The sequence below is a fragment of the Clarias gariepinus genome, chromosome 4, assembly GCF_024256425.1.
Source record: "Clarias gariepinus isolate MV-2021 ecotype Netherlands chromosome 4, CGAR_prim_01v2, whole genome shotgun sequence".
Classification (NCBI taxonomy): domain Eukaryota; kingdom Metazoa; phylum Chordata; class Actinopteri; order Siluriformes; family Clariidae; genus Clarias; species Clarias gariepinus.
The window spans coordinates 3,331,488-3,472,097 of NC_071103.1; the positions used below are offsets into that span (position 1 = coordinate 3,331,488).

At 40.4% G+C, this 140,610-nt stretch overlaps 4 protein-coding genes across 6 annotated transcripts; 1 reads left to right on the forward strand and 3 right to left on the reverse strand.

The window, feature by feature from the left end:
* Nucleotides 1–16,853: 16,853 nt before the first annotated feature.
* snai2 (snail family zinc finger 2) lies at nt 16,854–19,752 on the reverse strand. Its single transcript, XM_053493695.1, has 3 exons — nt 19,504–19,752; nt 18,077–18,583; nt 16,854–17,755 (listed from the first exon to the last, which is right to left on the reverse strand). Exons 1-3 carry the CDS (start codon nt 19,580–19,582, stop codon nt 17,574–17,576), a joined length of 768 nt encoding a protein of 255 aa, XP_053349670.1. The 5' UTR covers nt 19,583–19,752; the 3' UTR covers nt 16,854–17,573.
* A 9,477-nt stretch (nt 19,753–29,229) lies between these two features.
* sntg1 (syntrophin, gamma 1) lies at nt 29,230–52,304 on the forward strand. Its single transcript, XM_053493693.1, has 19 exons — nt 29,230–29,479; nt 37,337–37,481; nt 38,961–39,010; nt 39,457–39,591; nt 39,683–39,739; nt 39,831–39,888; nt 39,974–40,017; nt 41,052–41,093; nt 41,207–41,309; nt 41,493–41,575; nt 42,251–42,381; nt 42,647–42,776; nt 46,439–46,477; nt 47,562–47,678; nt 48,400–48,471; nt 48,569–48,721; nt 48,855–48,947; nt 50,259–50,369; nt 50,651–52,304. Exons 3-19 carry the CDS (start codon nt 38,984–38,986, stop codon nt 50,831–50,833), a joined length of 1,578 nt encoding a protein of 525 aa, XP_053349668.1. The 5' UTR covers nt 29,230–29,479; nt 37,337–37,481; nt 38,961–38,983; the 3' UTR covers nt 50,834–52,304.
* A 5,572-nt stretch (nt 52,305–57,876) lies between these two features.
* On the reverse strand, nt 57,877–68,045 carry pcmtd1 (protein-L-isoaspartate (D-aspartate) O-methyltransferase domain containing 1). The gene is made up of 6 exons (XM_053495227.1): nt 67,814–68,045; nt 63,679–64,169; nt 63,427–63,529; nt 62,561–62,732; nt 61,750–61,873; nt 57,877–59,704 (listed from the first exon to the last, which is right to left on the reverse strand). The coding sequence occupies exons 2-6, from the start codon at nt 63,983–63,985 to the stop codon at nt 59,322–59,324; spliced, it is 1,089 nt and encodes a 362-aa protein (XP_053351202.1). The 5' UTR covers nt 63,986–64,169; nt 67,814–68,045; the 3' UTR covers nt 57,877–59,321.
* Nucleotides 68,046–70,414: 2,369 nt separating this feature from the next.
* Nucleotides 70,415–118,960, reverse strand: st18 (ST18 C2H2C-type zinc finger transcription factor). Of its 3 annotated transcripts, none has more exons than XM_053493731.1 (22): nt 118,909–118,960; nt 107,077–107,192; nt 103,833–103,884; nt 102,088–102,118; nt 101,657–101,853; nt 97,654–98,223; nt 95,480–95,614; nt 90,453–90,543; nt 89,344–89,436; nt 88,820–89,028; nt 88,021–88,208; nt 85,723–85,968; nt 85,000–85,112; nt 84,320–84,382; nt 82,516–82,584; nt 82,259–82,321; nt 81,933–82,013; nt 78,136–78,351; nt 77,251–77,339; nt 77,020–77,123; nt 75,665–75,808; nt 70,415–72,357 (listed from the first exon to the last, which is right to left on the reverse strand). In XM_053493731.1, the coding sequence occupies exons 3-22, from the start codon at nt 103,882–103,884 to the stop codon at nt 72,199–72,201; spliced, it is 2,913 nt and encodes a 970-aa protein (XP_053349706.1). In that variant the 5' UTR covers nt 107,077–107,192; nt 118,909–118,960; the 3' UTR covers nt 70,415–72,198. The 3 variants fall into 3 exon arrangements, with proteins under 3 accessions (XP_053349706.1, XP_053349705.1, XP_053349708.1); XM_053493730.1 differs by lacking the exon at nt 118,909–118,960 and adding an exon at nt 118,616–118,680; XM_053493733.1 differs by lacking the exons at nt 107,077–107,192; nt 118,909–118,960 and adding an exon at nt 118,616–118,684.
* Nucleotides 118,961–140,610: the final 21,650 nt, after the last annotated feature.

Genomic DNA, 140,610 nt, shown 5'->3' on the forward strand with positions numbered 1-140,610 from the left:
ATGAATGGATTTCCTTCAGGTAATGGAGGTACGAACTGCATCTAGCCGTACTGCACAGTCACAACCCCTTGAAACTTTCCACATTTTGTACTTGTTGCAACCTGCAACCGAAGGAAAAAAAAGACAAAATACTTTGCGTCAATAAATAAAATCTAAATTACTTACATTTGTTCTGGTCCAACATGTTTTTAACAGAAATAATTAACCTGTCTGCAATTAAAGTGTCATCTGAACCCAATAAACAGTCATAACATAATTCCCAGTATTGTGTAGGTTCCCTTTGTGCCACCTAGGCAGCTTTGTCTCCTCAGGGCATACCTCCAGAAGACCTCTGAGGGTGTGCTGTGGTGTCTGGCACCAGGATGTTGGCAGCGGATCCTCTGGGTGCTGTGGGTTCGAGGGTGGGGCCTCAGTGGAACAGGCATGTTTGTCAGGTGCATTCTATTGGTGCTCGATAGAATTGGGATCTGGGGAGTCTGGAGACCAGGTCGGTGTCCTTGAGCTCTTTGCCTGCTGGGCACCGTGAATGGTGGGCTGTGGAGCACTAGGGGTTTTGGTGCCTTTCTATTATATGATTTGTGTTACTTTGGCATTTCTGTAGGATTGGATTGGACAGGCTGGCCTTTGATCTCCGCAGGCATGGGTGAGCCCTAAGTGCCCCTGATCCTGTCACCAGTTTACTGGTATATAATTTATATAATTGAAAATTGATAATGATAATGTTATGGCCGATCAGTATATATACCAGGTTGTGGAAAAACAGAAAGTTTGTTTGAGACAAACAGCATCATGAACAGCTGCCAAAACCAGCCTGGAAAATGATCATGGGTTTGGTTAAGACATCCCAAACTTTTAATGGAAAATACAGCACAACTGCAACTCCGCCTCTACTCGGCTCTACTGGGACACTCCAAAAACTAAGCTATTTCGATGAATTGTGAGAAAGTTTTGCTTTTTTTTTTTGTAAACTACAAAAAAAAAATTTTTTAATTCTGTTAAAGATATATAAGATACAAATACGTGGACAAAGCCTAGGCTGGTTTAACATACAATACAGTGGTTTGTGGAATGTTTAGTGAGAAACTCAATGCTGTTGAGAACATTATGCCTACAGTGAAGCATGTTGGTGGTAGCATTATGTAGAGGGCATGCTACTTATCCAGAGCGACTGGGAAAAAAAGTAATACTGCCCAAACCTAGAAGAAAATCTTCTCCAGTCTGCAAAAGAGATCCATAGCAGTGAGCAGAGCTTCATCATCCAACAACCTCAAGCAGACTGCCAAAGCATGACTGGAGTGGTTCCTGGATGCGTTCTCATCTCAGTCAAAGCCCAGACCTCAATCTGATTCAGGATCTGTGGCAAGACTTGTAAAATATCTGTTTACCAACAGCCTTCATCCAGTAAAGTAGAGCTTGAGCAATTTTGCCATTGGGAATATATCAAAAAGTGCCAAAATGTGCTCAGATGATAACTCGCAGCTATAATCAAGAGGGTGTGGGGGCGGTGAGGGGATAATTCTAATGGTGTCTGAGAAAGAATGAAAGCTGACACCAGAAGCTGGAGCGCTATGCTGTATTCTCCTTCCGTATCTATGCATGTTATAATCTGTCAGTATAAGGGTCCAATATCTCTTCAGTGCACTGAACACTTCGCAGGTTTAAACAGGTCCTAGTCAATATGAAACTGAATACTTGGATTCAGCTGAGCTCGATAAAAAAAAGGAACTCAGGAAAAGACGCTACCATCTGCGTCGGTTTCATATTTATAAGCGTAATTTGCTTACAAACAAGTAACAAGCCAGGATCTTATGTTAATGTGTTTCATTTACAAAGTGTGTCTCTAAAAATCCAAATGAAAAGTGGGAGCTATCATGTTGTAATAACTTACGATGATCTAGAATGCTGGACAAGTACATAGATAGACTTGTTCCACATTGTTTTTGCGTCACCCGTTTGTTAACTATAAGTCAAACCAATACTTGTGATGAAATTTCTGATTAATTAAGGTACAAAAAAAAATTGACATTTACAAGAATACACAGCAAAAAAACGCAGAAAAACTTTTGAACGGTGCAAACGTTTTAAAGGAAGGCTTTACGTCCGTGAATGACGATTCTGGTCGAGGTGGCTCGGAGAGTGCTGCACTCGTTCCCGTGAACATTCAGTGAGTCACACAATCATTTACCAACACCACTTGCATGTTACAGGAACTCGGCTGGGAGTTATTACCACATCCCCCATACAGGCTGGACCATTTCTACATGTTTGGGCCATTAAAGGAGTTCCTGGGAGGCCAGCGTTTCAGATGCGAAGCAGGCAGTATGTTCCAAGCACTAGTGAAACGCTGCGATTAAGTGCATTAGTGTAGCAGGAGATTATATAGAGAAATAAAGGAACGAAACAGCTAATTTATGCTAATTAATCTACCTATAGTTGTAAAAGTGGTTGTTAATCAACACGACCAACACTAATAGCCGGATATGTACTCAAAGTTATAAAAGTAACGCAGATCCCCTGGGATTCACCGTATAGCTACGTGCAGCTACAACTAATTAAACACGTTTCGAGAAAATCAATAAGTTTTGTTTTCGTTTCCTGGTTGTTAAACCTACTCATCCACCATGTAAGTACAAATCCAGGACAGGAAATCTGCTCATCCCAGCCTCAAATCACTTCCCTCTGGCAGACCTTGCTGTGTACTTCATCGCCGCCAAACACACAAACAAAAAGACAGCAGTGTAACTGAGTTTATTCAGTTTATTTCCTCTTGTGTTGATCTGATGAAGAAAAGCTTTTTTTTTTTTTTTTTTTCCCCTCCTCATGTGCGAGGCCCGGAGCGGGATGATTCACACGGCTCAGCACTGCTGGACTGGATTGGAGTTTGTTTGATGGCTCTGATTGGTCTTCACACACAGGTGATTTTTCAGCAGGGAGCGATTACAGGGGGCCACCGGTGCAGGACCAGACACGCACGCTCACATACCTAGGAGATTGGAGCATATGTATGCACGCGCACGCACTCATACACATGCATGTACACAAACACAATTGCAGATGATTGAGAAATGTTATACAATAGGAGGAACACGTCGTATAAAATCATACTAGACACATAAGAGCATAAAAGAACCTACAAGCATTATTGAAAACAATACACATCACAACCTACCGGATCTTTTCCAGAAACCATTTTATTTATGCAAATTACATGTGCATAAATCTATATATGTAATATATATTGATTTACATAGTGCTTAAATGAAAACATGTATTTTGCTACGACAACACTTTCAAGAAAAACATAATTTACTGCTATAAATTTATTTTGTCGTTTTTAGTATAAAATCAAATAGATTTTAAAGATTAAATTAGGGGTACAAAAGTGAGAAAAAGCTGTTGGTTTAAATTATGGGTCAAATGTGATTTGATCAAAGCAAGGTTTTCAGAGATATACTGTGCAATATGATGTAATGGCAAAGTGGGCGGGACTTAAACTGTTTTCCAAACAGCTTTCCAAACAAGATTAAGATAACACAATGGATAAGAACAGCATATTCTTTTTTGTAACTTGTATATTCAGTTTATTTAGAGATAATCTGAAAAATTGCGGAACGGATTTCCATTTGTAGCGTTTTGCAAAGAATTAACTCCACACATTTGCTTTCTTGTCCACGTTGTCTGAGTGCTTTAGTGAAATATTTTGAAACTTTAAAACTACAGCAGTGTTCTACATGTGTGAGTGATCCAGGGAGTGTGTAGGTACAGTGAACATAGCAGATCGGTTATCTGATGAGTGTTAGTTCGGACTTGTCCCAGCGGCGTCTAGCAGGTCCGGATTCCTTTATACCGCTTCCACAAGAGACTTTGTGGGCCTGTTCTGTGCACCTGCCACGGCAAGTGCTCTCTCTCTCACTCACACACACACACACACACACACACACACACACAGGTCTGAACCTGCCAAAACAACAACCTGTCCTATAATCCCTGGTCCCTTTAGCCTGCAGGCTGTGTCATCGCTAGCCATTGTCCAGAGTCAGTGATGTAAGAGGCACTTTGGTTTTCAGCTCTTTTCCTTTTCTTCTTTTATTTTCTTGGACACTGTTGTTTTTTCCGCTGCAGTGCTTGAGAAACTCTCAGCGAATGGAGGCGAACGGTCGAGGGGTCACTCGGAGTCGTTTTTCAGACAAATCTCGGAGAGGTGCTCAGGAATGTTGCGCAGATGTGTATCTCTTCCTGAAGGTGTGAAACTGTAGTCGAGGAAGAGGAAACATACACATTGTGTCGAAGTAGAGGCAACGCGGTTTCAGAGCCCGGTTTCCTGACATTTCGCTTCTGATGTCATTTGTTAAAGCTTAACGTCGCTGCAATAAACAGACGAGTCAGACGTAGGGTAGCGCGGGTGCTCATATGGCGTCCCGCATCAAAAGGAAAATAATCAACCAATAATCAACCATCTTTTATAGCTACAGTTAATGCTGTACAAAATCCTTTTCTGTTTCTCTTGCTCCTATTGAGACAACGCTACGGAAATGTTTTTCCTCTGACACTGGAGACTCCTTCACTTCTTGTGAAACAGACACCTCTGCATTACCTTTTTCACACCTACTGTACACGTGGAACATCCGCCGTTCACAATCCTGTGCTAGCAGTTACTATAGAAACGCTATCGTACAAGAAGAAGCAGCCAATCAGAATCGAGATTGCACCACGAATTGTAACCCTGTTCATAATATCTAGTATGTAAATATATAAAGTATGTACAGTGCGAAAGTATTGGTCCCCTCACTCCTTCATATTAAATGAAATTATGTAGATTGAAATGAAAGAAATGGGAACAAATGTTTCCCTGTGACAGCCTTCAAAGAGGTTAAAGATACAATTTAAAATGGGGCTGTTTCAACAGCGACCTCATTTCCCCTCTCGTCTGTTCCAGCCACTCAGCATCCTGCATCAGCAGTACACTAATCACCGTCCTGATCATCTGTCATCATCCGCACCTGTTTCTCACTGGTTCATGCCTTGAGTTAGAAGTTTTTGTTCTTTATGCCTGAATGATTTGAAGGTCACTGTGTGTTCCTCTGAAACTGCTCAGGTACAGGGAAAATAATGAGAGACAAAAAAAAAAAAATCCTTCAGGAAGCCCGCAGAACTGTTCCTCAAGACTACATTAAAAATACAAGCAGGTCTGGGTCTTTGGAAGCAAAATGAGGGAAATGAAGAGAAATGAGGGCTGGCTCAATACCTCTGCACAGTACTATATAGATAGAGATATAGATATAGATAAGCGTTTAGTGTGGGAGCTGCAGAGACACATCTGGTTCTGGCTACACCTGCAGCTCTCAGAACAAGTGTATGAGTGTCTGGGTGGGCCGTGCTCAAACCTGCCCGTGCTTTTCTTCACTCTGCCCCCAACACCATGGCGTACAGGTTAGGAATGCAGCGAAAGACGATCAGGTGCAGCGGGGCGCGTGGCGGCATGCCGTACATAGGTAACCTGCTTCGCCTTGGAACTCTTCTGGCACATGAATCACTGTGGAATGTAGCAAAATCTATCACTTCCTAACACAAAAATCGGAGAATATGAATCGGAAGTGGCCGGAAAGCGTTCTGACGTCAACATGACTTGCGCACATCTGGCTGCTTTTCCAGATTCGTTGTGTACTGCGATTGTTATCATTAAAATTTGGGAATATTTCAACATGTGGCATGACCCGCCCTAACAACTGGGTGGAGGTGGATAAGCGTAGCCTGAGGGAATAAAATCTCTCCTTCTCGCTCTCTTGTTCTTTCTTTTTCAGGTCTTTCTAAAAGCCTGGGTGTGGACAGTGTACTTTTGATATCTCTGTAATTCCCATCCATTTCTCATTACAATAAGCGCAGGACACCGCTATAGCGTGTTAGTGCAGAAACAGGCACATTTTTTCTGCCTTCGTGTCAGACACACACACACGTGCAACAACAACGTGAACACAATCGTGAGTTTTTCTTTACAATCATGTGAGTCATATGAGACTTTAACCCGCTTCGCACCTTCTGTTTCAGACTCTTTTCACATTCGACCCACTTTATTCTAATGACTTTTTGTCATAATTATTTATTTTCACACCATATGTTTATTTCAAACGTGAATTTAAACATAATTTTTGGTTTTCCTTTTGTTGTTCAAATATAATGTTTTTTCCACAAATTATTTTGTTTTTGTTTTTACAAATAAAAATTTTTTATATCTTTATTCTATCAATAATAGATTTTCATTAATTTATTTAATGTGATTCATTTTCACGTAAATGTTTTCTTGCAAAAGATAAAAATATAAAAAGAATTACGAGTGAAAATTTTTTTTTTTTTTATAATTTTTTTAAACAGATTATTTATTTTTCATGATGATTTTCATGTTATTTTATTTATTCATGTCAAAATATTTCTTTGTTTGTCAATTTTTTGTTTGTCGAAAGATTAATCTATGTTTATGTTTATTTTTTGCTACAACTTTTTTACATAAATGATTCATAAATTTTTACATTAAATACATTATCTATATTTTCTTATTTTTTTCTTGCAAATTATTGCAATTATTTAATTTATTTACTTATTTTAACTACAGTGATTTTAACTTTTTTTATTCTTTTTTTAACCAAATGGTGTATATAAGCAATTATTATTTTTTTAAATTAACTATATTTTCTCTCAGCTATCAACTATATGATTTTGCTATATATATATATATATATATATATATATATATATCTCACTCACTCTCTCACTCATCTTCTGCATTCAGGGTCTCAGGGGACCTGGAGCCTGTCCCAGGAGGCTTTGGGCATGAAACAGGGTACACCTTGGACAGGGTGCCAATCCATCGCAGGGCACACACTCATTCACACACTCTGGGTAATTTGAGAACGCCAATTATCCTAACCTGCATATCTTTGGACTGTGAGAGGAAACCGGAGTACCCAGAGGAAACCCATCAAACACGGAGAGAACATGCGAACTCCATGAACCCGGACCTTGGAGGTGCAAGGCGACAGTGCTAACCACTACACCACCGTGCCGCCTATATATATATATATATATAGGCCTACATACATAATTTTATTAATCCCACAGGGTAATCGCTTACACTTGGTTACAGTTGCTTTCATACATTAGCACGTTATTTATTTCATGTTATTCACATAATGCCATGATCACATGCGAAATGTGCGTAATTTTTCTCTACCAATTGGGAAAAAAATTATTAACTGCACGAAATGTTGTCTCTGCCCCAAAGAGAAAAGAAAACCAAACTAACCTAAATAATGTAGATAAATAATTAACACCAATTGCCTTCTTTAAGTTTCACACATTGCCTTCAAGATGAATCGTTGCTGCTCCTTCCCTCTTATCTGGAGCCACTTTTCTGCTAAAGTTATGTTAATGTTACCCCTTTGGAGAGGACAGGGATATTATTTACTGTCCAAAAGCCAAGCACAAGATTTAAACAAGAGTCTGGATGAGGACCGGGGGAAGGGGGTGGTGGTGGTGGCGGTGGTGGTGGTAAGAAACAGTCGAGGGGGCCCATCTCAAATGTTCATTTTTCCAGAATGTGTGTGTTTTTGTTGTCTTAAGTTTTCCTTGGTGGCGTCGAACAAAGTGTTCCAGTGTGGAGTGAGCCGTGGGCCTGCAGACACAGTGTCTGTGCTGGGAGTTCCTGTCCCAGGCCCAGATCCCGCAGACCCACAGCAACCAGGACAAGGTCAAACGCTCTTCGTCTCGAACCAAAAACGGCTACATTACCTCACCGGACCGTGCTTCGGGGCTCTGCAGGACGAGAGCGAAGTAAGGGAGCAGATCGCACACACGGAATCAAGATGGGAAGAATTTTGGACTGAGGTTCTCTACTAGGAAATAAGAAAACATGATATCGTTAACATACAAGAAATTCAAGAAAGTGTGTAGCTGTTGATTATGGTAAAGGAGAGATGTTTGTTTAACCTTTATGCTGAAGGGGGTAAGGAGCCTCCAGTTTCCGAGGTGAAGGTGTAGATTTAACAGTGATGCTCCACACCATTAAATGCAGCTATGTAAAAAAAAGAAAAAAGTTAATAATAATAATAATAATAATAATAATAATAATAATAATAAAATAATAATAATAATAATAATAATCTCACTAATTGTTTTAGCTCACTCATTCAGGCCTGTAGCCTGAAAAAACATTCAGCACTAGGAAATATTTGGAACATTCCATTTCCCAATGTTCATCTTGTGAATTTCATGAAGGTCATATGGGAAATAAATTTATTCTCTTATTTTTTCTCTCTTTTCTCATCATTTTTTATGGTTAAAAAAAACTGTTAAGAACATCATTTAAATGGCATGAAGCTCCTCCTTCTGCTAGCTTAGATGCAGCAGCATTATATATTATATTATATATTTCCTAATTATAATAACTATAATAATAATAATATATAAAATCTAATTATAGCACAGATGATAACAGACTGCCGTTTTTTTTTTCAACAATGTTGAAAAATGCTTTAAAGAAAAAGAAAGAATGGACTTTTTCTTGACTCCTTCGGGTTTGGCGTCGATTATCAGACGTCAGGAATTCCGACCGTGGTTCCCGAAGATAAGAGGAGCTCACAGCTCCAGAAGCGAGAGATTAAGAAGGAACACACGTCTGGTGATATCAGATGAAAGAGACACTTTGAAGAGGTCTCTCCACCAGCTTTGATCTCCAGTAGACGTTTCTGTTCTACCTAGAAGCCCAAAAAACACAGAAGCTGTGCCGAAGTTTTTTTTTTTTTCAATGTATTGATCTTGTACTGTAGCTACTTATTCATTCCACATCTAACAAATTTGGGATGAACCTCTGTACAAATTTTCTAATCCGTAACATGCATGGTGGGGGCGTCTGTGTTTGACTGAGCAGATTGCCTGAAGATAACTCCTCCATACATCTCCAGCAGCCTGTCTTAGTGAGCGGGCGGCGTCATCACACATCAGCCTGACGCTATCTGTGCATTTGTGTGCGTCTGGACTCGGCAATAAAAGCTAAACCCATCGTAGAAACATCAGTGGGTGCCAGTGCGTCCTTGACTCAAGGACACTGCTGGAAGTACATGAGGAAAATCAAAAGCGTCAATCATCAATCTAGGAATGCAAAGTGTTTCGGGATCATATTAGAATATTACTGCGATGTCATCAACTTCTCCGATTGCATGTTAACCTGAGGGATATTAAAATAGATTCTCCTGTACGATTACTTAACAATGAAGGGATTTCACGTCCAGGCGTGTTAGACCAAATGTTTATATTTGGAGAATGTTTCTTCATCGGTCTTCAGGATCTGGGATTTGCTTGGAAAAAGCTTGAGCAAGCTCTTCAGTTCAACATCCTGAGCTGAGAAACAGCACATCTAAGGTTTTTAAGAAGTTATTAATTGGTCTACACAAAGCTCAACCTCCTATGATCTATGGAAGCCAATGAAATTCACCCATGTTAGTTACCTAATTGGCTGGCTAACTAATTTTCTGTTGTTCCCCATTTTTTTGCCAGTATACAGTCATGTGTAAAAGTATGGTAAAAATCATCTGATCATAATGGGTAATTAGGTAACCTCCGGTAAACAACAACATTTTCACTGGGCCATTATTTACGTATCAAATATCATGCTACAATTAAAAAAACATGCAGGTAATACTAAGTACCCCCTTATTGCTTTCATAGGATTTCTATGGGGTAAGTTGAAGCCAGGTGCTGCCAATCATCACCCATTGGTTAATTGATCATCAGCAGGTGTCCAGACCTCTATAAAAGCAGAAGTTCTGGCACTTGGTTGGACTGGAGCATTCACATGTGTGTTAGGACGATGCCAAAAAGCTAACACAAGCATTGGTCTTAGAGAAGCAATTGTTCTGCACATCAATCTGGGAAAGGTTGTAAAACCATTTCCGAACAATTTGGAGTTTAACATTATACCATCAAAAAGATTCTTCACAAGTAGAAAGCATTCAAGAGATCTTTCAAGAAGAGGACGTCCAAACACATTGACCCCACGATCAGACTGTGCAATGCTTAGAGAAATACAAAAAAATCTCAGACTGTACAGGCCTCACTGAGCATGTTAAAAGATGTCTATGACAGCACAATTAGGAGAAGACTGAACAAGTACAGATTCTTTGGAAGGATTGCCAGGAGAAAGCCTCTTCTGTCTTAAACATAGAAGCATGATTGAGGTTTGCAAAACTGCATCTGAACAACCTATAAGCCTTCTAAATGAATGTCCTATGAGGAGGTAGGATTAACATGGAGTTGTTTGGCCTTAATGCCCAATGTTGAAAACCAGGCAGCATTTCAGGATACACACGGCCAAACACAGCGGTGGAGGGGTGATGATTTGGGCTTGTTTTTGTAGCCACAGGCCCTGGGCACCTAGCAGTCATTCAGTGACAGCTAAATCTTACATCCAAAAATGATCTGAAGCACTGAAAGATCATTAATAAATAATCAAGTTTTTGAAATGGCCCAGTCAAACTCCAGACCACAACCCAACTGAAATGGTGTGACAGGACCTTTAAGAGAGCTGTGCATAAGCAAAACCCCAAAACCTTAATAACTGAAGCAATGTTGTAAAGAAGAATGGGCCAAAACGAAGTGAGAAACTGATAAAGTCATACAGGAAACTATTACTTCATGTTATTGCTGCTAATGGTGACTAAAGCTATTGAAGCTATTGAATCTGGGGTGTACTTAGTATGTTTTTCTACTCTATGTTGGCTTCATTTTTGTTGGACGTAGAAGAAAAAGTAAAAAAAAAAAAAAGTGAGCAGTTAGAATTTTGATTATGATCTTTATTGTTGTTTCCTTATAGTAAGCCTGGCCATTATGTAAGCCCGATAGTTTTTATATGACAATATTTGAGGTATTTGTACACATAAGAGGCACTTCATCTGGGAGAAGAATCTTTCATTCCAAGGTACAGAAGACAGAAGGCATTACGTCACTAACCAAGGAGAACTGATTCCCCAAACCTGCTTTCTTGACAAATTTTTTTAATAAAACACTTCGCAAGGAACTTTTGGGCTGTAACTGTAACTCGCTATATAACACCACCCCATCCTTTATTATTTTCCCATAATCACACATCATATCGGATGTTCATGTTCCACCAAGGATGGACCCTCAGAAGCGTGCCTATAAGATGACTGAGTCCATTACGGTACTTTTTAATACAAATGCTTCATCATGTTCTCCAGATGTTTCCATGCTACACCCCAATAATTCTCCAAAGGTTCTAGCTAAAACATTCTGCTTTGTCATTGGTTTTTCGAATCATTTCTGGAGCCCCTTTGTGCCCCGCTCTACTCCACTCGAACGTGGTGACTCAGAGCTCTGAATGGAAATGCTGAGAAATGGGAGGTTTCCCTGCTGTCATGTCTGTGCAAGAGCTGCTCCAGTGAGGAGCCCTGTCTGAGCCACGTCCTAATGAGTAAGATCTCCTCCAGCTGAAGCTCAAGCTTGCACACATACACACACAAACGCTGACGGACACACACTCATACGCCCACTGCAACCGTGCACACATCATTACATCCTAGTGAGCGCTAGATGAAGAGGACAGGACAGCACCTGCCACTTCACGGAGCAATGCTAAAGGAAAATAGACATTCCATGTGCGTTTGTGTGTGTGTGTGTGGTGGGTCACAGGTGAAGTTGAGATTTTGCTTCAGCCGTGTAGTGCTCCTGGTACATTCCTTTGTGTTGTGGAAAGCATCAAAATGTTCTTGTAGTGACGAATTTCGCCAAAAGCGTAGGAGAAATGCTTCATGTGTTTTTTTTCCCAGCATAATCTTCGAGTCATCACTGCTAAGCGCTGTGTAGCTTCCTGATTTCAGTAAAAAAATCGCCAAGAAGTGAATGTTGCACATGTGAAAAGATAGATTATGCTGAATCATGTTAGAAAAGAAGACTGAAATCAGCCAGAAGCTGAGAAAGCCAGTGACATGCTCCTTAAAAGTGAAAGTGGTACACGTTGCCTATATTAATGCCTTAAATTTCCAATTTCAACTGATTAAAAGATCCAAAATGTAAAAAGTGATGTGTTCAGATGTTAAGCAGTTTATGACAAAAGAAAGAAAAACCTGCAACCTTTAAAAGGGGCGTGTCTGAAGCATGATGGGATGTTTCCCATTCTCTCCTGTTAGCGTAATGGATCTCAGCTCTCTTAAGCCCTAGATGTGTTTTTCTATTTTTGCGTTCTGGTGTCACTCACAAAAAGGGGCGTGTCTGTGGCATGGTAGGGTCTCTTATTTTTCATCTTTTCAGCAGTTTTGAGCTCGTTCTAGATGTGTTTTTGTATCTGCCTTCTTCAAAACCCAAAAACGACAATCAGTGGAGAAGCTAAAGTTTTACTATGGCAGAGCTGACTGTAGCCCCAGGAGTATTTATCTTCTCTAACATTCTACAAAGACGGTACGGTGGCGAAGTGGTTAGCACTTGCATCTCAAGGGTCTGGGATCGATTCCCACCTCGGGATCTGTGTGCATGGAGTTTGCATGTTCCCTCCGTTCTTGGTGGGTTTCCCCTGGGTACTTTGGTTTCCTCCCAGAGTTCAAATAAGAATTGATATTCCCAAATCGCCTGTAGTTGTGCGAATGTTGACCAGAGGTCCTACCATGGTTGTAAAACCAGAAAGAAATATAGTGGTCGCCATTGGCCTCCCCGGTCCCTAGATGGATGGAAGATTCTATGTGAAGATGTTAGCATAGTGATTTGAGAAAATGGTGTTCTAAGGAGGGTGTCTTATTAGTGAGCCCTCCCCCCTGTGGCTTGTTGCTCAGCCCTGCAGTTCTACGGAGGGGCGTGGCTCAGCAGTAGTTCACTTACGTAGACACTGAAAAAACAGAGGGTGTTTGAGGTTTAGAAAAAGCATTACTTCAGGGGTATTTCCGCTGGAGCATTCACACACATGGTTTAAGACCTGTGTTAGCTTTTTAAAGAAATATCCAAATATAGGACCTTTAATATAAATCATCCTGAGTCATCCCAGGCCAGAAAAATGGTGCCTGGTCATAAAAGCCCTTGGGCTGCTCAGCTACAAAGGTTGTCTTATCAGCATCCTCGAGGGGTCTGGAGGGGTCTGGAGAGGCAAAGCTCTCGCTCTTGCCTACACCGCTCTGATCTGCTACAAAGCAAACCACCAACCTGTCACCTACATTTACATCGCGCAGAAATCAGAGCCGTCAATAAATATGTCTTTTTTTTTTTTAAACTGAAAGTGCTTTCATTTTCAAACTGATTGCAAAGCAGCACTGAGGTGTACAAACACATGCTGGAGTGAACAGGGCACACCTGATATTTTGCAACGCTGGTCTGAGATTCATCTACTGGCGTGAGTCCTGCACAGGCATGTTCGTTTGACTACAATGCCAGGATGTAGGGAATATTTTCAGGGGCCTGTGTTTGTTTAAGGATCCTTTTGTGTTTCTTGATAAAGCTCATGCAAGTAAATACAGGCGCCGGTTTAATTAAGCCAGAGATGTAAATTGATCACTTCCTGGTCTCATTTCATGTGAGATTTGACATTGCTCTAGCAGAACATAAGCCTCAAAGACTCGATGGAAGGGGGTCGTCTTTTCTTCGACACCGGCTTCATTTATTTACAAAACAGAGGATGTTAGCTCAGTTATAATCTAGGATTTAAAAGGCAGATATTGGATTTGGTTCAGTTTGTTTTTGCTTGGGAAGAGAATTACACTCGGCTATTACGGAAGCGAGAAAGAGACAGACAGATCTGAATGTTTAGAGACACTGAATACTTAATAATGAAATATAAACACCATTACATTGGAGTAAGTGCCTTGTGAAAGTATTTACCCATTTAAACTTTTCCTCATGTTATCATTTTATATCCTTCAATGGAAAAAGAGGAAATGCAACATTTATTGCATAAGTATTCACACCCCCTACCCCCACTCCAACACAGGGGTCAACCCTTGGTAGAACCATCATTTGCTGCATTACCAGTAGGTCTACTTGGATAGGTACATCTTATTTTGGCACAACCGGATCCGGATATCCTTGTTGAAACTTGACAGATGGAGATCATGATCATGAATTTGTCATGATTCAATCAGAACGAGTTTACATTTAGGCATTTGGCAGACGCTCTTATCCATTTTTTATCTCATTACACATCTAAGCAGTTAAGGGTTAAGGGCCTTGCTCAAGGGCCCAACAGTGGCAACTTAGTGGTTGTGGGGTTTGAACTTGGGATCTTCCGAACCGTAGTCCAATGCCTTAACCACTGAGCTACCCCTGGCCCCCTAGTTCTGGGATCCATTTTAAAACATTCAGGTTCTCGGTTCTGAAGTTTTTACATCCAAAGTAGCATCAGCAGTACACTTGGAGTCATTCTCTAGTCCAAGAAGCTTGGCTTCAACCCCTGACAAGTTTCTGAAGTTTCTGAAGTCTTCTCTATCATGACTGGTCTCCTTAAGTTGACGAGGAGCATTCAGACTCCGCCAAATGTGCCAAGGCTTAAACACTTTACTTTTTTTTCTTATCAGACGAAAGAGGATATCTCAGAATGTTTGCTGAGATTCCAACATGCTTTAGGTCAACTTCAACATTCAGGAGTGTCCTGAATCTTCTAACTTAGTCGTGGATCACTCCAGGTTCTATAGAATGCCACTTTTTTTTGCTTCTAGTCTTTAGCAAGTCACTGAAATGTATATTCATTCCATTTATTAGTAACAGATTTAATGGGGCTCAAGGGTATGTTCCAAAAGAATCCGGGATGTTCATTGTAAACCAGTGATTAATTGGTATATCAGCAGAAACCTTCTCCTTCTGTCTGGTTTTCATGATCCTGCTTTGTTCATGTACCTGTATGTTCTCTAACCAACCAAGGGGCGTATTTACAGTGAAATCACGTGACTTGAAATATTCTGCATTGATTCATGATATCCTGTTTTAAGTCATATCACTTTAAAATGTGGAATATAGCTCTCAGGGTGAGGAATACTCACGCTAGGTGCTGTACACTAAATCTTAAAATAAGGAATTATTGTCAATAAAGTCAATTCTTTATCTTTCCAGGTTTATGTAAATTTTCAGGTTTTCCAAGAGTTTTATTCTGATGATTGGTTATGGTTGATGGTGGTTTCAGGTGCTCATGATAACTATGGTACAGGCTAACTTGTTTCAGAAAAAAATTGCCAAAAATCTGCATTAATTGCGAGAGATCCCAGGATCAGAATAGAACATGGTTTAATGTACAACACACACAACTTTCATACTGTATATGCCATCGTCCAAGCAACAACCTTCCAGTCCACTGCTTTGTAGGAGAAGCAGCCGAGACGCAGTTGTTAAAATCTAACACGAGTGTGAGAAAGCAGAATGTTTGGTCTTTGTAACTAGCACAGCTAGCTTCAGGCTTTGTGAGGGAACTGAGAGGAAAACAATCCTCTCTTTCTCATCAGCAGATCACGTTGTGTTGATCACGCAGGTCAGGGTCTTGGTCATCATCCAAACAGGTCACCGGATTGCAACGGGAAAGTATGTGAGCACAGTTCAAGAAACAAGATCACAGTTTTATGAAGTTTCTTCACAGATGGTTGTGGAGAACTAGCATTCTATGCTAATTCTATGGTGGAAAAGGAAGTTCAAATGCTTGATAAGTTACCGTGTACGATTCAGGTAAACGGGGAGAACGATTGTGTGATGTTCAAATACGGAAACACGGATGACGCAACGCAACAACCTGGATTTTGAATTTCTCGACTATCTTAATTCTTAGATTCCCACCTAAAGTGCAGTTATAGGAAGCTGAGGTCGCTCGTCATCACAAAAAGTCACGTCGAACACCTGCGTTGTAGACTAGATCTGACTTTGAGGCCACGGCGCTATCTTCTTAAAAGTTTCATCACTTGGAATAGCTTGGCCGTGAGTCATACCCCTGTGAATATAGGTCTCTTTAAACGTTCACACCCTAGAGGGCGACGGGACAAGTGTTCATTCATAGCGGCGCAGTCAAAATACTCATTCACGGTCTTCCGAGCGTTCGGATACAAGCGCAGGGACGCAACCCGTAGCCGCGCACCAGCCAGCGGCTCTCTCTCCCTGAAAGGCGCCATTCAAATGAAGTCATGAGATCCGACTTTACGACCGAGAGCACATGCTATTAATCGAATCATCTGGGTTTTCACTCCACACAGGATGTCCTGATGGGCGAAGAGGGGAAAAAAACAAAACAAACAAAAAAAACAACCAAGCCAGGGGAGTTGAGAGCAAATGGCAGGGAAGTGAGAGCTACATAGGGAGGAAGTGTGACATTTTTTTGGGACTCGAACAGGTTCAGAAAGAGCAGGGCTGGAGCAGCGGGCTGCGCTTTTCCAAAACATGCATCTGTAAACGTGTTATCTGGGTTCCTTATCAATCTGCTAGGAGATTAAATTGAATTGAATCATTTCATTGATTTGTCTGAACACCTCCAGGCATCGATTGGAACTTTTCCTCCCCCCCACCCCCCCACTTAGTCACTGGAAAAATGAGTGGAACATCTCCACCTTATGAATCAGGTGAACGCTTAAGTGAGTCAAATGACTGCTGTAGCAACAAGCACACAAGCACTAGCATTGTGACGCCACGTTATAAAACACCGCCTGTAATTTTCTAGAGGTTAGACATGGCTGCAGGGCAGCAGGGCACCTTTTTTTTTTTTGTGGTGCTCCAGAACACCTACATTAAGCTGCGTGTTAGTACAAGACTCTCACGCAGTCACACACACACACACACACACGTATACCAATTAACACATCGCACCAATTTCAGGATTCATTAGTGACCACAGATGAAGGTTGATTTAAAAAATATCAAGAAGCTTTTCTTTTTTATTTATAAAGTGTATAAAAAAGGACATACAAAAAACCAAAATCATTCACTCATTTCACTTAAATGCAGACAAATACACACACTATACAATCGTTTCAGTCACACGTCCAAATACATTCAAATATGTATAAAAATAAGGGGTTATAAAGCTCTGAGGAAAGCTGCGACCGCGTCACGTTCGAGTGACGGTTTAAATACTTTGCACTTGTTCCCTCGACGGCGATGGCTTTTGGTCCTGGAGTCCTTTGGTCTGTCCTTTTAATTACACCTGCTATTAAAACAGAACAGCTCAGACAGTCAATATCCAATAACGGATAACAGCCGGCTCGGGCTATCGCTCAAATACGAGCGGGCCTCCTGTTGTTCCGCAGTAAACTTTTGTCTTACAGTACACACAGAAGGAATAAAATAGGCCAACATAGAGGAATCGAACAAAACAGTGAGAATACTGTTTACAATTAGGAAGCACATGACGGAGCGCATGATTTAAAAAAAAAAAAAAAACAACAGAAAAAAAAAAAAAAAAACACTTAGACACGCCCCTGGAATCGAGAATACTGTGTGCGCAGATGCACAAATATTGCATAGTTTTAAAGGCACTGGATTTTTAATTCTTTCTTTCTTTTTTTTAACAGTTTTATTTTAAGGAAAGGAAGGGGAATTTGATGGGGTCGGCAGGGGTCGGGTCAGTGAGCGACGCAGCACCCCGACTCCTCGTGCTTGTGCAGGAGAGACATTCTGGAGAAGGTTTTCGAGCAGTTCTTGCACTGGTACTTCTTCACGTCCGAGTGCGTCTGCAGGTGGGCCCTGAGGTTGGATCTGTCGGCAAACGCGCGGCTGCAGTGAGAGCACGAGAACGGCTTCTCGCCTGAAACAAGCCAAACACACACACACACACACAGTCAGAAGAGTTGTCTGAAAGTTGGAAAAGTAAAAAAAGTGGCGCAAACTAATTACTGTTGTGCTGCACGCAATAAAGCTGGCAGTGTCCAGGCTCGAAAATTTAAATTAAAATGCACAAAATAACGTCTGGTCTAATCTGTTTACCTTTTATGCACTTTAAAACGTCTACCTAATCACCAAATTTTTAACTGTATGTGTCTTGCTTATTTAACCATTTTAAATCTGTACATGCTGCATAGACGTTGCACGTGTACTTCCTAGCTGAAAGCTGGAGTGGTCTGCTCACCTGTGTGAGTGCGGATGTGTCCCTGTAGCAGCCACGGGCGTGAGAACGCCTTCCCGCATAGCTTGCAGACGCACGGCAGCGTGTGTGTCCGTATGTGCATTTTGAGCGCCCCGAGGCTCACGTACTCCTTCTCGCAGTACTTGCAGCTGAAGGCCTTGCGCGCGTGCGCGTCACAGTGTAGCTGCTTGTGCTTGAGCAGGCCCGCGTACGTGGAGTACGACTTGTGACACAGGGCACAGCGGAATTTCTCCGCCACGTCCGAGCCGCCGCCGTTGCTGGTGGTGATGGAGGCCGGCTGCTCGTGCTCATGCTCGTCCTCGTCGCTCCTGGGGATCTCTTTGGGCGAGGGGTATCCCGACACCGGCGACAGGTCGGTGGGAAGCGGCGACGGCGGAGAGTCGCTCGCCGTCCACATGGTGATCGGGCTGTACATCACCGGGCTCAGCACCTCGGGCTGAGGGATCACGGGTATCACCAGGCTTTTAAAGAACTGCGGAGACACGTACGCTGCAAACCGCAAAGAAACAAAACAAACAAACACGTGTGTGTGTCAACAAAAGAACGTCGAACAAGATGACTTATATTGCTGAACACCTGTCGGACGTGAAATCAAAGCAGAACCGGAATACACAAGTATTTAAAACTACGCTCTTTAATGGTTTCAGGGATAACCAAGTGGTCTTAACTTCCCATCAAGGAGTTGAAGTAGAAATAAAAAGGGAACCTTTCCTTGTCACTAAAGTGGGACCTTTGAAGTATCTCAGATATGTGGCACAGCTATGTGTCCGCAACACAGACAGAAAAGAGCGATTTTAAATGGAAGCCTTGCTGGCGTGTGTTAACGCGGCGGCTTCAGATGTCAAACTGTGTATTTGGGTTTGTTCCATATGTCAGGTGGAACAACAACAAAAAAAAAGTTAGCTTTACTTTTATAACGTGTAAATGTTAAAACTACCGGAATATGGGAATGACATCATAAAAATGTAGATCTCTCAAAATGGGCATATTATCACTATTACTCAGTCACACAAACAAACAAACAAACAAACAAAAAAAAAAAAAAACAACCATAAAATCATGTCATCCTGTATATTTTTTGCCTGTGTGACCTGTTTTTTTTTTTTTCCAGTCAGTCAGTCAGTCAGTCATGTTGGGTCAGTCGGTTTAAGTTGAGTTCTTCGTCAAACTGCACAACCCTGAGACCTGTTCATGTTTATTACAACAAAAAAACCTAAACCACTGAGCTTTACTATCTCACGCCTTTCACCCGCCTTAAAGCTCATTCTCACAGTCTGCACAAGTGAGCCTTTTTTATGATGTCACTCTGTTTAAGGTTCCATACGGACCCTTTAAAACCTGCCTGACTGTAAAGACGAACCCTAAAAGCGGTCATGTCACAGATCACGTGACGGCTTTCTCGGCGTTACCTGTGGGACAGTCCAGCTCGCTGTAGTTCGGCTTCTTGGCGGAGTTGAAATGCTTTTTGACCAGAAACGAGCGCGGCATCTTTGGAGCTGGGTGGGTTTTTTTCTTCCCCGCGACAAGAAAGCAAAAGTAACAGGGAAAAAAAGAAATAATAATAATAATAATGACAATAATGATAATAATAATCCGAATCCCCCCCTGAGCAGGTTAAATCCTCAGACACGCAGCCATCCCGCGCCGACACACACAGACAGAAACTCCCGCGGAGCCGCGACACCGCCATCAAATACTCCGCTATCAGGTGCAGGGGGCGGGGCTCGCGCTCATTTACATAACCTCAACTCCCGGCTGTGTCCAATCAGGGGCGGGAGGCGGAGCTCGACTCGGGAAGTTATTTACATAATGGCTCTCGTGCCCTCCTATTGGCGGGTTATTTAGGTGGGAGGGGTTTACCGATTTAGCGCAGAATGCGACAGGTGTTTTTTTTTTTCTTTTTCAAAAAGCGATTAAAACAAGTGCGTGCGTACGTGTTTATCATTAATACACATCTATGAAAAAAATGATGAAAGTTTTTTCAGTATTAAATTTAAAGCACAAAAACTTTGTATAATTTCTGTATTCAGTTCGATCCCTTTTATACCCTTACATATTGTAACATTATTATGTAACATTTTGAACATTATATACAATTTGGCACATTGTTATATTTTAACATTATCATATTTTATTATTTGGCACATTGTTATATTTTAACATTATCATATTTTATTATTTTGCACATTGTTATATTTTATAATGTTGCACATTAGGATGTATCATTTTGTAAATTTCTATATTTTTTCAAATTGAACATTATTATATATAATTTATACATTTTATCCATTTCTCTTTTTATTTAATTTTATTGTAACTATCGCACACTACAGTTTCTTGGACACTACCTTTATGTACACTTTATGTAGATCTGTTACAATCTTTATTTAAGTCTTTATTTAATCTGTCCAGGTGTTAAATGTTGTGTACATACTGTGTATAGTGTGTACAGGATAAAGACGATGTATAGACGAGAAGAAGACGATTCTTTTCTGAGTGCAAATTTTCTCTTTTCTTATAAAGTCTTTCTATATTTCTACCTTTTTATTCTATTGTTTAAATGTCTCATTGCATATCTTACTGTACGTGGTTGTGTATATGGTTGCGGCAAATATAATTAGAATTAGATTTTCTCACGTGATTGACACCTGTTGCATTTCCAAATCTTTTGCATGTTTTTATTTATTTATTTATTATATATTTATTTATTTCAAATTCTTTTGCCAAACCTTGAACTATATTCTGTCTAGAGCAGTGTATGTATTTAGAGTTTAGTATTTAGAAACTTAGAATTAAATTTTAATTACATTTAAACTAATTTCAAAACTTTCTATTCCTCTGTAGAAACTGTATGCAAGATTGTTTGACTTGTTTAAAGTTCAGATAACTGTGTGAGATCACGTCCATATTATTTTAGACACGCACGAGCAGGTGAGCGTGTAAATAAAAGTGCTCTAGCGCCCTCTTGTGGTCACATGCACACTAAACATCATCAAACGTTTGTTTTGACGTTTCCTGCTTTTCATCATTATAACCAAAGGTCTGTGTTAATACCCCAAAAACAGTGTCAGCTTTGTATCTAACTGATGTGTGGTTCTGGTGGGAAGTTATAAGTTATAATAAATAAGCAGACATCATTTTGTGAAGCATTTGGTACGTGACTGTCTGTGTCAGAGCAAGTCCCACAGCGTGTCGTCTGAACAAGTCGATCAGTAAAAGCAGGAAATTCGGATCTTCTGTACAAACATGTTTACTGCAGACAATGTCACAAAAAATACTGACACAGTCTCCGTGCAAACTCTTCAACAGGCTATTAGAATAAGAATTATGAAAATATGAGAAATTTCAAGACTTTGCACGTTTTCTTACTAAACTTGTTCCTTCTTAAAAATGTTAACATTTCTGATTGTATTTATTTAAGAAAAAGTGGTTTTAGATTTGTTTCTAAACTAGGGCTACTACTCGTCATTGGCGATTAAAGAGTTTGTAGAAAGAGTTAAAAGATTAAAGCTAAAAATAATCTACTGATCTTTAATGTAATTAGTGATATTATTATTATTATTATTATTATTATTATTTGAGGTTGAAGCCCACGTACATGTCTGTGTGTCTCTCTGTACAGCAGAACTCTCTGTCTAACTTATTAATACAAAGAAATCCCATTCTGTAAGGTTGAGTATCTTACGCCTTGTTTACACTAAGTTGTCCTTCTTTGGTGGTCAGACAAATACACTCCCTGTTCGGTAATCAGAGAGTGAATCACAGATGAGAAATGGAAAAACTAGTTGTGTCTTAAAAATATTAGCAGCTTATTTTAAAGTAGGTTATTAAATCCGGCAAATAACTGTTCATAACATCACTTTTACTCACATTTCGATTTCACTTTGGGTGCAGGTTAAACTTCAGGCAGAGATCTAAGGACTGTAAAAGTTGAATAAAATTCTGTCCAGCAGTCGATTTAAGACGCGCCCACAGTTTGATGCATGCACACAAGAAATGCATGTAAAAGAAAAATGTCCAAACTTGTGGTTTCTAGTTTGACAGGAACTGCTCATAGTTTTCACTTCTTTTGATTTCATTTATGGCGCAGGTTTACCTTTAGGCAAGTACTCAGACAGTCAGACAGTCATGTTTCTGAGGCTGGTTTCAGGTCTTCCAATGTATGAAACATAATGATATCATTGAAAGAGACTAATGTACAGACAAAATATTTCTTTTATTTATATAGATTCTAAAAATATATTTAAAAAAATCATTCCTCTTCATCAGAACTGCTCTGTTACACGATCCGTTATTTATGTGAAAAAGTAACTGCTCCATATGGCCATGAATCATTTGCCCTTCAGACGGAATGCGCAAATATAGCCTGTGTTAAAAAAATAAAATATAAATTTTTTCAATTAAACGGTGAAGTCCCTCTGCAGTAGGAGCAGTGGGTAATTAAAACGACGCACTAAACAGATTTGCTATCTCGCCGCAGTAGGAACAGAGTTATCTATCAAATCCAATTACCAGAGATGTGAGATTGCAGCTTTGTCCCACGCTCAGCCAACGCGAGGGCATTTTCCTTTACTTTTACGTTCTTCTGTGCTCTGAGTTATCTCAGGAAGAACAATATGAGAACCTGGTGCTGGAAAAATCATTTCATTAATATTAAAATACAGTGGGATTTCATTGCAGATTCTCACGTGTAAACAACCACAAAAGACGTCTGCAGTCTTTAAAATTGTGGCCTTTTTGTTTCAGCTTTCAGACATGGGAATGGAGTTCAGGTGCAGAGGAATATGATTAATTTCTGCATACACAAGTTCAAAGAGGAATATGATTGGTTGCTGACATCTGAGTGAGAAACAGAGAGAGAGAGAGAGAGTTTCCCTTCCACCCACACAATTTTAGACTTTCAGCCAAGGACAGCAATGATGTCATCACTTTTATCTTGTGCCATGCATTTTTTTTTTTGGTAATTAATTAATTAAAGGATAGTGTATTTATGGAAACCACTTCAAGGTAGCTGCTACGTGTTTTCTAGACCCCATAGTTCCGCAACATAAAATGGAACTACAAGCCATAAAAAAATATAAAAATATTAAATATATAAATATAAAGATTAAAAAGTATGTGTATGAAGTCAGTTTTTAAAAGGTAGAAAATCTTTAGCATTGCAATCTGGGACTTTGAGTCCCCTACTACAGTATATAGGATTTTATATTAATTTTCTTTATGAAATGTAACCACTATTCCTTAAATCTATGATTACAACGTCCTCCTGTAACATTGCACAATGCTTTATGGCTAACGTCTAACAGGAAAAACACAAAAACACAGCACGAGCCAACAAACTAGTACCAGAATCACTAAACACTCCACTAATACACGGTCAAAAAAAAGTCACATCTGGATTTATCAAAGCAAAAAACTAAGAATCTTCCATTGAATATTTATGCAGTGATTAATATGTTTCAGCTGGCAACAACTGACTTAACCATTTATCCTGTGGTCGTGTTTCAGAAGGGTTTATTTATTGTCCTGCATCAAGCAAAGAAAACAACTAAGGAGATGAAACGACTAAAACTGGGATAAGAACTGACAAATTTTATTAAAGTCTTGAAGGATAGTGTTGACCCATCATCTTTGAGGAAGAAATGTGATCGGAAGAACATTTACAATGAGCGCGATGAGAGATCGCTTAAACGTTAAGTGAAAACAAATCTTTAAAAAAAAAAAAGCAAAAACAGCAGCAGAGCTCACGGCTATGTTTAATAGTGAAAGAAAAAGCATTTCCATGTCCACATTATGGAGAGAACTCAATGGACTGGGACTAAACAGCTGCGTAACCTTTAGAAAAACATTTACTGTATCAATAAAGCTAATTAAAAAGAAAGGCTTTTATTTACTAGGGAGCATAAAGAATGGACTGTGGGGCATTGGTACAGTAAAAGGCCGTGTGGTCTGATGAGTCCAGATTTACTCTGAGTGATAGGTGCATCAGAGATCTGAGGCTGCTTCTGTTGGTCAGGGCTAGGTTCAGCAGTGTTATGTGGCCAAAAAGTTAAGTCAGCTGAAGACCTGAATGTTCTGAATGACCAGGTGGATTTTTCTTCCCCGATGACAAGGCCATATTCCAAGATAGCGATGCCAGGATTCATCAGCCTGAAATTGTGAACAAGAGTCCTTAAGACCCAAGAGACCTTAACCTCATTGAGAATCTTTGGGATGTGCTGGAGAAGGCTTTACGCAGCGGTCTGGCTCTCCCATCATCAATACAAAAGATTAAATTAACACAACTCTGGACGGAAATAAATGCGGTGATGTTGCATAAGCTCATTCAAATGATGCCATGACGAACGCGTGCTGTGATCAAAGCAAAAGGCGGTTCAACGAAATATTAGAGTGTGTGACGTTTTGTCGTAGTCGATTATACTTTAAACATAGTTTGTCTTTCAAAGTGGAATTTCCCTTCAAAAGTCCAGGTCCTTGGAGCATGTTTTTATAATCATGCAGATCTTACTGACTGACATTGTCAATAAAATAAAACATTTATACATTCTGTTTGAGGAGGTGATAAAATGGATGTGCATAGAAGTGAAGCACAGAGTGTGTTGTGCCGTGTGTCAGGTATGACTCATGTGATGTGAGAGGCTCGTGTTCATTTATTCATATTTACAGGGAGAATTATATGCAGCGTGCAGAATCAAAATACGCTGATTTTCTGTTTCTGACAGGAACCACATCTTTAGAGGTTTTTTTTTTTTTTAGAAAAAAAATAATGAAGTGTTCTTGGCAAACTCTCAGATACTGCCGCTAACAAAACCAGTTTTGAAGCAATAAAAAGCAGTTATGATGGGAAGACTTCGTCGGCGGGGTCTCCAGGGAAACAAACAGGGAAAAAAAATAGCTTGTTGACTCAACCTTTTTTTTTTTAAAGCCCGATCAGCCCAGGTGATGAAGCAAAGAAGAATCATGTTTAGTGGATTGTTAGGAAAAGTGTTTGAACTTGAGCGCACAAATACAATTTTTATTGATATTACTGAATGCTTTCTATTCATGTAGCCATGAAGATGTTTTCCTCGTCACCTCCTTTCATTGAGTTTTCTGTTACAGTCTCGTTCTATCAGCTCTCTGTAAGCGTATTGATCACTCAGGGGAAGAGAAAAGAGAAAAACAAATCCTAATATAAATTAAGTCCAAGAGCAGTGTATTGATCACGTCCCATGTGAGTACATCACTGCAGTTGATTATCAGTATAAATTAATCTACTCAAAGAAACACAGGAGTAGTGACATTGATTTAGTCAACCCTTATTGTCACTCCTATAAGCGGCAGCTATTGTACGATTTATGTCTAACGTCACAATAAACGCCATGGTGAAATACCTTTACTTGTCTAAAGCTTAGCTTACGGTTGTATGTCCATATAGGTTACCTCATGGTTCACTGGTTTCCTCCCACTTCCCAAAAATGTGTGAGTAAGTGGGTTAGTGGTGATAAACATCCCTGTTTGATGGACTGGCATTTTATTCAAAGGTGTATTCCTGCCTTGCAGACAACATTCCGAGGATAGACTCTGAGACCTGGACCCTGGTCGCTTTGATCTGCTGCAGTATTTTGTCTCTGCTGAAATACCAAAAAAGGAAAAGTGTATACTGCTAAGTACTGGAATGCTTTAGCCCCAAAACAAGCTACTTTTGATCAAAGTCCTCCTGTAAGCATTAAGCATGAGACACACTACACCCCCAGAACCGACTCCACCCCTGGACTTTTAACCCAACTCCATTCTACAGAGAAGGAGAAGGAGCTGTATCAAACCCAATTTCACCACTTGGACTCCATCTTAGGTAGGAGGAGCTAGATCAGGTTTGACTCCACCCTCTGGACTTAGGATAAAAGGATTTGATTTTGGTCTGACTCCATTTTCTTCAATATTGGTTTGACTTTTTCTCAGGTAGGAGTAACCAAATCAGGCCCAACTCCACCCCCGGACATTTGGCTTGACTCCATCCCAGGTAGGAGGAGCCGGATCAGGCCGGACTTCACCGTCTAGACTTTTGACTGATCTCAATCTCATGGAGTGGAAGATGAATCATGTCCAAATTCACCTCTTGCACTTTTAACTTAACTCTGTCCCAGGTGAGACGGGCAGGATCAGGTCCAGCTCCACCCGCCGGACTTTGGGTTCAACTTTGTTTAATGTAAAAAGCTTTTGATTTGATCTAACTCCACCTACGGGAATGTTGACCAGATCAGGCACGACTCCACCCCCTGGACTTTTCATTCAACTCAATCTCAGATAGGAGGCGCTGAATCAATTTTGATTCCACCTGCTGGAATTTGGGGTTCAACCTTTTTAAAGTAAAAAAAATTTAATTAGGTCTGACTCCACCCCCTTGACATTTTTATTATTTTTTTTTTTATTGCTTGACTCTGTTCGAGATAGAAGGAGCCAGATCATGCCTGACTTCACCTCCCTTGGACTTGGGACAACTCAATCTCAGGTAGGAGGAGCTGAATTAATTTTGATTCCATCTGAACTTAGGTTGCAACTTTGTTTAAGGTTAAAAAGGATTAGGATTTGACTTAACCCCACCCACTGGAATGTTGGCTGGACTTTGTCTCAGGTAGCAGGAGCTGGATCAGATCTGACCCCACCCACTGGACTTTTGATTCAACTCAATCTCTGGTAGGAGGATCTGAATTAAATCTGATTCCATCTGAACTTAGGGTGTACTTTGTTTAAGGATAAAAAGGATTAGGATTTTACCTAAACCCACCCACTGGAATGTTGATTGGACTTTGTCTAAGGGAGGAGGAGGTGGATCAGATCTGATTATTTAATGTTAAAAGTATTAGGATTTGATCTAACCCCACCTACGGGAATGTTGACTTGACCTTGTCTCAGATAGAAGAAACTGAATCAGGCCCGGCTCCACCCCTGGCCTTTTGACTTAACTCCATCTCAGGTAGGAGGAGTTTGATCCGGTCTGACTCCACCCTTTGGACTTTTGATTCAACTGAATCTCAGGTAGGAGGAACAAAATGAGGCGAGACTCCACCCCCTGGATTGGGCTTCAACTTTGTTTAAAGTAAAGGGATTTGGATTCGTTACGACCCCACCCACTGGAATGTTGGCTGGACTTTGTCTCAGGTAGGAGAAGCTGGATCAGATCTGACCCCACCCACTGGACTTTTGAGTTAACTTAATCTCAGATAGGAGGCGCTGAATCAATTCTGATTCCACCTGCTGGAATTTGGGGTTCAACCTTTTTAAAGTAAAAAAAATTTAATTAGATCTGACTCCACCCCCTTGACCTTTTTATTTATTTATTTATTTTATTGCTTGACTCTGTTCGAGGTAAAAGGAGCCAGATCATGCCTGACTTCACCTCCCTTGGACTTGGGACAACTCAATCTCTAGTAGGAGGATCTGAATTAAATCTGATTCCATCTGAACTTAGGGTGCAACTTTGTTTAAGGATAAAAAGGATTAGGATTTTACCTAAACCCACCCACTGGAATGTTGGTTGGACTTTGTCTAAGGGAGGAGGAGGTGGATCAGGTCTGACCCCACCCACTGGACTTTTGAGTTAACTTAATCTCAGATAGGAGGCGCTGAATCAATTTTGATTCCACCTGCTGGAATTTGGGGTTCAACCTTTTTAAAGTAAAAAAATTTGAATTAGGTCTGACTCCACCCCCTTGACCTTTTTATTTATTTTTTTTATTGCTTGACTCTGTTCGAGATAGAAGGAGCCAGATCATGCCGGACTTCACCTCCCTTGGACTTGGGACAACTCAATCTCAGGTAGGAGGAGCTGAATTATTTCTGATTCCATCTGAACTTAGGCTGCAACTTTGTTTAAGGTTAAAAAGGATTAGGATTTGATTTAACCCCACCCACTAGAATGTTGGCCGGACTTTGTCTCAGGTAGCAGGAGCTGGATCAGATCTGACCCCACCCAGTGGACTTTTGATTCAACTCAATCTCCGGATCTGAATTACAGTAAATCTGATTCCATCTGAACTTAGGGTGCAACTTTGTTTATGGATAAAAAGGATTAGGATTTTACCTAAACCCACCCACTGGAATGTTGGTTGGACTTTGTCCAAGGGAGGAGGAGGTGGATCAGATCTGATTATTTAATGTTAAAAGTATTAGGATTTGATCTAACCCCACCTACAGGAATGTTGACTTGACCTTGTCTCAGATAGAAGAAACTGGATCAGGCCCGGCTCCACCCCTGGCCTTTTGACTTAACTGCATCTTAGGTAGGAGGAGTTTGATCCGGTCTGACTCCACCCTTTGGACTTTTGATTCAACTGAATCTCAGATAGGAGGAACAAAATGAGGCGAGACTCCACCCCCTGGATTGGGCTTCAACTTTGTTTAAAGTAAAGGGATTTGAATTCGTTACGACCCCACCCACTGGAATGTTGGCTAGACTTTGTCTCAGGTAGGAGGAGCTGGATCAGATCTGACCCCACCCACTGGACTTTTGAGTTAACTCAATCTCAGGTAGGAGGAGCTGAATCAATTCTGACTCCACCCTTTGGACTTTTGAGTAAACTCAATCTCAGAATCAATTCTGGTTCCACCCTCTGGACTTGGGGTGCAACTTTGTCTCAGGTTAAAAGCGTTAGGATCAGATCTGACTCCACCTTCTGAGCTTTTCCTCCCCAACGTCTTCCCAAATAGGAGGAGCTGGATCCTGTCCAACATCACCCCATGTTTTTTTTTTTTTTTTTTTGTGCAGTGATGGGGAGTTGCTTAAAGCCCCGTCCGAAAAAAACTGTCTGCCTGTGTAAGAAGATAAATTTTTGGACATTATCATTTGCATCCAAAACAAACATATATAAATATATATGTTTTAAAAAATCAGACCGTGTGCGTGTGTGTATGTGCGTGTGTGTGTGCAGACGTAGGTCCGCTTCCGCAATCAAAAGCAGCGTCGTTTGTGCGCGCGGCTTCGCAGACACTGGAGATGTTTCCGTGAATATAATGAGCTGCTGAGAGACGGACGGTGAGCGCGAGGCTGGTGGGAGGGAGGGGAGAGGAGGGGGGATGAGGACGCGCGCGCGGATTACTGCGGAGAATGCTGGCCGAAGGGACAACCGCTACCCCGGAGAGAGAGAGAGGGATGGGTGACAAAGAGCGCGTGCTTCACGTAGGCTCCTGATGGGGAAGATCTGAGGATTTCTGTGTGTGTGTGTGTGTGTGTCATTGCGGATTGGACTGTGCCGTAGTGTCCGGGTGCATCCGCTCTTTGCGTGCGTCTGTGCGTGTGCATGCGTGCGTGCGTGCGCGCTTGTGTGTGTGTGTGTGTGTCATGGGCTGTAACGAGCCAAGCAAGAGGGATCGAAGAAAGCGAATTAGCACCTGTTAACAGAATAGGTAAGAATTACCCCGTATGCATCTGACACGGCAGCGCAGTGCGTGCGCACACGAGACACGTGCATGCGTGCGGGCGTGCGCGCGCGGCTTCATACACAGATTCTATGGAAATTTTAGGCACGGGGCACCGCTGCTACTGCGCAGAGCGCGAGCGGAAAGAGCTGGCCTGAGCGGTGCACAGAGAGCCGGATTAGTCATCCTGTCAGTCAGCGCGTGGGGTAACGGTAGAGCTGATGGAGGGCAACCTCTCACATCATAGGTTACAAGAACAGGGGGGAAACAAACAAACAAACAAACATCTACACTATAGGTTACTGACTTACTCGTCAGTAAAAAAAATGTCACTTCTAACAACTTAAAAATGACCACCACTTCACCCTCACTTTGTAGTCTTTGGACTAAATCGTTCAGATGTTCGAGCACAAGCTCTAAAAAGCGTTTAAGGATTTCTGTACATCATAGGAGGTCTGATCATTCCTATGAGCATCCTAATGAGTCTCCAGCTTCTTACATCTTAGATTGCGGTTAAAAGCCAAGAGGAGGGGGAAAAGCACTCGGAGAGGAGTAGGAGTAAATCCTAAGAGTATCTTGCATCATCGTGAACTGATCAACCACGCAGTATTCTAAGTTAATGGAAGTACACAGGATTTAGACTCACTTATGAGAGGGGAATTGGGGGGGGGGGCAAATACAGGTTACATAGTTGTTTTGTTAATATATTTTTACGTTACATGTGCATAATGTCATGATTTGACTCGTGAGCATAAAAAAGTTATGTTCGGGAAAAAAAAGTGACCAACTTTTTGACACAGTTGCTGGTAAATTAAGGTAAATTAAAATATCTACTGTATTAAGGAGTAAGCAGTATTTTTTAAAGCAACAGCACAATCGTCTTCAATTCGTGGAGGTTAAGGAACGTTCTTCTCATGTACTCTTTTAGTCAAAACACATTTTAAATGGTATTTAAGTCAGAAGATTGAGCTACCTCTTTGACTGTGTTTTTATTTCTTATTTTTCAGAATGTTCTCTTGTTGAAAGTTTTATGGCTGATGATTAAAATTCTCCGATCGTTCATGTCAGTAATGTGTTACACTCACAGAGATGTCGCCCCATAGATCACGGTGCTTCCATCACCATGCTTCGCTGTGGTTATATTTATGGTTTCAACTGCACAACTATTCTTTACCTGCCTGACCTCTCAAGATAAATTTCTACTTTTGTTTCACCAGGTTCTTTCAAACGAGTCCTGATTTGTCTAAATGCTTTTAGGTGTGCTTCTTTTTTTAGTACAGTTTTGCGCAAGGTGTAGGTTCAGTGCAAGTCGTTTCAAATGCCTGCTGTCTTTTCTCTCTTATCTTTCTCATCATTAGTCTGAGAGTGCATTGGGAAATGTTGCATGCTGAACCTGTCCAGAGATGGATGTTTGCATATTATAAAGCCCGGATGTGCTTGCTATGTAATGTGCTTGCTATGTCTCTGAAGCTTTTTTTCCCACCATTTTTTGGTGTTTTTTTTTTTTTTTTGTAATATGGTACATTTGAGCAAGCTTCTTTACTTTTCCCACGATTGCTACGGAAATCTTTCCAAACGAGGGGAACATCTTTTATAATGTAATGTCATATGTGATCATCATACATCTTTGGTGCATCTGTTCCTACAGTGAGCTCTGGTTACTCTCACCTATTAGCGTAATGCGCTCAGCAAAAAGCACAGCGTCCAATACTAGATCCCAATAATACACAGATCTAGTGTAAGCTGGATACGTTTATATATATATATATATATATATATATATATATATATAAAATGAAGAAGCTAAAAACAGAAGGGTTAACAAATTTGTTTATATATATATATATATATATATATATATATATATATAGCATAAGGCAACTCATATACGTATACATTGATTGAAAAGTCTGACAGGCAGCACTGTTTCTAGGCTGAAGGGCTAAATATGTGTTCACACACCACATTATCTGATTGGACAGATGGTGAGGCTTTGTAACAAGATTGAGCCCAAAAGAACGCAATATGACTCAAAGTGGTCAATATCCAATTACTTTACTACCATGATGATATGATTTAACAGGGAAAAAAACAAACAGACTAGCGTTTGTCAGGCAGTCGGTGTTGTGGCATACTGTAGCGTGAGAGACACACAGCTCCATTATGCAATAGAATACATCAAATCCACCCTCTGATAGCCATCTTCTACTGGAAAAGAAACACTGCTTTCTTTGGCTAGGCTGTAACAAACAGATGACACGTGCACCGAGACTGTTTAAAAATATTTGTGAATGAGATACACCATGGATCACCTTTCTGCTGCTTTGCTCATATAAGGAGAATGACATTCGAAAGGTGTATTTTTTTTATTATTGTTCTTTTATAGATAGTTTGACAAGTCTAGTCATATCCAGGATATCCTGAATTGTTATCTGTGTATTGGATCTATAGTGGAGATGACAGCATAAGCAATAGGGATGAAACCGAATACAAATACAGACATGAGAAATCCTGTGATCCTGTGGGATGCAACAAAAGCCGTGCAAGCTGGAGGGATTTACTCTTATACCTGGGTAAGCTATCAGATATGCTTCAGCTTGCTGGATAAAGTACGACCATGCACAGACAGCATTCATCCGTTCATCCTTAGGAACTGCCTGTCCAGGGCTAAAGTTGATTAAATTCATCCAGGGGGCGTCCCCACTTTTAATGATTATTTTGAGGTCACAATTTTTATTTTTTTTATTCCAGTTTATACTGGTGAGCAATTTTCAGCATTCTGCCCATGCGACACTGTGTGCCACTGCGCCCCTACCTCTTAATGTCTCAGGGAAGTGTCTCTAGTTTGTTCTTTATCTTTGAACTAGTGTTCCAAATCTCAAATTCTTATTTGAACTGATAGTTAAACAATCAATAATCAGTGATAAGTTGACTCAGCTCACTGCATAAGATGCTATTTAAACAGTTCTAGTGGCACAAAACCAACAAATTAGATATGAGAGACAAATTGCAGTTGCCCAAATAGTTTAAACAAATTAAATGACAGTAATAATCATGATCATAATAATAGTACTGCTTGGCTGTCTTCTGCTAAACATGAAATGTTCACCCCAATATTCATCCCTAAATGTGTCCTTTTGTCGTCTGCATGTTAATAGATTATGTAAGCTAACAACAGAGAAATATAATGAAAAACAAACATTGTCAGTTAATAAATATTTATTCGGGTAAATCATTCACAGTAATCAAAGTGATGAATAACCATTAACGTTTTCGCTTAAAACCAATTAAAAATTAGACAATATTACAAGAGATGAATGCAAAAATCGGAATGTGCATAAAGAAACAAACATTATTAAAAACTCGAATGACATAGTTGAGGTTGAAAAAAAAAAATCCTTGAGTTTATATCCCACACCGACTTCGTATTTCAAAAAACAAACAGATATTATGCATTGGCAGAATGGCTCCTTTAGTAGATATTAGTGTGTACAATCATAAAATGCTCTTTCAATTTTTATTATTTGAAATGCTCCAAGAACGTTGCTATTATTGCTGCCACACCCTTGGGTGGTTTATGGATATTTGGGGCCACGGTGCTTGGCAATGTCTGTTTTCTCATTTAGCTTGGTGCCCATTCATTCAACACACGCACACACACACACACACATGCTAGAGTGTGTATAAATATTCATAACAATGCTCATCAAAGACAGGCAAACCCGGCTCACTGCTTCTTATTATGTTTCCTAATAAGCGCCAGTTAATCTCTTGTCAACACAATTTATTGCATTTTTAATTGTACCTCCTTTGCCACTGCAAATTTAGAGAGCACTAGCCAGTAAGCAAGCTATAATCAAACATCATTCTTTTTTTAAATCGTTGTGCCGCTTGTTTTTTTTTATTATTCCGTGGCCTCTACTAAGCTAGCTTGTATTATTTATCCACTGCCGCTGGCATCATGAAGAGCAGGTGATTTGTTTGAGTCGTTCTGGCACAGTTACTGGGTACTTCTTCTTCTTCTTCCTCTTTTTCTGCGCGAAACCCATCCTTCAAAGCCATCACAGTAGGTCAGGCCCTGAGTCATTTACATCCCAGTCTCTCTTTAGCGCTCTATTGTTATTAAATAGCCTTGGATTAAAACGGCAGTGCCGGCCGCCCGGCTCGTTCTGAAATATTAATTAACGAAACTGCAGCGTTTAATTTGACCTTGAGGGATCGCTACGTGATGGTTTGAAAGCGCCGAAATGAGTATTGACCTGCGCGTAACACGGACGGACTCTCGCGTAAAATGTGGTCTGAAGGATTATGTGTATTTGTTACATGCATTGTGTTAGCATTGCTAAGTGATTAGCGGTGTCAATTACACAGCATTCGACCAGGTCAGACCTAGCCGCAAACATTCTCATTAAAATGCTACGTACTATGATATCGCTGCACAAAAAAAAGTACATTCATGTGTGATAGCCATTGTTTCATTCTTCACTGACTTCAGTAAATTTTAGATGTGAAGTCTATGATTAAAAAGATTCAAATTTAATGATGGTCAAAAACAGGCCGTCCATATACGGCGGTTTTGTGTTTATTAGTTGAGTCTGAGCAGTTGGGATGAGAAGACGTCTTGAAGATTTCAGTCTTTCTTGTTACAGATCGTCTGGACAGCAGTGGCCACTCAAGGGGCATTATTGGGCAATTGAGAGGGACTTCAGGGGTGCCATGTCTGAGCATGTGATACTAACTTACTAACAAGCTGGGATATGTGAAGAAAAGAGCTTTTGCCATGGGGTTGTGTAAAGGGGACAAATGAAGACGATTTCTGCTTGTTCTTCTTCTTCTTGTTCAACGTACCACGACAAGGCTAAAATAAGCAAACCCAAGACTACAGGCAGAGTGGCAGGCTAATCATAAGGTCCATGCCTTCCCTGCCTCCGACAACTTGAGGTCAGATTAGACAACCTTCCTACAAACATAACCAACTCAAACAACATTAAAAAAAGAAAACAAGTGCTGCCAGTCTACTACATAAAAGGTGCAACTGAAATAAAATCCAACAATCCGCTCTTTCCCCATGATTGTCCAGCGAGAGTGAGAACGCCGCAAGCCAAGAAATCGGGTGCCTTTATTAGGGCACCCCAGGTGTAGGTTGTCTTTCAATTACAGCAGTGTTTGCCAGCAAGACATGCAAATACCCACCACCAGGGGAAGACACATGGACAAAAAAAATATGGCAATGACTTTGCAATGATCATTGTAATAGTATTTTTAAAACAACGTTCCACCATTTCGACTTCTGTTTTGTCTAGGAAGCGTGTGGGCTTGAATGTGCCAGTATCGCATTTAGATATGAGTGACATGGGCAGACGCCCAGGGTGGCATCTTGCCGGGGGCGGCACAGAGTGCAGGGGGGAAAAACAAGAAGGAAAAAAAATCAGAAGGATAACAACATTTGTGCAGTTGGTTTTCTATCGCTCGTCTGCATGTCACTGTTTGTGTTAACCTTGTTGGCACTCAATGTTATTCTAGTTTGTGGGCGAAGCAGGGGATTGGACTAAGAAGGTCTCCCATACACACAGGGGGAAAAAATCTAACTTTGTACAGCAATGCAGCTAGTAAAATCAATCACACTTGATAATTTGTCAGAATGAACAACAGATTATTCATAATATTGTAAACATATCCTGTACTGTATAGTTCCACAGGCATATTTTATTCTCATTCCACAAATTAATCATGTGAGAAAAATGTCAAATAGGCCCAAATAGTTTAAACAAACATTACAATTGAAATGATAATAAATATAATACTCTAAATACTAATAAAAATGCAATGCATTATCGCCCTTTTATCCGGAGATCGCTGGTTCGAACCCCTGGTGATGTTGGAACCTCTCACAGCCGGAGGTCTAGAGAGAGCTGATTGGCCGAGCTCTCTCAGAGGGGAGGGGATGAGAGGTACTCGCGCTCCCACATTAATCACGGCTCTACAGCCAATCAGGGGCGTCTGTGAGCTCACGCACGTGGAAGGCGCAGCTAGCGCTTTCCTCCGAGTGCATTACTCCGCCCCTAACGGTGCGTGAGCAAGCAGTTCGAAAAGATGCGGTCGGCTGACGACTAAATTAGGGAGAAAATCGAGAAAAAACAAAACAATGCACACTACAATATTGAACTGCAAGTGCGCCCTCTTGTGCTGTACAAGTTAATAGCTCATGTAAGTTATCTACGGAGAAATATAAAGAAAAACAACATCATTGGTTAATAAATGTTTAATTGGTTAAATCATTCGCGGCAATTGAACAAGTAATGATTGGCCATTATTGTTTCTGTTTGGAACCAATTAAAATTTAAAATCACACTCGAGGTGAAATAGCTTAAACTTAACTTTTAATAGCATTTCCCAAGATGATGTCCCGGTGCTTGTCGACTTAAATAAATAAATAAATAATGTCAAAGCCATAAAGTGCTCTGTTTTAAAACAAGAGAGAAAAGTAAAGGAAACAAGCAAAAAAAAAAAAAAAACCCAAAGGAATGCAGTTATGTCATCACTTTATGAGTATAATATTATGTATGTAATAAATAGTTTAGCATAATATTTATATTTGTTACGATGTTTTGTTATGGTGCTAGCATACATAATGTTACAAAGGTTATGATTATTTATTTGTGTTATTTCAAACATCTGAATAAAATATGAGAGCAATGTTAAGGCAAGAGTTTTGTGTGTGTGTGTGTGTGTGTGTGTGTGTGTGTGTATGAGACGCTGAAGGGGAAGTCGCCCAGGGCATCCCATTACATCACATGTAATATAAGAGCTCATTGATAAAGAACGGCCTAGTTTATCATGAGACCTGTTCGACGTATTGTTCGAATAGACACTTCACGTGTTTCCTTAAGATCTTCATATTGAAACGGTTAGCGTGTATCCTCAACCCCTTACCTGGGGAGTTTTCTTGATCTTTTCTTACGGTTCAATATCACTTTGTCGCCATTTATTGAAAGTAGAAAGTTGACACGGCCACATCTGGGGCCTGTTTGTGTCGTGTCAGGTTGTGAAACCCGCCGGTGTGTTCTCCCGCGCTTAATAATGCACCGATTGATTCTGGCACTCTCGGTCCAAGAGGATGCGATTGATTTATTCAGATTTTTCAACAACAGTATCCCTTAGGCCTTAGGCTGTTCTGTTAAAAGACTGAAGTGGCAGAATGACGGTGACTGGCCTTAAAACAGCAACTGGCATTTGTAGGATCTTAAATGCTAAGAAACGATCATGCAGTGATGCACAGCTGATCAACAAATGCCTAAGCAGGCAGACGTTCACTCACTTATGGTCCTTTGAGGTTACCATGGATACTATTTTATTGCAAATATATATATACGTATACGCACAGCCTGTGGCCATGATGATAGATAGGGGTCACTCGGTGTATGTATTACTTTTAGATCCCGAGGATGACCTATTGTCTCTCCTTTAGTTTTGTTATTCCAGTTTATTGTGACTTAATGTGGGCTTAAAACAGCACAAGCATGAGCTGGTGCTTGTGTCTCATGTTGGGTGTAAGTGCATATAAATATGTATAATCGTAAGGCTATAAATATGAATGAGCAGTCGGTAAACACGGGGGTTAGACACAGCAGAGAAAACACTAGTTTGAATGAGCCGTGGTTGTCTGAAGCACCTGGAGACTTTGGAGATACAGACTATGGATGTGTGCGTATTTCGGGTTCATATACTCGTCAGATGTCAGCTGCTAGAACTACCTTGGAGAATAAGATTGAAAGCTTAAAGTACCCTGCAAGATTTCTGCAACACTGGAATTAAAACTGAAACGAGCTGTTCTTCTGCCCCCAGCACTTCATCGCAGAAGGCATGCGAAAGTTCGCCATCGGCCCACCCGAAGGACTCGCACGTATCACATCATGTGAGTCCCCACACACCACGTTATGCCTCATGGATTAACATCCGTCCTGACCGCGTGGTGGATCTTTCTGCAGGGGTAAGTCCGAAATTTGAACCATGTAAAGGGATAAGATTTCGTAAATGGGATTTAAAACGGTTCCAGGTAAAAATGTCCAGACAAGATCCTTTATATTTTCTGTGGGATTACACGAGCCAGTCTTTTTGAAATTTGCGATTCCCTAAGACTTCCTCTTGCTTGCGGTGACAGTCTCACGTGGAAGGTGTTGAATTTGTAATTAGGCTTCGTGGCCCAGTCCATCCTCTCCACTGGGAAAAGACGCTATGCAGTGCGGTACACAGGAAACACAATTGAGCGGTTCTTCTCATGAGTCTTCTAGTCTGAGTCGTTCATTCTTTTGAATCTCTTGCACTGCATAGCTTCCATGGGAGTCCTGTGACAAAAGAACGAACGATTCGGACCGAAAAGACTCAACGGTAACTACTCATTTCTGTTTCCTGTACATTTTTCCTGTACAGGTTTTGCGATGATTTGTGCATGCGCGCCCAGTAGACAATGAACGAATCACTTTCCGAGACTACTCGTTCTTCTGAGTCACGTTGAAGATTTGTTCAAAAAGAATGAATTGTTCATCAATGACCGTAGCGAAGCCGTAGCGGGTGCATTTTAGGGCGAAACACCGGTATCTCCCTGAATTTTGCACTCACCACAGATCTGCTCTGAGACGGCTGAGCCTTGGCTCCTGAGCACTCCCGATGGATCTACTACAGTAAATACAGTACTGACGCTGAGACACACACTGGGTCACTTTGCTTCCTCAACACTAGCAGTTCTTTTTTTTTTTTTTTTTTTTTTTGTCTTATTGGAAAACAAGACACATCACATCAAAGGGCTTGAAAATCTATACTACTTTAGAGAAGATCATGTCAATCAAAAGTAAACAACCCCTTCAAACGTGCTCGAAAATGCTCCTTTCCAAATCAATAGGAGTCTGGAGTGTAGGAGACACAGTGAAGCAGCACAAATCTACCGCTGTTGCTCTCTCACCCAATCACACTCATCTTTTCACACTCCTCCACACGTCTTACATCAAAACCCCCCAGTCAGGTCTCCTGACTGCTCCAGGAAAAAAAGGTAATACTGGTCTTGTACGAACGGTTCCTGAGATATTCAGCCTGGAAGCAGCACACATGCTTTTCTTATTTAAGAGATCAGGGTACATTCTCTGCTTGTGACTCAGCAGTGCAGAGAGAGCCGTTGCTAAGACAAACGGACTAAACCACGCCACTCCAGTCACAAACACACTTTCACACCCAGGATAGGTCAATGCATCCGATCTGTAGGCCTCTACTTTGCAACTTCTCCAATTATCTGATCTACTAAAGAATAGTTTAACTGCTGCTCATCCCAGGACTCGTTATTCACATCCTTTAACACAATCAGTTAGGACAAAAGCCAATGACTTTTTTTTTATTTTTAGGATTGATTCATTTGAATAAACAGAATAATATATCACTATTATTAACAATTAACCTTAAATTAAATTTTTCTCCAAAGTGTATTCTTCCTGACATTGGCACATGGATTTCAAGACCTCAAAAGAAGAGGTAAGAAATTATTACAAATTTGTGGTATGACACTTACTGTAGCTGCCTGTAGCTTTGTTTTTAACAATCGTCACAAATAAAATTGAATTGAATAAATTGCGTACCTTTTAAAATGAAACCAAAAACCTAAATAAATCCTGCTTAAAATCAACCTACTTAATTGTTACTTAGTAGTAATGTAAAATGCTAGCTAGTTTAGCTAATAACTGAGCCAAAGTAACTATTTGTCGCGCAAGAAATAACAGATTTATTTAATTTTTTTAAACCTTAAAATGTCAGTATGTAGCATAGCATGATGTGTTTCTACTGGATCTTTTCCAAATATCTGTGGAGGACGTAGAGGACGAACAACTGAGGAAGGTGGAAATTAGAAACATGAAGGTGTTTCAATTTTGTGGGCTTTTAATTAGTCGTGAAATTGACCGATGTCTTCCTGTCTCTTGCAGACAAAGACGGGGATTTTTCTACTGCAAGATGGTAATGAAGAGCCCTTCAACATCCGCCTGCACTTGTCCAAAGACATTCTAACCATTCAAGAGCAAGACGTTATTTGCGTTTCTGGGGAATCGTTCTACTCGAGTGTAGGTTCTCAGAAACCTTTCTGATGATTTTTGCCCATCATTTCAGGGAAGAAAAAAAACAAACTAATTTGTGTTCCATATTTTTACAAAGGAAAGAACTGTAACAATCCGACGGCAGACGATTGGAGGATTCGGTTTAAGTATAAAGGTGATTTGCATCCGCATCCTGTTATACGTAACTTTTGCTGTAACCACCGCTATGAATTTGCGCGAGAACTAAATATGTGACTCTTCGACAGGGCGGCGCCGAACACAAAATCCCGATTGTGATTTCAAAAATATCAAAAGAGCAGAAGGGTAAAGTATTTTGTTTGCGTTTATCTCCACTGTCGTAAAGTTTGTGCAAGTTTAACAGATATTTCATCTTCGTCTATTTCCGCAGCCGAGCTCTCTGGTCTCCTGTTCATAGGCGATGGGATTCTCCAGGTAAGCAAGTCGCTCAGTGCCAATGGACGATATGATACAGATGTTATAAGGAACAATAAGGATAACCATAAGCAATGATGACTCCATGCAGTGTTTAAATTCTGAACGTTTCATTTGTTTATTCACTAAATTACTAAAGGATAATCTTTACCATGTACAGATCAGGCTCCTAGTAACAGTGTAGTCATTGACACCCTCATGAGGTTTCATGAATCCACTGAACTGCTATCAACTTTCCCAACCTTCCAGCCAATAACTGAATAAGAGAAGTAGTATTAGTATGCTTTTAATGCTTCCTGCTGCAAGGCAACAGACACCATGTGAAGCCGAAGAACTGGCCAAAAGGAAAAAAGAAAAATAACATAACGCACTCTAAGATTTCACAATGAGAGGAAATAAATCATTCGGTACATTCAGGTCGTCGGCTGACTTCATTTTATTGCCACCTAACGTTGATGAGCCGCTTCATGCGCTTCCCTTCTTACCCTGAAACTCTCATCGTTCTGGAGTAGGCTCAGTCAGACTGCATGACCTTTGACCTTCCATCGCACCAAAGTCCGATCTTTTTGGTCCCAAGCAACCGAAGCCTTTTTTTCCTGATGACTCTCACGAAGCAGTGGTTTTCTCGTGGACATTCACTATTAAACATAGCTTTCATTTCTACTGTCTATGTTTAATGATGCAACTGAACCAATGATGCAAGTCATCGACATTAATGAACTTTTTTTTGTCCGACCACATTTTTCCCCCAAAGTCAAGAACTTTCCTTCCAGACTTCGTTAATATGTTGGACAGTTCAATAATTAATTGTAGTAATTAAAAAAATCCTTAGTTGTTTTCTTTGCATGATGCAGGACAACAATTCTGAACCCTCCTGAAATGGCCACATTCTTTTGAGCAGGCAGTGCATTTAGACAGAAAGGCATCACTTGTCATACAGGATGCCCTTGAATGAAAGGCTACAGATCTGGAAATACCTGACATCTCATTTCCATTTGATTGCCTCACTCTAACTAATGATATGTTGTCTCTAGATAAATGGGATAAATGTCAGAAGCTATCGGCATGAAGAAGTGGTAAGTGTACCCTTTAAAAAAAATCACTTTTAGTGAAAGCAAATCTAGCATTATGGATCATTTTGAAAGCTGTTGCTGACGTTAAAACACACAGACTGAATTTTCTTCTTCAGGTCCAGGTTCTGCGGAATGCTGGAGAAGAAGTAACTTTGACCGTGTCTTTCCTGAAAAGGACGCCCGCCTTTCTGAAGCTGCCGCTCTGTGAAGACTGCACGTGTACGGTTTCCTTTTCACTTACAACATACTGTTGTGTCACGTGTCAAAATCGGCCACTATGTTTAGAGATCCCAAGGTTCAAACTGGTTGTCATTGATTGTTAGAGCACATCATACAAGTATTCCACTTGTTAGTGGCCATGAAGCGTGCAGTCTTCTTACGTGATCTGTATTTTTCCTTTAGGTGTCCCAAGTGACCAGAGCAGCGGGACGTCGTCTCCACTGTGTGACAGTGGCTTACATCTGAACTATCACCCCAACAATACGGTGCATAATATACAGCATGAAAATGACTTACCCTCAGGTCCATTCACCCTATCATTGGGAGTTTCGGAGAGCCCAAATTGACCAAAATTGGTGGAAATGACAGCAGATAGCACTTTCCTTTCAGCTTCTCTGTGATGCATGGGGCTGCCGGTGGGTCGGTGGTGGTGGTTACGGTTTTGAACTGCTGATCAGGAGGTCCTCAGTTCGAACCTTGACACTGCCAGGTTGCCACTGTTGGACCCTTGAGCAAGGTCCTTCACCACCAACTGCTCCCATACAATCAGCCATTGAGCTGGCAACCGGACGCCTTAAGTAACTGCCACAGAAAAGACGGATTTACGACCAGGATGGGGTGTATCCGTTGCTTGATGTGCCAGGTGGCGTGTAGAGGGAGCCTTTCTGTTCCTGATGCAGCAGTTTGACCTCCTGGATGAAGGATGTGCTAGCCTTCACCCACCACACCCACTTGGAACATCATAGAACCCTCCTTGAAATCTCCAGTTATCACTTGGGAGTTGATTAATAGTTGCGCAATAATTGTTTACAATATCCCCATATAGGATATACATTATACCATTGATAAACCTTTTTCATGTCCATGTCCCTTCAGTTCAAAGTCTACTGGTGTCTGTATAGACTTTTATCTCATCACTCTTCCCTCCTTCATCCTACCAGGACACGCTGTCTTGCTCGTCTTGGCCAATGTCCCCAGCGCTACGCTGGGAGAAGCGATGGGTGGATCTACGCCTCATCCCTCTGCTCCACGCTCGTCTCTCACAGTACATGCCCGGCTCTGATATCTGCAGGTGAGCCAGTCTGCCTGTAAGCCGCTCTAATATTCTCACAAATTTTTTTTCTTCTTGGCTTTCATACAAATTTTCATATCGTTAATGGCGTTCCCTAAGGGACTACGCGGGACTCCAAATGCACTTGTATGTTAGATTTCTTTACATGAACGGAGCTCACAGGATGATTAAAAGTGCTTAAATTAGATTTACGCAAGACAATAAAGGATGCTTTGATTTGCTTTATCTATGTATCTCATGTATCTATGTTTTTGGATCTCCGCAGGCAAAACGCCTTTCAGGTCATCGCGGTGGACGGGGTTTGCAGCGGGATCATTCAGTGTCCTAGTGCTGAAGAGTGCACTGAGTGGCTTCAAGCAATAGCATCCAATATATCTGCTCTCACCAAGCACAATGTACGTTTTTCAGCTGTTTTTCATCACGAAATATTGATTAAGTTTAAAGTCTCGTGTTCAGGGAGGGCCAGCATGCAGCGGATTCGAGAGCGAGTATCCAGAAGGTTTTACGTTGTAAAGGATTAAATAGCTTTTTTGGCAATTTTTCAAGAAATAATAGCCCTGTGTGTGTGTGTGTGTGTGTGTGTGTGATATAACTATCAACCATCATTGTTCCTGTTGAAATAAGTTCCAAAATGCAGTTTAGTAAACTGAACTGTGACTTGATTCTATTTATTTACATCTAGAACTGTATGCCTTTGTGTTAGTTCAGCTCGACAGTGTCGCACAGGATGAAGTAAAATCCATGCTTATTTTTTCCATTTCAATGCTAATACACTTACTCTGGATTCATAAAAAATTATGCAAACTCCTACCTCTTGTTAATCTGTGCAGTTACTTGCGCATTGTCAGCCACGATGCCAAGTCAATTCAAGCATGCTAACGCTCAGAGCTTCACAGCAACCAGTGAAGCTCCAGTGATGGATTTTTTTTTTTTCCTGATATTGTTGGCTTGGTGTTATTGTTGCTAGAATTATTACTTTCACACTCTTCAAATGAGCTGGGAATTTATCGAGACTGTGTAACACTTCATGGTAATTCGTCCAACACTCAGACGCTGTTTGAAAGTATCGCAAGATCTCATTCTCATTCAACTTAAGGTGAGGTCGAGATGTCAGGACTGTTTGGAGCTGGAAGGCTAAGGGCAGATAATCACTCTGAGTGGAAAAGCATCACATGACACACAGCCTGATGTAATAGAGCAGAAGACCACATTGAGCTCCAATCCCATCATCCAAGAACGAGGCTACATTGATCCCAGGCTCACCCAAACCCAGGCTGGTCATTATCGTCTGACTAATCGACACCACATTTCCAACCCACTATAACTGCCTTCCGCTGGAGGTTTTTTCATTTCCGAAGAATACACCTCGGATGAGGTCCATCACTTCTCAGGGTGATGCCTGTAGTGAAGCCAGTTCACTTCCTGGCATTTTATTTAGGTGGACGGACAGTAACCTGGTTTCCGGGTTGAACCAGACTGCGAGACGTCGACCTTACCAGCGCTTAATTCTCTAAAACGCAGTTCTGCACGTCATTTTATTTTTCCATTTCAAATCTTTGCAATAACACGCAAGCACCATAATGATACACTGCTTAACTTTATCACCCAGATAACTGCCAGACAAACTGGAAATGTCATTTCAGGCTCGAACACAGATGTGTAGGTGATTTCTGAAGGGATAATGAGCAGCTGGTGTAATGAAAGTGATGAAGCCAGAGACTGATAACTAAAGCTTTAAGGCACCACAGAATGATGGAGATCTGTTTGCAATAAAAGGCTGTTATCTAGGTTCTGGAAAATTGGGATGGGATAATAGAAAGGTCATTTCATGAAAGCTGATGTGCATTTCCTTTTCTATTACAGCCAAGGGCGGCATATTGTGTCTAGTAATTAACATGGCTGCTGCTCTGACTCAGTCTGAGGAGTTGCTCAGGGTACAGGATAGGACGCTTAAGGTTTTGGGTGAACTGAAGGTCAAACCATAGTCTTTTAGCCTATTTTAGAAAAATACACTAACAAAAGCAGGTGAACCTGTTTATTGTTATTATCAAGTATATAACAGTAAACTGGTGGTGACGGGGTCATGGGCACCCAAAACTCGACTATGCCTGTTGGGACAAAAGACCAGCCCGTCTGTTTCGATCCCATAGAAGAATCAATGCAGCAAAACCAAGCATCCATGAAATACGCCAGACAAACAAGTCCGATCCATGGAAGACCCTGCAACCCACAAACACCCAAAGGATCCACCGAGGTCCCCAGGGGTCTTGTGGAGTCATGGGCTGAGAGGCCAGAGCTGCACTGGTGGCATTAGGGGAACCTACAGTATTCAGTAATGGGCTTAATGTCATGGCTGATCTCTCACTCACTCATCTTCTATACCGCTTTATCCTGTATTCAGGGTCGCGGAGACCTGGAGCCTATCCCACTGGACAGGGTGCCAATCCATCGCAGGGCACACAGACATAAACACACTCACACACACACTACGGGCAATTTGAGAACACCAGTTAACCTTACCTACATGTCCTTGGACTGTGGGAGGAAACCGGAGTACCCGGAGGAAACCCACCAAGCACGGGGAGAACATGCAAACTCCATTCACACAGAGACGGGAATCGAGCCTGGCCGGAAATCGAACCCGGATCCTGGAGGTGCCAGGCAACAGTGCTAACCACTACATCACCGTGCCGCCCCTGGCTGATCTGTCTATTTTTATATAATGACGTACTGTCTTAAAGTACCACATGTCTAAACTGTTACGAAAAATGACTCAACACAAAGTCATTTATTTTATCATCATTTACATTTAATTTTCAGGGATGTTCATAAAATAATTAGATTCACGTTTTTGCTTATGCTATACATGTGCAGTTACATTAACAGTTGTTTTCACTTCTAAAAAGACAAAATAAATGCAAAATTCTAAGCGTACCCACCTATTATTTAGCTTCTTCCCATTTATTAAAGACTTTCCCATGAAAGAGAACATACAAAGCACTAACTCACTTCCATACACTCTAAATTAACTGCTCCTCTAAGGTCTGTTCGATTTAATTGATCTTTTGTTGGATGATTTATGTATTTGGATCATTGGGTCAGGTTTCAATTATGACCTTTAAATGCTCTAAAAATGATTAATTCTTTAAGAACGTACCACAGCAGAAAATACCAGCCGCTTTAATTTACTACAAATACTTGCAGTTTGCAAGAAGGACATTGGTGGCTGAGTGGTAGGTTTCTTGCCTACCATGCGAAAGGGCCCGGGTTTGATGCCCAAATCCCAGTCGCTGGATGCAGTGCTGGTCCCAAGCCTGGATGAAATGGGAAGGTTGTGTCAGGAAGGGCATCTAGTGTAAAACCTGGTGCTAAATTGTCATGTGGTTCAGTTGGTCAGCTGTGGCGGCTCAAAGACTTGCAGTTTGCAAGAGTGTTGCCTCGGCATTCTCTTCTTCTTCTTCTTCTAAATTCATGGGAAGTTTATTTCCAGCCACCTGTCAAGTCAAACTGGGGTTTGACTTGACATTTAAACACAATCTAGAACACAATGTTATTATATATACGTTTAAGATTTTTTAATACTTTATTGCCTTTAAAACAAATCAGCTGATAAACTTTAGTGCTACTGAATCAAATCGAATAAAAAATCTCAATGCCAGAACATCAAGTCAGCCTATGATTCACCGCTTTAGTCTCCTCAACTAAAATATCAACCGTGTTCCTTGTGAAATAACACCACATTTCTTTATATATGTATGATTTTCCGTGGTTCCTTGGGTAGTATTTGAGTCTGATGTTAAGTAAATATATTGTTACACTTATAGATGATTGGCATTATATATAGACATTTTATATTCATTAATATGAAGGCATCACTTTCTAAACAAGTTCAAGGTCAAAATGCGTTTCTGTGCTAGTAAACATAAGGTTGTAAGTTCAATACCCAGTAAAAATATAGACACCTTAGTATTACTAGCTGGATATAGAGTATTAAGTATTACTAGCTGGATTGTGTCTTGTTTACTGGTTTGTTGAACGTTTTTGTTCTTTTCTGCAGGTGAAGAAGATTAACAGAAATTTTCCTGTAAATCAGCAGGTAACGCCTTCCCACTCTACAGCTCAGTATAGATTTTACTGTTTAACTAGTATTATTACTAATTTTACTAAGCCATAGTAACTTGGTCTGATTTTTTACAAAATAGTTGCCAGCTTCTATTTCAGCTCTAGCTTAAATCTCAGAATGTCAATATTCTACACTTTAGCTGAACCTTGAAGCTGCTAAATGCTAATCCTAAGAATGCTAGCTAACGTTGTGAGCGTAGCTTTATTCCCAGGGTCCTATTTCCTTAGTTAACACACAATAACCTTCTTATTCTGTTTAACACAAACATATCCCCCCCCCCCCCCCTGAATATTATTCAGTTTATTTTATTGGAAAAAGTCATCAAAATCTTTTAAACAACCAAATAGTTGTTTTGTTACCAATTGTTGGTTATCATTTCATGTGGTTTTGAATGTGAATTACATTTGGACCTTGGTAAAATGGGACCCTAGAGATGGGGAACACGGGGCTCTGGGAACACAGGATGCTGGGAATCACTTCTGAGAACACTTGCCCTAAAGTCTGGTTTATTTTGATCAGTGAGAACAGTGAGTTGTTTCTGGCTCAGTAACCACGGAAAAGTTGGAATCTGATCGAATCGAATCGAATCGGATAAGAAATACAGCCGTATCTGAATGCAGAACTGGACTGCTGTTTAGAACGCGACGTCATCAGTGCAGTCCGTCTTCTGATGAAATAGGAAGGCATGCAAAACCATTGCTCTTCATTTTTTTTTTTCCCATTTAATGTGGCAAAAAATATCCTTTTTTTCCCGGAAAAGTTCATAAAAAAGTTCACTGCTTAAAAAAGGTATTTAACGTTGAATTCTGTTTTTTTAACATACGGTAATTTCTTACAGGAAATTAATTTCAGATTTTTTCATTATAATAAAATGAAACTTCTTTTGTTTACAAAAAAACAAACAAAACAAACAAAACAAACAGGAAAACAACAGTAACTACAAAGGTTTATAGATATGGATAGTTTTATTTCATATATTTATAGATTTTTATAGATTGTTGTAGATTATAACAACAGCGAAACGTGTCCATTTTGTCCATGTCTGTTTGTCTTTCAGATCATTTACATGGGCTGGGTGGATGAGAAAGAGCAGGACTCTGTTCAGGACCGCATGTACACTCCAAAGTTCCTGGCGTTACGGGGTTCATCTCTTTTCAAATTCTCAGCACCTCCAGTGAGCACCAATTCTAACGTTTAGTCATACAGAACGTAACCCTTTCTGAATTCTCACACCACAGGAAATAATATGAAGCTCTTTGGAAGGGGGGGGGGTTGGGGGGGGGGGGGGTTGGGGCTCACACATTCTCTTTCACGTCACTTGTAAGCACTTTATTTAAATACAGTATGTAAGTATATATCAATAACGAACTTCTACCACATCACCGCCAACTCATCATATCGTCATCGTCTCTTATTGTGGTTTTCTCTTTTGAGTGCAAAATCCTCGGTGATCGTTGCAGATTTACTCCTTATTACATTTTAAATAATTCTCTTTGTCTACTTCTCTTTATCTCCTTTGTGTGCCAGCGCCCACACAATCCCTGCCACTACTGTCGTGCTTTATCTGTTCACTCGTACTTGGGAAATCCATTAAACTCCGTTTAATCAAGTCTAATCTCTACACACTGTCTGCAATTACTTTTAAAGGCCACAGTACAGGATTCTAGAAGATTATCTCGAACATTTTTGATTAAAGTGTGGCTTTCGATGCTCGTTTAATGCTGAAAGGCTTGCGACTGCACTTAATTCCTTATAGAGAAACTTGGAGTTATTTACGAGTGAATTGTCTTACCTTCTTTAAAAGGTATACTGTACCTAAGAAGGCTTGGAGATCCTTAGCATTTGCTTTTGTTTTTTAATTGTACTGATCTCAGCTGTGTTTTGAACTGTTCTAGGTAACGACCTGGGACTGGACAAGAGCTGAACAAAGCTTCACTGTCTATGAGATCATGTGCAAGGTCCTTAAGGTGACGTCAGAGATGCATTCACTGAGACTCTGCAGTATAATAAGGTTTTGGGTTAAGAATGAACAGTAGACTCATGTATTTCGTCCCCGTATTTCAGGACGGCGAGCTGCTGGACAAGCGGCGGCAGTGTTTCAGCGTGCAGATGGACACTGGCGAGGACACCGTTTTCAGTGTGGAGCTGGAGAGTGATCTCGTGCTCTGGGAGAAGGCCTTCCAGATGGCCACCTTTCTCGAGGTGGAAAGAATACAGGTAGTCAGTGTTGGTGATACTAAGACTGACTCCACTAAGAATGGTTTATAGGGAGAGAAAACAGCTCTAAAATAATAAAAAAAAAAAAATTTTTTTTTTAAAATCTTTCAACAATTAGCATCTTGTTTTTCAGAGTAAAACATATGCCTGTATCACAAAGAGCCACCTGATGGGGCTTACAATAGACTTCAGCATGGGCTTCGTCTGCTTTGATGCAGCTTCCAAGGTGAGTCTTCTCATGAGACTTTATATGGGGCTTGTTTAAATAATTCTAGTTGCTATAGTTTTGGAATGAGTCTCCAATGTCAGCACTTCATAACAGTCAGAGATGAAGCTGTAAATATTTCCAAAATGAGGTGAAGAGGCGGGTTGTGTCAGGTGTAAGAGTATCAGCGAGAATGGAAGGAAAGGTGTTCAAGACAGCGATGCTCTACGGCTTAGAGACAGTGGCACAGAAGAAAACACAGTCATGAAAAAGGTCATGTGACCTGATGAGTCTAGTTTAAGCCTATTCCAAAGCGATGAGCAACAGGATAAGAAGGGAAGCGCATGAAGCGATGCACCCATCATGCATAGTGTCCACTGTACAGACCCACATGAACGGTCTCAGGATGCTTTACTGTTTACTGGCATGACACACGACTGATATAGAGCTCACAAGCTTTCTTCTGGATGCCCCAAACAATCAGAACGGGGATTGATCAGAGAAAATGTGCAGCCCAGTCCCTGTACCTTTTGCAGAATGTCAGTCTGTCTCTGATGTTTTTCCAGGAGAGAAGTGACTGTTTTGCTGAAGGTGAGTGCTACCCACAGTCCTGCGCCCTGCCAACAGTAAAGCACCCTTAGGCAATGTACGTGTGGGGTTGATTCTCAGAACACAGCCGTTAATAAAGAATGTTACAAAAACATTCTTCTCCCGACCATCCAAGAGCAGGTTGGTGATGAACAATGCCTTTTCCAGCATGGTGGAGCTCCTCGCCATAAGGCAAAAGTCATAACTCCGGCTTGCTCACCAGGGACTATCTGACCATCTTGCTTCATGCACACTCACATTCCATACAAACTTAAATAATTCTTTTGATTGTGTAAAGCTGCTTTGCGACAATGACAATTGTTAAAAGTGCTATACAAATAAAATTGAATTGAATTAAATAACTAAGTGGCCCGGGGAACCAAATATCAGAATTTTTGGGTCCATGGCCAGGAGACTCCCCAGACCTTAATCCATTTGAGAACTTGTGGGTGATCCCCAAGAGGCAGGTGGACAAACAAAAACCCACAAATTTTAATAAACTCCATCAGGATGTGGCCGAGAAGTTGATTGACAGCATGCCAGGGGTCTTGATAATGACTCTTTGCATAAACTTAATGTAATTGTCAATATAAGCCTTTGACACTTCTGAGTTGCTTGTCATTACACTTCACTATCCCAGAGAACATCTGACAAAAAGATCTAAAAACACTGAAGCAGAAGACTTTGTGAAAATTCATATTAGTTCTCACGATGCAGATATGCTAAACATATCGCCCCCTGTAGGTTGTGCTATGGCGGTACAAATTTTCCCAGCTCAAAGGATCCTCAGATGACGGCAAAAGCAAAATCAAGTTTCTCTTCCAGAACCCGGACACGAAGCTCATCGAGGCAAAGGTAACTGATGTTGCTTTAATTAGAGAGATAATCTATCTCAGAAAACTACACCTCTTTGGAGAGCAGCTCTGGTTTAACAGCAGGGAATTAAAATTGATCTTAAATGGTAGTGAATCTCATACGCTGTGGATTAACGAGAAACCACGATCGAAGATGTTTCACTCTGACGTCCTATAAACTTCAGAATTATAATTAGATTTATAGACCCATAATCACTTGCAGTGTAATATTTTGCAGTTGTCTTGTACTTTTCTCTCTCTTTTTTTTTTTTTTTTGACCAGGAGCTGGAATTCTCCAATCTTTTCGCGGTTCTGCACTGCATTCATGCTTTTTTCGCTGCCAAAGTGGCATGTCTGGACCCAGTGCTCGTGGGCAGTCCAAATACCGCAGCAGCTACAGCGGTGCCCACACTGACCTCAGTCACCTCCCTGGGCCAGGCTTCCAGGTTGAAGTACTTGAGTTGAATGGCACTTGACATTTTGACACAGCTCCGGATTGAAGAGAAGACAGAGAGAGAGACAGGAGACAGGAGACAGACATATTTCAGCAGCCGTGACTCATTTCCTTATTGGACTACATGAAGGAACCTGCTTATATTGGGCCAAAGACTGAAATAAGTCAGGTGTGATATTATATTTTGAATATGCCAGAGTGGCAGTGTGTGTGTGTGCGCGTGTGTGTGTGTGCGCAGTATGTTCGGTCGGTATTTCCTAACAGTGTGTGCTTTCAAAACTTTTTTTTTTTTTTGACTCAGTTGAGTTAGTTTTGAGTACTAGGCACCATCAGGCGTACTCCGTTATAACACCAATATAGAAAATCATTTAATTATTTGATTTATGGTTCTGTGCATAAGTATTCACCCCCTTAAACCTTGACATCCTAACTTTTTAATAATAATAAAAAAAATCTTCAATAAAACAGAATTCTGGGAGTGAATGACAGTGATTTTTTTTTATCAGCTTTGCCAAAAAATGCTGATATACAGTATATACACAGTATATATAAAAAAAATCCTCACAACATGATAATACCCCCACAATGCTTCACTGTGGGGGACGGTGTTCTCAGGGTGATCTTTTGTTTCTGACAATGTATTCTGAAAACACTTGCCACTTAAATTGCACAAGGTGGACTCCATTCAACTAAATGCTTAGAAATGGTTACGCCAAATGCAAACTGTATAAATCCAATTCCATCCGATTCAGTTTGACTGAGCGTCCAGCTTGTACTGGAAAGTTGAATAGTATTTTGCGTTGTGTTCTTTCGAATCTTAGTACACGCTCATATAAAGCAGAAAATGAGTCCTAAATAACAAGGACTCCTAAATAATACTTTCCTATCACTTACCTGAAGTACAGATTAAACAGAGTACTGTAACCCAATGTTCAAAGCCTTTAATCTTATCTTTTATAATATCGCTCTGTACATACCGGTTCTTGTCCTTTTTAATTTGTCATTTAGAGCATGACGCCATCATAAGAACTAAACAAGACGTTTATAATAAGCAGAGTACGTAGCATAGTCCAAAGCATTCAATCTCAACACAGGTGATTCTCAGTGGTCTTAGTTCTTTGTTTGTTTTTCCCCCCTTACGTTAATTCTAGTACTCTGTTAGAATGAAAGCGTAAATGTAGTGTAGACTAAATTTAAATGGGTTTTTTTTTTCCCCTTTCTATTTGACTACTATGGGTTTGCTAATTCATTCTCCAGTGGGATGCTCAAAAAAGAAAAAAAGAAATCTAATAATCAATAACTTGTCATTGCAGTGCACTTTAGTCCAACAATTTACCCAAGTGAAACTTTTTTTTTTTTTCATTTGACTCCTTTGGAGCATTTTGGTGGGAAAAAAATAAGTTGGTTGAATATTGAGGATTGTATTTTTCTGAAGTGCCGTAAGCATTTTGAGAGTGATTACTTTGTCGAGGTGCACTAAAGATTAAATAAAAGGGGGGGGGGGTCTTCTAATAGCGGGTTTTAAAATAAACCTTTTATTTTTGCCAACTGCTGTTTGTTTTAATAAAGATGTATACTTGATAAACATTTGGTGTTTTTTCCTATAATATGCTTAATTATAGTATATAGAAAATCTTATATTAGATTTGCTTTGTGGCCAGTAAAGCTGTTTGGAAGTATTCACCATCATACCTGTTAGCATTACCTATTTACAGTATATACTGCATAAAAATCTGGCTGGCTAATTGCAGTAATCTGCAAAGGCCCCATTGGTAATGATGGCTGAAAGGGATGTGGAAATAAGTTGGTAGCTATTTAGCCGAATCTCACCCTGAAAATATGTGAACTCCAACTTTCATTCAGTTGAACAGCCAATTTTTGGTTGTAATTATGATGTGACACAGGGGCCATTCATCAATGGGGAAGATTAGAGAATACACAAAAAAGGCAAAAGTGTGTTGACCTTTTAGGTACTGACTATAGGTGCTAAAATAGGGCAGACTGGGCAGGAACACTCTCCTACCATCTCCATTGTTCACCTAACAAACCTTTTAAGGCAGGGAGGGATCCTTGACCTTGGAGTATACAGACACTGTATGTAGAATCCTACCAAATTTCCTCAAACTGAAAAATGATTAGTGAAACATTTCTACCTAAAATGAAAGAAGGTCCAGTTGACATGACATGATTTCAACTATCATGACTCAACTTCAAGATAACCAAATCCCTGGATAACTGGGAAAGTTCAGAACCAAAGTAGATGGTTTGAGAATTGGCGCCACTATCAGGTCATTAACTCTAGAAATATCTTACCAATTACATTCTATCAACCTATAGTGATCAGCCATAACATTAAAACCACCTGCCAATTGGTATGTAGCTCTTCTTTGGGCCACCAAAACAGCCCTGACTGGTCGAGGCATGGATTCCACAATACCTCTGAAGGTGAGCTGTGATACCTGCCAGATGATGTTACACCTCCATGGATCTGAATTGTTTTTTCCAGCATATCCCACAGATGCTCAATCGGATTGAAATCAGGGGAATCGGAGGCCGAGTCACCACCATGAAGACCTTGTCGTCCCTGCAGTGCGTCAGGGTGCATTATGCTGCTGAAAGAGGCCATGAAGGGGTATACTTGTTCAGCGACAATGTTTATGTATGTGTCAAAGTAATTAATGTAATTCATCAGATCAGGCCATCTTCTTCCATTGCTCGTTCGACCAATTCTGATGCTTACATGATTATTTTAATTGTTTTCAGTGGGGCACAGGGGTCATCATGGCTAAGTTGACAGTAACCTAGCTCCATACACAACTAACTGTGATGCACTATGTGTTCTGACACATTTTCAGCAATTTGTGCTATCGTATCTCTTTTGAGGTATCAGACAGGATGCATTAACTTTCACTCCCTCCATGCATCAATGAACCCTTTAGCACCCATGACCCTGTCATCATGTTCACAGATAGTCCTTTCTTGGAACACTTTTGGTAGGTACTACCCACAGCATAACGATGACTATGTCCACCCACCACCCCAACCCCAGAAAACAATTTAATCCTCACTGTTATATTTGGTGGAATTTTATGGGGCAGTTTGAATAAAAATCTAGTTCACTTTGCCAGTAAGTAATAAATTACTCAGTTGGAATTCCATTATGACAACAATCCTGTGTCCAAAATCACACCAAAAATCATTCATTCATTCTCTATATTCTTCATTCTCGCGTATCCTTTAGAGGCTAACGAGAGACCTAGAGTCTATCCCAGATTACACCCTTGACCGGGTGCCAATCCATCAGAGGACACGTACATACGCATTTTGTAATTGTAAAGTTCATAAAAACAGCACATTCCTATCAAGGTGGGAATGTAATTCAACTCCACCAGGCTTTGTAAGAACTTGACTAGCCTGTACTATCAACCTGATAGTACACCTTTGGGATAAATTAGAGCGGAGACCTTCAGGCTTTCTTGTCCAACATCAGGGTCTGACCTCACAATGCGTTCTGGAAGAACAGTCAAAACACACTGCTAAACCTTGTGGAAAGCCTTCCCAGAAGAGTTGAAGCTGTTATAGCTGCAAATGGTGGGCCAACATCACATTAAACCCTATGGACTAAGAAGTGGATGTTACTCAATTCATATGCATCTACTGCGAATATGAGCGAATGCATCTATGAGCGAATACTTTTGGCAATATAGTGTATCCCTATACTATCGTATTAGTGGCATGACACCTCCTTATATTAGGGTTAGTTCTTGTGATGAGCTTTTTTGACAGCCATAAAGATAAGATGCAGCTATGAAATTGCAAGTGGCTAATATACGAGATGCCTGGATGAGTGACTCTGTTAGTGCAAAACGGCAATGTTGCACTTCAAACTGTGTGGGCGTTGGTGGGATGCTCAGTGCCTGGCAGCTAGATCACAAAAGCAAGTCTCAGTAGTAGCGGCAAGGACATGCACGTTGGTCTACAGAAGAAAAAAAAAAGAGAGTGCAACCATAAATACACAAGACTTGTTTCTACTTGTAAAAAAAGCTTTAGAGCAAAAGTTAGATGAAAAAAAAAGTCTTTCAGTAAATCACCATGTGACAACTTAATAGTTCTAAATAGAATTAATACTAAAAAGTTCTTAATTGCTTTTTTGGAAACTATTGCACTAGTGATCCATAATGTAAAAAAGTAGAACTTAAGCTTTTAAACTATGGTTGTAGGCCAAGTTAGCTACGTGCTGATTTTGCAGTTGGTACTCGTCCAGGACACACACCACCAGCTCTGATATAAACCATCCTGGTGATCTTTCTCTCAGTCGTAAAAATAAAATGATTTATTTAATATTTCTAAAATACATATATGTTGTATATACAATTTGCAGTATTACCGAGAAGTGCTGAGTCAGGGGTTTCTTAACAGAACATGAAAAGAATGGGACCATCTTGCAGCTTTACAAAAAAAAAAAAAAAAAACTTAAAAAAAAAACCTCCCTTAGAGGTTCCTTAAACGTCAAAGATTCCCCAGATATTTTACACTCAATCCAGATTATTATTACAGATGTTATTTAAACTGTTGGTTGGAGTAGTTTCAACTCATTCCTATAGCCTCCTGAGACCCAGCAATTCATTTTTGTCCTCTGTGGGGGACATGATACTGTGGTCTTTACTTCAAACACCATGCATGCAGTGTGTTTGTTTCCTAATGTACTGGACTGTAAACAGTACATATTGGGCTTTCAATTGATGTCACAGAAGTAGGGGTGTGGCCAACAGATCACATGTTCTGTCTTTCTAAATTGGCGGCGATTTCAGCAAGCACATTCTTTTAAAACATTCATTATAAGGGCATGTTAATTTTAAGCCTTCCAAAATACACATTTTACTCCATGTCCTTTGTAGGGGACACAGGGACTTGCTTTATCCCATTTTCAACCCATCAGCCCTCAAATACACTAAGCTTCAAATGTATTGGGCAGGAAAGACAATGCCATTACAGAAAGACCATTACAGCCAATGCAATAACCAGGGACAGATTTTTTAAACTTCGCCAGTCCATCAAATGACTTTGCCATCCTGGATGACCAGAAAAAAGAGGATGCTCTTTGGAAGGTCAGGTTTTTTTTTAAACAAAAACCAACAGTCAACAAGGCTCCCTCAATTGATCAAGGTCCCTCAAAGCTGGCAAAGATGAGCAAATGATTCCTTTTACAGGCCAGTGTCCTGTGCGCCAATGTGAGCCTGGGAAACCAAATCGCACAGGTCGCAGGGCCTTTGTGTTTGCCAGTCCCAGTGGTTTGGTGCTTAATTTTGAAGTCTAAAGGATGCAAAACACATTTCAAGACAAGCAGGTGGGGATTCTGGGTCACTACCAGAAGGATCCCATCAATACCTACACCGGTAGTTCACCTCTATCAAAGTGCTGGATCGCTTAAAGGAATCTTCAACTTTTTTAGATCTGTAAGTCTTAAATGTCCAGTGACAATGAACAGGAGAGAGGCGCATCAGAGATGATAGTCAGGAAACCCTCAGAGATTGCTGTAACAAAATGGCTGGACAAAAAGAAAGGTCCTTTGGCATCTTCCATCCATGCAATAGAGCCTCAGGATATCTGCCCAAGATGGTTAACAAAAGACAAGCACCATGTTACTGCATCTAGACCTGTTGTTGTAAAAGAGTTTAATAAAAACATGGGTGGAGTGGACCACATGATCAGCCTCTATCCAATGTCAAACTGCACAAGGAAATGGACTGTTCGCACCATCCTATGTTGCTTTGATCTGGCTGCCACAAAAATTTGGATCCAGTACAGATCAGACCTCCAGGCCTCTGGGAAACTGGCAAATGCCCAGACTATTTGTATACTGGGAAACTGGCAAATGCCCAGACTATTTGTATACATATGTATCTTATTAGGGCCCAAGCACCATGACATCAGCACTATGTCATCATAGTGTGTGAAGAAGAGCCGTATGCTTTTCCTAGGAATTTTTTTCCCACTATTTTGGGCTTATGGGGGTATCAACATCCTCAACAACTTGGCAGACATTGAAATCTGCTGCCATTAGGATGGCAGAAAGTCTGCAGTCTCACGAGATTTTGCTGCAGAGCTCATACACACTTGCACGAATGACAGCTTATTGAGCTAAACAAATTTCACATTGCAGGTCATGGGCTCAACTCAACTGGTCAGCTGTGCTGATGCTTTAAACATATGCCTAAAACACCTTCTGTGGAACATCATGCTGAGGAACTAAAATCCATTGTACTTCTATCGACAAAGCAAGACCTAGTGTCCATTACAAGGGACATGTTATAACTAATACATAAATGACAGTTTTGAAAACTATGTTTCTGACATCTCACAGACTTACGTTATATAAAAAAAAAAATCTGAAAACTTTTTTTCTTACGGGTCTCAGGAGGATAGAGCATAAATGTAAATCAAAAGACTTGACAGCCATAATGAATTGTTACAGAATACAGCAGTTTGTTCTATAAACACCCTACGCGTATATACACGAGGTCTGTCCAGACAAAGTCCAGCAGTTGTTTAAATATCCTGAACACTGTGCGCAGGATCCACGTAACCTGGAAGCCAAGGAGAGTGGACTGGAATGTGCGTGCGTGAACCATGACGACTTCATCGTACTTGTCAGTGGGGGGCGCTAGACTGTGTTTACTGTGTGGTTTTTTTTGCATTTAAAATGACTGAGTGAATACAGCAAAGGATCTGCATCAAATGACGCATCAAGCTTCAACATTCCTCCATGGAAACTATTCGGATGATTCAGGAGGCTTTCAGGGACGGGAGTGCACGGTTAGTTAAAATGTGGCACAAATGTTTTAAAGATGGTCGAGAATCTGTAGCAGAAGACCAAAGACTGGTGGTGCAAGAACTAGAAGCACAATTAAAATGTCATTATATGTAATTCACTCATTACATGGCTGGATATTGACAACTGACAGAATGTGTGTGTGTGTGTGTGTGTGTGTGTGTATACTGTATATAAATAGTTGAAAACACCACATGAAATTAGAGCAATTTACAACATGAATCTTCACAAATGTTAGAATTTATTAAAGAGTTCACACCCCATATAGTTCATACTGTACATATATCCAGCAGATAATAGACTTAAATCCTGACTTTGTGTAAAATATCCATTTTGGGGGGGAAAAGTCCCACATTGGCCCAGTCTGGAAAAAAGAAAAAAAAAAACTTAGATACCTCTAATAATATACACCTCAACTTACGTGAATATAGTTGTGGTTTTTGTGCTATGAAGAAAAATAGAAAGACGCTGAATCAAAGGTTGCCTTGAAGCATAGTTCTAAGAAGAGTATAATGCAAGTGTGATAAAAGTGTCTCCTCTCTACGAATCTTAAGTCTTTTTTTTTTCCACCTGTATTATTTTAAATGTGTATGATTTACAGTGTATATTAGTACATACACACACCATCTGTGTTAAAATAAAAATGTGTTTTTCTCATCTACAAAAGAGTAACAGCAACCTCAAACCCAACCTGTATAAACTGTTTTCAGATACACAAAAGTTTCACATATTTTTTTTTTTTTTTTTAAGGATCTTAAAGCTGTTAATTTCTGTAACATGACACTTCTTAGCATCTACCATCGTGTTAATATAAGAATTATATTACAAATGAAATCGTTATGAACGGAAAATATGTAGTGGGTGTACACTGGGACACACTAAACGGCAAACGGTGACCGTGGTCTTCAATGGGAACATGATGGGAGTGTTGTCCAGACGCCGGAATAAAGAACGAAAGAAAGAAAATGAACGTAGCAACGCTGGGTTTGAAAAGTCATTGAGAATAAAACATCTCTACCAGTAGTGCAATTTAATCAGAGACTAAGCTTAATCTACGACTGGACCAAAAGACCTTTTCTTTTTAAGTTATAACCAATGAAGCCTGCTTCATATTGTACCACTTTGGGTGACCTTGTGAGGAAAAGGAAAGGAAAAAAAACAACACGGAAACAACATATCGTTAAAGCACGCACAAGAATCTTGTCGTGCTTCCCAACCGTAAGCTTATCGAATAGACACACAGTGAGAAATCCGCACCGTCCACTAACGTGTAGAAACAGCCTGGTGCAGATTTCCTAAGAGCAAATATTCATTCAGGATAAAGTGCCAAGTCAGGACTGATCGAGGCCAGGCTCTGGATGCGAATTCATTAATATAAAAGATTTCTGTTGTAATACGAATGAAATATCAGAGCAAACGCTGAGTACAAGCTACTAAAGAGATCTAGAAACCTTGAAATGTCCTGGTGGGCCCAGAAAGGTCCTCAAAAGGTTCAAAAGATTTCTGAACCAGAACTATAGAAATCATTATTGTAAAGCACAACCTTATATAGGTGTGAAACAAAATTAAATTATGCTACATTATCAAAGGAATTAAGAGTGAGAGAGAGAGTCCGTAATACAAAAAAACATTGCTTGTTCCTAGGCAGAAAGTCCACCATTTTCTCCCTATTTCTCTCTGTAATACAGCAGATACGCCTTGAGCGATTCGGGCAGAGGCAAACTCAGGACCTTGTCTCTTAGCAAGTTGACCCGAGGGGGCTCGGGTTTGTCCTTCTCCACCTCTTTGTCCTCCTCCTTGATGTCCTCGTCGTCGATCTTCTCGTCCTCCTCGCTCTCGATGGGCTGCGGGATCAGCTGGTTGCCGACGAACACGTAGGTGTTGACGTGGTGCTGCACGTTGCGGTGGCTGCGTCTGCGCCGGCGTTTGCGCTTCTGCGGCATGCGTGGCCCCGTCACCTTCGACGTGCTTTCGTTGTTGGTGAGGCAGCGCAGCGTGCGGCGGATGTAGATGCGCGCCAGGTCCTGCAGACTTCGCACCGCCAGCGGAGCTGAGCGGCACATGCACAGGACGCAAGTGTTAATGAGCAACAATGGTGGACGACACGCATTCACGATGTACTTACACCGTTAAACTGTCAATCACGAGCCTAATACGAGAACTATTTATTAAATAAAATTACAGCGAAAGGTTACTGATGTTAGGATAGAATCGTTATGGTTCACAAATGTGCAAAACTTTTTGGACAAGAATATCTTTCTAAAAAAAAAGCGTGTGCAGATAAGCCTGCACTCCTGTCATTTTATTTATTTTATTACTGCCTTTCAGAATTTAGATAGCGTTTTATCTTCTTTACATGATCAACACTGTCCTGCACCATTAGTGTGATCCAGTGTGAACCGGCATGACAGACACATGCTGCGTTTGAGTCCCTGCTCTAGAACTGGCTCGTCTGTGAAGATCTAACCGATCACATACGAGACAGAATTTATTAGGAAAGACAGTTTTTACACCCTTTGATTTATTTATTAATGCTAAAAAGAGTCTTTGAAACACTGAAATCATATGTGAGCCTATAAAAATAAATCGTGCTGATGATTAGTCTCAATCTCCACTGATCTTTCAGTCAAAAAAGAAAAAGAGGAAAACAAAAAAGTAATTTCATCATCTATTGAAGTAAAAACGTAATTCAATCACATTGGCTAGGTTGTGCTCAGGAAGGATGCGTCACTCGGTCACCTATACTGCATAATCGTACGTGTTTTTTAAAACATAGTAAAGAAAAAATGACTGAAAATGCCATTACCGCACTAATAACATATTATTAGATACTATTAACGCACTACAGATTCATCACTATTCAGTATGGCGTCAGCACGTGATGTAAGTACAGCTGATTTATTCTAGAGTACTGTGAAAAAAGTTTTTTTTTTGCATATTTGTCACACTCAAATGATTCAGATCATTAAAATTTTTTTATATTTAACAAAAATAACCTGAGTAAATACAAAATGCAGTTTTTCAATGAAGATTTCATTTATTAATAGAAACCTAAACCTAATTACTGGTTGTCCCACCCTTGGCGTTTGCGATAACTGCCAATTAGTCTTTCACATGGCTGTGTGGTTTTGGTCTGCTCTTTTGCTTTTGTCAACCCACTATGGAGGGTTTTCGATCATGACCGGCCTGTTTAAGGGTCTCAATCGGATTTAAGTTCAGACTTTGACCAGGCTAATTCAAAATCTTCTTCTTATTATTATTTTTTTAAACCATTCACAGGTGGACTTGCTGGTGTGTTTCTGATCGTTGTCCTACTGCAGTGTCCTACCTCAAGTGTGCTTGAGCTCGATGTAACAAACTGATGGCCAAAAATGTTCCTTCAGGATTTTCTGGTAGAGCAGAGAATTTATGATTCTGTCCAGGTCCTGAAGCTGTAAAGCCCCAGACCATCATGCTACCACCACCATGTGTGAATGTTGGTTTGATGTTCTTTTTATGAAACGCTGTGGTAGTTTAATGCACGATGTAACAGGACACACATCTGTTCAAATTTAGTCTCATCACTACACAGAATATCTGCCTAAAAGTCTTGGGGATAATTTGGGATAAACGAAATAAAATAAAAATCAATAGAATTTTATTTGTATAGCACTTTTAACAAAGGTCATTGACGGCAAAGCCGTTTTACTGAATTGAAAGAAAATTATGGAAATTAGTTTGAATGTCGAAATTATCAAATTGAAATCATAATTTGTATTAACCGGGGTTATCTTTAAAATTATCTTTTAATGTAATCGTTGTAACATTAAAAAAAAATTTTGTTTGATGATCTCAATCATTTAAGTGTGACAAATATATCTATTAAAAAAAAAAGAAAGAGACGCTTTACGCTCAAGCCTGTCTGTGAGTGTTTGAAGTTCTCAGCTTATAAAGTAAATAAAATAACACTCAGGCCATGTGTTTAACGACCCCAGACAGCTTTCTACCAAATGAGCGAGAAGAAAAACTAATTAAGACGAGTCTGTCTAACAAGAGGAAATTTGCTGAATCTAACTGAAGACTGAAGTCTGGAGACAAACGGCGGCTGCAACTCACGCAAAATCACAGCGTCCGGTTTGCTGCCTTCACTTCGGTTCTGCTGGACAAGAGGAGCAAAGGACACGGCCAGGATGTTCTTGCTCTCCCAAGAGCTCTGTCCCGTTCTGGTGATCTGAGTCAACTGCAAAGTCCAAACCAAAAAAAAAAAAAAAAAAAAAATCAATAACATAAAATAATAATAATAATAATAAACTGTAATATCCTTACTAGACTCCTCCTATACTTAGTATTGGTTTTAGGATGGATTTTGATATTCAGACGCGCGCGTGTGTTTTTTAGGTGTCTGGTCTGATGCGCTGAGAAGGAGAAACTGATTTGATTTACTTAATTCAATTTATACGACTCATGTATCTCTAGTCATATTTGCTAATCTAAGGCTTGAAACTTTAAGCTTGTTTTATTTTATAGATAAAAAATATTTGCTTGCAGAAAGAAATCTTAGAATTTTAAGCTTTAGATGAGTATAAATATCTAGAAATATGCTTAATAATTTTTTTATAAAAACAAGCTGAAATATTAAAATGGAACCGGTCTGAATTTTAAACATTTACTTTTGCAAAAATAATAATGATGGATTTAGACAAAAACAAAAAGAGAAATTAAATCTAAGATTCAACATATAAATTATTTTCAAACTTACTTAACTTGAGAGACAAGTTTGTTATTATTATTATTATCATTATTATTATTATTATTATATATAATTATTATTCTTCAGCCTATGGTTATATAGTAAAAATCATAAATTCACAATGAGAGTAAAAAAAAAAAAAAAAAAAAAACTTTTATAGGAGATTTTCTTTTTTACCTGATCCTCAATGGGCATGACCAGAACGCCACCGACTTTCAGCATGACCTTCATGTAGTTCTCGTGGTCTTTCTGGACGCCGGCTCCACAGTAGATGCGATCGTACTGATGGCTGTCTGAGGAGATCTCTAAACAGTTTCCCACGACAAAATGGGGCTCGCAGAACTCAAACCTGAAACATGCAACGCTTACGTTAACCCCCACGCCAGGTTGTGTCGTGTCAGTCGCACCCCTACTGAACGCTCGATTGGTGTATCAGGAGCTCCTTCGCATTTAGGTCTAAAGACACTGAAACTATGCATTTAAATCAGGAATGAACAGAAGTTCACCGTGTTGTCTTTTAGCTGGAAAATTACGAGACATCACACTCTGGAGACATCTAAGACTTAAAGAGTTAAAAATAAGTATAATATTGTACCTTTAAAGGGGGAAAAAATCTACTTTAGGGTGGTGATCAGAAGTGGGCAGTAAAAGGGTAAAAGAAGAGATTCTGTAGCACAAATATTACTCAAGTAAAAGTAGAAGTTCTCATTTACATGTGTACTTGAGTCAAAGTACGAAAGTATCCCACCTTCAAATCTACTTAAGTAACAAAATGCTTGACCTAGCTCACTCCGTTACCTTCCACCTCTGGGAGAATCTACGAGTCTGCTTCATCACAACATGTTGCTAACAGACAGGACACCATGCCATGTTGTTATCGCTTACACAAGTTTTCTATTATGTACGTATAAATGGATGTATAGCCACGTCCATTTATAGCCGTTTATAGCTGCTATAACGTACAGTAAGTGATTGCGGTTGTCCCGGAAACAAGTAAACATAAAATATAATGCACAAATCTGTGGTTATTTTCCTCCACTCACTTGTCAAAGCTGTCGCTGTTTTTGATAAACTCCTCCAGTTTCTCCTGCGCGTACTCCACCACGTCCTTGTGCAGCTCCACGCCGTGATTTACTCCGAACGGACCTGCGGCGGGGGTAGGGGGAAGAATAAACGTTACTCCCTTAGATATACTGTACGTCATACCTAAGAACGGACGCGGGAAGCAAAACAAGACGCCAGTCACAAGGACCGTCTGTTTCGTCTCCCCGGGAACAGAAGACGGTGTGTCTCACCGATGATCAGGCCCACCATTGTGCTCAGGTATCCTGTCCCGCTGCCCAGATTGAGAAAGGAGAGTCCCTGCTGCAGACTCAGCGCCTCCATGACCTCGGAGTAGATGCACGGGGCCGAGAGATGGATGTTGCCGTGCTTCCAGGCCAAGTCTTTGTAGGCGTTTTCTCTGTATCCGTCCAAGTAGTAATCCCCGCGGTCTATCGCCCTGAACACCTGCTCCACCTTGTCCGTGCGGATGTATTGCGCCTCCTTCAGGTTGTCAATCAGATCGTCGTTGTCCTCGCCGGCGCTCACGGCTCCGCCCATGGTCCCGTTTTCGCCAAAGACACGGAGAGAAAAAGAACAAACCAGGAGAGGTTCACAGAGGTGCCCTCTCTTCACGTCCGCGGAGGAATAACTCTTCCAGAATACGATGGATGGATGGATTGGACTGACAGATCCGCGAGGCGATTTACGTCCTGTGAGGTCGCTTTAGATCACCATCACATGGCTAGGAGAGAAGAGGACAAAAACAACGCTTACACCATCATCTCTGATTTATCGCTCTAACTCAATGAAGCGCATCTTATCCATCTACAGCGCTGTGAAAAAGTATTTGTATCTTTATCTGCAAAAATACTGCAGTTTTTAAATGACGATTTCATTTCTTAGGAGGAAAAAAAGCTGTACAAACCTTCGTGAAAAAGTAACTGCCCCCTGGCTAAGTCATGATTGAGCTGTGATTAACCACATTATTTGAAAAGCCGAGTAAAATTTCACCTGCCACACCGAGAGACCTGATTACTGCCAGATCCGAGAAATCATTTAGAACCTGTCTGACAAAGTGAAGCACGCTTGATTGCAGTTGTTGCCATTAAGGGAGGCTCAAGCAGTTATTAGGGTGTAAAAACTTTTTTCACATAAGCCTAGATAGATTCATACAGCTTTCTTCCACCCTTAATATATTAAATCATCATTTAAAAACTGCATTTTGTATTGTATATTATTCGGGTTGACTTTGTGTAATATTAAAATTTGTTCTGTATTATTTAATTGTCACAATAATGAAAAAAAACTATCCCCTGTCACAGCACTGTATACGATGTACTTACAAAAACATATCTGACATGCTAATGTTGTTTATGCTAATGATTGAACAGTTATGTTGCAATGGGGGTTGAAAATAAACAGGAGAGTATTTGGTACACAATAACTATTTATAATCTTCGCAGAGCATAAACTCGAGCCCTTAATTCCATCGCTCAACAACTTCCTGCATTTAACTGATCTCTTGCCTCCCTTTTTTTTTTTTGGGAGTTTTTCCCCCCCATCCTAATGATCCATACATACGCTTAAGGAAAAAAAAATCTTGTTTACCGACACTGGAGACTCCTTCCAAACTACAAACCAGTGTCTTGGATTGTTCAAGACTCTTTACTACCAGAGAAATTCTCACAAAGAAATTTTATTCTCTGTTTGTTTACTTAATTGGCAGTGACGCACCCAGGGGGTGGCCACACCCACACCCTCGAGGTGAGCTACAAGATGTCTGAGGCGAAAGAACGGATTTCTGTTCATATTTTGAGTCGTGCATGTAGCGTTAGATCCGTGACGGCCTGTGAACCGGCCTCGACACGTCTGGACGACCGAGACGATCATAGACATCTGATTAACGCTGCGGCTAGACTGAACACGAAACGAGCAGTTAAGTCATATAAACAAACAGAGCAATAATGACATTCATTTAAATTCCTTTGAGACCTTTTTTTGTGAAGTGTCTAATGTGACCAAGTAAATTGGGCTAAAAGTAAAGTATACTGTAAGGCAATAAAATCTTAAATGCAGGAAAAGAAAACACCAAGTGATCTAAGAACATAAAGACAGCATTAAATATAATAATAATAATAATAATAATAGTTGTTAGGCTTTGAAGCTATCCCTGGACCAACAAACAGGGACATTGCATCACATATGGCTGAGTATTTTGGTATTATGACTGACAGTTGTGTAATTACTATAGTGGTAGTTATGAGACCAGAGACACAGAAACACACACACACTCTCACACGTGATTCTAGTCAGGTGTAGCTATTAAAGGTCTGGCCGGGTCAGGGGCGTCAGGTCACACAGGGTCTTTGCTAGAGAAATACAGCACTTATCATCTAATGCTCACAATTTACACACACACGCCTATTTACACTGGTTTATAACTCATCTATAAAAACCGTATGTAATAATCTGCACTTGCAAAATATCTGAAATATGAACATGTGTATTCCACAGTGCTGTTTAATTCCTATTTCTTCTCCTGATTGGTCAAAATACGTGGATAAATTATCTATAATAATGGCACCTTGGTATTTCATATATGTTCTTGTTTCTATGGTAACGGCGTTCACAACAAGTTAAAATTGCACACATTGTGCACCTACAGGTGGCAGTAATGTAACCTATTGTCATTAAACAAAGAAGAAGAAAAGAAGTAGGAAAAAGTCGATTCAGTTATGAATTGTGATTCTTTTGGGTGGTGATTCACGTATTCATTCACGTATATTTTAAGGTGTTTGAGGCGGAAAAACATTGCCGTTTATATATAATCCTTCAGGTGGCGCACTCTGAACTATTTACACATTTTCATCCCGTATGGTAGGGATGAATTATTTGTTAAGTTTGTTTAGAAATTATAATTATGGAAGAGGATGGAGATATGTGCTGCTCAGTTAAATGTTAAACTCTTGTATCTAAATTTAGTTTGTACTGTTTAAATGCTGTGTTTGTTTTTCTTAAAGTGAGAAAACTAATGTTATAAGGAACGGGCTACATCTTATTACTTTGTACATTTTTTCAAAGGTTTAGAATTGAAACAAAAGTGTGGGAAAACGTAATATCAAAAAGAGATATTTATATCTCTAGAATAATAATTTTTATAGAATCCGCACAGGGGTATTGTGATATCATATCGAGAGGTGACAGGTGATTCCCATCCGTACTAGACATGTTGCTGTTTAAAAAAGATAATTGCTGCCGTTATGACATGACATTTTAGTGTCAGTGCTTCACACGATTGAAAAGTATTTAAGATCCCCATCTTTAACAAAAAAAAAAAAATGTTTCGGGAGAATAATAAAGAAAATTACTGACGGACAAACTGTTGCGTGTGTATAAGAGGAATAAAACGCAACTGCTGTCAACTTTATTGCATCGTTCCTACAATAGTGGAACATTGACTTGTAGTGTGATTTCTTGCTCACTGGAATATAGAACACACACAGAGAGAGAGAGAGAGAGAGAGAGTGTGTGTATGTGTGTTGTGTTTCGGATTCTTGTGCCTGTGTGCCAAGTATGTGTGGATAATCAGGATTTTGGGCAATAGGTGAGGAATATCATATAGTTGCCATGGTGACTACTGGAGCCATCTTTTTTTTTTTAAAGAGCAGCAAAAGAAGCAATGCTATTAAATGCACTTACGCTTGCATAAAGTTAATCAGCTCAACTGTATAAAGATTAGATTTCTCTAATACTTAAAAAAAAAAAAAAGTTGCTAGTTGAAGTGTATTAGTGGCTGGTGAGCTAGTTAGCCTTAACTAGTTTCCAAAAAAACTCGTACATTTTTTTTTTCCTGTTTTACAGATTTAAAGTTAAAAAAATAAATATAAATGTTATACGGGTCGATTGAAAATAAATTCGTTTATATATATTTGGGCTAAACACGGAGCTAATCGTACTATTTATTTATTTCTTGGGATAAAACCACCTAGCTTGCAAGCTAACCTAGCTTAGCCTAGCGCGCGAGCTCTGAACTATGTCACGGGGCACAAAAACACGCTCGTGCCACTATGACAGTTGGAACTAACTGCCAGTTTTTACATTTAAACCAGACCAGTCGCGCATGCGCAGTAACCCGGGCCTACACGCTTATTGTCTCGTACCCTCCAGTTTTGATAAAATAAAAAAAAAAAAACGCTTGAATTATATCTAGTGTCAGTTTCTGGATTAAGCGCAGAAAAGGGTGTGCTGATGGTTTAATTTCCTCTCTTCTTCTTTTTCTTATTATAACCGTTTTTAGCCTGTAAGCTAACCAAAGGGGGGAAAAAACAAATACAATAGGAAACAGCTTTCTAATCCGCGTGCTGCGTTTATGAAATCCCGACTCACCTCCTTCTGCTTCTTTTCCTCGATGCGGATCAAACGCGTACACACACTCACACACACACATATAAATACAATTATAGCGGATGAACTTAAATCCACGACAGCACACTTTCTGTCGCTCCGCCGCCGTCGTGTTTTCTGCACAACCAGCTGAGAGGATGTAAACAGAGATCACGTGACCCGCGCTGGTTAAAACGCTTTAAAAAAAATAAATCGACCGCTTTCAACACTCATGCGCAGATGTTTGCGTCGCGTCTCGTGCAGGGTCTCGCGTCAAAGTCCTGGTGCTCTCGCGAGATCGTATTTACCGCGTTTCCCGCTGTAGAGCTTCAAATTAAGTTTTGGAAAAAGAATGGATTGTTAGGAATACATTACATCATCACATCAAACAGTTACATTTATCAAATATTTTAGCAAAGATTTTGGATTGAAGTTGTATTTATTGTAGTTATTCAAAGATATTTGTTAGTCTCAGTCTCATATGATTATTTTTAATTGGGTTGCATTAACTATTTAGCTGAATTAACTATTTATAATAATATAATAATTATTATTTTTTGAAAAGAAGAAAAGCTTGAGCTGCGGCTGTTCGGATGAAGAAAAGATCTTCAAACATTTTCAAGGTCAAAACCTCTGTTTAATCTGTTCTTTACGTGACGAGCGAATGAAAGTTAGTTAATAGTTTATTTTAAATATTGGTAAGTATTGGTAAGTGGTAAGTATTGTTGCTTTTTATGGAAAGATTTAAACGTGTATATATATATAAATATATATACTGTATATTATAATTTAAATGAAATAAGTATATATTTATTATATACTAAAAAATTTATTATATACGGAATTAAACACACACATGCATTAGATTTGCCCGCAGATGTTCCTCACTGCAGTGATTACGTCGTTATATATGTTTGATCTTTTCTTTATCAGATCAGTTTATTTTCCTGCGGTAATTATTGTTCGTCCCAGTGTTTTATTCTTCTTACATTAGGTCAGCTCATTTTTAAACAGAGACATAACATACAATGTACGTGTGCAGTGTGTGTTTCAAGCCACACTTGTATAATCTGGATTTATAAATTGCTTACACACACACACACACACGCCTATACCCCTGCCCCTTCCTTCCCCAACTTTAAGCCAGCCTTACATGTCTAAAAAAAAAAAAAAAAAAAAAGGTTTCTGAGCAGATGAATAGTAAATGTGCATTTATCTGTATGTACAAGTCTAGACACCAGGCACATTTAAAGAAGGAAAAACAGAAGAGAAATAAAAAAGAGAGATGTAATGTTGTCAAAGTCAGTTCCTGTTTTCACGTACTGACTGAACAGTGGCTATAAACACTCATTCTATATATAACTATATAACTCAAACATGCAAAAGATCTGAAATAGCAAAATATTCAGGAACTAGAAAGGAAGGCATGTACTGCAGATATACAGATATTATTCACTCCATAGTCCCGCTTTCATGCACTAGATACTGTAGCTAAAAGTATATGGACACCTTGACCATTGGCTTATAATCAGCTAGCTAATGGATGTTATGTCTAGTCTGATGTGTTGTGTTGTAGCATATTTAAAAGCAACTATTTGCTTTATTAAAATCAATCAGGGTTAGTGTCGTTATCATATGATGAGTAAATTAGCTCAGAGTTTAGTCATAATTTGGTTATAGATTTATGTTTTAGCTACAGTAAAGCCACTGTGTTTCCAGGCCAAAAACAGCGCCAGGGTGCCATAATTTACTTGTGTTCCCTCGCAGGCTTAGGCAGCTCTCCTGGCCGTTACAGGGATACCAGAGTAATGGCACTGGTTATGAAATGTTCGGGGTGTGTCCATGTGTGTCTGCCCATGCAAATACGACACTCGGATAGTCAAAAAGGCAAAGGGAACACTGAGAGGAGCCACCGGTCTGAGATGGGACTTATTGAACAGTGGGAAGGTGAGGTTAGCTAGGGTCTAATGCACACACTGCTTTATGGCTTCACATTTAAGGCTATTGTTATGTCATTCTTTTTAAACTTGTGATTCAACCAAACTGATCCTTAACCTGCTAGAGTCATGGATGGTCTGGCTGTCGTCTGGTTACCAAGTCCAGCACAGGGTGCCTACCTCGGTGATGAGCATGCATCGATGATAGAAAGACTTCAGGTCCTGGGTAAGGTTATGTCACCCAAACATCAGGTGATTGACCTTGCTGAATTCTTTTGAAGGTTATGCAGCTGAAGAACATTACCTCGTGTGTCCAGGATGCACCTTTGCTGTACTGTACCAGCAGGTCTTCTTTATCAACCATGATGTGAAGACATAGACTGGTTTACTGTGGTGTGAGTACAAGCTGGACGTCCAGGCCCTTGTGTGACATACCAGTCTACAGAGTAGTCACCCAAAGGTTTAACAGTCTCGTGGGATCCAAACGAAATTAATCGTCAATGGAAAATAAGTACAGGTATAGCATCGAGAATAAGTACGAGAATAACATCTCTACTGAGGAATTATGACCTATATCCATTCTTCTCCTAATTTAGCAATGATTTCCAAACATATTTTAAACAAGGCGGACAATTTCTGATCCTTAAATAGTTTATTTCTACCATACACAAACTGTACAACACAGCGCATTACTGCTTATGAAATAGTAAAAGTGTAAAGAAACTTTGATATAGAAACTACTTTAACTGAAAAAAAAATTGCTTTCAACAAAAAAAAGAAACAATAATTTACAGTACAGCGTTTTTTATACTAATATTATTACACAAGAAAAAAAAATTCCCAATTCAGTTCACATTACAAAACATCAAATACAAACAGGAATAGTCCTCACAAAAGTTCCTGAGCAAACAATGTGTGGTTTTATAAATTAAAATATTAGAAATTACAAATAACATAATTACAAAGTACACGTCGTTTGAAAGTATCCGATTCCGGCTGATTTAAGAGAACGTTAACGGAGGATCATTTGGTCAAACCTGTACATTTCTCTTTTTAAATCTTTTTTTTTTTTAAACTTTAGTCATGGCTGTTTAAAGACAAATAGATTTTAATTTTAAGGTTGTAAGAATATTTGCCCGTAAAAATCTGAAAAGTGTAAAATGTCACGGCCGTCTCCCGATACTCAAATTTTAAAGAAATCCCATTTATAAGTGGAAAGATGCAAGGTCATACACTGATTTGACTTCTTTTTTACTCTTAAATTTTTACTTGTTAAACTTGTTTTTTTTTTTAACTTGGTGGAATTTTACCAACTAACCTTTTGTGAAAAATAATTTTCAGTAATAATTGTTCTGGTAAAAACTTTAGCTGGTTGTTCACTCAACAGTTCTCTAATTTTAGTTACACAAATCTAAATTGTTTTTTTTTTGTGCTTTAGCTTGATGGAAACTCATAGCAAAGATTAAACACTTGATCAATATTACAACAATATAATTACAGACTTCGACTTCGAATGGCATATAAGCATTAGCTAAACGGACTCATAGGCGTTTTTTCTTTTGGAAAAAAAATAAATATGCTGTATAATAAAGAAATCACCATTCACGTAATACTGTTCTACCACAAAACATAATATATTCCATGTAATCATTTACATATAGGCACATACATGCACACACATCGGTGTGCACACGAAAGGCAGTTTATATTGACAGGAATAAATTTCAGGGAGTAATTTCTTTTATTGTGTCTGTTCATTTCGATGTTAAAAACTAATAAGTGCAGTTTAACGGAACAGTTTTGGCCTCAGTGGTTAGGATTACCTACCAAATTGATCCCAAGGTTTAACACACGCAATACATTCAGGAGAAAAAGTGAGCCTGGCATGGTGCAGTAAGAGCATTTGACCACTAGGTGGTGTAATAGTATCATTATTCCTCTTGTTGACATCGTTCATCGCTTAAAGAAATATCACCGAGGCAAACAAACCGTTGTTTAAACAACAGAAAAAAAAACTACCAAACAAAGTATAGCAACGCGGATGTGCTCGGGGGGGCCAACACAAAGAGCCGAAGTGCGCAACAGTGATCAACCCTCACACACGGAAAAAATAAATAAAAATATATTAGCGTTTGATAAATTATTTTCGATGAGTAAGGACAATAAATAAGACAGATTATAAATATTAGCGGTAAGTATAAATACACGAAAAACGAACAAGTCAAGCAAATTAAATAAATATGTGCAAAGGGTTATTAACAATCTCAGAAAAAATGTCAATGAAATAAAATATGGCTGGCGTTTATCAGTACACATGGAATATAATAATAATAATATATATATTTTTTAGAATTAGTTGCACATGGTTTGCAGCCAGCCACCCAAATAAATAAAATGAACCCAGTGAATAAAAGATGTCCAGAGATATTGCTTGTCCACAAATGCAGCATTTCATGGTGAGCAGACAGTTTCTACTTGGATGCCCTTAATGGCCTGTCTGATGCTGTCCAGCAAGGCCTTGCATTCTGGCGAATACTCGTGTTCCGAACTGTTGTACATATCCGTCAAAGTCTTGATGTAGGCTTCAAAGTTCTGCTCGTTGATTGGACCCTGGAAGACAGAAGAAGCGTGTGAACAATTTTCCTCTCTACACAAGGCAATCTTTTAAAACGTGAAAATATGGAGGGTTTGTTTTTAAGCTGACTGGCATATTTAAACTTTCTTTTTTTTTTCTAAGATTCATATCTGACAGCATATATCAAAATAAAAAAATATATATTTTTAACAAATAGATATAAGGTTTTATTATGAAATAAAAACATGGGCGATTCAATAACTTTAAAATTTTCTCTATAAACTGGACACAACTCATCTTCCTTTGGATTTTTCCTCGGGATCAATAAAGTATCTATCAAAGAAAGTGTTAAAAAATAAGTGCTCTCCCCAGTAACCTGGTGTGTTTTGTAAGTTAAATCCAACAAAAAATGAGTTAAGTTTAGCTAAGTTTAGCCTTTATTCGTCACATATACATTACTGCACAGTGAAATTCTTTATTCTTCACAAATCTCAGCATCTTGTAAGTAGCTTGTGGTAAGAGTCAACTACAGTATAATACGGCGCCCCCGTGAGGGCCTTGCTCAAGGGCCCAACAGCAGCAACCTGGCAGGGAGAGGCTCGAATCTCTGACCTTCTGATAAGTAACTTAGAGCCTTAACACCAAGAGCCACCACTACCCCAAAGTGAGGAGACATAGACCAACCAATCAGGGTGAAGACTAAAATGTACTTCCTTTGAGACACATGACGCCAACCGACCACATCTGTTTGAACTGCTGCCCTAAGGGTTAAGCAGGAAACACTCAGAGGATAGCACTATTGACGTTAAGAGTTCAAGTACGCCACACATCCACATTGAGAGCACGGGCAACTCTACACCCTAGTCTCAGCAGGGACTCGAGCTTGCAATCTTTGAATAATAGAGAAAATGCTTTTCTGTGGCGCCACTTGGGAGTCTGTGCTGGTTAATTTAACTGGCACAGAGAGAGACATATCTGAGTCTGTTTTGTCAGTCACTGGTCAATGCCAATCAATTTGATAACTGGCCATTAACGGTCACTGCTCCATCGATCGGTGCATCTTTAGATACTTGGATACATTCTTGTGTCCACACATGCCAAGAAATAGTCATGAAGTGACCAATCAGACACATCAGGGTTTCCTGCCTTAGTCCTCTATCTTTGCTTGGGCCTGTCTCAGCACTCTGGCTAAGGCCCATATCTCTCTGACTAGTGGCTAAGTGTGCTGGCTCACCATTTTTTCCTCTCCACCCTCTGCAGATCACTTCTAAGTTCAGACATCACCATTCTCCAAAGACTAGCGGACCAGTGACTCAAATTCAAATGTCTTTCTTTGCCACCACAGTGCACACTTTCTGTGGGATGCCACCACATTGGGTGGTTTACACAGCTTGGAGCAGCTTTGCCTCCAAGTAACTACATAGCCATGCTGCAGGATTAGCACTTGCACTAGAACACCCGATATGTGTCAGCTTCCCTGGCATTGACCATCCTCAAGATACAGTCTCCAGTTCAGTCATAGTCATGTGCTGATGCTCATGCGGTGCATTCAGGTGCTGAAATTAGACCCTGATTGACTTGAACCTGATCCAAGAGTCTGAACAACCTACTAATCATAAGTGTTTATGTGCAAAAACAGACAGGCAGAGTAAGAAGCTGGAAAGTAATTAGGATTTCTGTCTACATGACCTGGTGTCTTACTAGTGTCAGATTCCTGAACTTAAGCCACACATCAAGGAAACCTGTCCCCCCTTCAGTAAAGCCCAAGAGATGATTCTTCGGACACTATGTTTGTATCTGCATCTGGGTTACTGGTTCACGTGAGTGAATTTGCACAAATATGCAAGAATCTGCAAGTATTCATGTATTGTGACCTTAATATACATCAATAAACCTGTGAGGCCTATGATCTAATGGCTTTCTTTGTTCCACCTGAAAACTCCTGAGGCAGACCCGCCTGTAGTTAGCCAGGATAGGACACAGAGACAACATCTGGACCAGGGAAATAGCAAATATTCCTCGATATGTGCAGGTAGACACATCTTCCCCTTGTTAGGATGTTAGGGTCAGAGTGTAGGGTCAGCAATGATACAGTGGGCCTGGACCATGGAGGCTTATGGACCTTACTCAGCGGTCTGGCAGCGGCAGATTGATTGTGTTGGCGTTTGAATCCCTGACCACCTGATTAGTAACCAAGAGCTTTAATAAAAATGTACGCGAGTCTTGTATGCTCTCAGATGGAAACTGTTCCTGCTACCTAAAGTACCAGCCGTCCTTCTACAGTACAAGTCTGGATGTTCATTGCAGCAAGTAACAGCACCTTGGATGGTCTTTTTCTAGAGTTTTATTCCCGTATGAATCCACACTGAAACGGGTCTTGTTGCTAATACTTACATGAGTGAAACTCACTGATGATTTTCAAATAATCTTGCCTCTTATGTGACTTATTGTTGAATACTGTGTTTCTGGCCAAAGTCATATCACCCACTCATGCGGTTAACATTTTGATCTTGCGATGTTGAATTGAAAGGGCATCTGTTGAGCATTCCTTGCTATGCCCAGTAAATTCTCCACATAGCCATTCGGACTGCATAGTGGGACTTAATTATCAGATCAACTGTTTATCTGTCACAGTCTAAAGACAGAAACTGGTCCGTTGGCTGCTAGACGTCATCACGTGTTGGCATTGCCGTGTACCCACTCTAGGCTCTACAGCGTTAATATTATTAACAATACTGTTCCTGGTGACACAGGACGGCCTTGATCTCTGAGCACGTTTCCTGTCAGCCTGAAAGTTGAGCCGCTACACATGACACTGTGACATGGGTCATGCAGATGCTTATCAAAATCCTGGGCCGTTAGGAAGAGGCAGAATGCTAATAACGCAAGTAACTGTGATAGAAATACAAGATAATCTTGTTAAATGGTTCCCTGTCATTTAGAACCGCCAGCGCAGAAACTCTGCAAGAAGAGTCTTCCAGGTTATCAGTAAGAATGGAGCAATAAAATTGATATAAAACACCCCGTCACATGGTCAGTTTGTGATTTAAAAAAAAAAGTCTCAGCATGTGTTAAATGTGCGAATATCTGGTGCTACATTGAACAATCTGTGTTGAGAAAACTAGTCAATTATTGTACACTTATAAGCTCTCCAGTTAGATTAGTTGTTTACAGGCCCCCCGATTATACTGCAATTGTAAGCATGTTCTGAAAAGCATTTAACTGCGATTGTGTTTAAATAGCTATGTTAATAATTCACTTTTTCAATAATCTTCGTAGCAGAGTGGACAAATATTAGAACGATTTATTTTTTGTTGTCGTCGCAGAGAAGGAGTGCTTCACCATTTGCGGTAGCTGGATGTCAGTAAGGCTGTTGATGAGGGCTTGGCTGAGCCGCGCCAGCTCCTTCAGCAGGCTGTCATTGTGCTGCTCGATCATCTTGTTCTCTTCCTGGATGGTCTTGAGGTTGCACTCCATGGACGAGATCTGGACCAATACGAAAAATGAAAGTTGCGATACAATTTTATCTCCACTTCATTCCACAATGAACATATCGACATACGTAAAAAATAATACTTTACAACGGGCAACAAAGGCTGCTTTCACACTGGGGACGTGGGACGGATCGGACAGATACAATCGACTTCAAAGTCTTGTATGTTTGAGTAGTGTGTACACTTTGCATTGTACTGTGCCCCAGCATGGACCAGGGTACCATGCCTGTCTACTCTTGCGAAAGCTAACCGTATCAAAAACCTAAGTGGATTGCTTTTTATCAACGTGTGTCAAACTCATCCTCTGAACTGTACTTAAGCTTATAAATTAAGAGGGTTGCTTTAAATATCAGTAAGACGCGGCCCAGTCTTTCTAATAGGCAGACTCTACTTAGTATTTTTTGGTGGAGCGCAAACCAGGCAGGTGAGAATGGGAAAAAAACTATACTGTGATGGATCGTGATCGTTTTGTGCGGCAATTTACATATCGCCACGTTGACTTAAAAACAAATTTTTTACAATTATTTTTTACATTTATATATTGTTGCATCTAAGGTGTTAAAATGTTGCAGTTCCTCTATAATCCTGCAGGTGGTGCACGCTAAACCCACACTCTCACAAGTTTTAGATTTGTAGAAAGTTAATATTGAATCTGGATATTTCTAAAAGCATAATACTTACTGATACAGAATAACAATTCAGATAAAATCTACACTGAAGTATCGTGATAAAATCAGCTTGCCCCTTGAGATTCCCATCCCTGGTCCACACTGCCACCTAATGATTCGGAGAGCGTGGATTCCCAAGTGTACAAATCAGGTACAGAACATTATTACCGATGTTAAAGCTAAACTGCAGGAAGTGGAGAGGGGGGAACGTTAGTCCTCTGGTTCTGCACTAATGCCTAGTGTGAAAACAACCTTAGTGCACATCTATGATATAACATAACGCTATGTGCGATGAACTTGAAGCTCTAAATACAAGAAATAAATAGCGCAACTTTTTTGAAATAAGCAAAGTGGACGGCCAACCCTTAAAATATTATCTGTGTAACATCATTTTAACGCGAGCACCAGAACCATTTAGGTTTTCAGCCAAACTGTAAATTTACATCAGTGAAAACCTTCCAAGCGTTAGCAGTTAGTATAAACCCACTTTGAATAGGTTTTACATGCGCGATGCTGGTATTTGCTTACGCTTTACCTGTGTCTGGAGCTGCATCATGTCGGCCTCGATTTTCAAATTAGACTCGTTGAGCTCCTTGATTTCATGATCCAAGTGCTGCATGTCCTCGCTGCTCTCAATGCCTGTCTCACGCACAGGAAAGCAGCACAAAGCACAAGCATCATCATCAGTTAGGACGAGTTACAGCAGCAGTGAAGAAGTTATTGTGTAGGAAAAAACAAAACAAAACAATAAGAGCATTAAACACACCACTGCTGGTTTTCAGTTTGATAGTCATCATCTCGTCTCCTGAGAGCTTCCTCTTGATGCTCTGAGCGTTTAGCGGGCAACCTGACAAACTGGAGAGAGAGGAAGAAAACACGGAAATTTATACTTGAGTGGTTTCAGTTTCATACCGCATACAACTTCACAAACTCACAAGACTCCTGTCGTACTACAGCCCTGTCTCTTAGCTGCATTTGAAGACCAGGAGTACGTCACACGGCTAAGGCTAAGGATGTCTCATTTCAAAGGTCCGGCCCAAAGGGTAAATCCTTTGTGGGATGAGTGTCCAAATTGAGACATGTCCGTGTCTTCAGGATCAGCCACTTTTTATTCACTTCCTGCATTCGAGTTAATCCAGAGTCCAATAAATGAACGATCAAATTCACTTCAAAGCGGAATGAGACCACATCAGTCAGTAGTCTCGGGCTGGATTTTTTTGCTTCACATCTGTGCGTGTTGCTGTTTTCTCACCTGCCTAAAGAACCACATTAAGCATGAGATCACACCAGGGTTCTGTTTAAAAGTGTAAAACGCTGTGTGTGTAAAAGCTCAAGTTGTGGGAAATTAAAACTCACTTCCTGCGTTGGTTAATGAGAATAACGCATTAAACTTAAGTGTGTTTTGCACATAAGCTCAAGTTCTAACCTGTATGAGAGCATCAGGGGTGCATCTAAAACTTGGCGTAATCCTGAATTTACAGTTTTAACATAGAGGAACTTTTCTGCATCTGATTTCATTTACTTCCCCAAATTGGAGAACGGAAATGGATTTTACTGAACGTGTTGGATCATTATTGTTTTTATAACCGAAAATATAAAGTGACTAAGGGTCGGGGGCACGTGGTGACGGTTCAGGTCGGCCCTCACTCACCTCCTGTGTGTGGCGAACACGTTGTTGGCGTGGCCCAAACCGTTGCACCCAGGCAGAGGGCAGTGAGGCAGCTCCTGCTTGCAGTTTTTCCAGGAGAAGGCCATGCCGTTCATCTCCTTCTGCCGCTTCGCAGCGACGGGGCAGCTGCCAGCACTGCGGTGGGAGGTGTATTTCCCCGAGACGTGGCCCTGCCCGTCACAGCCCACTACAGGGCACCTAACACACAGGAGACGCCAGAAATCAGAAGCGCGTCCGCGGGAGACGTGGGCTGCCTACTCGGCTCTACTGCCGCTCACATTCGCACCGATGATGAATCGCAGAACGGTGTGAGGGAAACAGCTCTGTACTGTAAATAATGTCCTTCTCAGAGCGCTCGCAGAGGATTAGAGGGATTCTGTGAGTCATTTTCTTTCCTACAGTAGAGTGTTTAACGTTATATTGTTACAGTTAAGTAAAAAAAAAATGTGGTGCGGAGAAAATATATCAAAAATATTCACAGGATTCTAAAATGTTTCCCCTTGAATGAGTGACACACGGCGTTTAGGGATATAAAACAATATTATGTGTCAAAATACTGTATGATGCCTGGAGAATAAACTAATAATAATAATAATAATAAATTGATAAATTGTTAAGCCACTTATTATAACACACACACACACGCACATATAAATGCATTTCAACTAGACACATTTCAAGCAGATAAAATGCAGAAAGAATTATGAGTCATAACACTTAGCTATGAAAAACACACACACACACTTTTTATTTTATATAATGACCCAGAGCATCAGAGTGTTGTTTTCTTCCTCGATCATATAAGGCCATGTATTAAAAAAAATAAAAACGGCGTCAAACTATAAATAATCCTGCTTGTAAATAAACCCGGGCGGATGGTGTGCACACCGCCGCGTGTTCAAATCCTCCATCTTTATTTACCGTGTTTATGGTTTAATAGCTCTGTGACCAGGCGTATCGGCTGTAGAACGAGGTCACTGTGACAGGTTGCATTTCAAGACCCAAACAAAGCAGCGGCTCTCTGTTGTGTGCTTTTTGTGTGTGTGTGTGTGTGTGTGTGAGAGAGAGAGAGTGTGTGTGTTGATTTGTGGGTCACCCCGCCGGGGGGCGCGTGCAGATGCGGCCCAACCTTTTGCCCCCGCTTAAATTAAACCTCTTGCCGCACAAAGACAGATACTCTTTTGTTCCCTTACACTCCAAATCACTGCACAGTGACACGTTTATTATAGTAGATTATCTGGTTGAGGCCGAGCTCAAGTGGGCTCCGCGCTTTGCTTGCACTGTTATTTCATCACCGGGGTGTAAAGAAAAAGCTGCGGCGAACTAATAGCCGGAACGCGACTCCTAAAAAAAGGAACGTTTCATTTATCGCTTTTCGTTAACACACACACACACACACACACACACACACCACACACACACCATCTATAAATACTGATGTGAACTTGCTGAGTGGGAATATACATTTTTTCCCTGCCCCTAAACCATTAAGAAGATTAATCCGATGAAATGCTGATTAAAATGTATTTAAAAAAAAAGAGAGAGAGAGAGAGAGAGAGAGAGAGAAAGAGAGAATGACAAAAACAAGCTTGGATAAATAATTATAAAGGTTAATACGCTCGATTTGGAACTAAACAGAAAAACCTCACATAAAAACAAGCAAAAAAAAAAAAAAGTCTAGATTTTAATTTTTTCTTTCTTTTTTTTTTTTGCCTCTCACCCTGAGGTCAGAAATGGAATGACACAAATTGCAGATAATTGTTAGGAGGTGGAAATGTAGGGAGGAGGGGGACAAAAAAACGGCGGATGATTTCTGGGTCACTGGCCCTTTCTTCGGTAGCCCATATCGGGACAGGTGAAAGGCTACCTGGGATGGAACAAATAGCCCGCTCGGGCGGGGGGGAAAATGTTGTCGGTGGCTCTAATTAGAGGAAATCGCAACTCCAGTGCACCTCTTACACGCAGACGAGTGTAGTGACCACAGAAAACACACACACACACACACACCACAATGGAAAATGGAGTCATGCCATATGGCCACCAATTTAGAATAATCTAGGAACATTATAGATGCAGCGGGTCTGCTCGCTACGTCCCTCCGTCCCTCCATCCCTCCCTCCCTCCCTCGCTCACACTCTTACTCCCTTTGACATGTTCCTGATGTTCCTGCTGCGAGGGTCACGTCTGAGCTCTGTTTGTAATTAAAAGAAAACATACTGGCCCAGATGTAAACGCAACACCGAGCAAGAATCTCTTTCACACTGATATATTTGTATTCGCGATGTGATGTATAAGGTGTGTTGTTGCCTGATTCCTAAGATAGATATACAGTATGCATGAAAAAAAAGCCCCAGTAGCTCATGTGAGTCTTTTGAACGTGTGTTTAGAAAGTAACTACATTTTATTTTACATTACACGATACTTGAAGTGTTCATTTATGAAATAGTTTTTATTTAATGTTGTAAAAGGTCAGGAAAATGTAAGGTAGTTATAGAATTTATAAACAGCCTCTCTCTCTCTCTTTCTCTCAGTTAATAAGATCAAAAAAGTCATATTTCTAAGAAACCACAAAGCATAAACATCCCTTTCATGAAAATGTTCCCATGTTAAGGAACTTAGCAGAACACCATTACTTTTACTCCGTGCTAAAACAATTTTCTATAAATGTTTCTTACGAAGAAGCAAACTCAATTTCATACTATAGATATGGATAAATTAAAAGAATACTTCTAAAGTTTTTGCTGGAGGTGTTTTTATTTAGTTTATGTTTGCTGCACCTGATTTGGTCCAAGTCCCAATCCGTCCTGCCTTCGTATTAATTCAATTCAATTCAATTTTATTTGTATAGCGCTTTTAGCAATTTTCATTGCCGCAAAGCAGCTTTACATAGTCAAAATAATTATTTAGGTTTGTATGAAATGTGAATTTGTATGAATCAAAATGGTCAGTTTGTATTAGAAAGTAAAAAAAACCCAACAAACATGTTTGTAGTTTAAAAAAATAACTAACAAATGTAAACGTGAGAAGACACTCATTGACGTTGTCTGACTTTGGACTGAGAGCAACGGCCTCTTTTAGTTTAAAACTTGTTAAAAGTCTTACTCTGCAGTGTTTTACAGACCAAATAATAAATTAGACCACCGAGGATGTTGTTTAGAGAATTATCCCTAAAAAAAATTAAAATAAAAAATAAATTATGAACTTAATTTTCTAAAATCTATTTTTTTACAGAGTTACACAAAATTTGATCATAAGAATAAACTAAAAATAAAGTTATATATAAGGTCCTGATCAACATCATTTAGTACAGCCCTTTCTCAGTTTAAACATTTTACACTTCACCTGTACGTGACTTTTACGAGACATTAGTTTAAGTTTTATTACTTTAAAAACGTCTTTCAATAATATATTTAAAATATATTTTTTGAAATTAGAAACAAAAAAGTCACATGACCTGTGTAATGCTAAAAGTTTACTTATGTCATTTTAATAAAGGTAATGGTAGATTGTCCTGGAAATGTAAACATTTTATAAATGTTTTTGTTTTTTAAAATATATGTTATCCATAAAAATCAACATCAACCACAATCGCATTGTTGCATTTAGCTTCTTCTGACTGATGCTAATTTGCACTGAATGAGAAATTTATACCTGAAATAGAAAAAAAATAAGTGAATGAAAAAAAAAGGAAAAACTTGAGGAAGTCATAAAAATAAACCCGTAGCTCATTTGTCTTAGCGATCGCTTATTGTATTTCACAAACGCCATGAGAGTCTTACTTGATGTCTGGCTCCTCCTTCTCGTCTTTGCTTGGCGTGAGCTTCAGGTTGCCTTTCCGGGCGCGCGGACAGCCTGACAAACTAGACACAGAAATAATAAAGTGTCAGACCTGAGACGAGTTCAGCCGCGCACACGCATGCATGGAGAAGATACGGCTGTTTGGTCGCGTCGACGCGTTTAAAAGCCGTCAGTCTCGTGTTGAAACAAGGCCACGATCTTGTCAGTCCCAAAATGTCACAAGTGTATTTCATCCTTCATTTAATTCGGAGGATAAGGGTGGGGGAGGGGATGTGTTTCGGAGTGCTGGGTGTAAGAGCTCTCCTACCTTCGATGGGATGCATAGTTTCCTGTAACGTGACCTGAACCGTCACATCCAGGGGTCGGGCACCTGGTAACCACAACGCGGAGCGTGTTAATCTACTGCAAGTCTCCTGAAGAGCATTTCAGCTAACATTCTAATCATAGTGTAGAAGTTAAGTCTCTTGGATGATCTACTACGACATGGACACCATAGTTTAACACACAAACATAAACATCACAAAACTCATGAGTCACATCATCAGGTTGTAAAAAATCTCGTACTTCAGTTCCTGGGCGTTTGCAGCCATCAGGGATTTGAGGGTCTTGTCGGCTAACGGACATCCAGATACACTACGGGAAAACACACACACAAATGTGTAAAAACATGTTGAGTAAGACTTTACTACGGTGGCCCTGAAGTGCAAAACAAATTAACAAAACTGAAAACAAAAAAACAAAACTGAAAACAAAAAAACTAAACTGAAAACAAAATAACACAACCCAAAACAAAATAACAAATTCAAAACCAAATTAGCAAAATGGAAAACAAAGTACCTAATTCAAAAACAAAATACGAAAACCCAAAACAAAATAACAACACCCAAAACTAATTTGTTATTTTGTTTTGGGTTTTGTTGTTTTGTTTTTAGTTTTGTTATTTTGTTTTCGGATTTGTTAATTTGGTTTTGAATTTGTTAATTTGTTTTCTGTTTTGTTAATTTGGTTTTGAATTTGTTATTTTGTTTTGGGTTTTGTTGTTTTGTTTTTGTTATTTTGTTTTTAACTTGTTTTGTTGTCAGTTTTGTTAACTGTTGTTGCGGGGGGGGGGGGGAGGGGGATGAGTTTATAAACTCAATCAATCAATTACAAAAACAATCATGTGCTGAAACCAGACAACAAGATGACGAGGTAATGCAAACAAGTGTGATGTGCACACTTATTTAAATCTACAAATGTGTTTTATTAATTATTATAAGTACAGTATATTAGTGATGCGCTGTGACTATAAGTGCCACACTGCATCATTAAACGATTATGAATACAGATACCAAGAGGAGGCGGAGTAAAGACCACTTTAGACCACGCCCACTTGTTGTTGTTTTTAAATCCGGATACAAATATGATAAGCACTAAAATGATGGCGAAATATGTGATGTGACATTTAAAAATAATATATAAATATATATATAAAGCAGACCTCATTGTGCAGGTGCAGTGCTACAGTATATGTTCACTTCCATTATTATATATTCAGCTAAAACGACCTTAATGTAAAAACTTCTCATTTATTTTGAACAAAAAAAAAAAAGACAGATATTTTTGAATGATTCCTGTTTGGAAGAAGTGAAAAATGCAAAAAAAAAAAAAAAAAGCATAAAGGAGGGAGGCCAGTCAGAACAGAGTAGAGAGACAGAGGCAGAGGAGAGAGAGAAGTGCGTTCTGTGAACTAGACGAGTTGCATTGAGTGAATCAGTGAATTGGATGAATCACGTCAGATGAGTGGGATGAGTCGTCACGGGTAAATTATGCGAATCGCATGAGATGAATCATGTTTGTTGAATGAACGAATTACATCGGGTCAATCTTATGAACCTGACTCATCACTTCGGTTGAACTGGATGAATTATATTACTGAATTAGATCAATACGTTCAGGTGAATTGAATCAGGGTGAATTGTAACAGATAAATTGGGTGAATCGGTTTAATCACTTCAGTTGAATCGGATGAATCACTTTATTTGAATCAGATGAATCACATTAGGAGGCTTGCATAAATCGCATGTTATAAATCATTTGAAGGAATAAAGTACATCAGGTGAAACTGCATTTAGTGATTCACATTAATCGCTTTGGGTTGAATCTGATAAACTGGATGAATCACGTTAGGCGAACAAGTTGAGTCACATGATATAAATCATTTGAAGGGATAAAATACATTAGGTGATTCATGTGATTCGCATTGGGTGATTCAGCTTTATCAGATTCATAAAAAAATTAATAAATGTGATTATAAATCAGAGCGTGGAACGAGGCATGAAATAATTTTAGTTTTTCTGCTGAGACGCGAGCGAGCATTTTCTCTTACCTTCTGTGCGATGCATAATTTCCTGTCACATGGCCGCTCCCGTCACAACCAGGTGTTGGACAGCTGTCACACAGAATGTGTGTTAGAGGTGTTCAGATTGAAATTAATTATTCTCTCGCTCTCTCGCTGTATTTTTTTTTTTTTTAGACAGAAAGTGTAAGGGTTTCTATTTAAACATTAAACTCGTACATCTCAGTTACCAAAAAAAAAAAAAAAAAAATATATATATATATATATATATATATATATATATATATAAATAGTTAAATAATAAATATTTTATTATTATTTTGTTCAAACAGAAAACAGTTATTATTTTAAAATATGTAGCATATTAAAATGTATATTTTAGGACTTTTATTCGTTGTTTTCACTCAAGAGTAACAAGTGAAACATGTCCACTTGTACATACACACCTGCCATCACCTGGAGCTTTTTTTCTTTCTTTTTTTTTCTTTCTTTCTTTTTATGTAAATATTCACTTTTGTGAAGTGGTGGCTCACCGGTTTCGCTTCCAAGGGAATAAATTAAAGCTTTTATTCCCGAAACTCCTCTGATTGGGTCATTATGTAAAATGTAAATATTGACAGCTATTATAAAGTCTAATAAAGTATAGCTATGAAACGAGCAGAGACGACCCCGTTTTAATCGCTCCATGTGTTCTTGCTCTGCTGTCGTACCTCATCAGCTCTTTCTTGGTGTCTCGTATGAGCATCTTGTTCTTGGCACCGGTCATGCTCGCGTCTCCGGCGAAGACTTTATCCTCGAGCGACATCCTGTCCAGCTGCTCCATCTACAAGATGCAGAATTATTACCCAGAAGGAAAGTGACATCAAAACGTAGTGTAATGTAAGCGCACCAGCTGTTCCAGGCCGAGCCGCGTCGATTGAGTATCGCAGCGATCGCTACGGCGCGTATTAATCCATCTGAACTCTCTTTTAATACCATGTACAATTTATCATAAGCTTTGGGATTGACTTCCATGTTACATGTTTGAGGTAAATATCTTTAAGGGCCAGATGTTGGCAGAGGAATCAGACAGATGTGCGAACGGCTTGCTTTGGTTTGTCAGGGCCGAAACACTCAGGGATCTCGATATTACCAATTTCCTTTGAAATGAAGCTTCGGAAACGTTACACACTCTTAACCTCTGACTGTTACGAAGCACTGATACTTCCACAAACGACAAATAAACATGTCCTCATAGAAAACCTCACCATGTCAGCAGTGGCTTCCCAGTCAGAACTGATGATTCAACACTGCTTCGGTACAATGTGAGCTAATCTCATCTTAGTCGAAGGAACTTTAACCTCAATTTAAGAGTTTTAATTTGAAGGTATTGTCACCGTCCCTCACAGACTGTTCTACCACGCGTTGAGAAATCTGTGTAATTATTGCCGTACGTCTTTGTCCTGATGAAGCGGCGCTTTGCTGAAATTCAGGGGCGCGTCCCAGCCCTCCTGCTCGTACACGGCTCGGAAGAACGCCGTGGAGATCTGGAGTCCGCCCACTTTGGCCAGAGAGGGTTCGGGAGGGGTGAACGCGGCGTCTCCTAACGCGGGCGCGACCGGCGAGTCCGTGGTCTTCTCCTTCTTCTTCTTCATGCTCAGGTCCAGAGTACCGTTCTCGTCTACTTCAATCACAGAGTCCTGAAAGAGACACACGACGGGTTGGTCAGTATTTTTTTCTTCAATTAATTACGTTTAAATAATTACATTTTAATGAATAGTATTTAGATTGATTCATTAATTAAACGTTTTATTGTTGCTGTACTGCACGTTTGTTTGTTTGTTTGTTTACTTATTTATGTTGCCCCAATTTTTACAGTATTGTCCTGTCAATTTTTAAAGAAATAATCAATCAATCAATCTATTGATCCATCTGTCTATTTATGTGTCTGTCTGTCTGTCTATCTGTTTATCTATACAACTACTGTCTGTCTATCATTCAGTCATCTTGTCTGTCCATCTTCTACAAAGCAATTCAACATTTCTTTACTTCCTCCACTTTCAGCGTTACTCGTCTTCCTAAGTTTTCTCTGTGAGTTGATGTGAGTGAAGATCGAGCTGGCTTTGAGTTCTAAGACGTGAATTAGTTCTAGAAGCATTCGTAAATGTTTGGTGTGAATAAAACAATAAAATAAAAACGAACCCCATCTAATAGCCGCCAGCAGTTCGGTTAGACCGGTGTACCTAATAAACTGGCACACCAGCACGCACATCTTGGCAGAAAGTGCGCACGGTTACAGAAAGTGTACGGTGTTCGGGAAGAGAGAGATCCATTTGGCCCGAGACGGCACCAGCCGACGTACTTAAAATGCATACAGACACTTGGAGGCAGACGTCCACAGATGACGGAGCAGCTAACACTGTTTTATTCATGTGCTCGCTTTGTACAGTACCTGCTCTCCCTCTCTCTCTCTCTCTCTCTCTCTCTCTCTCTCTCTCTCTCTTTCTCCCTGCCCACTGACTGAACGCGGTCCTCTTGCTGTGTAGGTGTCTAAATCGTTTCACACCTCACCTCCTCTAGTTCCTCTTAGTGCCAGGTTTTAACTCACTGAACCCGCTGTTAACGACGGCTCAGGATAGATTTTATAATTTCACTTCCCGAACACACTTCCTCAGAACTTCACTACGTCTTTTCATAACCGTCTCGCTGTTCTCAATCCCACACTGACGCGGTCGTACGGGTCGCGCGAACGTTCCGTCCTGCCCAGGTGCTGCTGCTGTAATCACAATGACTCGTCCCGGGGACTCCTGTTCACGAGGATGGGTTTTTACTCGGCTCTCAGGGTTTCTTCCTCTCCTCTTGACCTGAAGTGAATTATACTGAATATACAGTCATTAGAAAGTACAAGGTGGGCGTGTCTTGGGTGTGTCTTGGGCACACTTGGAGTTGCCTCTAATATTAATATGACGTTCTTCTCCAGGGCGTCCCATAAATTCAGCACCAAAGTCTTTGACGTGCAGATTCTCATCAGATCGTTCTTCCTCACTCAGATACCGAGCACGACGATCTTACAGTATATCTGATCTCAGGATTTCAGGGATATCAGGGATCTCGGTTTATTTCATTTAAAAAAATCTAACCAGCGATCGGTTTAATCGGTTTAATCCGAGTTTGTTTAAAAGCCACGCTACTGAGCACTGACTGCGTCGAAGGTTTTACTAAACAAAAATATCGTCGTCCATCTGCGGCTGAAAGCGAACAACAATAACAACACCACGGACAATTTCCTCCAGGAGCCAGGAGAACCCCCCCCCCCCCACCCCCCCGGCATTAGCATAAAAGTATAAATCAAATGCCTCACCACATGTTTTACAAAAAAGCCGTCTAATTGTAATCGAGAAAGAAGCCTGATTGTATTCTCCCCAACTCCTTTTGATGTGATTACACAAATTCTCCTTTGTGTACATTAAAGCTTTAGGGGCATGGAGGGGAGGAAAAAAAAGAGGGAGAGAGAGAGAGAGAGAGAGAGAGAAAAAACTCTCTTGTTGTTCTGCCACCAGAGACACACACACACACACAGTTCTCTGTGCCAAAAAAGTGTCTTTTGATGTTCTCTCCCACCTTTTTCATACACAAATCACAGTTGCTACAGAATAGCCACATTAAATACCTCTCCCCCCCCCCTCCACTCCCACCATAGCTACCCCCCCTCCCCCGCCCCGCCCTACGAGCGAGTGCTCTAATTTGATTACCTTTGTGAACGATGCCAGTGGTCGGGCATCGCCGTTGTCCCGGTAACGGGTAGAGAGGTTGAGGATGGCGCTGGACGCCGTACCTGACTGAAGGACGCTACCCTGGGCTGGGGGTCGGCCTGGGCTTTGCCCCCCGGGTTTCGCCACACGACCGCCTGCAGCCAGGAAACAGGGGAACTGTGCGGCGGCTGCAAGACAAACACGTGTTCAGGAATAATACCGATTAAATTAATTGATTAATTAATTAATGATAAGTCCCCATAATGCAGTGCTTTGGTGTATGGATTATGTTTAATGTATCATTTAAGTGGAAAGTTATCTTTTAAGCGGTAAATTTATTTAAAGCGCTGATTGGTTTGAAGGTGTTGATTTATTTTCTGCAGCAGCAGCAGCTGTGCCGGTGCATCCATAGTGCCGTTTCCATAGTAACAATACACTGGATGCTCCAGATAAGTGCATTCATGTCGATATGGCAAAGTTTTTATGTTGTTGTTTTTTTTTTTTGTTGTTGTCTGGAAGGAGGTACCCTCGACAAGTTTTTTCACCATTTTCAGGTCAGAAGAGTTTTACAGTCCCATAGAAACGGGAAAGAAGAGAGGACAAGAACTAACCGAGTTTGTCGATTTTCTACAACATTAACATAACATTATCTGTAAAAAAAAAAAAAAAAAGTAGTATGTCGATCTTTAACACATGAACATTGTAATCATTGGAAATCTTTTGTTCTCTCAAAGAAACAAAACACTTAGTGATGTTCAAGAGGAAATTCTACCCAAAATCAGTTCCTCTGCTAACTTACAGTCATGGAGATGCGAGGCCTCCTGATTCTGATCGGACATCATCTGGTTCTGTTTGCCGAACACCTGAGCGTCAAAGCTGGCGTAGTCGAAGTGACCCTTGCTGTACTTGTCCATCTCTTTGGCCATGCCCACCTGCAGGGCGCTCACAGGATGGGCAAACTGGTAGGCGAGCTGCCCAAAGTCAAACTTCTTCATCTGAATCAAAGGTCTGGAAAGAAGGAAAGGAAAGGAAGGAAAGAAAGGCACGGGTGTTGAGCACGAGTACGCACGTGCAGGCGTTTATTCGCCCGTAAGCAAATGATGGTTTCAGGTGACTAATTTGAATGTTTCGAGGGAAGCTTTTAAAACAACAGCGAAGCATGCAGTCTGGAATTCACCCTCGCTCTGGCGTGTGTCGCCGCGGACCTGATGTGGCTCAGGGTTCCGTATAATTCTTCCATAATTACGTTATTACAAATATGACAAATTTATACCACAAATCAATCATAGTTTATAAGGATAAAACGATTGCGGGTTTTCTTACCTTGCCATCTTGTCTGGAGTTTGTCTACACTTGGACAGGTCATCTTGGGGTTTAGAACCTTTCTCCGCTGCAGCAATTGGGCATCCAGACAGGCTAGGGCATGAAAAAAAAAACACTCATGATTTTATTTGTTTCTATAAAGACAATAATACACATAAATGGGGTTTTTACTCTCAAAACTGTTTAGCTATTCTGTATAACCCAAAAACAGTGTTAAAGTATAGCAATAAAGTCCTGGTTTGACTCGAACACACAGTACAGTAATAATAAATGTTAATGTTTTTTCGTTTGTTTTTTGCTATTAACCATAGTAAATGTAAACGTACTAAATGCTAATTAAGAAATGCTATTTCCCTTTAAAGATGTTCAACCTTTTCATCCTGATACTGAAAATTCCAGCTCGGGACACATTAACCAATCAAATGAAGTCTTTTCTTGAAACACAAAGCCAGATCATTTGCATGTATATGTCAGGCTCAACATACAGTACCAGGCAAAAGTTTGGACACACCTTCTAACTCAATGTGTGTGTGTGTGTGTGTGTGTAGATTCTAGAACAATCCTGCAGATTTCAAAACTATGAAATAACATCTATGGATTTAAATAATTACGTAACAACAACGACAATCGAAAAAATTTTAAGTGAAAAAATGTGAAGGTGAGCTGTTCTGGATCCGTTCCTGCAAAAACAGTATTGTGTCGAGTGCGTTTGTAAAACCCATCAAGCTCCATGATGAAACTGTCTCTCATGAAGACCTTCCCAGGAAAACAAGTTATAAAAATTTTTTTTAAGGTATAAAAAGTTATATTCATTGTAGAAGCTGAAGCAGGAAAGGCTTTGATCATTTAATTAAAGGTTGTATTTTCAACATTTTTACCATCTTTAAAGGTTTTAACATTTCCTATTAGGCTCAAACACCTAACGAGTCCTTGCTAAGGTGAGACAAGACTTTAAACACAACTTTATCATTTGAAGCAGCATTCTGGCCAAATGTGAGTAAAATCGGAAAAACAAATCTTCAACTCAGATCTACACGCGCTGTGGGTGACGTTCGTCCCGAGAATCCCCCTGCTGAGTGTCTAAACGAGCGGCGGTTGTTCACACGTACCTCCGGTGAGTGCTGCGGTTACTATTGACGTGACCTCTTCCTGTGCAGCCCGGGGTCGGGCACTTCAGCACATTTTCGTGCATGGCTAGAACTGAATGAAACACGTCAGTTAATATCAACAGAAAGCTGCAAGAATGACATGATACTGTAGATTTGATGATTGAAAACAAAGCTGTTATAAAGACACAAAGTTAGCATCAATGACATAAGAGTAAGATCAGAGACTTCACAGCAGCCGCACGCCTAGAACCATATAGTCCATTATATTCTTCTTTTAGTAATTTAGTAACACACAGATGTTTCACGTGAACTGATCATATATGCTGTGAATTATTTCTGTAAGGAGAGGTTCATGTTTAATTCTTAGAAGGAGTCTCCAGTGTCAGAGATTAGTTACTGTAATTTTGGAATAAAATGGTTTCAGGAAAAAGCTACAATATTTTTCTTATTAATTTTATGTGTTGATCTTTAATTATTACAAAATTGCCAATTTCCTGTATTGTAAACCAGCTTTGTTAGTAGGCTGGGGTCAGAACGCAGGGTCATCCATTATACGGCGCCCCCTGGACCCGATGAGGGTTAGGGGCCTCGCCCAAGGGCCCAACAGCACCAACCTGGTGGAGCTGGACCCGCCGACATTTTGATCAGAAACTCAGAGCTTTAACACACTTTAACACCACCAATGGGTTCTGACTTTAGTCATTTAGGCTCATCATTACAAAGTTTAATGTTAAAGCAGCATTCTTTAAGACATCAAGACAAGCTACAGTATAGAACGTGAGCAGTGTGGTACCGTGTTCACCGTGTCGATATTTGCTAGACTTTTTTTTTTTTTTTTAATTAAAACATTAACTTTAACTTTCTATGCCAGAATAATGAATGAAATAGAAATTGTTTAAATATAAAGTTTTTTATCACTATAGTGTTTGCATAGGGATACGACCGAAAACATTGTTTCTGTAAATATTGTAAACAAGAGCGTGCACTTACACAGTCAAGGTTGTTTGTCCCAAATTCAACTTAAATTACGTTTCCAATCTCCAAATCTCCAATTTGACTTTGCACCAGTTTGCTCGTTACGAATATCACCGCGCTTAAAAATAAATACCTTATTTCCCTTAACCAAACTAAACTGAACTAAATCCAGGATTTCAATTCTTTTATCTGTTACAAATGAGAATACGCGATTGTGAATTGCAAATCAGTTAAGTCAATAAAAACAATAATTAATTACTACACTCGATAAACCCGTTACGTTGCTAATTGTCACCCAGCCAACGATTTGTACTTGTCATAATCTCGCTGCGTCTCCTCTGCGCATCACACTTTCCATGACCGTGCCATTGTCTCAGTGTACATCGAGACCAACTCACACCAGAGCCACTCAGTCATATGAGCTGGAAAAAAAAAATGAAAGGATCATTTTATTGCCCAGGTTTAAAGTATACTGTACGCACATTAGAAAGTTTACTCCGGCGAGCACTGAGGACTGAGACTCTTCGGGGTTATGTTTCAATCAAGTTTCAATCCACAGCATGTTTTTATACAAACCTACATTTAGCCTATCATGTCGACCGTTCTCACATGGAAAGTGTAGAGCCGTAAAAAACACTTATAAACCAATCTGAGTGTTGCATCACGCCTCTGATCGCTCAATACAACGTTTCAGAAGCGGTGGTGATATCTAGATATCAAGTATCTAAAATAAATAAGTTCATTAAAAAATAAAATCCTACTTTGTACTCTTGGGCAGAAAAAAATGTTCTACGCGCGATGTAAATTTTCAGATGCAAAGTAACGAACGCACAATAGAATTCTATTCAAATCACACACGGGTGCTTTTCATACGCAGTTTAAATCTCAGAATTTGCAACAACAAGCAATTTGCAACACCGTTCTGTCTACATTACTCACTACTTTTCCCTTTTGCCCTAATGAATCCTTAAACTGTCTGGAGATCTTTGACTCCATCACTGTTTTCAGCGTACGAAAGTGGATTTAGTAAAGCAAGAAAAAAAATACATATAAGGAATAAAAGATGACACGGCATGCTGTTTAAGAACAAATCATCTGTTGGAGTGTTGATTATTTCCCTGTAACAGCACGTCCTCAAGTGTTCTGTTCCTTTTATACCGCAACACTTTACGGCGCATGTTTTATCCCAAACGGTAAACAGTCGTCGCGCCCTTTCTTTTTCCTTTCTAACTTTTAAAGAAGAAGAAAATGCAGCGTAATCAGCATAAACTCTTCTAGAAGTTCAACTCCAGGAGGTGACAGCTTTATAGACACTTCAGTATATCCTAAATAAACGCATGGTACAGAAAACTTCACAAAATCATTTCACACAATTTCACGCGAACAAAAAACAAGCTGCTCTTGAGAAAAACGAATCCCCACCTTCTGACCAATCCCATTCAAGAATCGAATAGCGTATTTATTCTTGAACGCATGTGTGTACAGATAGCTGGGGTGGGTGACTCTGTGAGTGTACACTAATTCTAGGTAGAATATTGGGATTTTAAAAATAAATAAATAAATAAATTGGGCGGTGAAGAGAAAATTGCATTTAGTCAATTAACTCATGAGCATTAAGACACAGATTATAGTTTATCCTATTACCAGCAACAAACTTCACACTTACACACTCACTGTTTTTGTTTCCCTCATGCAGCTGGAAATAAATCTGCGTTTCATATATCAACAAGGAAACAGACTACAGTTGTGTAAAACACACACACACACACACACACACACACTAGCGCTGGAGAAGGAGTCCTGTATCCCTAATAACTTTTCCCTTTTGTGCACATTTTTTCATTTAGTTTGGAGGACATGCCTGTCCGTTTATTTCCAAGCGCTACATCCGCTCTAGTCCTTTGATTCGCGGAAGACTGCTGCAGCTCTACGACTTTCATACTGAAAGCCCTTAATTACATTTGCTGTTCCTTTTGTTGCCTCCCTGTTTAATGGTGAACGTTTGTGTTGCTTTCAAATGGCTGAGAGAGAAAGAGAGAGAGAGAGAGAGAGAAAAAAAAGGCAGCGCGTGAAAAAATAAGTGTTTCCACACCATGATGCTGATTTGCATACCACAGTAAATCAAAAGCAGTAGACAAACTTCAGAGCAGAACTTGTGAAATGACAAACGTGTTTTGTGTGCCTTCTGGAAAATCTGCTTGATTAAATCTACGCCGAATTTATCCTGGTACATAACAATACAGTCTACAGGTAAATGCACATTATTCAAATCACTGCTAGTTTTTGCGTACAAGTTCATAAAAAAAAAATCTAAAAAAAAAAAACTTATGCTAACGATGCAGCGGTGTGACGAGGCAGAGTTACTGTTACCATCCTGAAGTTGACGATTTTAGAATAACAGTAGTTTCAAAGTGTTTTACTCCATTTGTAAAATAAATTAATTTTTTTTTATTAAACTCATTTTCAGAATAAACTGTAAAATAGAATAAAATATAATCAACAGCACTTAAAGTTAATTATTATCCTGTAACAAAGTGTTTTATTTCCCTTATACATCAGAAATTTGCCAGTGCATGTTGTCTCGCTCTTTATCCACTCCTCTTCCCATTTACGTTTAACACCTTACCAGCCTTCTTCTTCTTCTTCTTTTATTTTTCCCTTTTTTGAGGGAATCAAGCCAAAATCTAACAAAATAATAATAAATGAATAAAACTGTTGACAATTGCAAATCCCTGACACTGGAGACTCCTTCCATAACTGTGAAATAACTGTCAGAAAGCTGTTTTTTTCCCCCACCAGACCTTTTTTTCTACCTACTGAGCAGACTTTCCTGAATCGAAGTGGGTGTGATCGAGCCGGGAAAACACTAAAATTAACAGGACAGGTCGTCTTCCAGGTCGAGATCCGCGACACTGCTCAATGTTACGCAGCTGTTTGGGCCATTTTTACCTTAAAACAATTAAATTTATAGTACTTACATTTTCTCGGGGTAAAAGTTTCAGTTTCAGTATGGTTTCATAAGGCTAATGCAGCAGATATAATTTTTATAAATCTTAGTTTGACTCAATCATTTAACTTCAGAAAACGTAACTTCATTGAGAGTATTTTAATTTCAGCGGTACCTCGGCATACGAATTTAATCCATTCCGGAGTTGAAACACATTCTCCCAAAGGAAATAATGTAAATGCAGATAATCCGTTCCAGCCACCCAAAAATATCACCAATTTCCAACACTATCATCAATTTATTTTTTTGCATAAAAAAACAATTTAAATATTTATAAAAGACATGTAAATTAAGTAAAATATTAAATAAATATACATTAAACCTCACTTCATCTTAATTTATGATTCCTCTTGGCACCAGCTGCTTTAAAAAACAAACAAACTAAAGGCGGCTTCTTTTTCTTCTTGCTACCGTCCTCACAAACATTCTCAGGACCCATGTAATCTTACACAAAATGCTAAAAACTCACAAAAAAGTAAACTCGCTTCACTTGGCTTTTCCCTGAAGTTTTGAACGAGTTCCGGACGCACGCGCAATTTAGCCGGCATTCGTTCGTATGCAGAAAAATGTTTTTAGTTCTTAAGGTAAAAATTCTTATGGTGAGACGCTTGTATGCTGAGGTCCAACTGTAGTTTCTTTCAAAGTAAAAAATATACTAGAAGGTAATGCTTAATTTTAGGTTGAAGTTTTTACAAAGTGGAAAAACAAGTTGTCTTAAACAGTTATGGTTATCAACCAGACGAATTATGTTTTGGACTTTTTTGCTGCTTTTTTTGATTTTTGATTTTAAGTTGATCCAAAGTTATTTTTTTTACACTTCTACATATATTTCAGACTTCTAGTATTGATTACAATTACAATAAAAAAAACCTTGAACTATAACGTATTATTATAACTATATAATTTAGCATCGGTGTTAGCTCTGATGTAGAACTTCAGTACAATGTTCTTATCATGTAGCCCTGAAGTACAGAACCATTCAGGTGAAGTTAGTTTAATGAGATGTGGCTCATCATTTGGAGTAGAAGTCGTGACAAACACTCACTTTCAGGAGGCACTCGGACTTTGTGGGGACATCCCGACAGACTTCTGTGGTGTGGGTACAATCCAGTCACGTGACCCGTCCCGTCACACCCTGGGGTCGGACACTTGATGTCTTTCTTATCTGTTCTTAGCGAGTCTATGGGATGACACACAATCAAAAAGATCTTAACTTATCTCACAGGGAAAATTACTTAAATATCAAAGTGTTGATCTGACATCAGCTAGAATTCTACTATTGTACTTTTATACTTTTGGGATTGAACAGCACTCGAGGGATTTTTTCGGGTGTACAGTATAAACAGGGTTAAATCTCTACTCGATGCCTGTCACAGTTATATTTATCGCCAGTATGTGTTTGTTCAAGCGGGATCAGCTCTCCCTCAGGGTCAGAACTCTTTCTGTCCTTCCCCGTATCTCTGGTCTTTGCCCCCTTTTCTGCTGCTTGTTTCTGGAGATAAATCACGCATGGAATAAAGGACAGATCCTCAGTACGAGTGTATTTCATTACCATCCGGAGACAGGATGCCGTTTGCAGCCTGCGCCGTGTGAAATTATCCCTTCGACCATAAGGCCAGCAAAATTAATGAGATTACAAATAAACTCGGGGATGTGGTATTTAAAATTTACCACCCTGTTTAGGAGAGAATAAATTCATGAGTAAATGAATGCACTTGGCGACGCTGCCTTCTAGTTCACCTCTGTTTGAGTTCTTGGTGTTGAGACGAGAGTCTAATGCCACGCTCTTATAATGGCAACAGTCACTGGGGAGTCCAAGTGTTGTTAGTCAGTGCCGCCTGAACTTAACTGACGTAATACAGGATACAGTCGCATATCATACTGTACATACATCATATCATAGCTCGCTATTTTAACATAAACGTCAACATAAATACAGTGGCGTGTAGCTTAGAGCCAGGCTTTTAGTTAGATTGTAAATAAACTACAAAGTACAATTTATTTCATTTATTATTATTAGCAGTAGTAATAGCAGTGGAATTATTAATATTAGTAGTAGTATTCATAATAGTTATAATATTTCCCATGTAAAAATCACAGTCTTAAATGAACATTTTCAGAATTTGAGTCCATTTGGACATACAGTATACTGGAGGGTGTTCATTCGACACTAGGGAGTTTGCTGTGTAATAACAGTAGTAGTGTTTATATACATGTAGTTTAATCATCATTCATAATAAATTTAGAATTATTGATTATATGGAGTTATTGTATGCACTATTGTTATTTATAGTAGTATTAACATTAAACATTGTAGTATTTGTAGTTGTTCTGTCAGTGCTAAATGTATTTCTATTCTTAGTAGAATCAACATTAATAATGTAGTAGTAGCTGTAGTAGTAACTTAGAAGTAGTAATGTAGTTGCTTTTAGCATTAGTACTGTCTGTAGTGGTAGTATTGTTATTCTTAGTAAAATTATTGTTACAAATTGTAGTGGTAGTATCATAGTAGTGTAAGTATTCGTACGAGTGGTACTGTCTGTAGTAGCAGTGTTGTTATTTACAATGGCATTAACATTATAAAAATATAGTAGTAAAAGATACTACTAAAATCAGTAGTATTGTTAAAAGTAGAGTTATTTGTAGTAGAATATGGATTAGTAAGAGTAATAGTAGTTTTGTATGTATTTGTAGTAGTTGTAGTAATAGCAGTCTGTAATAGCAGCATTGTTTTTCATAGTGTTATTAGTAGGACTAGTAGTAGTATTGTTATAAGCAGGTTTATCTATAGTAATAACAGTAGTAATGTTATTTTAGGCACAATAGTTGTGTTTTTAGACCTAGTGTTATTTGTTGTAGTAGTAGTAGTATTTTTCATTGCAGTAGTAATAATGTTATTAGTAGAAATATTGGTATTTTTATTGGGGTATTATTACTAATTAATTATTGCAATAGTACTAGTATTATCTTATATCTTAGTATTATTATAAGTTGCATTTTAGTATTTTAATATTTATTTATAGTAGTATTTATATTCGTAGTAGCGTTGTAAGAGCAGTCATAATAATATTCTAATAGTTATTAAGAGTAGTATTACTGTTACTGTTATTATCTGTAGTGGTAAAAGTAGTTTTTTTTTTACAGTATAAGTACTACAAGCAGCAGTAGTAAAACGACTATCAGTAATAACAGTAGAGCTGCAGCAGTAGTATTTATTACCTTTGCTGTTATGGTAGATAGCACGCGCATCCATTTGTCTCCTTTCTTGGTTGACCCGTTCCAACAGGAAGCGGTCCATTTCCCTGTAGGCACCGTGGAGGAGCTGCCTGTGCATGGCCTGCTCCAGGAGGCCCAGGTTGAGCCGTGCCCGCTCCATGCCCATGCCCAGCGCCCAGCCTCCAAAGGGGTCGTCCAGCTTGGGCACCTGGGCCTCGTCCTCGTTGTCACTAACCTCCCTCGAGTAGGCGAAATCATCCATCAGGAGCCCACTGGCCGCGTGACTCATGTACATCGGGAGCTGAAGTCCAAAGTGTTTCTCGGGCCGGGCTTCGTCGGCGGAGTTAGGGCTCGGGCACGCAGCACCGGGCGCGGTCAGAGGGCGAGAACTAATCCACCCACATTCCTCTCGGTCTGTTTCTTTCTCTGGGCTTTTTTCACAAAGGTCTTTATCGAGCCATTTCTCCTCGCATTCGTTCTGGGACGGTTCGGGAGAACACAAGCTGGTGCGCTCCGACCACGACAGCGAGCCGTGAGATTTGTCTCTGTAGTCGAGGCAGTCAAGGTCTTCGTCTGAAAAAACAGAAAACGGGAAAGTTCAGCACCTTGGAAATGTTTCAGACAGCAATCGTTAGAATGTACATCACCGCACAATATGTAGTCACAACCTGCGAGAGCAAATTAACTCCGCATAATCAAGCGAACACGCAGAAACAACAAGCACAGGCTTTTTAACCGGGCCGTCAAGACGTCCTTGTGGAAGAGGAAATAAACAAATAAACATGGAACTTATCATCTGTTGTTCTGTTTTTCTGACTAAAGTAATCTGCAGACTGATGGCTCGGGTAAGATGTACACGACTCCTAGATTGTTTTTGAGCTTCTTAGATTTTGTCTGCTGACTTAGAGGATTATTGGACAAGCAAAAAAAAAAAAAAAAAAAAAACACTACTTTGGACATGAATTTTTAAATATGAGCACCAGCTTAGCAGAGCAAGACATGAAATGATTTGCTCTTAATATACACGAAGAAATGAAAAAAACTGAAAAAAAATGTTTAACTCTTTATTACTTTTGATTTAAAAAGTCTAAAAACAGAAAGGCTTTGGATTCAAATCTGGAAGAAAAAATCAAAGGAGAAGTACTGTACGGGGCGGCCCACAAGTCTGGATCTGTGGGCATTTTTACTTAGATGAAATATGACAATATAGTTTGATTTTACTGAACAACATAATTTACACATCATTTTGATTAAAACAGAAAAGGAACAAAAATAAACACTGAGTGTTTTCTTCTAAGATTATATACCTTTAGGAACAAATAATGAAGGAAATCCTTGGAGGTTTTTTTCGTGGCAGATGAGTGAGAAAGTAGAAATCACCTCAAAATGTCTTTTTTTTTCTTTTAACCTTATTCATGTATCTGTTATAGATTTTTTTTTTTTAGTTTATTAAATTGCTTAAAGGATCGTTCCTTCTTCCCAGGGATCTCAGGAATACTGAGAGCGAGGCGGGAATACACCCTGGATGGGACGCGGGTCAAATCAGACATCACGCCATGTCCATATCACCCACGCGTTCACACCTAGGGCCGATTTCGAGTCGCCAGTCCTCCTACTGATGTAGGAAGCCAGAGAAGCCGGCTACTCGAAGAGAAATCTTTTTTACGGCCGGTCCTGAGCGCAAACCCTTACACAGACGATCAGGGCTGGGCCGAGTCATTTTCAGGGTTTTAAACAAACTGTAGATGGATTTGTTTAACCAAGTCTGTTTGAACGTTTGCTTTTGCTCTACATTTTGACCGTTTTATTCTTATGTTTTTCGGAGACGTGAGTGTTTTTTTTTTACAAGAAAATGTCAATTTATAACCGAGTAATTAATACATTTTTATTTCTACAAAATTACATCAAACTAAAATAATATTTATTCTGTATATTATAAGGTTGAAATGATATCAGGTTTAAATGAATCGAGGTGTAAAAATGCGGTCAGAGAATTTCCCAGATGAAATCTAAATGAAATGTGCAGTTCAGGAAACACACATCATTCCCATTAAGGCACTCTAACGGCCCTCGTTTCCTTCCTTTCTTCCCTTTTTTTTTCTTTTCATAGACCCGCCTGAATCACGACAGAGGTGTGATAAACCGAGCCTGTCCAACACAGATGCAAAGTTAGCCAGTTATGCTAAGTTACAATTAGCAGAGCGGGCATCCAGGCCAACTCTGCCATCCAGATGGAGACAGAGCGCTCACCAAAAAATGTGCACACACACGCACGCACACACACACATGCGCGCGCGCGGTAGTGAGAAAGAATCGGGGTGGGGGCTTGGAAGGCGAGTGTGGTTGGAGTGTTGGAACAGGTGAATGGTTTGTACTCCAGAATAGCCATTACCGTAGCTAGTGTGCGATCTGAGGCTTGGCTCAAGTCACTCGCACACAATGCCGCCACCAAATGGAAGACTCACACCCTCTTCCCCCCTCTTCCTTCCTCTCTGTGTCCCTTTCTTTTCTAAATTTTTGCTCCCTCCATCTTGGGAGTTTGTTTCTTAACACTTATTATGTATATATATATATATATATTTTTTTTTTTTTAAAGAGTTTTTTTTTGTGTGAATTAATATAACACGTATTACTTAAATCAATATTATTAATAATAATAATAATAATTTAGTCTTTTTGACATTTTTCTCGTTTAATTGTTATCATATTGTTACTCATTTTCGTGTTATTTCTTAGTTTTTTTTTCTCCCCGGTTGGAAAACAGAAACAAATACGCACAAATAAAATAATAACAATAAATTAATAAATAAATAAGCAAACCAAATTCCATTTCCAGTGATGCCGCTCGATTTGTAGCACTATCCCGTTGTCCATTTAACGACCCACATGTGTCCAATAATGAGGCATAGGCATTATGCCTAATTATGTATATTTGCACCGTGTTTGATGGCCTAACAAAAGCTTTCGAAAGGGACAATTACGTTTGTTGCTTGGTTACATCGTTAAAAATATACCAAATAAGTGCAGATTATAGGGGAGCGCGAATGTGCACGCAAAAGTACGGGCATTGTTGCCAAAATGTTCATAATTCGTTTCATTAGGAAATGGTAATGTTTTTGTTTCGGGGAAAAGGACGACGCTCGGAAATGTAATCTCAACTTTTTTCCCTCCTTTTTTCCCCCCCATATTTCCGTGCGTCCGTTGCCAAAAATGTTTTCCCTGCCACGAGTGCATGCATGCGATGGTTTTCTTTTTTTCTTTCTTTCCTTCTTTCTTTCTTTTTTTTTTTATCAATGGCACAATATAATTTGGTGCTTTCTATTCTGAGTTTCTCGATTTGCATAATTATTCAAGCTCAAATCTAAGCACTTTTATTTTGTTGTTTTATTTTCTGTGTGTTATGTGTGGTTTGTGTGTATGAGATTTTTTTTTTGTTTTTGTTTTTTTCCCGGCTCAAATAATTGAGCAGGCGATAGCCCTGTTGTGATCAGGATTCCAAAAAAGATATCCGGATACACAGTGTGGAGCAGAGATCCGAGTCTTATCAGTCCAACAACTGCTGTTCTTCTGTCCGGACACCAGTTTGGAAGCAGAGCGAAGAGAAGAGAAGGAGGGGAGGGGGAGGGGGAGGGATTCAGAATGAAAAAGTGCTTTGCCAGGAATCTCATGACAGATCAGCTGTCCCAAATTTCAATCTGAGGATGTGACAGACAAACACAGCGGCCCCAGCAGTGTACTCTTTGAGCAGAAATTAATGGAGTGGGATGTTTTTTTTTTTTTTTTTTTGCAAGTAGAGGGTGGGGGGGTGGGTTTTTCCTGGATGGATGGATGGATGGATGGATGGACGGATGGATGGATATACAGAGAACTGGAAAGAGGGGGTAGTGGAGAGGAGGAGATGGAGGAGGTGGCAGGGGAGGAAAAAATATGAATGCAACAGATGGTAGTTTAAAATTCAGCGTCAATTGTTCATCAAAACAGACAAAACAACGGGACATCTGTCTACCTGCTGGAGTGTCAATGTTCCTGGGTGCGTCTTTGTCCTGAGCAGTTGCCAGGTCCTCCTCCTGGTCCTCCTCCTCCTCCTCCTCTTCACTGGGACTGTAGTGCCGCGGTTTCATCAGCAGAGACTTCCTCTTGTTAACCGGCGCGCCGCGGGCGCCTTCGGCCGCGCTCCTCTTCCTCGCAGTGGAGAGGTGCAGGCTGCGAACGAGAGCAATCCGCAACCGAGGAGATGTGAGACGCGCCAACGTTAAATCATTCACCTAATGTCCAGGACCACGTTGGGAACGGACTCGTAATCGTTAAAAATAATCCTGTAATAATTGCGTAGAAACTAAAAGCAGAAGACCAGCCGTGAGCAAACGGCACACACGTGGCACTTTACCAGTGCTGTAAGGGAGTAAAGTAGGGGGAAGTTGGGAAATTATTGCTTACCTGTGCGTGTCGATGATGCAGTCAGGCGGAACTGCAAACACACAAAAAGAGAGAGAGAGAGAGAGAGAGAGAGGACATGGGTAAATACAGACGTATGTGTTTTTCCCCCCACAGGAGATCCACAGCTGTGCGTGCTCAAGATCCGGTGACTTTCCACAACCGTCCGAGACGCTTATACAGTCGTCTCTTTGTAGTCTGTAGTCTGAACAAGTGCTCGGCTGTGAGTTCCAGGTGATCCGAGTGTGACCCGGTCAGGAGGTGACTGTTTGTTTATTAAACGAATAACACAAAGCAAAAAAAATTTTTTAAAACCTTGAAGAACGTAATCTCAGGTAAGTGAGTGCACGTAGCTACCACGAGCTCGCTTTGTCAATCTGTTCTGCTAGTTGAGCGTGTAACATTTAAATCAAACTTGAATACATTTCTGTGGTCCGGAAGGTCCCAGGTTCAAAACCCCCCACCACCATGTTTCCTCAACTCTCAAGTGCTCAGATATATACTGTAACACGATAAAAATCAAAGTCGCTCTGTATAAAGATGCCTGCCAAATGCTAAAAATGTAAAAGAGATGTGTTGGGTTCTAAGATATTAAAATGTATAAACAGAACTAACAAAAAAAAAAAAAAAAACGCTGGGCAGACCACGCCCACAGGAGGGGAAAACGTGACACTTGTCCTCTGCTGGCCAGACCACCGGAAGGATGAATTCTTTTATTCGGTAAGGTGAACAACAGTGAACTTTGGGAATGAATTTGAAAAAATGAAGTATATATAGTATTAATTAGCATGAGCTAATAGGTGAGGATGCTGGACAAACCGAGCGAGTCTAAAGCAAAGCTGTCCCTCAACTTTCCTGCTTACTACATGCAATGAGAATAAAGCGAGGTTAGAAAGCACTATTACTATTACCACCACTGTTTAGCCTCACTGATTAGGTTCCCAAGGCAACCAAATCATTGCCACCTGGAGCGTGTACTAGCCTAGCGAGCTAGCTAACGAGTGTACAATCTCTCCAATCCTGATAGATGTTAAAAGTGTCCATTCTTGTTCTTTCTATCAATCACAGTTTAATTAGGAAAGATAAATATATGGAAACCCCCTGGCAAAGGAGTGATAGATGTGTGTGGGGGCTTTTACACAAGAGTTAAACAAACAACGCTGAAGTTACTCCAGAGAGAGGGCGCGTCTAACCCCCCCCCCCTCCTAAAAGAGAGAAATCGGAACGAGACAGAGGGAGGCTCGACCGTAGAATCGCTTTCATGCCATCGCGCGCAACCCCGCGGAGAAGACTCAATAAACCCCCGCTCGAAATTTGCCCTGTCACATTACACGCTGCTGGAGTGCACAAGTGTGTGAGGAGTCAATCACTCCATTCAGACACACTCCTTAACTTGCCAGGGCCAACATCAGCACATAATGAAGGCACTAGCTGTGAATAATGCATCACCTCGACATAACCGCCTCTCCAAATGAATGAGATTAATATTAAAATGAACAGCGGTGATGCTGCTTCTCTGAACCAACACTTCAGGTGAATTGCACACCGGGGACACGAACGGGAGCTAAAAATGCAATCTTGTACCTAGGGGGCGCTAGAGAGAACTGTGACTGCCAGATAACTTTAAATATGGCGACGACATCACCCAGAACCTATGGAACATTACAAACATCAATACGGACTAAAGTGGAAGCGTGAATTCATAATGAATTGACTTTTTTTTCCTACCAAGATCTTGGAGTACTTACTAGCATTGCCGTTGCATCGCTCAGCGCGGCTCTCATCTCCTTCAGAATCCATCTGGAACAAAGTAGCAAAAAGTAGTTCATTTAAAAGAAAAAAGTTTTTTTTTTGAGTATTTGAGATTTTAAATATTTGAGTTTAAAACCTGGTTATGTAAAGCCATTGAAATTAAACAGTTAAATTATTTGGGGGGTTTATAAGCTAGAAGTGCCAAAGTATTCGAGTTAGAGTTGAATGATATTTGATTTTAAAAGCTAGACCAAAAAAATGTTTGATACGCATCACGTTATCTTAGTTACATGTGAAAATTCATTCGAGTTCATTAGTTGAAGTGTATTTAAGTTTTAAACTAGGTGTGACAATGTATTTGTGTTAAATGTTAAATATTATGTCAATTTAAAAAACATTAAGCATGAAAAAGCATTTTTTGACGAACAGTTGAACCATATTTGAGCGCAAAGCTAAGCATTAAAGAAGCTATTTAAGCAAAATGTTAATTCAGTCATGGAAAGTTAAATCTAATTTTAAACTCTGTGATAAAAAATGTATTTGAGTTAAAGGATGTGATTCATAGATAAATATGTATTACAAAGATTTATGTGTAACAAAAAATCAAGCAAAAATTTAATTGAGTTGAGTAAAAATGGTTGGATTTTACAGCTATAAACAAGCAGAGATTTAAGTTCATAAGCTATTTCAAAACATCAAACAAGATATTTAAAATTTTTTAAGTAACAAATTAATTTGAGTTGAGTAAAAACATTATGTTTGAATTGACATGTTTGAAAACAGTAATTTGTGTTAAACAAACCTTGTTTTATTTTAAAGCTAAAAATGAAAAGGGATTTGAGTTAAATCACAAGCTCATAAGTTCATAAGCTGGGTATGGAATTATTATGTGTTTTTCACCTGAAAAATCATATACATTTTTAGTTTATCAAATTCCTTTTTTACACCTGACATTTAAACCCAAATATGATTCTCTCCTAGAGTTTCAAAGCTAGGTGTGAAAGTTTATTTAAGTTGAATACAAATGTTATGTTTGAATTTTTAATTGAGTTGAAAAAAAAATCATATTTTGATTGTTTTTTTAAATATTATAATTTGACTTAATAAGTACATTGCAAAGTATTATATATAAGAGTTTATAAGGTGAACTACACTCCAAAATGTCTTTTTTTAAATTTTAGTTCAACAAAAATGCCTTTTTTCACCTAGCTTTTAAGCTCAAATGTGATTAAAGTAATTTAAATTCCTTTTCTCGTCTGGCTTTTAAAAAGTCGAATAGTATTAGATTTTAAAAGCTAGGTGTAAAAATTTTAGGAGTTTAGTAAAATAATTATGTTAGAATTTTAAAACTAGAAATGAAAAGGGAGTTGAGCCTATAAGCTCGGTGTGTTATGGAGCTAATTATATTTTTAATTTAAACTCCAGGTATTGCGAGTTTGTAAGCTACTGTATGCGTGAAAGTCATAACTGAGTTTAAAATCTAGACGTGAGAAGGTGTTACATTTCAGTTAAAATCAAATGCCGTTCTTAAGTCTGGCTTTTGAACTCAAATACGATTAACTCGAATTAATTTTCTTTTAAAGAGTATAATAGTGGTTGTGACAAAAGAATCTTACGAAAAAGAATAAAAAAAACATTGATTAAAAAACAATCTCAAGCATTAAAAGCAGAAAAGAAACAAATCAAGGTGCAACTCAAAAGTCATTTCTCCTTAACAAAGCAGGAGTCACATGGAGATATCCCCAAAACCACACGCACTACAGCTAGTACACTGATTTTTTTTAGCCTTGGAAAAAAAAAAAATAAATAAATAAATAAATAAAACACCATAGTGATCCTTAAAATAAAAATAAAAATCTCATATATTACCGTGGCTTTTTTTTTGTGTGTGTGTGTGTGTGTCCAGGAAATTCAATTAATTCGGCACAGATGCAAAAGAAAACGCACCACAAAAAAAAAAAGGCACAGAGGTGAGTGAGACTTGCTTTTGAAAGAGGCGAGACAGCAGTGGCCAAAAAATAATGATGTAAAATAGTGTGTCAAAAAAAAAAAAAAGAAAAAAAGTAGCACCGTGGAGTGTTTTTAGACAAAAAGAGTTGTTAATGCTACACACACACACACACACACACATGTACACACATCCTCTCTCTTTCTCTCACTCTCCCTGCCGCAGCGTCGCCTTGCCGATCCCAAATAAAACCTATTAAATGTAATTATTCCGGGCTGATGGCGGTGTATAGTGGTCAGAGGGGCTGCGGTGAGTCACAGGCTGTGCTGTTACTCCAGTCGTAATGGGAAACATGACTCCTCTGCCTCTCTCTCTCTCCCTCCCTCTCTCTCTCTCCCTCTCTCTCTCTCTCTCAGCTTGGCTGTTGTGATTGAAGGCACTGACCTGTCATACATTTATAATAGGGGGAGCAGGTGTGGCAGTGATGGGCCTTAATTTCCTTTAATAAACCTTTTATGTGGTCCACTCTTAATGCCACGCCGGTCCTCTCACGGCTCCCCGGGCGTAATAGCTTCATTACTTTTGATTACTGCACTCCCTATCGAGACAAACAACTCCCAAACACTATAGATTACATTCTGTAATAACTAATGTACCTGATTAGTTCATTACACTCTTCTCTGCCTTACACACACACACACACACACACACACACACACACAAATACACACACACAAACACAAATACACACGGTGCATTTTTGCTCCGTGTTAAAAGTAACAAAATGTCTTGTCTCTTATTTCCGTTGTAAACACTTTCCCGCCGTTTCATTACGGCATCCCGAAACGTCCGTCCAGACGTCTCCGGGACGAAGCAGAGCGTCGGAGCGCCGTGTTTTTACCCACTGTTGCGTAATTGGATTTCTCGCTCTGAATGGCCTTCGAGAGCCTCCTTGTAGCATCGTGAGAGCTGAATTACCGAGCAGTAGGTGGTAAACATCAGGTCTTTCCAATGATATCGGTTACCGCCTTACGCAACGCTCACAACGTGTTGCTCGGACATCTAATGAACGCGCTCATCTGTAGGGAGCGATTCTAGATGAATAGGGCGAATAAATAAGCGTTTAAGAAAATAGCTCTCATCGCCATCGTTCGGTCCGGAATGGACAAGTGCATGGCGCCTAACTGAATACGCGCACCGCGCCGCCTGAGCTCTCGAGAGGAGTCACCTCTCATGTCTGGCTTGAGGGATTTTCCAAAAAAAAGAAAAAGAAAAAAAAAATCTTTTTCTACCTTTGCGTCTTTGTAAGGCGATGAAGAGTGTGAGTCGCGAGGCCCTCGGGGTCTCCCCTGCTCTCGGCTCGATCTTGTCTCTCCACTCCTCAGAGCTTTGGCATGAAAAGCATCCTCTGGGGACAGAGAGGAAAAGGTCAGGTGAGGAGACGTCCTCTGGGCACCGGTAGACCCCCGGGGGTGGGGGCGAAAGAAACCCGCGGCAGTTGGACTTTAAAGTAGAAACGCTTGGCGCGATAGCAACGTCAGGGTTCTTCTCATGTTCTTCCAGAGCTCGGGGTCACGCGACAAATTTGTCCATCGTTTATGTCCTGTTGCGTAACGACGCATCTCGACTCCGATCTATTAATTGTTTTACGCAGTTCTGCTTTGTGTTTTAACGTTTATGGAAGGAGTCTTCTGTGTCAGAGGTGATCAGGGTGTACATGAGGTTTACTCTTATATATTTTTATCCTATTACACATCTGAGCAGGTGGGGGTTAAGGGCCTTGCTCAAGGCCACAACAGTAGATGCTGGGGTTTGCTCTCGGCTCGAACCTTCTGGAACCTTCTGATCCTACCTTCTGAACTACCCCGAACCCGTTTAAAAAAAAAAAAGTCATGGTAACAATGCTACGCTTAATCACCGCACCTTCTCGATTAGTTTCCTCCACCGGCACCACCTGCGTTCACACGCAGCCCAGTTCCATGTGTTACTTTCAGCTACACTTTTTTTTCTCCGAGAAAATGCAAACAAGTGTGTGAGTGTGTGTTTACGTATACACATTTAATGTAAGTAAAGCACTTAAAAGTTTCATTTACGTTAGCAATCCCGCGTGTTATTCGATCTTGAGACGAGAAGCCGCGCGATGTGTTAGCATTTAGCAGGGTGTTGAACCTTTTAAACCCTACACTCATCGTGTCATTTATTTCCAGGCTTCTGCTCAGACGTCTCGTCCATATTAACCCTGGACGCCTTATAGGGGGAGAAAAATGAAAAAGTGAAAGCGTGTCCGCCCGTGTGAGTGAGGCGTTACCATAGAGACGATAACGCATTAGGAAGAGAAAACGTGAACATAAAACCAACTTCCGACCGAAACACAGACCTTATTTGGGTTGTGTAAGTTGTACGTGCTTTCTGTGTGTGTGTGTGTGTGTAAGAGTGAGAGAAAGAGCCAAAATGAAGAGCAGAGAGAGGGGGGAGGGGTTTCCTCGTATTAGCATGAGAAAGACGGCCCACCATTCGAAGCTTCTGCCTCATCTGCTGAATCATAATTTCATTCAGTTCTAGTGTCCTCACAGGCCAAGGACACTGATGGCCAGGCCCTCACACACACTCCTGGGAGCTTGTGCTTCCTAATGTTCGAGACTGTGTGTGTGTGTGTGTGTGTGTGTGTGTGTGTGTGTGTGTGGGGCCGGTGCTCTCTGCCCTAGCCCATCTGCTACTTTTCCCACAACCTTATTTGAGCTGTCGAGGAGTGTGTGTAAAAAGTGACGCAAGTGCAATCAACACATGAATTAAAATGTCATTTGTTCTGACTTGGGGGGGACCGACGGCGTCGGTTCGACCCGATAACAGAGCGGTAATGACACACAGACGTCAAAATACGACTGCGTCTGGGGGAAATATAAACACGAACAATTTCTCTTTAAACACTTGATACGGTTAGAAATGTAATGATCGGAAGCGCGCGTGTGTGTAACCGCTATTCAGATTGACTCGTCAGGATCAATAACAACCGGCGACGTAATCAGGACAGCGGGATGATTTAAATAAATAAATAAATAAAAATACTTAATATTGAGTCACTGTTACCGTCACTGGTGTGTTTTTCACAAGAAAAAAAAACAGTTAAAACATGAAAATGTAATAATTCAGGATCGAAGCAAATGTTTTGGCGCTCTGCGTCGCCAGGTTTAAGAAAGGGAAATTATTTGTAAAAAAATAAAAGGTTAAAAATATTTTCCGAGGCCCGTCTCGGTACCGAGCGCTTGTTATGATTAGACTGAACTTTGAGTGTAATTACGGAATAAAGCTGTGTGAGCGAAGCCACAATGAATAAATAAAGACCTTGAACATTATCTCTACTAATACTCCTCCTTCTCTCTCTTTCTCTCTCTCTCTCTCGTTCTCTCGCTGGTATCATTCTTTGAATTATGGAGCCCGGGGCCCGGCACAAGGTCACCTCTTTACCCCCCCACCAAACCACCCCCGACCCCCCCCCCCCCCCAACACAACATTTTGTGTCTTTGTCCCGTGTCGCAGAAGGAAAGGGTTAACTCTGGGCTGAATGTAATTACTGAATGAATGGAATTACAATGCGCCTGCAGCAAGTTTGCGTCTTCCTTATTTATTAAGGCAGCTGATGGGCCAGGTTTGATGAGGCACTCTTCGGGCATAATTGAGTCATCACACAAAGAGGGGGCTTCGGCAGCATTCACCGAGGTTTTATCAGCCGCAAACAGACCTGATTACTGGCAGTTACACTCTGATCTGCCAGGAGGAGGGGGCAGACCGAAGGAAAAAGAGACAGAGAGACGGAGAGAGAGAGAGAGAGACGGAGAGACGGGGAGAAAAAAAACTTTCCTGTTTGGAGTTCACCCCGGGAATCGTTTCCACCTTCCTAGTTTTATACGCGGTTGCTATTTTTGGGTTAAATAAAGCCAAAGGAGAAATGTACATAAATAACAACAAAGTAAAACATCTGTGATTATCCGGCGCTCTCAGGTGGAGTTGATCCAGACGTATTTCAATGCGCGATGTTTGGACGCGGTACGGACACGAGGCTAATGAGAAGACGCCGCCGCTTTCAGGAGCGCTGGGCGACATGCAAATGGTCCCGTGTAAATCGAAACCTTGTAATCACGGTGTATTGAAAAAACAAGAACAAAAAATTTTTTAACTTCTGCAATGATTCACATGGGTTTTTTTGTATTATTATTATTATTATTATTTTATATATATACATGATTTGTTTGCATTCCATCAGCCGAGAGGAAACGGAGGTTCACATTCGGGAAAAATCCCAAAGTTTGAAATACGTTAAAGCATTAAATAATTTTTTAAAGCATAATTAAAATAAAACGCGCCGTCTGTCATCAGGTGTGTCGTCTAGGATCAACCGCGGGCAAAGTTAATATTAACGTCTCTGACACCTGTTTCAGCACCGTACAGTAGATTTCCTTTGATGTTCACGCAGACGCTGTTTTCTAACGCAGCATCCGCGAGAGCGTGATCGAGACGAAGAACTTCACTGAACGGGAAAGATTTTGTCTTCAGATACTATATTATATTCATATTAAAGATAGATAGATAGTCGATAGTTTATTGATCCTGAAGAAAAAGTCCAGATGTCCAGCAGCAGTAGAGACACTGGACACTATAAATACAGTCCGTATACACAAACATGTAAAAACTCAGACGCATAAACAGACATAACGTAATCTTCTCTTTAAAAAAGAAAACAATAATTATACCAGCCTGCTCCTGTGCTGTTGTAAATTTTCCCCTGATCGCGCCCAAAACCCCAACACCCCCCCCCCCTCACGCCCCCACCCTTTACCCCGACAGAGGTACGTTTGATCCTCAGGCCAAATTGGTCATTTCATAAAGAGGAAGCGGCCACTTTTATCCCTTTTCCCAACACACACTCACTTCAGTGATGAGAAAAAAAAAAAAAAGAAAAACGCATCCAGGAATCCTAACATGGAATTAATCGCTTGGCCGGTGCACACAGGGAAACGGAAAACAAACAAACAAACAACAAAAATCCTCACCCTGGCCGGGTCCGGAGAGCAGAGAGGAAGATGAAAGAGAGAGAGAGTTGGACACTTTCAGGAGTTTTGTGGAGCGTCTCCAGCCGAGACCAGACGTCCCACGACATCGAGTGTAAGTTACAGGAGGATAAACAGTACCGCGTTCTTTAAGGAAACTCGCAGAAAGTTTAACAGGATCGACTTTGCGATTGAAACTTCCTTTTCTTTTTCCTTTTGCTGGAAAGTTCTTCGCTGTTTAAACTGTAATAATATTTAATAAACATGTCGTCGAGGAAGCTGCGGTCCTGTTTAATGACATCTGAGCCGCGCGTCCTGTTCAAAACGCTACCTGAATTCGGTGACCTTTACTCTTTGTTAGTCTTTTCATGTGTGTGTGTGTGTGTGTGTGTGTGTGGTGGGCTGAACAATAGGAGCTCTGGTGAAAAAAAAAAAAAAGGCCAGGTGTTAGTGGAGAAAACTTCCACGCCTATTCTGCGTCTCGGCCTGAGCAAACGCACCCTGAGTGGCACCAGGTGGCTTCGGTTCAAGGCGAAGATAAAAAGGTTCGAGCTAAAGAATAAAGTAGACGGAAATACCTGTGAGTACGAGCTCTGGCCGGGGCCTTCGCTTTGGAAAAACAGGAATAAATACGTAAATTACGTAGAAATGAGAAGGTGTGTGTGTGTGTGTGTGTGTGTGTGGGACCTTCAGTATCAGGAGGAGTTTGCGAGGAAGCCGCGGTTTAAACTCCTGATTCCTAATCAGATTGCACCGAAATGAACAGCTCGTATGGCAGCTGTACTGTTCCCAGGGTTAATTACCTTTCACCGCGCTCGCCTAATGAGTCAGCTGCCGCTGTCATTAAACAACGCCACTTCAAGCGCCGCTCCTTCAGCCTGCACAAACACCGGTCCCTCTCCCGGCTCCGCTCGAGCGCAGGAAGCTACGCCGGCGACCGGGGGACGGCCGGCGACAAAGAGGGGAAAGGTCACGGTTCGCGGCATATGTTCAGAAACCGGAGCCTCGTGACACCGAGCACGACATTTAACCCTAAAGATTCCCATCCGTCTGAGACGGCTTTCCAGCTTATTCTCTATTTAAATAACAATTGTTTATTCTTTTGTGTGTGTGTGTGTGTGTGTGTGTGTGTTTGTCCTTCTTCCACAAGAGCCAACAGTTTTGCTAGTCTGCTAGTGTGGCGAAATCCCCCGGCCACCTCGGATTACAAACTCGAGGCCTTTAACTCGTGCCAGTCGAAATCCGTGTTAGCTCGGCTTCACCTTCGCCAGGAGCGCGTCTGGAATCCGCTGTTCCTGAGAGTTTTAGACGCTGAAACTCAGGGCTAATGTGACGGCGGATAGGGCGGTTCCGCTGAGGAGAGCCCGGTTTCACCAACGAGTTTTATTTATCAGAAACACGACGCGGGAATAAATCTTAAAATTAACTTTTTAAACTTTTAAAATATTGACAGAATTGTGTTGCTGAACTGCTGCGTGGATTCTGTACACTGAAGAAAAACCCTGAGGTTTAGGGATGAATATATTTAAAGTCCCTGCACTTCCTCTCTCTGTCTCTGATTTTTTTTTTGTAGCATAAGCCATTTGTAAAATGAACATTTGAAAATATTCTCCAGCATCAACACACACACACACACACACACATGCACCATTTTGTATTTAAAAAGGTTACCGGGGCCGTACAGTATTTCAGCAGATGGAGCTCGATTATGATCGCGTACACCGAACCAATAAAATGTAACTTGGCTCTAAAACAAATAAATAAAAACGCAAACCTCCGCACCTGGTCCGACCGCTCGCTCTCAGCCGGCCGATTAAACCTCAAAAAAACAAACAAACTAAAAAAAAAAATCTTATTTTTATGGACTAGCAAAAACTTTGAAAAAGTGTAAAAAAAAACATTTACACTCTAAAGAATTAAAACGGGTTTTATATGTTACAAGTGCAGAGAATAATCAGTACATAATCAGGACTACTGGACTTCACTTCACTCGACTCGACACAATCTGTACATTTCTGATCCATAAACTCTCTAAAGCCGCCTTTTTGAACCTCTCAAAAAGTTCTCGGATTTTGAGGATGAAACCGCCCCAAGCTAAAATCTCTGATCCTTTTACATATATGTTTATATCGACGCTAACCACTCGAGCGCCTTACCGTTTCTATAGTTACAGTTATTTCTATATAACATCGTGTATGGACTTCCTTTATACAGCTTTGGAAAAAAATAAAAGACGCTGCGACTTTCTCCAGGAAACTTCTGGAATGTCATGGAGAGGTCACAAACCATCAAATAAAGCGGAGCCGTTTGCTTTTTTTGCTAAAAGAGTGGAACTGTATAAAGTTACCCAACAGCAATGTGGAAAACTGGTGGAGAGACAAAACACATGCAAGCTGTAACTGTAAATCGGGGTTATTATTCCACCTAATACTGATTTCTTAATGTTAATGAGCCAAAATTTATTTACAAATTATTTGCATAATTTGCAAATTTGCATTATTTGGTTTTATTTGAGATATTAAAGCTTTGTAAATACTGCAGGATCTGGGGTTATTTTGATGTGTTGTGATGATGTCATTTCCTATTTAAATATACTTTCTAAAAAACAATAGTGATATTTTTAATACAGTAGAAATATCGTCAACAGTCCGGAAAAATGAAACAAAACTGTTCATCTCACCAACACATGCAGCTGTAAGAAAAAAAAAACATCAACTTATTATTTTTTGCAGTGGTCTCTTTTTTTCTTTTTCTTTTCAGAGCTGTACATTAAGGAAACACTTCTTACGAGTACATGTTATTTTAATACGTTTTACGGAAGGAGTCTCCAGTGCCAAAATTTTTTAAAAAGCTTTTTAAAATTGTCTCCTAAACCTCAAGCGAAAGCGAGAGGGAAAAAAAAGACACGACAGTAATGTAACAACTGTGTTACGACTGTGTAACAAGACATCTTTTTTTTTTTTTTTTTTGCTAATGTTTAGACCAAAAAAAAATATGACTTTTACAAGGGGGAAAAATGAGAAAGATTTTAAAGGGATCAGAAAATAATCAGCTCCAAGATGCCGGCTCCATCGCACCAGGACCAGCAGGAGCAGGTTGTTGATTATTTTCCTTTATCAGGACAAGAGCGAGTGTTTTCTTTCTGCATCTAATGGCTCAGGTTGTTGATATCTTTAGCCCGCGCTAGCATAAGGACCATACGGGTTTGTTTTGCGTGTAGATAAGACAGCACTCGCGCAGGTCACTCTGGATACCAGACGTTAATGTAAATATTACTCAAACGCCGGAGCTGATATCAGGAACCAGTAGATCGGAGGTACAAAATAAACAAATATATAAATAAATGAAACGGTTAGATCGGCACATCAGTGCGACGCGATTAACATGTCACCTGAAGGGAAGGGGCCGCCGCCGCCGCCGTCACGCTCTGGGGCTTTGAAGTGACGGCGTACTAAAGTGCACTCTTTCTCTCGCATCATATCCTGACCCTTCATCTCTCCTTCTCTCGCTCGCACTTTCAAGCTAAACACACCGAACACCAAACACGCTCGGTCGCACTGAAGCGCGTCCCTGCGAGCCTTTCATAGCACGATTAAATAAAATACAAAAAAGAAAAAAAACAAAAAACAGAGCCTGAGAGACAGGAGGAGGAGGTGTGTGGGGGGAGGGGGGGTCGGTTTGTTGGGTGGAGGGGACGGAGGTGTGTATTGTGTTGCACGGACCCCGAGATCGAACCCCCCCACCCCCTCCATCCCTCCTCCTCCTCCTCCCTTTTCTTTCTTTCTTTCTGTCTTTCCTTCTTTCAAGACTTTTTTGTCATTCACTTAACGTCGGTTCTCGTTAGCTGAGCCGTGTAATGAGGGGAATTAGTTTCCGTGTAAATATAACCACGCGGCGACCCTGAAGGTGCAGCGCGGCGTCCGGGACAAAAATCCCGACATAAATGCGAATTTAAATAACATAGAATCTACACTGATCAGGGGAGGAACGGGGATGTTTTAAAGCCCGACTGGGATAAAAAAAAAATTTTTAAAAAGAAGCAAGTTTGGTAAAGATATTTAAAAAAAAGTTTTCGTAGTTTAGTTTTAGAAAATTGGATGGTGAGATTTCACGTCATGTCGTAATTCTGTTATTAAGGACACATTTAACAAAACAGGACTCCAGGGGAAAGATATTCGGATATTCTAATCCTGTAAAATTAATTGATTTTAATTTGTTGTCTGGGGAAAAATGAACCAAAAAAATGTAACATTCGTAAGAAACAAATTCTTTAGTGTAAACGCATAAAAAAAATTAAAACCGTCAAAAAATAAATAAAAAAACGATTAGTATTAAAACATGCTAACATTAGAAATGAAATGCAGGTGAAGTGATCACTTGGAGGGTTTAAGGAAAGAAACTGAATCTTTCTGAAGTCTGAATTTGCACTGATTGAAGGTTCAGCTGTAATCGTGTAGTTTGGGGGATAAATGAATTACCGCGTGCGCTCGCGGCCGTGACAGCTGTCTGTACGCATCGGGGACACGTGCACCGGCCGACTTGACCCTTGTTAGGAAAAACAAAACACACCCTCACCCTCCATGCGTGTGCACACACACACACCAGACACACACACACACACAAAAGGCTCCTGAAGCCTGGGACTTGCCTAGTGAGGTCACTGGAGATTTTCCAGACAAGCCCAGTCCGGAGGAGAGGCGGGGGGGTGCATGAGCGAGCGGGAGGGGGGGGGCATGAAGAATAAAAAAAAGGAAGAGGGGGAAAAAAAGAGAAAAAAAAAGAAGGACAGGCGGCGAATCTCATTTTAGCAGACCGCACACAATCTGGGCTCCCACACAACTATCTCTGCCTGACCGCTTTCTATTTATCCTTTATCAGTGTTTACCAACCGCTACTTTTCTTTCATTCCCCGCTGCGAGGCCGTCCTCGTACTATCAGTCAACAGCTGACACGACGTGGAACGGCCTCAAAGGCGAGACAGGAAGGGATCAAAACTGGAGCGAAAAAAGCTGTTTAAACAATGCAACAGAGGAAATAAATTCAGAAATCCTCGCCGTTCCTGCGGCCCACGAGGGCACGAGGCGCTGCTTTGTACTCGGGCCAGCTAACAGAACCGCGGGCCGCGAGGTAGCGTTTACAAGGTGCGCCGATCTTTCTGGTTAAATAAAAAAACAAAACAAAAAACAAAAGAGCGACGATGATGATGATGATGATGAAAACACTCTGACTTCCCACGTTTCCATTCCAGCATGTCCATTAAACTTCACACTCACACACACGTGAACACACACCTCATACATTAGCTAATCTCATTCTTTTAAGCGGACGTGAGAACTTTAAAATTCTCACCAGGTTTACGTTTCTTTCGCTTTTTTTTCCAACGACGTTTCTATTTTTACAAATTATTTTAAACCTACAAGCTTGAAACAAAAATCAATTCGATTTCAATTCTCTCTCTCTCTCTCTCTCTCTCTCTCTCTCCAGCCGTGTTTCACTGTTCAAAAAGTTAAGTAATTAATTACGTTTATCCCTTCGCCAGCTGCTCCGTGGCAGATGGAACATTTTCAGAAACCTTGTCGAATTAAATCCAAATAATTCATTTTCCGGGATTAACTAAAGTGAAGTTTGCGCATGAGTGAGAGTGAGAGAGAGAGAGAGAGAGAGAGAGTGGAGGTTAGGTGGAGGGAGGAGGCAAGGAAGAAAAAACGTAAAAAAAAACAAAACAAAACAAGACTCACAATAACGCGACTACAAAGCTACGCCGATCCGCAATTAGCGAGCGAACGTTAGCGTGCTCCGGGTTGAGCTGTGGCGGAATAATCCGACCCTGTCAGAAGGGAAGTGCGTTCAGAGCACCATTTAGAGCTACATCGTAATTAGGACACGTTACACACCAGGCGCAAAAGTAATGGCACCCCTGGCAGAGAAGGACGAGCCAGTAGAACGATCCTTTAAATAGAACTTTTTTTTGTGTGTGTGTGTGTGTGTGTGTGTGTGTGTAGTGTAGTATAGTGAGTGTAAAGTCAGGAGGCAGCACCATGGACAGTTCCTAGAGCTCCACTCAGAGCCACACACACACACACACACACGCCTACGAGTGAGTGAGTAAAACAGAAAGCAAGAAGCAGGAATAAAGTGTTACAGGACAGAACGACAGACACAAGTGTGAGGAAGACGATCTCCATCTTCAGCTTCCAAAACAAGCAGTTCTGTGTAACAATAAGCTGAGAGTTTACAAGAGTAAAGAGAGTTTGCTTACGTCTAATCAGACGGCTAAACGACTGGAATAAAAAAAAAAGAATGAGAGAAAAATGTTTGGAATAAGGTATCGGATCAGCTTTAAAGTTCAGAAGGATTTTCTGATCAGCGTGTTCACGTGTTCACGTGTTCCTCAGCAAGATACAGCGAGATCAGACCGAAGATTAGACTAAACACTCGAGATTAGACTCAGGCTTAGGGTTTAGCCTTTTTCATGTGTTTCGACAATAATACACAATTTTTTTACAGCAGAAACAAGTCGAATATAAACAAGTGATTTCCTGTAAAATGACGTGGAACGAGAAGTTCAAATCTAACGAATAAAACAAGCACGAATTTACACTTATTTTCAATAAAATGAAGTTTAATAATCATCTATAAATTTCTCGACAATTAACAAAAAATCAGTAAACAGTAATCCGAGTGATACGAAATAATAAACATCCAGATGCTTAAAATATCAATTTTCCTGCAAAAATTGTGAAATATAAATATATGAAAAAATCCTAAACAACAGCTACAACAAAACATCCAGTTACTGAGTCAGACCTTCTCAAAAAATAATAATACTAATGAAAATCATAAAATCTGTGTGTGTGTGTTTAATCGAGAAGTGATTTGTAAATCTGTTTAAAGCTGAAACTGTGTTTAAACCAGCAGGAATTCATCAAATTTAAAATTGAAAGGTTTTTTTATTCTTACTTTCACTTATAACTAAATTTTACATTTACTTTTTTTCTCAGCAAGACAGAAAAGTTGCATCTACTGACGACAGAGAGGGAGAGCGGCGATGTGAGGTGAGATCGCTCAGACGTTTTAGTGAGGAAGAAAAAAATCAAATCGAAGAGACAGAAAGAGAGAAAGAGAGAAAGAGAGAGAGAGAGAGAGAGAGAGAGAAAGAGAGAGAGAGAGAGATTGTTCATCCCGAGTGCACTGAATTCGTTTAAAAACAAAATGTCAGAAATACATTTCAATTCTTACACACACACACACACACACACTAACAGAGAGCTCTGACAACACGTGAACGAACGACAAAAGTTTGCGTATGTTGTGTCTGTGTGTGTGTGTGTGTGTGTGTGTGTGTACAGCTGTCTGACTGAATAAGGTGCACAATGCTAACACACGGTGCGTTCAAAAAAAAAAAAAAAAAGCAAAATCAGTGTAGAAAAACCTCTTGGCACTAAATTTACCCTCCGATATTGCGAGCAGGAAATAGGTCAGGCTTCTTAGAGCCGGTTAATCTCGTCACGGCCTGTCAGAACCCGGCACGCGCTCGGGGATGAGTGGCAAAGACAGAGAAACATCGAAATAACGCAAATTAAAAATAGCAAATCCGAGGAATTCGAGAGAAGCGCACAGTGTCGGGTTTGTAGGAAAAAAGACCTGTGTGTGTGTGTGTGTGTGTGTGTGTGTTAAAATCAGTCAAAATAAACACAGCAGTTACACCAGAAGGAAGGAATAAAAAAAACTTCTTGTTAAAGAACTGAAACTAGAAAGAGAGTAGAGGAGTGAGAGAGAGACAGACCTCGTCACCGGCGCCGCTGATGAAGTTGGAGAAACAGAGAGACAGAGGGACAGAGAGAGAGAGAGAGGGACAGAGAGAGAGAGAGACAGAGAGAGAGAGGGGAAGAGAGCGCTCCTTCTCTCCTTCTCCCTGACCGCACGACGCTGCTCCGACCGACGCCGCCGCTGGTGCTTTTTCAGACGTACTCCCTGTGAATATGACACGACAGTGTGTGTGTGTGTGTGAGAGAGAGAGAGAGAGAGAGAGAGTGTGTGTGTGTGTGTGTGTGTGTGTGACAGTGCACCGATAAGCACCTGCGCTCGGCTCCGGCTCCACGTCACACCTCCCTATTCATGCGCCTTCAATATGATGCACATTTGCACATCAACAGCAGCAACAGCCCTCCACACACACACACACACACACACACACACACACACACACACACACACACACACACACCACTCCCACATCCAGAAAAAAAAAATAAAATACAAACCAGCCCACAGAGGGGAGGGACAGAGACACGGTCCCCTCTGTGTCCGTCTGTCTCATTCTCTCTGTCTGTCTGTCAATCTCTGCTTCTCTCTCAGACCTGGTGTCTTTCTCTGTCTGTCTGTCTGTCTGTCTGTCTGTCTGTCTCAGACCTGGTATCTCTCTCTGTCTGTTTCCCTGTCTGTCTATCTCTCCCCAAGTCTGTCTGTCACTGTCAGACCCAGTCTCTCTCTCCCAGTCTGTCTGTCTGTCTGTCTCGCTTCCAGTCTGTCTGTCTGTCTCTTTCTACCAGTCTGTCTGTCTCTTTCCAAGTCTGTCTATATGTCTGTGTTTTTACCAGTCTGTCTATCTCTCTCCGAGTCTGTCTGTGTGTCTCTCCACCAGTCTGTCTGTCTCTCTCCAAGTCTTTCTGAATGTCTGTCTCTCTTCCAGTCTGTCTGTCTCTCTCCCATATGTCTGTCTCTCTCCAGTCTGTCTGTCTCTCTCCCATATGTCTGTCTCTCTCCAGTCTGTCTGTCTGTCTCTCTCTACCAGTCTGTCTGTCTGTCTCTCTCCACCAGTCTGTCTGTCTCTATACCAGTCTGTCTGTCTGCCTTTCTCTCTACTGGTCTGTCTGTCTGTCTGTCTCTCTCCAGTTTGTCTCTCTGTCTGTTTCTCTCCCAGTCTGTCTGTTTGTCTATCTGTCTGTCTCTCTCTCTCTTTCACTGTCTGTCTGCCTCTCTCAGACCCAGTGTCTCTCCCAGACTGTCTGTCTCTCTCCCAGTCTGTCTGTCTCTCTCTCTCACACTGTCTGTCTGCCTCTCTCAGACCCAGTGTCTCTCTCCCAGACTGTCTGTCTCTCTCCCAGTCTGTCTGTCTATCTCTCTCTGATACTGTCTGTCTCTCTCCCAGTCTATCTGTCTGTCTGTCTCTCTCTCTCCAAGTCTGTCTATATGCCTGTCTCTTTCCTAGTCTGTCTCTCTCCCAGTCTGTCTGTCTGTCCCCCAGGTTGTCTGCCTCTCTCAGATCCAGTGACTCTCTCCCAGTCCTTCTGTTATTTTTTATTTCTGTCTTTCTCTCAGTTTGTCTGTCTGTCTTCCAGTCTCTCCTTCTCTCTTTCCCTCTGTCTCTTTGACTTGGTTCAGTTTATTGTCCCATTCTGTCTCTTGCTCTGGCTGTTTTCCTGTTTTACTCTGACTTTAGGTCTCTCTTTATCTGTCTGTTATTTCTGTCTGTTACCGTCTCTCTCTCTCATTCTTGGTCTCTCTTTGTCTGTCCTTCCCTTGCTCACTGTCTCATATTCTGTCTCTGTATCACTCCTTCTGTCTCACTGTTCTTCTGTCTGTCTGTATCAGTCTCCCTCTCTCTGTCTCTCTCTCTATCTATATATCGGCCCATCTCTGTCTATCTGTGCCTCTCTTTTTCTCTTCCTAAGTCTTACCTCTGCCTTTGTCTCACCATCTCTGTCTGTCTGTCTGTCTTGTCTCTCTCTCTCTCATTGAATTATATCTGCCTGTTTCCTCCTTAAGTGTGTGTGTGTGTGTGTGTGTACAAACAGTAAAAACTTGATATTTTTGTGTAGTTGCGATTGTGTTATTGGACAGACACACACCCCCACCCTCACAGTCCCCTCCTCTCTCTCTCTCTCTCTCTCTCTCTCTCTCTCTGGTCTCCTCCTCCTCCTCTCCGTATCAGTCACCATGCAAATGAGACGGAATGTCACTCCTCAGCAGCAGATGGCCAGGGACGATAACAATGGCTCAACACACCACTTTCAGTGTCTGCCACTTTATTGCTAAGGAAACAACAAGCACAAGTGGACGAGGGGACGGCTACACACACTCGCGCACACACATGCGTACACACACACACACACACACACAATCACACGTACATGAACGTTTACTTACTTTCTCTATATATAATATTTATTTCACCTTTACACATGTGTGTGTGTGTGTGTGTGTGTGTGTGTTCGCGTTATCCTTCGCAGTGGTGTCGCTCGGTGACTATGAGAGCTGCCTCAGTAATTATTAGAGTAATTAGACGTAATTCCTCCCTGTGGGCCTCTAAACACACACAACCATATATGGAACTATGTGTGTGTGTGTGTGTGTGTGTGTGTGTGTGTGTGTGTGTGTGTGTAAGGAAGCATCATGCATGTGTTGTGTGACAAAGGCCATAATCGCGTTGACGTCACTGCAACTCTGGAGCCGGCTGACTTTTGTAAACACACACACACGCACGCACACACACACACGCGGTTACGTGCAGCCTAAAGCAAACAGCGTGCGAGCGTTTAACAAATAGAGGCCAGATTAGAATGACAAAGAGGGCCACACTTCTGGGAGGAGTCACCAGTGAGAGTGTGTGTGTGTGTGTGTGTGTGTGTGTGCGCGCGCTCATATCTGTTTCATGTCCCCCTCCTGGTCTCCTGAGGATAATATGTAAGCACTGCGCTGAGGAGTTTAGGGAACAGAAGGCCACGCCGCTGCTTAAGGTTTTTTGGCCGTTGATCTCGTCTGAGATTTCATTTGAAAGTCTAATTTCGCGACAGCTTTCTCGACGTTCGTCACATTTATAAAGTCTATACATGAGAGGCGACAGATTTGTTGGCGCCCGATCGTTCTTACAAAATAAAAAACTCCATGTTTTTTTTTTAAGTCCTCCCCCTATCTCTCTCTCTCTCTCTCTCTAAACTCCATGAGCGACTCAACAACAACAACAACAACAACAACAACAAAAATCCCCCAAATAATCTGAAGCGTCTAATCCGACACTCGTGTTAAACTGAAGTCCAACGTTCTGATCGTTTCTAGCATTTTCTTTCCCCCTTTGCCATTCATCAAGCACAGTCCATTACAACAGGAAGTGCTCGTCCATGTTTGATGTGTGTGTGTGTGTGTGTGTGTGTGTGTTGGTGGTGGTGGTGGTGAGGGGGGTTATAAAGGAAAAAAAAGCAATAGTGCATATTAGAGGTAAAATGAAAGCAAAAGTGGGCGAGATGAAACGACATGTCAAACAAAGGTTCGCTTTTTCCAAAGAATAATAATAATTAAAAAAAAAAAAAAAAAAAAAGAATTGTTTGATTGCGTTTAGAAAAGTATCACGGCGGGTCACATGTAATGTCTAAAAGCTTTTTGCATTAGTCTGACAATTATGTAAGCGAAGTTAAACGTCCCTGCGCCGCTCTGTTTATGTGCCTCTGGTGAACCTACAGCACGCATACAACACCACGTCGCACCCAGCCGTCCGCTCCACACACACACACACACACACACACACTCCATACGCATTTATTACAACTTGTGTTTATATATATATATATTTATACTTTATATATATATTTTTTTATATATATAAAAAAAAGTGCAGAATAAGAGAAGGTTGTGTATTTTTATACTTACATGGTGTGTGTGTGTATAAATATATAAAAACACACACACCATGGGTTTAGAATTTATTTAAGACAAATAAATCTTTTTTTCGACATAATCTTTTTGTTTTTCAATTCACTTTGCCTGTGATCGTGTTCCCTCATTAATAACATCATTGTTTACAGCTGAATGCACAAATGCACCGCTGTCTTCACTTCTTCATCAGATGTGCATCTTCGTCCTCGTAGAGCTGCTTTCAGGGGGCCAAACAGGTAAAAGTCAGAAGGTGCGAGATCAGGACTATGGGAAGGACACTTCAACACCTCAAAAATGAGGAGCCAGTGTGGGCAGAAGTGTGCAGACGTGCATCATTACACAAGATCGCGACGCCCTTGGATATCTGACGTTTAGGCTTCAGCTCTTCAGTAAGCGCCTCACAAGCACTGTTGACTGTCAAACCTTTTTCCTGGCCCTTGGGAATCCCAGAAAACTGTAAGCGTTTTTCTCGGTTGGTGATTGAAGGTGTTTCCGTTTCATACTGTTTACTCTCGTAGCAATGAATCTGTGTCTCATCAACAGTAATGATTTTCTTTAAGAAACTTTCATCTTCCTCAGAGTATCACTATAAATTTTGTTTTTGCAGATATCCAAACGCTTCTGTTCTTGCTCTTCCATGAGTTGTTTCAGCAGTCCACATTTTTACTCCCACCATAGTTACAAATAAACTGATGTAACACGTTCACACCTGCACAGCAGTGACTGGGGAGACAGGAGCACTGATAAGACCAACAGAAGGTTTAAGTATATCCAGAGTGCGAATAATTTTTGACTCACCCTCGTACATGCATAAGATGAAGCAGAGTTTTTGAAATCATTTTAATTCAATTCCCACTTAACAATTTATACAACTTTTCCCAACTCTGATGTTACGTTAGACTGTTTAACTTTTTTTCCGGCAAACCCGACCTTCTTACATTTACAGCATTTGGCAGACGCCCTTATCCAGAACGGCCTACATATTATCTCATCGTACATCTGAGCAGTTGAGGGTTGAGGGTGAGAAGGGGAAGAAAAGGGATTTAAGTGACCATAAATGTGGCATGGTCTGAATATTTCCAAAACCGGTGATCTTGATTTTCACGCACAACCATCTCAAGGGTTTACAGAGAATGGTCTGAAGAAGAAAACTTTTAAAGCCAAAAGGTCTAAGACTTTTATAAGGTCTAAGAAGTTTTGAGCTGACAGAAAGGCGACAGTAAATCAAATAAATCTCTCAATCTCCTTACAACCAAAGTACGCCGAAACACAACACACCCAACCTTGAAGCAGATGGAGCTACAGAACACTGAGTGCCGCTCCTGTCAGCTAAGAAAACAGGAAACTAAGGCTACAATTCGCATAGACAAAATTTGACAATAGAACATTGGAAAAATGTGGCCTGGTCCGAGGAGTCATGATGTCTACTGTCTATTTGAATGGTCAAGTCAAAATTTAAAATCATGGATCCATCCTGCCTTGTATCATCCAACCAGGCTGGTGGTGGAGGTGGGGGTGTAATAGTGTGGGGGAGATTTTCTTGGCACACTTTGGGTATGGGATGGTTGAGGGTCGTGCTCGAGCGCCCATTAGTGGCAACTTGGTGGTGCTGGGGTTTGAACTGCCGCCATTCTGATCAGTAGTCCAACACCTTAACCATTTGATTGGTTACAAAAATTCAATCTCAGTCATGATTGGTTAGATGATTCTCTGCAAACCTATCAGTCACAGACCGAGTGGATGAAAGTCTGAAGTAAAGACTGGTGGGAGAAAGTTGTTCTCTCTGAGTTTACTGGTCAGGAATCTCATCACGACGAGACAAAAACAATTGGATCACAAGTATTTACATGCATAAAACACCAATCAGCCATAACATATCCACAACATTGATTAGCTATTATAAGCCAGTAATCTGGTGGCAGGATCATGGGCACTTAAGGTTCATCCATGCCTAGGGGGACCAAAGTCCAATCTGTCCAGTCCAATCCCACAGAAAAATCAATGCAGAACAAATCACCCATAAATTCAATGCTGAACACCAGAACTCCGAGTCCACCACTGCCTGTTTGATTAATTAATTTAACAGCTTGTTAATTACTGACACTGGAGACTCCTTCCTTAAACATGTTTCTTTTAAACTTGTTAAATGTCCATCGTTACACAAAAACAGAACCGACAGCGGAAGTCAGACCAATCAGAGCGCAGAATCCGAGACCTCAGAAGAAGACGACGCATCCTTAATCAGCCACGTGTTAGAGCACATATCGGGCTCCATCTGCATCCAGCAGGGTTTCAGACGGAGAAGGAACACACCTGTGACTGAAGATAACACCTGCACGAGGACGTTAGTGAGCGATCAGCCAGAGCAGACGCTAAGCAGATAAAAATACACCAGGCATGAGCGTACATCATACCGTCATGACTCACACCAAGATTCATAAAGACACTTTTCTGATGATGCCTTTAAATCACCGGATGAACAGAGCGGTCGAGCAAAAGTGATCTGAGATCAGGCGAGTGCCCATCATGTCATGTCCTACAAAATAGTGAAATAAGTCTGAGAAATGGAATTCAATTAGATTGTGAAACAGTTCACAAAGACTGGAATTTGATATTGGGGGAGCGAGAAAAATAATTGTGGGGGTGGGGGGGTGGGGGTATGCTGGCGGTGCTGAAAGTGTTTAAACATTAAATTACTTTTTGTAAGGTTTGATTTTGTAATATTTAATGTCCTCATATTTTTTTTTGTCTCAAAAAGTCTTTTTAGCTGAGTTTTCTTTTCTTCAAAATCCAAGTAAATTTTTTTAATTGTTTTAGTTAAAATTAGTTTTTACAGCTCATTGGTTTCGAAAGAAAAAGATATCAGTCAATTCATCACTATCGGCTCATACACACGGTTTGATAAAGAGAAATCTCATTGTGCCGTGTTTAATTCACACTAAACCTTTAATGTAGTTTTTGCTGTAATTTCACTTTTTCAAGTAATTAGCTGAGGATTACGAACCTTACACCTTAGCATCAATAAACAATAAAGAATATTAACCAAATACTTTTATATATATTTGTTTCGGCTGAATGGTATGTGCCAATAATTACACAAACAACACAAAGTTTTAACTCAATAGAGTGCTGTGGGATAAAATGATCAATCAACAAGCTAAAAGATTATACAAGAGTCAAACTTCTAATCCTCTTATTAATATATTATTGATATATTGATATATCTTTGAACCTATTTGGAAATGGATTTGTGTCCGTTATGTGGTACGATACAGTACGACAACGCTAGCCTGAATTCTCATAAAACATCCACTCCTTAGGACCCCTTAAATAAACATCACCTTACTGAATTTTTCTCATGTTTACTTACGTTTTTTAAATTCTGGTTATGCCAATCAGCCACAACTATAACACCACATAGCATTAATAATTTAACATTGACTATCAATTATGTACCAGTAAACTGGTGACAGGCTCGTTATCGCCTGTCTGGTGTAATCTCAAAGAAATCCCAATGCCATCATGGAAAGGTATCAGAGCACCACCATGCCAGGGGCCCAGCAGGCAAAGAGCCCAAGACCAGCAACCAGACCTCCAACTCAGTGCATTTAGTCATGTAGAGATGGTCAAGACGAGCTGCTGAAGAGCCTTAGAATGGCTAGAGTCCATTCGTTTATGAGCACAGGATAATGCGTCATGTCACGAAGCTAAAATTAACTCAAACTGGTTTCTTGAGCATGAGCGTGAGGTCACTGTCACTCACACGGCCTCACCAGATCTAAATCCAATAGAGCGGCTTTGGAACGTGGTGGAACTGTGGGAGAACCGTATCATGGATGAGCAGCCAACAGATCTGCGGCAACAAACGTGCATGATTCTCTTGTATCGATATGGACCAAAATCTCGGAGGAATTTTCCAGCACCATTTTCCAGAATTAAGTCAGTTCTGAAGGCAAAATGGGGACCAACCTAGAACTACCAAGGTGTACCCTAATGAAGTGTTTATAATTCAAAAAGTAATTTAAAGTAATTTGTCCCTTTTTCACACCATTGCCCCGGCCCCAAACTAACAAAAAACTAATCCTGGGCCCTCAATGTACCTTAAAATTTGGCCATCCATGCTTTTGATAGACGAAAAAGCCAGAGACCAAAGCTTCTTCAGTGCAGAAATCATGTTAAAGTTGCATGGCCTTAGTGTTACATCATCATTAATAAATAGAGAAAATAATAACTTTAAACACCTGAACTCACGCAGTACAGTGTACCACAGGTTTTTTTTCTCCTCATAAAGGACATCAGTCGTTTTCTTTTTTACTCGTGTTGCTCGCAAACATTTAAACATAAAACAAACATCTGACTTGCGCGCATCTTGTTTTGCATTGTGCGTTGTTTTTTGTCCACAAAGCGATACTGCTTATGAAAATGCCAGGCTTTTTTAATCGTTTAGAATAAAGTCATTTGCTTGAGGTCGGCTCAATTTAATAGCCAAACTGCGTATATATGATACGTCCGAGGCCGAGACGGCTGAAGCTGGTTGAACTCTCGATTCCGTGCACTTGTGTTTCAGAATGATTATTACTTTTTTTCCCCAATGTGTTCTCTTGTGTAACTTTAAAAGCCAGGTGTTTTGAGAGGATCGCACTTAGCAATTAGGAGAATCCACAAAGTAGACAGGTTAGCAACAGCAGTGTGAAATTCTCAATTCTGATTGGTCAGAAAGTCTGTCAGAAACTTCCTAGATGATGTCTAGCTTCTGCTGTCATTCCTACACGGTTTTAACAGGTTGATTGAGATACAAACGCAAAATGGAAATGTACGGAATTTCAGAAGTGGCAGAAAATGTCGGGTTTCCGGCACGTCTAGGTTTCTTCCAGGTCACAACATGTAAAGAGAAGAATTCAGACTTGGGGTTTGGCCTTGAAACCAAAGCGCCAGAACGCCTCAGTTTGCGAGCGCTATTCAGCGGCACCCTCGAGAGTACAAATAAGCCACTTATTAACGTGGATGACAATGTTTTGATTGCATCCAATGCACCACACTGAATCAGCATGCAAATGCCCTTTCATCAAAACAAAGACATTGATTATGAGGTAAGTTTCTTCGGCACAAGTAGGCCGCTCGGAGTGATTAATGGTCCTCCGCCATTGATTTCTTTTTGTTTAGATCTTTGCTAACTTTTCAGGAGATACAATTATAATTTGTTCGTCAACAATAACTCCAATCTGGCCCACTTGAATGAGAAAAAAAAAAAAAACCTTAATAAGGTCTTCTCTGTGATTTGTCCTTTTGAGCGTCAAAGAAAGGGGGAAAAAGAAAGAAAGAAAACTGGGGTGGGGGTGGAGGAAAAAGGTCAATCACTGAGCAGTTTTGATTTGTTTGATTTGATCGCCGCCATCGCTTAAACACAAACAGCAACACGAAGACGAAGATTTAATCCTGCAGACGTGAGACGACGTGGACGTGCGGTGATAGCGGGGTGGTTTAAACTGAAATGTGGTAATCGCTCAGGCGCGTCTTATCGGAGTTTACATCAGAACCATGTGATTTTCGACTTAAAGTGGGACGTCGCATCCGGTTGTCGTTAGCAAGCTAACTGACCATAACTGGTCTTTGGACTGTTGGAGTCCTACAAGCTGACTGATGTAGGTCTGTCTTCAGCAGCTGTGTAGTGTCGCGGCGCACTTCTCGGGTTCTGGGTCTTGAATCTTGCTGGGTTTCCTCCTACAGTCCGAAGACATGCATTGCAGGTTGATGTGCGTGTGTGTGTGTGATGGGTTGGTACCATATTCAGGATCTACCCCGCCCTTGTGCCTGAGATAGCCTCCAGGCTCGCATAACTCTACACAGGATAATCGGGATAGAGGTATAGAAGGATGGATGGATGGATGGATGTCAGGCATGCATCATGTATCACCCCAGTGCAGACAGGTAGAACTGCATGAGACATATTGGGGACGTCTTCAGGGCCCGTTAAACCCTAGAAATGTTAAAACCCTAGACATTTTCCTAGAGTCATCTCGAGAACGACCTCAACGCAGTATCAGATGGTGATGCGGAATCGGTATCGGCGCGTGACTAGAGTCAAATCACAGGAGTTAAGATGTATTTAATCGACCTAATTGACATCCCACGTTATTCCCTTCACATCAGAGAAGGACTATTCAACATCGTGACCCCTTTTTTTTTTTGTCGCAGATTTATCCATCAGCTCCTGTTTTTTTTTCTCTGAGAACATCACAAAAGGCATCAGACACATTAGACTTTTTTTGGGCGCTACAATGTTCTATTAGTATTTGCAAGTCAAATGGTCTTGTTCCATCAAAGTAAACCATCAAAGAGCATTTGCATCATTCCTCCGATTTAACACTTTTAAAAAGTCGCCCCATCCTCCATCCCGACTCCTTCTGACTTCTCGCATCATCTCTCTCCCAGATAGTGATAATACGATTTCGGTGCCTCTTTTTTTTTCTCCTTTTTTTTTCTTCCTGTTGAGAAACAACCTGGATTATGAGCAGATCACTACATAAACAGCTTTCTAAAAGAAGCCAGCTATTTAAAAAAAAAAAAAAAAAAAAGAGGCTGAGGGAATGCAAAGAAGGATTTAAATTTTTAATTTGAATTTATTCCAGCAAGTGAAAGGTTCTTTTGAGAGAGGATTTTGGCAAAGATGATGGTATTTTAAAGTGATAAACAAGCATCTAAAGCTAAAAAAGCAGGAGGCATTTTTGAGCTTGTTTTTTTTCTTCTTTTTTTCCCTCTGACTATACAGGAGGATTGATAGTCACATCTCGAGAGGAACTTAACATCAACTCAGGCGCATCAAAGTTGTGTTAAATGCAGCGATTAAAAAATCAGGCCTCGCAAACAGTTTAGAAGTTTTTGTTGTTGTTGTTGTTGTTTAAGCAAGTGTGCACAGATTATGTACATCGAAGGTTATAAAAATCAATTACGGAACAGAAAGATGTGCTTCCCACTCTCTGTAAAGTCAGTGTGTGTGTGTGTGTGTGCTTTAAAATGAGCTTTATCCTTCCTCTTCTCTCGGGTTTGGAACTGTTGACAGCGAGTACGTGGGCACAGCGAGAAACTACTCAGTATTCCCGAACAAGGCACTAATCCTGCAACCTGGAATATAAACATCACTTTTAAAGAGTCTTACACACACACACACACACACACACACACACCTGACAACGCATGTTTAAAAAACTTTTTCCCTAAAGTCCTAAATGCGACAAAGATGACATGCTTCACAAACAAAGAGTTACATCATGCTGTTGCACGGTTAATCCGATCGAGGCCGGTCTTTATCCCTCAGCCAAACAGCGCCAAGTTTAACAAGAGTCTCGGAGAGCGATCACAGAACCGGCGCTGGATGCGATTTCACGCTGACACACAGCTCAATCGCGGCGTCCAAACGTGCTTTTTTTTCTTACGGAGAAAGCTAGGAAGAAAGGGAACTTTTAACCGTCGATCCTGATGCGTTTTGTTGCCGCTGTCACCGTCGACTGCGTATCGATCGTTCCGTTGGAGAGAAGAACCCGATTACAGTTCACAACCTGAGATCTGCAGATGCACGACTTGGAAGTCAACACTGATGAACGTGAAGGCGTTTATTAGACGGAGTTCATTAGAGCGGTCAATGGCGTCGTTGCGTAACAGGATAATCTAAAGACTGGATTGATTGAAGCAATTTCATAATATGAATAAATAAACAAAAACGCTTATATTATCTCCAGTATATAAATAAATGAGAGGTTTTGGTCAAAAATCGCTCTCTCAATGATATCTTTACGTTTCTTTAGGCTCAGAAACATCTTCAGTCTGTCTGGCTGTTTCACGCAAAACTGTGTCCGCCTGAAACTAAATATGAACAATGAATGAAATTAAAATGTTGAGTAGAAGTGAACTTGTGAGAAGTTGTGTGCCAGATTACATCACAGCATATAGCACTTTTTCCCTCGAGGTGGGCGTGGCTATACGCATCGCTCAGCAGAGCCAATCATACATAGATAGTTTACCGCGTACACACACACCGCCGAAATCCTGTGAATTTTAACACGCTGGAGTGGTTTTAAGACAAAACTTCATCTTTATCCTTTGATCTACTTTTTCCATTTCTCATCTGTGATTCACTCTCCGATTACCGAACAGGGAGTGTATTTGTCTGAGCACCAAAGAAGGACAACTTAGTGTAAACAAGGCGTAAGATATTCAACCTTACAGAATGGGATTTCTTTGTATTAATTAATTAAAGTTAGACAGAGAGTTTTGCTGTACAGAGAGACACACAGACATGTACGTGGGCTTCAACCTCAAATACTAACAATAATAATAATAATAATTAAAATAATAATATCACTGATTACATTAAAGATGATTATTTTTAGCTTAAACCTTTTAACTCTTTCTACAAACTCTTGTACTCGGGTCCTTAAACAATAACGTAAACAATACTGTAGGCACAATAATTAGTGCTCAGGTAAAATTATAAAAGGGCATATGATGGTTATAAAAGAGTAACATATATATTATAAAGGGTGACAGAAGAAAGCAGGTGATCAATAATCAATGACGGCGTTGTGTAATGAAGTGAAACCGCCCTCGCAGCTCGATTGTTATTTGACGTTTAATTATTAACAAACAGGATAAAAAATTTTAGCTAGTTTTTATCTAAGAAAAAAGAGCTAGGTATCTAATCAGATTTACACCACATTCTCATTTCTAATTAGTCAGAAGGTGTCGATTTATTTATTCCAAGTAAAACAGGTTAACACAGTATCAGTGCACTCCTGTACGTTCTTATAAGTCATACCGGGACTTGCCTGGGATATTAATAAAGGGATAATAAAAGTGTATTTAACGTTTACGGTGTGTGAAGAAATATCCAGAAAAGTACATTCACACTCTCCAGAAGCAGCTCTGTGCTTTCCTGTTGTCCTGCCTGAGTGCTGTTCCTTCTGCTGACTGGAGGGAACGGTGCAGGGTTATGACACACACACACACACACACACACACACACACATGCCATTGTCTCCTGGGAACACTTTCAATAGGCTTTTTCAAAAGGTGCACATAACAATAGCTTCGATGCTATTTATGCAGAGCCTATAGCCAGGCGGGGAAACAGGTCCTCTCCGGAGCACTGTAGAGGGACGGACAAACCAGGTGACACACACATACACACACACACGCAGCTCAGGAAACAAGGCCAAGGCAGTAACTCAGTGTGGGAGAAGTGTCAGCAACCAAAGTGTGCTGAGGTAAAACAAGGAGAAAGTAAAATGGCTTGGACGTCTGCAGTGGACGTAGAGGGGAAGCTACAGAGCCAGACTTTTTTTTTTAAAAGTAATATTTGAATTAGCATCACTTTCAGCCCTGAAAAAAATCAGAATGCATTATATAGGATGAAACACTGGTAGGTGTTTCGTCTGCCATGCGGAAGGCCCGGGTTCGATTCCCAGCCAATACCCAAACTCCAGCCACAAATAGGAGGGTTGTGTCAGGAAGGGACTAAAACCTGTGCCAATCTTGTATGCGTGGACCGGATGGGCCACAGTGGACCCCTTGCCGAGAGTAGCTGTAAGACCCCACGCCCCCCACAATTTTATAGACTGGAAAGTTTTTTAAAATTGGCAGCGTGGGGATTCTCCAAATTTGTGAACATATAGTAGGATGTCTGTGTCAGATTTGTAGTGAAGTGAAGAAGATCCACTAGCGACAGACTGCTGCGAAGTGAGCTTGAGGTAACAAGGATAATGTTTTCTGTCCATTATCGACCTTTCACAGTGTATTTGTAGCCACGTGGTGAGTTTTGTGTAATCCCATTCTGTCCTCTCATTTATATTTACAGCAGTTTGGTCGACACCCCTATTTAGATCAACTTGCACCGATCAGCCATAACATCACGACATACTGACATGTAGTAAATAACATCAATTATCTCGTTACAACGGCACCAGGAGTTGTGTGAGATATACAGGGTGGGTGAAAATTAACTCAGTCTCTCCCCATTCTGCTCCTACTGTACGTGTGTGGTTGGACTAGCATTTTCCAGAATGTTGGCTGGGACGACGCAGACCTCGTGCACGGCCTCCAAGAAGTCCCGATCTCACTCCATGTGATTTTTTTTCCTGTAGAGATACACAAAGGGGAAGGTGTACAGGACAAAGCCTCGCACACATTCAGGAGGTTCTCAACGATATCCCAAACCACTTTCATCAAAAGACTGTGCGTTCCACTCCCACATGTTTGAGGAAACTAGTTGACGCCACCAGCGCCTTTGTTGAAATTTAAAGATTTGTTTTCATTTTCCTACGTAATAATGTACATGTACAATTTGCTTCAATAACAAATATGGACTTTATTATAAATGTTTAATGCCTAGTTACTTTTCACTCACCTTGCAGCAAGGGAACATTTTGTCTCTAAAGTTGATGTGTTGGAACCAGAAAATAGGCGGTTGTAAGGATTGGAACCACTTTGACAAGGGCTAAAGTGTGATGGCTATACATACTAGGTCAAAGCATCTCCTCAAAGAGCAGGTCTTATGGGGTGTTCCCGGCCTGCAGTGGTCAGGACCTACCAAAAGTGGCCCAATGAAGGAAGACACATGGGTGGTCAAAGGTCACCTTGCATGGGCTGCCAAGAGTCGCTTGTGCACCCTTTTGCTGAAAATGTTACTGCATTAAAGTTTGTTGTGTATGGGGCTGTGTAGATCCAGACCAGTCAGGGTGCCCATCCTGATTCGCGTCCATCACTACCATCACAGAAAGCTCCTACAGTGGGCACATGAGCTTCAGAACTGAACCACAAAGCAATGGAAGAAGGAGGCCTGGTCTGATGACTCACAAGTTTTTGTATCATGTTGATGTATGTCACTTACCTGGGAAAGGATGGCACCGGGATACACTATGGAAAGCGGTCAAAGCCAACTGTGATGCTCTGGATGATGTTCTGCTAGGAAACCTTGCATCATGCCATTCATGTGAATGTTACTTTGACACATACCACCTAAAGACTGTTGCAGACCCAGTTACCCCCTTCATGGAGACAGTGTTCTCTGATGGCAGTGTCCTCTTTCAGTAAGATAATGCAAAAACAGGTTGAGGTGTTGACTCAGCCCCCAAATTCTCCAGATCTCAGTCTAATCGAGGATCTGTGGGATGTGCTGGAAAAACAAGTCCGATCCATTGAGGGCCGATCTCGCCATTTATGGGGTTTAATCAATGCACAACTTCGGAGGTCAAGTGGAGTCCATGCCTCGATGGATCAGGGCTGTTTTGGCAACAATGTTAGGCAGACAGACATCGGTGTCGTGGCCAAAAGTTTTGAGAATTACATAAATATTGGGAATTGGAAAAGTTTTTATAATAGCAATTTGCATATACTCCAGAATGTTATGATCAGATGAATTGCATAGTCCTTTTTTGCCATAAAAATTAACTTCATTCCAAAAAAAACCTTTCCACTGCATTTCATTGCTGTCAATAAAGGACCTGCTGGGATCATTTCAGTAATCGTTTTTTTTTTTAACTCAGGTGAGAATGTTGACGAGCACAATGCTGGGGATCATTATGTCAGGCTGATTGGGTTAGAATGGCAGACTTGACATGTTTAAAGGAGGGTGATGCTTGAAATCATTGTTCTTCCATTGTTAACCATGGTGACCTGCAAAGAAAAGTATGCAGCCATCATTGCGTTGCATAAAAGCTTCACAGGCAAGGATATTGTGGCTACTAAGATTGTACCTAAATCAACAATTTATAGGATCATCAAGAACTTTAAGGAAAGAGGTTCAATTCTTGTTAAGAAGGCTTCAGGGCGTCCAAGAAAGTCCAGCAAGCACCAGGATCGTCTCCTAAAGAGGATTCAGCTGCGGGATCGGAGTGCCACCAGTGCATAGCTTGCTCAGGAATGACAGCAGGCAGGTGTTAGCGCCTCTACATGCACAGTGAGGTGCAAACTTTTGGAAGATGGCCTGGTCTCAAGAAGGGCAGCAAAGAAGCCACTTCTCTTCAAAACAAACATCGAGGACAGATTGATCTTCTGCAGAAAGTATGGTGATAGGACTGCTGAGGACTGGGGCAAAGTCATGTTCTTAGATGAAGCCTTTTTCCGATTGTTTGGGGCATCTGGAAAAAGGCTTGACCGGAGAAGAAAAGGTGAGCGCTACCATCAGTCCTGTGTCATGCCTACAGTAAAGCATCCTGAGACCATTCATGTGTGGGGTTGCTTTTCATCCAAGGAAGTGGGCTCACTCACAATTTTGCCCAAAAACACAGCCATGAATAAAGAATGGTACCAAAACACCCTCCAACAGCAACTTCTTTCAACAATCCAACAACAGTTTGGTGGAGAACAATGCATTTTCCAGCAAGATGGAGCACCGTGCCATAAGGCAAAAGTGATAACTAAGTGGCTCGGCGACCAAAACGTTGAAGTTTTGGGTCCATGGCCTGGAAATTTCTCAGGTCTTAATCCCATTGAGAACTTGTGGTCAATCCTCAAGAGGCGGGTGGACAAACAAAAACTCACTAATTCTGACAAACTCCAAGTAGTGATTATGAAAGAATGGGTTGCTATCAGTCAGGATTTGGCCCAGAAGTTGATTGAGAGCATGCCCAGTCGAATTGCAGAGGTCCAAGGGCCAACACTGCAAATACTGACTCTTTGCATAAATGTCATGTAATTGTCGATAAAAGACTTTTAAACGCATGAAGTGCTTATAATTATATTTCAGTACATCACAGAAACAACTAAAACAAAGATCTAAAAGCAGTTTAGCAGAAAACTTTGTGAAAACTAATATTTGTGTCATTCTCAAAACTTTTGGCCACGACTGTACATCTGAGCAGTTGAGGGTTGAGGGTCTTGCTCATGGGTCCAACAGTGGCAGCATGCTGGTGCTGGGATTTGAACCAGTGACCATATCCAGTAGACCATATCCATAGACCAACATCTAAGCCTTAAAAGGGGATGTATTTAGGCAAAATTATTAAGACACTTTTTTTTAGACATGTACATGGGACTCCAGCGTACAAACAAATCCCTGCTATTTGTCCTTTTTCCATGTTTGTATTGGCCTAGGGTTTAAACCGGAGAATTCGATCTTCCCCCTATTGTGACCTCATATAAGAAGAGCTCCATCCCCTGTATTGATTCTCAGCTCTGCTGTTGTCTGGAGGGGCGTGACTCAGCAGTAGCTCATTTACATAGAAACTGAAACAGCATGTTAGGTGGAGGAGGGAAGCAGAAGGAGTTTGAGGTATGAAAAAATACATCATCTGAGGGGCATTTCAGCTGGAGCATTAACGCACACACTTTGAGAGCTCTGAGACTCATGTTAACTCATTAAAGGAATTGTTTAATAGAGGACCATTAATTTTTTTTAAATGTGTCTTTGTTCATGGCGGCACTTAATCTCGTTATATGTTAAACGTGAAGACCGATTTTCCAAAACCTTGGAGCATTGAGCTGACTTTACTCGAAGGTCAACAATTCCAGGGAAATGACAAAGTATTTACAAGGATGAAATAGCTCTATTGAGAGATTATGTGTATTTAAACTGTGTATTGTTGAATGGACCTACAGTATTAGTAAATTAGGGTCTGTTGGGTAAAATCTCTAAGACTCTTAGACCTCAAATAAAACGCCACTTGAGCTGTGTCGCTGCTCTAAAACGGCAGGAGTATCTTATTAAGCATGAACCGCGTTCAGATGAACCAGGCTGAAATGTCGAAACGCAATTTCGTGCCGGCTGTCCATCTCGGTGATAGGGAAAAACATCTGCATCAGTATTATTTGGTCAATTTGCTGATGCGGATGTAAAATGCTCTGTAATTATTGTCCCCGGCGCCGGGGTGAGACAAATAAAAGTTACATACGAGGCAAATTAGCATGTGAATGGGGCTTACATGAGCATGCTCAGTAAAGCACTCCACCTGGCTCCAAACAAGTCCACATCACCCCTCCCCTCCTCCTCCCAACACCACCACCACCAGCACCACCACACACACATAGACACACACTGGCTTCGACTAAAAAGGCCTCCTAGGGGACTTTGCTGACCATTCACTCCGTTCCTTCTCTTCCCAAGCACCTGTGACTGTGTGTGTGTTTTCTTTCCATTTCTCTCTTTCTCTCTCTCTCTCCCTTGTTTTTTTGTTGGCAGGGTTCTATCATTAGGGAAACACTTCCTTTCAAAAGGAATTCTCACCACTAAACAATGTTGTTTGTGTGTTTACCGCAGGGACGGCGCAAGGAAAGAAAAAATAATAAAAAAATAAGAAGAGGCATTGCGGTTAATAACAGCCAGTGAGAAAGGGAAAAGGAGTTTGAGGTGGGTCTTGCCTTTTTCCTCCGATTCACAGGTGCTGCTGGAACGCTTCGCCTCTTCGTCGCCTTCCGAGGGCTCATCCGGCTTCTCCACGGTCCTGGACCTCCGAGAGCTGCTTTGCCGCTTTCCAAAGGACTTTGCCACAATCGCTTTCATTGTGCTCTGTAAAAACACATTTGCTTGCATGACTCTTCCAGGTTTATCCCTCTCGTGAGCCATCTAGCCCCTTTCACTAAAACCCACGCTCGTCTCGCCAACATCAAGTCATGAGCACACGCGCGGCTTTTTCCTTTCACTGCGAAATTTCTCTCCCGAGTTTGCATAGGGAGCTTTCTCGATGAGGTACTGGTAGTTTGGATTTTTGAAATTTTGTTCCCTCCAGAGAAACATGCATGTGTCGAGTAAGGTTGTAATCTTCACATCTTAATTTAGTGCAAAAAAACAGGCACGCGCTTGAGTTATCATTTATTAGAAAGGAGAAATGATCAGAAAATCTGTTGGGAATAAAAAGAAATGTGTAGTTCTGCAGGAGGAAACGGCTGGTCGATGTGTTGTGAGCTGACAAGAAGGATGTTTACAGTCAAATAAACACTCTCTACAGCAACGGTGGTCTGAAAGGCATCTCAGCGTGTCAGACATTGAGGAGGTTGGGTCTACCAGAGCAGAAGATTCACATTGGCCTTCACTCGTGTCAATCAGGGACAGGAATATGACACTATAGTAACGTGAACTGCACAGATCAGGTATAAAATATCCAGTCTGAAGTGGCATTTTGGTAAAATATTCTGTAACAGTTTGTGTTTTTCCGCTTTATCTCACAAGAGAGAGAGAGAGAATAAGTTCAAAACAGAACAATAAATTATAAATGACGTTTAAAAGGATGTGTATGAGAAGCGACACTTACAGAACGCTTTTTTTTGTGGCAAAAATAAAATGTTACATGTATAATGATGTGCAAATAGACTTCTCCACAACGTTCTTCTCAATATCGCTGGGACTAAAATACCAGAGATTTTCCATTGATGATTACATTACACCACCTCCACGTTGTAAAGCTAATCCGGTCAGAATAAGGCTTTAGTCTGCCACGATCGAGACTCAGTCAGGGAAGTAAACAGTAAAAAGTAAACATTCAGAAGCAAAAAAGGAAAATACAAGCACATTTTCAAATTTTAATCCAACTCAGCTGAAACAAAAATAACACATTATGCCCTAATTGGGTGCCGCGCAGTCCACAAATACTATTACAAGGCCGATCAGGACTAACCGTGCTACATACCTAGTTATCTATTTCGGAGTGCCAAGACTGCAAGCAGTGGGCAAGTAAACTGAAAAGCTGGCAAATCCAGTTGTCTTCTAAATACAGAAAGTACTTAAATCCGGGCGCTAACACAAGAGAAAGAGGGATAAAGAAGGATGCTCTGCATATCGCCAAAAAAAAAAAAAAAGCTTGTGCACTTTGCAGAATCACTGGCTAGGTTCAGCAAATATGCTAAGCAGAGATCAAAACAATCCTTTGATCCGCAGCCGAGTTTCCAAAGCTGGAGCTCGGCTCCCGGTGTAAATAACTTGTGTAGAAATCGCTACTATTTGCCTTCAGGTGATAGGGGGGGAAGGGGGGGAGGGCTTCAGAACAGATCTGATTAAAACAATAATATCGATATTAAAAAAATCAGCATTTATTATATGTTTAATAAAACTTGACCACGCAAGCACACACACACACACACACACACGCACAGGACGATGATGTTAGTTAAGATTAACAGTGGGACAAACTGATCACCTACTTATCAGTTAGAAAATAAATATCTGTTCAAATCTTTTTTTTTTTTTCTTAACCAAGTACGATGTTGTCTTATGTTTAAGAAACTATGCAAAGAGAACTTAGAAGAAAATCAGTGTTTCAAATTCCACCATGAAAGTAGTACAGTACAACAACTTAAGAAATAAACTCGTTTTGTGAATTACTTCCTTAAATTAGCTAGCTAGCTTGTTAGCTTTTGTAAATTAGATTGTTAAGTTTGCTATCCAGTCAAGTCTCTCTCTATATATAAACATCTTAAATTGGCTAGCTGGTAACATTTTAAAAAATAACTTTGTTACATGTGTTGATAATCAGTTTGTTGAACTCAGTAGCTAATTAAGTTTTGTAAACTACTGTAGTTAGTAAACTAGTTAGTTAGTTTAATTTGCTAGCTAGTTAAATTTGAACATTAGCTTGTTAAATTTGCTAGCTAGGCGAGTTTTGTAAATAAGCTTTGAAAATTTGCTAACTAGTTACATTTTGGAAAATAGGTCTGTAATAGCCTGTTGTAGCTATTAAAGTTTTGTTTTTGGAAGTTAAATTTGTCAGATATTTTGTTAATTTGCTAGATTAAATTGAAAACTTTGCTTATTATATTAGCTAGCTAGGTTCTGATGTTTAGCTTAGTTCTGGTGTTCCATCGAGCCCCTTTCACTCTCCAAAAGAGATATTAAACCTTTTCTAACCAGCAAAAAATTATTTATGATATATTGATTTATTTTATGAGTGATTACTTAGTCATACTTAGATCAGTCATGATGGCCTTGTGCTCAGTTTAAGAGATTAACTAGTTTACACGTTTCTACAAATATAGCACTTTTCACACACGTGTATTTCCTACTTTTAACTGATAACAATTTTGAATCAGTACTATTACATTTACTGAAGTACATTTTCTCTGAGTAATATTATCCGATTTGAATATTAATGTGAGGTACACAGAAAAGTCACAGTCCCTACCTCCATCAGGCGCAGCAGAGCCAAAAACATGGTGGTACAAAAGAGGCTTGAGAAATCCTAACGCAGTAAAAGCAGCGCAACTTGCTGACTAACTTTGCCGTGTGTTTTGATGAGCAAACACAAAGGAAAGCGCTGTCCATTCAAAAGCCAGCGGGGAACAGAGGGGGCCGTGTGTTTAGCAGAACCCACACCACCACCACCACGGCCCTGGCACCGGGCGGCACGGAGACGCCGCAGCCCACAGAACAAGTTTTGTACCCCAGAAGACAAGTTTTAGAAGAAAGTTTCGACTCTTTCTCTTCAGCTTTTAAACATCTGGAGCAGCTCGGGTTCAGTGTGTGTCAGAGATGAAGAACTGAAGACTGAAATTTTGACACAAACTAGTTAGTTATTTAGTAAATTAACTAGTTACATTTTGGGAAATTAATTTGTACCATTTAGTTAATTTCAGTTCAAACAGTTTGTTGAGCTCATTAGCTGTTTACGTTTTGTATATTAGCTTGTTAAACTTGCTAGCTAAGTAATTTATTTAAACTTTTGAACAATAAGTTTGTTACATTAGTTAGATATTTAATCTTCGATAATTAGTTTGTTGATTTCAGTAGCTATTTTAGTTCTTAAATTAGCCAGCGAGTTCAATTTTAGAAATTAGTTAGTTGTTAGCCTGACGCAAATTGGACATTTAATTGTTTTTTCTTATACAGCTTGAGAAACCGCGAGTCTCCAGGGTGAATGTGATCGCACTTGCTACTCCTTTAGGACACTTTTATTAACCCAAACACTTTTATTCACTATTTTTTATCGCTCTGACCAATTACAATCTAGTATGGGGAATAAGCACAATGTTTTCAAATGCAGTATTTGCACTCCAACACCGTTAATGCTAGTACTGCTATTGCATGAAACATTATTATAGCAAAGCAGAAAATCTAATCTATATATAAATAATGGCACTAGATCTACTAAAACAAGATAACTAATCACTAAACCAGTTTGGCTCCGATAAACTTTAACCTTTAGGTCAAAT

Coding starts and splice junctions, on each gene's coding strand:
- st18 (XM_053493731.1), bottom strand. CDS start 103,884: ATGGATTCTGAAGGAGATGAGAGCCGCGCTGAGCGATGCAACGGCAAT. Junction 85,113..85,722: donor CGCTTCATCAGGACAAAGAC/GTACGGCAATAA, acceptor TGCATCTTGTAG/ATGGAGCAGCTGGACAGGAT. Junction 75,809..77,019: donor TGATGCAGCTCCAGACACAG/GTAAAGCGTAAG, acceptor GTATTGGTCCAG/ATCTCGTCCATGGAGTGCAA.
- sntg1 (XM_053493693.1), top strand. CDS start 38,984: ATGGATTTCAAGACCTCAAAAGAAGAG. Junction 39,011..39,456: donor TCAAGACCTCAAAAGAAGAG/GTAAGAAATTAT, acceptor TGTCTCTTGCAG/ACAAAGACGGGGATTTTTCT. Junction 39,592..39,682: donor GGGAATCGTTCTACTCGAGT/GTAGGTTCTCAG, acceptor ATTTTTACAAAG/GAAAGAACTGTAACAATCCG.
- pcmtd1 (XM_053495227.1), bottom strand. CDS start 63,985: ATGGGCGGAGCCGTGAGCGCCGGCGAGGACAACGACGATCTGATTGAC. Junction 63,530..63,678: donor AATGGTGGGCCTGATCATCG/GTGAGACACACC, acceptor CCCCCGCCGCAG/GTCCGTTCGGAGTAAATCAC. Junction 62,733..63,426: donor AACAGCGACAGCTTTGACAA/GTGAGTGGAGGA, acceptor TGCATGTTTCAG/GTTTGAGTTCTGCGAGCCCC.
- snai2 (XM_053493695.1), bottom strand. CDS start 19,582: ATGCCGCGCTCGTTTCTGGTCAAAAAGCATTTCAACTCCGCCAAGAAG. Junction 18,584..19,503: donor CGAGCTGGACTGTCCCACAG/GTAACGCCGAGA, acceptor TGCGGTTTGCAG/CGTACGTGTCTCCGCAGTTC. Junction 17,756..18,076: donor ACACATCCGCACTCACACAG/GTGAGCAGACCA, acceptor GGCTTGTTTCAG/GCGAGAAGCCGTTCTCGTGC.